The sequence below is a fragment of the Thermobia domestica genome, chromosome 3, assembly GCF_964235325.1.
Source record: "Thermobia domestica chromosome 3, izTheDome1.hap1.1, whole genome shotgun sequence".
Classification (NCBI taxonomy): domain Eukaryota; kingdom Metazoa; phylum Arthropoda; class Insecta; order Zygentoma; family Lepismatidae; genus Thermobia; species Thermobia domestica.
The window spans coordinates 280,722,564-280,866,742 of NC_137456.1; the positions used below are offsets into that span (position 1 = coordinate 280,722,564).

Consider the following 144,179-nt stretch of genomic DNA (forward strand, 5'->3'; position numbering starts at 1 on the left):
TAACCTAAACTAGCCTAACCTAACTTAAACTAACCAACCCTACCCTAAACTATCCGAATGTGAACAGAAATTGCCACAATTGTAACATTTTTTAGAGAAAAGAGGTGGACCCCTTCTGCTAAACATAGGCCGTAGTAGTAGTAATAGTAGGATCGGTTAGAACCCCGCAGGTGTTGGTTGGGATCTGTTCTCGACATAAATGGGTAAATTAACGACTTCCTCAAATTTTTCCGTGCATTTTACATCTGTGGATCCGTATAGTAATACTGCACCGTGATTTCCATGATTGTCAAGTTTAAACACATTTTACAAGATATACAGGTTAAATTCATTACTCTGCGTACAAAAACATGTTTGTAAGAAATACATTTTTATACTAAAAGCAATATATTATATTGCTTTTTGTTTAGCTTTAGGGGGCCAGCTTTTACACCTACTTTCCTTTGCGATATCGCATTCCGATTCGGTCGTGTTAGGGTTTCATACGTTAAATTTGGACCCATAGTGTAAGAAGTAGTAGTAGTAGTAGTAGAACTAAGAGTAACAGTAGTAGTAGTAGAAACGGGTTAGAATCCCCCCAGGGGTTCGTTGAATTGTGTTCTAGACATTATAATGGGCAATCACTTCCACTTACCTTTACGGTTTGTCCTGATCCCCTACTACCTTCAAAAAAATTGTGTATGATACTTTCTTGACTACTTAAACATCACTATCACCTTATTTCTCCTACAAACAATCATTTTTTTTTCCAATTTTGGCTCCCCAATACTAAGAAGTTACCGTTGTATTTTGTACAAGACTAGCGCTATTAGTATCAAGGCGTTACAAGTGCTTTAGAACAGTTAAAATGAGGGACTGTTGCATATGAAAGATTACTGTATTAGGTACTGTATGATTGGACTTCACGCAGATCTTGCTCATTGTCAATAGGGTTATTATTATTATTAAATATTCTGCCTTTTGGCAGGTTCTGAGCCTACTGAGTTTTTTTTTTAATTCATTCATTTATTTATTTATTTATTACTACTATTATTTTTAGGTTTGGGACTGGAAATGCTTCGTCCACATTTCTCAATCTTCAGCTTCTTCTTTTAATCCCAATATTTTCTTCTGTTCTTCAAATCACTGATCACTGGTGTCGTTCTTCTTTCCATTCCACGCTTTTCATCCTTTTTTCCTCCTATTGCAGTAGGAAGAAGAGAATTTCTTCGCAAGATGTGTCCAATCCAATTGACCTTCCTACGAAGGATGCTGGCTAAAAGCGCCCTCTTCTCTGCTATCGGTTTTACAACTTATTCATTTGTTGCTCTCTGTCCATTTTATCTTTAACTTTCGTAATGTCCAAGTCTCTGAACCATACAGTCCAATACTCCATATATAGCACTTGACCAACTTCTTAAGTTCAATATTAAACCTGCTTGTTAAGAGTGATCTTTTCTTGTTGAATGCTTCTTTCGCTATGGCAATTCTTAACCTGATCTCTTTGTTGCAGTAAGCGTCTTTCGTCAAAATATGTCCCAGACACTTAAAATTACTGACCTCTTCAAGTTCTCTTTGTTCTACCCTCACCTGTAAGAGCGCGTTTCCACGGGAACTTTCGACTTTTCGATGTTGATTTCCATTTCATACAGTTTCCCAGTGTCAACTACGTTGTCAATCATCTCCTGTAATCCTCCTTCGGTTCTAGCTATAATAACCGTATCATCTGCATCCTGATCTTATTAATTATCTGTTTTCCAATCTTGAAATTTCCAATTTCCGTTAATATTTCCTTCATTAAATATTCACTGTAAATGTTGAATAATTAGGTCGACATACTACATCCTTTTTCGACTCTTCTTCGAATCTCCGCACTATTGGTTTCACCTTCGTTCAAGCACAACTTCACTCACTGTTCTACGTATAGTCTGCGAATGAGTCGCTTGTCTCTCTAGTTGACCCCAATTCCTTTAAATATTTTCAATAGTTTGGTCCAATTGATGTCGTCGAAAGCTTTGCCACTTGATGAAGCACAAACGTAACTCTTCCTTTACGTCAAGAACTCGTTCTGATATTCTCATCAGCCCATTAGCATCCCTGTTGCCTTTTCCTTTCCGAAATCCAAATTGCTTTTCTTCAATACCTCTTCTGTCTTACTTTTCAGCCGCGTGTTCACTATGCGTGTTCTGAAATAAGGCTAATGGTTTTGGGATCACTGCACTTCTTTGCTTGCTTTTTCTTGGGTAATACGATCATTGTAACATGAACAAAATCTTTTGATTATTCTCCACTCAGGTAAATGTTATTAATAAGTAAAGTCAGTACTTTCGTTGCATTGTATCCTGATTCCTTGACATCTGCTGGTATGTTGCCGTCTTCATTGGTCATTCTCCTTCGCATGTCTTTGATGGCTTATATACTTAACTTTTCAATATACTGGGTCCTTTTTTCTCATCATCTCTCTCTTTCTCTGCATTGATCGCAATATCTATGAGTCGATTTTTCTGATCATATACATATTTTTTTTATATATTTCTACCGTACAATAGGATTAGCATACACTTTGTTTTTGAGGTGATTCAAAAGAAAAAGTCAGGTGAGGTTATGTTGAGTGATCTGGTGGCCACTCCAGTGTTGAGAAAATATTCTTGCAAGAACATCCGAACAATTTTGGCATAGTATTGTGGAGCTCAGTCTTGCTGCCACCACAATTCTTGAAAGTTCTGATGCCTATGAATTTCTAGGATGACAGTTTCCCACAGTAACTGTAGACCTTCCAGGAAAAACGGGCGAATCATACCTTCGTACATCACACCGCCTCACACCAACGCTCCCGGGAACTGGAAATCGTTGACTGGGGTTCTTGGGATTCAAAGCACTGGCAGCTTCATCAAACTGCTTATATTTATTCGAGTGATTGAGTCCCTCTGGATTGCTGTCGTCCGAACTCTTCCAACATCATATATTGAACTTCTTTCTAATACATAGATGGTAGCAGAGAAAAGATACACACATTTTACACGCTACTCGATAGACAATCGTCTTCCGGCCATGTTGTTTTTCTAATGTGCACCAAGTAAGCAGAGTATTGGCCTCGTTCCCAGCATGCCGTAAGATGGTTCCATCTATCGACACCAAAATGTACTCCCTCATTTTTCCATGTGGTGTTAGATTGATTGGTAATTAGTGATCAAAAATTGTCTTTGAGTCTGGCCCACCCAGTGTTTTGATTACTTATGCATTCCTCTTTTGAAGTAACCTTCGACATTTCTTCTGTAAATTTGAAAATCTATAGATACCTAAAATAGGACAGCATTTCCTGACTTTTAACATAATCGACTGTGTTCGAAGCATTAGAGGTCTTGCGTCCCTTGGTGCAGATTAACTTTTGGAGAGCTTAAGCGTGTAACTATAAATGTGATTTCTCGAGGCAAAAGTCAATAGAAAAAAGAAAATTAAAAAAGCGTCCTTCACTTCAAGCTAGTTTTTTCTTTCAAGTAGCTCCTTACGACGCTGGGTGGGTGCCACAATGCCAATATCATTTGGAGAGTACGGACGGTCACCGATCTTTCTTATGACCGGACCTGCTTAACTTGATTTCAAAGTCAAAGGGATTGATAGGGCTTGTGGGCATTTATTTGATGATGATTTCTGCTATTCTGTTACAGTGACATAAAGTTCTAACATTGATATATACAATTACAAATTGATTAAAACTACTTAAAAATGTGCTTTTTATAGAGATTTTGCAGCAATAAATGTTTTATATGTTTTTAACGTAAGTTCTTGGAATGATTTACTCTTTATGTTGAATCTTTAAGTATAAACATAGAAAATTTTAAAATCGTAGTTTGAGATACAGAATACATTTGTATAAAACAAGTAGTTCCTTTGTTTGCACCCTCAAACTCAGGATTCGAGAACCATCAGCAAGTCCATGAAGCTAATAGAGCAAGGATAAATAGGAAAGCTAATGGAACAAATTGAAAATTAGAAAGAGGATACACTTGTATAGGATCTACATTACGGATTCATTATATAGATATTCATTTGTACATGTCAGCTACGTTCTTTCGACGTAAGGCACTTTTAGTGTCATGTCAAGATTCTTGGCCAAGCCATTTGAATGTACTTTGCCACATTTTAAAGAAGATGATAGGTTTTAAGGTAAGATTTGTATGGTGCTAAATAACACTTACAGGAAATATATTTTTTCCTTTCTTTCCGAATAGCATATTGTTTCTAAGAGCTTCTGTGTTAGCTTTAGGTAGATTTCAGTTTTACAAGTTGTGCAATTTCAATTGATTGTGATATTCTATACACTTTTTTTCTTTTTATTTCAGTGATTCTTCACAATTTTGAAGAACAAGAAAGCTTATAAAACTAAAAGTTTTTGCAGTAGTTCATTACTGTTTTTAAATTGAAAATACTTGTAGATAGTAACAACAACTCTCTCTTTACAATATATAAATGGATGGTACGGTAAGATAATCTACATACAAAGTTTCTAGCATATTTTCTTAAATTATTTACTTTTGGGAAATATGTATTATTAAAACAAAGACAAGGCTTCACTAATCATTTAATTTAAATATAGAAGTGTATTATTTTGTTTACAGATAAATCAAAGCCGTATCACAAATTAAAAACATTGCTGCTAATGCTGTAATGATGATCAAGGAACTGGCTGCAGTAAGTACAATAAATACAACGTGAATGTGAATTTATGTGGCATAGAATTTCGACGCTTGGTGTTGTGTTTAAGGTGTTGGGACTTACACATTCTCGTAGAGCGGTAGAAGCTTCAACGCAAATAGACAAAGAAGTAATGTCAATATTCAACTTTTAAATGACTGTATGGAGACGCTATCTTTTAAATGTTTAAATATTTTATTTTATTTATTTATTTTTTTTTTTTTTTTTTGAATAAATAAATAACTCCAAACCTAGATACTTCACAATTTGATAACGTTGTTTAGGGATTATTCTTTCATTCTCATGGTTCTCTCTTTCTCTTGTTCTTTGTAAACTACATATCTGGAAAATAATAATAATAGTTTTCTCAGTAATTAACTCATAGTGCTATAGCTTTCATTGTTTCCGTGGGTATAGGAATCTAGACTTCGATTCGACGCGGATCTCATAAAATCCAGATTTCGTTTTAAACTTAAGGCTCACGCCTCGTATAACCTCTATGCTGAGAAGGGCAGTTACACTCGAAATAAACCAAGAAAAAGTATATACCTCAAAGAGTTTTGTACAATCAAGACGGCATGTTAGGAGAGTAATATTGGAATTTTAGTACATTGCACCCGTCTTGGCTCCAATCACAAGTTCCCTATTCGTAAACTCAAGTAGCTTTATTAAAAAGAAAAAAAAATGTATTTCTCTAGGTTAGAATAGAATAAAAGTAGCCATATTAACGTTGGATTGTACCTATGATTCTAATACATGAAAATGTCAAATTTGAGATAGCAACATTGAATTTACTATAAGAGATAATCGTAGGAAATGCTAATTTATGGGAAATGTAAAACACAAAAGCAGTGCTTTCATACAAGAAGAGACAACGTTGTCAGTCATGCCGAATCACTGTATCTCTAAGTTTAAAAATGGGGATAGAAAAGTCTTGTTCCAAGTATTTGAAGTTCGAAGATTTGTAGAAAACGTAACAATTTACGGCGTCCAAATCCAGTTTCATTGCATTGAACTATTTCAGCAATGTCTGTTGCCTTTGTCAGTAGCTTTGGAGAAACCATGTGGATGCTTTTTAACTTTCTTTTTCTCGTGTGCCCAGTTTCAAGAATGATGAGGCTTAGCTTTTGTTAATGTGAATCCCTAGTACTGAAACAACTCTTCTTTTGAACGACCTACAGCTGCAAATAATTAACACTAAAATTCTTTTGTATCAAAGATAATGTAGAACTACTTTTGTAGAATTATGTTCAACATTGATAAACACTTGTGAGTAGCTAGCAAAAACAGAAGAAAATTTAGTATATAGCTGTTGCTTAAGGTTGATTAAAGGGACAAGTTTTGTCGATAGATGGCAGTACAATCTTCATATCTCTTCCATGTATTTTTTACCTTTCACGAAGATTCGCGATTTCTGTTACAAATTTCAACCTACAGACTTCAAATTTTTAGAAAAGTAACTTCATAGTCTATCGAAGGCAATAATCCGTGCTGATTTTTTGTTTAGAATTTTATTCAGTGTTGAAGTAGCTTGTTTGTTGAAATGGATATCCAAACCTTTAATAATGGAACTGGAACTGTTTCAACAATGAAGAAAATTCTAAATAAAAAATCGGCACGGGTTGTTCCCTTTAATAGGTTATGAAGTTCCTTCTCGAAAAATTTGAAGTGTCTACGTTGAAATTTGTAAAAGAAATTGTAAATTTTCGTGAAAGGAAAAAAATACATGGCAGAGATACGAAGACTGTAGTGACATCTATCGGCAAAACTTGTCCCTTTACACTAACCTTAATTGAAATTCTGAATGATTGGCAAGTTGAAAAAGCATGTAATCTCATAAGTTTATATTCACAACAGTAAGTTTAGTGTTTTTTAAAGCACTGAACATTATTTTACGAAACTATTTTTTACATTATAATTACTAATAGAATGTAGTGTACGTTACGTTTGTTCTTTTTACCAGAGAAGTTCGTAGTTCAAAGTATTTACATTAACAAGAGTTTAAGCCTCATCGCTTTTTAAAAGTGGGCACAAAAAAAAAAGTGCAAAATGAAATCGGAGAGAAAAGAAATAATTCCAAGTGAGTTTCAGAGACCTACTGACGATGATTGAGCAGGGTGTCTGTCAGTCACGAAATCAAAAAACGGTCATAAAAGTCAAGAAAAAGTCACGAGATTTAGCTTTTGGGTCTCGATTTTTTTCCTGTGTACAAATATGCATACAAACTAAAACATTTTGTTCTATAAAACGTCAAAAGTCACCATCAAAAATGTCTATGGTCGGCTTTAGACGCTACCAAATCGCAAGCAAAGCACGCTTCTATCGCATACATGAAAAGTCGCCCTAATTCGCAACCGAATTCGCTCTTGAGAATGTTACTAAATTGTATGGTTTGGCAAAGAAAAGGTTACGAAATTTCGTTTTGGAATTTTAGTAGACACCCTGTTGAAATAATTTAATACATTTAAAGTGTATTTGGACGCAGTAAGATTCGATTTTTAAAAATCTATATATTTTAAATTCACAATAATGCCATCCACAGATAAATATTCTTGAAGAATTGAATATGAAGTTCCTACCGTGTGTATTTTTGACGTCTTGTAGCTAGAATCGTCTTGATCTTGCACCCTCCGATTATCTTCAAAGCTCAAAGAACTTAATACGTATTGGAATTTGTCCATATCTTCACCATACTTCTTAACAAAAGGCAGCCCAGACATCCAGTAATGGTCGAAAGTTCGTTTAATATCACGTACTTCATTCACATCCAGAACAGAGTCAAGAAGAGGATACAGTAATCCTAATAACATGGGAGCTCAGTGATAGAGCGCTTACCTTTGGTCCGTGGAATTCCTGGTTCGACCCCCAGCCCAAGTAAGTGTATGGTGGACAACATCATGTCTGTGGGTTTTCGTGGGTATTCCCGTTTCCTCTCACGGGGCCGCGGTGGCTCAGTGGTAGAGCGTTCACCTCTGGTGCTAGGGGTCCCGGGTTCGATCCCAGCCCCCGCCAAGTGAACTTTGTGGTGGACAAACACCGTGTGCGTGGGTTTTCTCGGGGTTCTCCCGTTTCCTCCCACTTTCTTCATTCCACCATTTTTTCATTCATTACTCATCATCACCGTCTCCTTTAGCCTAACCGGCATAACCGTGGGACGTAAAACTCAGATTTCATTTCATTTCCCGTTTTCTCTCACATTCTCATTCCACCAATTCTTCCATCATCATTCACTTGCTTTAATCATCGTCTCCCTTATCCTAAAGGGCATAATCGTGGAACGTTCAACTGAAAGATTTCATTTCATTTTTCCTTTAGCCTAAAAGGATAACAGGGGAATGTAAAACTAGAAATTTCATTTCATGTACTGTCTTTGTCTCAGGATATGAAGGCACGTCAACGTTTCGTGTTCTATCAGAAAATTAAAAAAAAACACAAAGTAAGTTTGTTGGCTATAAATGCTTTTAACAGATCAGATCAAATACCGCCCTTTTTCTCTTCGCATCTGGTATCAGAAGTAGAAATACTCACTGTGGAATACTTAACTATAGTCTTGAACTATCTCTTTTGTATTGCGTTGTAACTACAACCCACTCGTGCAGAATGTACGTAAATTGTGACATGTCTCTTTAGCCGAGTCAGTTTATTCACTCGTTACAAATTTGTCAGTAGTTGCAGTTGATGGCCTGTCAAACGGACTGCGAACTCAATGACAATATATTGTTTGTACTTGGTGTTCATGATTTGCTTGCATTAAAGGGAAGGATTTATTACATACTTGTGTAGAGGAAAAGTCTAGATTATGTATGACAGAAAAAGTTTGTCCAACTGGTACAGTACTTTTAGTACGATCTTGATAGAATCGGGAAACGATCGGTGACGATGAAGTTTTAATATTGTCGCTTGTCATTGTTTTTGTGTATAGAGCAATTAATGCTGAAGCTTTACTGTTTAACTTAAATGTTTAGCGAAGCGTTAGTGATTGCAGTAAGCCTTGGTGTCTATAGTTTAACTAAGTTTTCTTAGTTACAGAAGAAAACTGGAATTGTAGAAAGTAGTGGCCTGTTTAAACCCATCTTTCTATAGTTATTACTTTGAAAATTTTTACAATTCCCAATGAACTGTTAATCGACTTTTATTCCAGGATACAATTATAATTGGAATGTGACTTTCCAAGCAAATAAGGAAGCGTTAGCCCTTTCACTTTTTGTTACGTATTTTGTGTTTCTGATATGTGTTTTTATTGAGTATCTGATGAAGACAACATTAAGTTGTTGAAACTGTAATACTTTATTATAGTTTTAATAAATAAATAAATAAATAAATAATAATAATAATAATAATAATAATAAGTTTAAAAAATAATTAAGCTCTGGTCAGAAAGCTAGTTATTTATCTAATTAGTTCCATGGTTGTGATGATTCATGGTATAAATTTACGTAATTTAGACCTGAGAGCTCCCTGGATGCTAAGCGCTTAGCGTACAGCCGGCATGGAAGACCTGGATTCGATTCCCGGCGAGAGCTCATGTGGTTTGGATTCTACGTTAAGCTGTATGTCCACGTCTTATTTAGCCTCGCTGCTGAAAGGGATGCTAAACCTAATGAAAACTTTAGACCTGAAAAGTATTGTTGCCGAAAGCACAAAGAGCAGCCACTGTTGGCTGATATATGAGTGCATAATAAAGATGTCTTCTTAAGTTTGATATAGTCATTTATTCAGTGTTTCCGCATCTAAATAAAGAAGAAAAGATGTGTAGTTGAAACTAAATTCTGAGACATTAGCCAGATGAAGTAGAAGGACGAAATATCGCTAAATAAAAGTACAACAATGCATTAATTACAAAAGCCCATTTATGACATATGATGGATAATAATGAAACAGGAGATCATGCGTGGAAGAGTGAACGCTCGTCATCAACCGTTTTTGTAGGCCTATTTGTTTCCAGTGGATTCATTTAAGTAGCTACCGAGGTAGAAAGAGAATGCATGAAAAAGCAGGGAAGTAACAAAGTGATTTACATTATTTGTTACATCATTGATTGGTGGCAAAACATGCCATGCCATCGCTAAGTCCGTGAAATGTTGGAAAGGAGGAAGAAACTTATCCAAGACACATTTCAGAGTAAGATGGGACAAACTATGGATGAGCAAGGTCTGGTAATGGTATTACAAATGATGACAATACTGCTCAAGGTTTCTTCCAGAACCCTGAAATAGATTTAACATTTACGGACATAGATCAAAACCTTTGGAACAGTAATGACAAAAATTTTACGTGGGCGCAAAATGAATATAATAGTATTCCAAACCTGTTACATAGAAACTTGAGTTATGTGAGAGTGCATCCTCATATATGTCACAAACAATACACAAAAATTCTTACTGAGAAACTAGTAGTTGTGCAAGTAGCCATTTTACTAATTGGAGAGATTTCTGAAGAAGCCATTGAATCTCGAAGAAGATAGAGAAGGCTACGAAAAGATTCAAGGGGAACACCAATTTGGACCTCGTCCACAGGTTAATGTTAACTTCTGATCCACTAATTTCAATCTTAGTTGAAATTCCAATATATATATGTAACGGCCTTCGAAAGTGATTCGTCTTCTGTGGATATCCAAAGAAGTGGAAGAGAAAAACGATGATGATAACTCTGTAAATCTGCTTCCGAAGGCGAGTTAGACGGGAGCTCTAGAGACTTCAAACGTACTATAAGTACTTATTTTACTGTACAAGATATTGGTTACGTTGTGTCATTCACTAACGAAAATAACTCTTTTTTTTGTCCTATTTGTTTAAAAACTATGCTATAACTACTGTTAAATCTCGACATATTAGGTATTAAAGCCTGTGACAAACATCTTGGCGTTTCAGCTAAACAAATAAAACGCAAGCTCTGACGCGACGTTGCCGAGTGCTAAAGGGTGTGGCTATGGCTAAGCAGACGAACTACAGCGCGATCAGGTGGCAGAGGATAGACGTCGATGTGTACAAAATAAACGTGGTATACCGCTGGCCTCTCATTTGCTAGCAGCATTCAAAGGGAACTGGGAGCGCCGCCTTCAAATGCCAAGATGTTTGTCACGCCGTTTAATATATGTACCTCCTGTATTCTACCACCATCATTGTTTTACTTCCTGATAGCTAATACTCTGCCATTATTTCATATTATTTATTGTTTTTCAGGAACTTCCAGAGCTGTTGGTGTTCCGGACCGTGTTCTTTTATTGTATTATAATAATAGCAGCGCCTGTAGGAGCATTTTTCGGAGCCAAAGTATATATATTTGACGGTTAGTGTTTCTGATTATATTAATTTATACTTCTGTATCGAAGTAGAAGTTACTCTTGATTGTTACATTTTTATTCGTTTCGGCTTTAACCGATTCAAATAGGATATTTGACAAGTGCAAAAAATCAAAGTATTTTTTAATTTTTTGTGAGGCAAATAAACACCTAATTAAGTATGAACATACCAAAATATCTTTTCCCTCAAAAATCACCAGGTTACTTAATCAACGTGTGTATTGACAGAAAATATGCTTATAAAACAATGTTTATCTTCTACAAAATATTCATTACGTAATACTATTCCCCACCTGCATGCTTATATCACGTGTAATTGTAATCACTAGATCAAGCAGGGACTGGTCATCATTAAGAATTTAAGTCAATACTACAGTCAAAAAACATTAACAGTCATTAAAGAATTTAACTCAACACATTAAAACGTTAACTGCCAACCACTCCGTTTATTTATTTATTTATTTATAAATATTTCTGGGTATTACAGGAATCTATGGCCTTCAATTTTGTTTTTCATTATAACTACCTGCTTTTGCTCCTCTAAAAGTTAATAAAACTATTGTTTTCCTAATTGTTCTGATATTATCAGGATAATACATTGTTTATTTGTATTTGTAATTTTTCATTGTTTCAATGCCCCTCAGCGAACACATTATATGAGGAATGGGAAACGAAGTATGCAGCCTTGATACATGATGTTAGGTATATTACCCGAGCATTTGCCTGATGTGAATGAGTAAACTCAGGAAAAACCTCCCACTGAATGACTGACCTGAGAAAGCTGTTACACCTTTTTGACCGAATTTTCTCACCGGAAATCGAACTTGGGACCACTCGCACCAAAGGCGAGACCCTAAGCGACTACACTACGCGGGACCACTCTCAACCACTCCTTTATTCTAAGCCAGTTATGACGAGTTTATAATTAACTGGACACCAGGACAAAATCTGAACCATAGTTGAAGTCATTTTCCACTTTCCTTGCACTTCTCCCTGAAACTTGTTTCGCTGAATGTGCGTATGTTATACGTTTTCTGAATCTGTTGAATTCTGCTTTATCTTGTTTATTGTTTCATGTGTCTAGGCCAAATAGGACCTGAACTACGAACATTTGAAAGTAATTCTATGAGTTGAATTCTAAAAGTCGCATACTTACCGTGCGGATAAACCAATAGGCTAAGAAAATATTTTCGTATAAGTCTTGATCCACCTATATTATTTTGACCACCTACACTCATCTTGTTACGAATGAAGTTTAAGAAAAGAACATAAGTTCTCTTCTTGAAGTTTAATTTTTACTCGTGGGCCAAATGCGGATTGTCATTGATCATCACTGCTCTAAGCAATGGGGTTGACTGGAAAACCTTAAAGAAACTACATGCCATATGTCACGAGAAGCGGAACATATTTTACCTTATCACGTTCTTTTGTTGGTGAGGGGGAGTGCGTGCACATTTTCAAGTTTGGATTACCCATCATTTACGCCTTCACCCGTGACCGATGTTAACCTCAAGCAATATGCCTGTTTCGGAATCCTCAAAGAAAATACGAATGTAATTTTTACTGTAGTTTCGTGGAATGGTCAGATAAACACACTCAGAAATGCATAATGTTGAATAACAGAATCTCCCTTATGCCCACTTAGATACATAGTTTCTACGGTGTAGATGTTTATGATGAAACATTTGACTTTGTGAAACAATTGTTTGACACTTTAGAAAAGTAGCAAAGAAAAGGATGTTTATGAAGTAATAAATGGTTGTTAGAATTATGCTAAAGTTAAACATAAGATGATTGAAAAATGTTAATCCAACATAAGTTGTTTTTAGAATGTGCCTTCGAATATAAATTATAGGAAGGGCTATAAGTTCCATAAATAAGCAGATAAGGTAGTACATGGTTTTCTTAACTGTCCATCCTTATTCTCAGAACAGATGTATTGTTTGTTTCAGGACTTCTTGGCTTGGCCAGTATTCCAAGTAATGTGTACTCGGCTATTGTGTCGGTGATAGTTTTACATGTAGCATTAGGACTATTCATTTATCGAGCCTACTCCACACCCAGCAAGGAATCCAAGCAAGATTAAAGTCGATTATGTAAGTATAACGTTCTCTAGTAGCATCATATTTTATATTGAAATTTTATTCTAACATGTGCATAATTAAGTGAAATTAAATTTTTTGAATTATACGTGCCACGATTATGCCGTGTAGGTGATGATGAGAATGAAGAAAGTGGTAGAACCCCGAGAAAACCTACGGACGCGGTGTTTATCTATCATAAACCCCACTTTACGCGAGCTGGGATCAAACCACGTACCCTACGCATCAGACGTAAAATCTAAACGCTGTACCACTGAACCACTGCTGCCCTCTCATGTTCTGTGGCATTAGGTTGATGAAAACAAGATGGTTTGTTACGAAATAATGTCTTACCTACAACGTTAGTTTTTGTCATAGTAGTATTTTATTATAGTCGTTCTTCAGTGCATCCTTTAGACTACAAGACATACCTCTGAGAACATTATTTGTAAGAACGGAAGCTTTTAGAGCTAAACAGAATTACATGTGAAACTGTTGTCTTGAAACTTTGACATTTATGACCCGATGTATAAAATGAATAGAATGTTAAATTACTTCTGACGATCAAAATCAGAGGAAAATAATAGTTCAAGACATAATTAATGAATTAACTTTCTAAGAAAAGTAACTGATATAAAATTCAGTTTAAATTCTGTACAACACAGTTCAAAATCCTTAGTGAACAGCGTCGGACCCCAGTTGTAAGTGTTAGTACAGTTGATTTGACTCAAATGACTTATTCAATAATGAAATAGAATATCGTTATCAGCTGATATTAACAGAGCCGTAGATAGGGGGGCGCTCCGGCGCTGATGGCAAAGAGGCGCCGATCGAGCAAGAAAAAAGAAAAAGTACTGTAAAAGAGTAAACGACGCGGCGCCTCGTAAAAGTACTAGCGTCCTTAATAAAACAATATTGTTGTCGATTTGCAAAAAAATAGATTTGTCAGAAATTTTCTTGCTCGCTTCGCTCGCCATTCAAACGTTTCAATAAGAGTCACAATAAGTTTTTATTTATTACTTAAAGTTATTATATGTGATTTATTAATGACGATATGATCTTATACAATGTTCCGAGTAAATCACTTATAGTGTACGCATCGCGTTGTCAAAATTGGAAATTGTCAAAGTCTGAAATACGTGTTAAGTGTTGTAATAGTGATGAGTTTGCTTAGGTGATCACGCTTTTCTACCCAATCGGATCACGATGGTGAAAAGCTACCGTGCACTTCGCTTTGGAGGTAAAACTGTAATTCTGATAGATGTATCGATCAAGTAAATAATGTGTGATAAACCACTGTACAAAAGTGCTGACGCTAAGTGTGGAATTCGTAGGTTCTTTTTTTTTTTTTTTTTTTCGTTCGGAAATGATAGTGTATTTCTTGAATCAGTTATTCTCAACTGGCGGGCCGCATCCCTCCAAGAACAGCGGACAGATTATCAGTGAGTCGCCGTTAAGGTGGTTTCTACTTAACTAACTAACTCTATAACCTATGGAACCCGAAGGTTCAATGCCGCATTCACAAAAGCTCTTCATCGACTTTTATCCTTGGCCAACTGGATCCAGTTTCTACTTTGTATTCCTATTTATGCTAGATCCATCTTAATATTGTTCTCCCACTTAAGCCTAGGTCTTCGTAATGGTCGTTTTCCGATTGGATTTCCAGTTAAAACTTTAAAAACTTCCTATTTTCTTCCATTCTGGGTACATGGTCTTACCACCTGAGTTTCCTTGATTTAATGATTCTAACAATGTTCGGTAAACGGTATAAATTATGTAGTTCCTCGCTATGAAGTTTCCGCTATTCCCCATTCCCGTTTCTCTTGGGTCCGAATATTCGTCTCAGAATCTTATTCTCAAATACTTTCAGTCTACGTTCTCCCTTCATAGTAAGCGACCCTGTTTCACAACCATACAGAACAGGAATTATTATCATTTTATATATTTTAAGCCTCAAATTCCACGATAGGATTCGCGACGACAAAAGATTTTGAACTGAATAATAACACGAATTCTCTGCTTTCAGTCGACATTTAATTTCTTCGTGGATATAATTTTGGTATATTAATATTGATTACAGATACTTGAAAGTATCCCCTATATCAAAAGTATTATTTAATACTTTGACTCATCCATAATTTGTAGTATTACGATCCACGTGAACTTCCATTTATTTAGTTTTTTCTGCATTTACTTTTAAACCTGCAAGCGTTTACTAAGGCCTCTGCATTTCTTTCTCTTGTTCCCCTATCAGATTTACATCATCATCATACACTATATCCTGGTGAATACCATTCAGCCCTAGCCCTGGTTGCTATTTTTGAATTTCCTTATAACGTACTCTAGAATAAGGTTCAACAATAATGTCGACAACGCATCTCCTTGTTTCAGGCCATTCTCGTCGTGGAAGCTCGTGGATAAGAATTTTCCTACCCGGACTTTACTTTGGAATTCATTTAAACACATCGTAATTAATCTAACAAGCATTTTGGGTATTCCAAACTCTGCAAGAATGTTGTATAATTTTTCTCTCCTAATAGAAACGTAACCTTTCTAAAATCAGATGTAACGGAGTACATTACGTTTTTACGAGTATCTGTCGAATGGTAAATATCTGGTCGATAGTTGGTTGATTTTATCCTAATCCACACTGGTAATCTCCAATAATTTCATCTGCATAAAGGATCAATCTTGCTGATATAATGTTTGAGAGTATTTTATGGGATGTTGACAAGAGAAATGCCTCGGTAATTATTACAATCCACGTTATCGACTTTCTTGTGAATTGGAACAATTATTCATTCTTGCCACTCCACTCTTCTGAAAATTCCTCCTCGTTCCAGATAAGGAAAATGAGGTTGTATATCTTGTTCTACAGTTTTTCCCCTCTAACTAAAATTAGCTTAGCCAGAATTTCGTCTATATCCGGAGATTTGTGTTTCTTTAATTTCTTTATAGTGATTACTTTTTGGCTGAGGCTTTGTTAAGCAAATCATCGAAGAAATCTTTCCATCTATTCAACATGCTATCTGTATCAGTGACAACTGTTCTGTCGTCTCTCTTTAATATATACGCACGAGATTGATAGCTTTTGTTAAATTCGTTGATGCCCTTATACATGTCTCCAATACTTTTTTTATTTATTTTTATTATATATATATATATATATATATATATATATATATATATATATATATATATAACTATTGTCTTCAAGTTCATTAATTTTAACTTTCAAAAATCGCGTTTCTTTCTTCTAAACGTTTTGCAAGTTTCCCGTCTGATGTCATCGAAATTTTGTGTAGTTATATCGTTTGGATTTTGTAGCCAGCGCAGTTTTGCCTGTTTTCCCTTCTCCACTAGTTTCATGCATTCCTGGTTGAATCATGGTTTGTTCCTACGTATTTCCGCATGCCCCAATTTTTCTGTTGCTGAAATTTTAATGCTATCCCTAATTTGAACCCAAGTATCCTCAGCACTAATGTTCTCGAAACCTTCTAAAACCGAAAATCGACATTTCAATCTGGTGTTCCCCTCTCGCTTGGTTTTCCTCTAATTTCTTTAAACTAAACCTCTCCGTTTTCGGATGTTGAATATTCCTTTTACTCAACGATAATCTCTGTTATTATCGCTGCTACAGATATTGAACATAGTGTCACAGTCAGGTCCTCTGAACGACCGAACATCAGTTTGCTAGATTGACTTCTTCTATCTACTAAGACGTAATTAATTGTGTGTTCTTCGATCTGGCGAGGTCGATGTGTATTTATGAATTTTACACTCTTCGTGATGTGAGAATTTTATATTCTTCACGATAAGGTTTTTGGATGTTGTAAAGTTCACGAATCTAACGCCAGTGTCATTACTTTCCTTGTGCTTTCATTCGCTATAATCGGTTTGAAAATATCCTCTCATCCTATCTTCGCATTGAAATCCCCTAAAAGAATTTTCATATAGTATCGCGGGAGTTGGTCAAATAGCCGTTCTACTACTACTACTTAGAAACAGTCTTTTATATCGTCATCCTTATCTTCTGTTGGGGCACGTACATTTAAAACAATATCATACCATCGACCATTAAGAGTAATAAAAGAATATCTATAATTAACAAATTCAACCCGTTTAATTGCTAATATTAAAAGAATCGGAATTAAAATACTATTTGTGGTCACATAGGGAATAAAATTACAAAACTTTGTGGTGGACAAACACCATGTGCGTGGGTTTCCTCGGGGTTCTCCCGTTTTCTTCCACTTCCACCATTTCATTCATTTCTCATCATCACCGTCTCCCGTAGCCTAGCCGGCATAAACGTGGGACGTAAAACTTAAAATTACATAAGTTTACAATTATTACTGGAAATTAATGTTGTCACCCATTTCGAACATATAGTTTCTAGTGTATAACAGTTAATTTCTTATCGATAGTATCAAACGTTGTAACCTTCCATAACTGTTCTCCAAGTGGATTTGTATACAACCAAAGGTAGTTTTGCGAAGTTTAACAAAAAGTCCAAAATAAGCCTCTTGAAAACAGCTCTTATTTGTAAAAGAATACATAATGATCGCTTTTTGTTGTTGCAATAGTCTGCCCAATCAGTTTGATAAAGTTAATCCAATGTTCTCGGAATTGCTGCCAAAGAGAATGTTGCTGTGCTGAGCTTTCGTTACCACACAGCGGTAACATCTTCGGAGCTATGGGTTGGAGTGTGCTGGTCGTACAATTTATATTGTAGTCTTGGGGAATTGTGTTTCTATTGGATGTTGTTATTGGCCAACAGCGTGCTCTAATGTTGCCGGTGGAAATTGTTCTCTGATTGGCTGTTTTTTTGTACTGCGAAGCTGAAGCCAGATGTCAGGTAGATGATAATCTTCGTCTCTGTTGATGGAGAACTTGTGTGTACGAATGAATAGAGCTTCATGTATTTTCCTGGCCCAGAACTGTTTGCTTTTCTTCAGAACTTCAATTTGGTCCCACATCGCCGTATGATTGTATTGTATGCAGTGTTCGGCTGTTGCAGATTTATTGGATTAATAGACGCCAGCAAAACTTCAAGATCATCAAGTTTGATAAAAGTTTAGCGTAGTATAACAACAAAAGCTGCTTATATACATAAAAAGCTTGTTATGGTTAGTGTAGGGGGCCCCGAATTCTATTCGCCCGGTGCGCCGAAATCTCTAGCCATGGCTCTGGATATTAAATCTAGTAATTAAAAAGAACACAGATACTTTTGTTGTATACAACGAACTATTGCATATGTTATTGGAGAGTAGAATATGCGAGGGTTGGGGAGTAACTCGTGGCAACCCAGTAATATTTCGACAATTGAAGACTGTATTAAAAATGTGTTATATATAACTGAAAGAGTATCCATAATGGATATTTTATTGGTAGGAATTAGGAAAGGAAACGCAAGCAACTCTGTGTATTAATGCACATGTTTCAAAAATTCGTCTCATTATAAACCTTCAAAATAATCCCCCGCATTGTCCACAGCACTCTGCGATTAATGTGGAAGACATCGAATGCCGTCGGCACCACCATCCTCTGCATGATGGCTGAAACGATTGATCTGTTGGTGCACAGCATTTCTCAATGTCCAGGCGGGTCGCATATCATCTACCACGCAGTGGTTGGCGTTGAGGTAAAAACCACACTGATAAATCCGGTGAATACGCTGTGTGCCATCCCTGTTGGCGCAGAAGGCCCTGTACACAAGCTATCTTATGTGGCTTTGCATTATAATGCAGTGTGATTGTATTATGCAGTAGATCTGGACGCTTCTCTCGAACAGCATATTGTAGATGTCGCTGAAGAAAGGTTTTATAATACGCTGATGTGACTGTGGTGCCATGAAGAACAAAGTGACATATGCTACAATTACCATCAATCACGTGGGTGAGGAATTCGTGCCGGAACTTCTGCGTACGCGGTGATCCGGGGTATCTCCATTCTGAGGACTGCGGTTTCAACTCAGGTTCCCAGGCCCTGGCCCAGAATTAATCCACGGCGATGATCTTGGAAATAAATTTGTTGCTTTCATTCTTATGGTGCTATAGGTGATCGGAACAAACTGCATATCATGTCCACTTTTGAACCTCCGTAAGGGCATATGAATCCCATTTCGATGCAGCTGTACGTAGATTCAGATCTAGCGTCAAAATTTTATGGGTGGTGTGTTTCTCAATCCCAGTCTCCGTCTCTAATTCGCCCAGCATCTACCTTTCTCATTCTCCAACACATGTTCCAACACGACACTTGAACATCGGCCCGCATACTCACAGGCTAACCTGACCATTCCATATCGCTGGTTGCTTGGTGTCCTCGCTGAAAACCTGCTACCTATCTTACGGCAGTTCGATATGGCAGAGCATTATTTCCTAACGCTTTCTCCAATTCTTGGTAACACTCTTTCGTATTTTTACCCCGAAGAACGGTCCCTTTGATGTAAGATCGCTGTTCTACTCTTGTCACTTCCATTTTATACCACAATTGGCTCACGACTGTTTTCTCAGTGCGCCGTGCTCAACCAGTACAACACACAGAGCCATCTATTGACCAGAGGATAAAGTACCGGCTTCATTCCGCAGTCTGCATTTTCTGTCCACATTTGCATATCGTTTAAAATTACTGGGTTATTACGTATTTTGGGAGTTCATCATAATGAGATGAGTTTCTCTACATATGTGCATGCATACATGTGTATATCACAGGGTTGCTTGGATTTTCTTTTATGATTCCTACTACAAAATATTCATCATGCATACTCTTTCATTTGTACATAATACATTTTTAGTACAGCCTCCAATTGTCGAAATACTATGGGGTTGCCATGACTTACTCCCCGACCCTCGTACGCATTTGGATATATATACAGCGGAGTCTCGTTAATTCGAACTTGGATAATTCGAAATATTGGATAATTCGAACAGAAGTCCATTCCCCTTGAAAACTGTATTGAAAACAACAGTAAAAATTCGTGGATAAATCGAACTTCTGAACCTATGTTTTGGATAATTCGAAGTAAATACAGTTGAAAATTTTTAATGTTGGACAGATGTAAACAGAGAAAGACAGCTTTAACGTGTTTTCAGTTATCCAGATGCAGCCATAGGGAAGAGTAATACAGAAAATCTATGTAATGATACAGATGAAAGTGGGGAAGAAGTAAAGATAGAGAATGTGTGGCAGTCTGATTTTGTTTCAGAATTGGTTGAAAATTTAAGATGAATTATTGATAAAGTCAACCAAATGTTATTAGTATCGCATTTCACGCAATACATGAAATTCAAGATTTATTGAACGTACAAAAACAATCAAATTCAAGCAAATGACGTTTACGACTTCTTAAAAGTGAGAACAGAATATTCAAATTGTTACTGGTGTTTAATTGTTTGGGCTATTCAATGTATGTTGTAGTGTTGTACATAAATATATTTTTCATTGTACACGTAGCTTGAATTATGTGAAGTCAATGTCGTTTGTTAGTTTGCGGTATTCGATCACGCAAATAATAAGCTGCTTTAAAGGTAAAGTCTACACCATATGAATATGTTTTTGATGCACGGTACTTTGGTTTCTTTGTTGTTATATATATGAAAATGAATGTTGTTGGATAATTCGAATTTTGGATAATTCGAAGTTTTTTCGTGTCCCCTTGGACTTCGAATTAAAAAGAGTCCACTGTATATATATACAGCGGCGTAGTGAGCATTACAAGATTGGGGGGATGAAATTTGAAATTCCCAAGTGTTTCGAAAATCTTAGTCTCACTTTTACAACCCTGTGGAAAACTTCACAGCAACCTTATTTTCATATTCGTCCCGTTCCATGCCCCATCTGAGATATGAATACGAACAATCCCCGGTTTCGAGTCCAATTTCACACCTCAACTCAAGATCATTATCATCACTCATGATGTAGAACTGTTAATTTGATAACTAATGGGTAGTTTAGGTAATCCCCGCCAGCCAATCCTCAGAAGAAGTGCGCAGATCTTTTTATTTCTTCTGTCCTCCAGTCTTCTCCCACTTCGATTTCAGGATTTCGCATTCTGATGAAAAGTATTAAACACCGCCAGGAAAAAATACTAATATATAACCTCCCTTTTAGGCGCCCCTCCAGCCACGCGCCCGGGGCATGTGAATTGCTTGCTTTCCCATAGTTGCGGCCCTGTGAGCTACGTAAGTAACATACAGTGGTTACGTAATGCTTTGACTTACAAATTCGTACTATAAACAAAGGAAGACTTCAATTTTTGTTTAACTTTCCGAAAGAAGCAACTACGGGATTAAAAATAAGGTAGGAAAGGCAACACATCTGTATGAAAATGAAGTGAATTACACACCAGTATATGCTTTCACCAGCCAGACGTATTGTTTGGCCCCCAAAATGTGACTTTTGGAATTATGCACTTCGTTTTACAGCGGAATTAACAAAATGACTTGACTCATCCATTGTAGCTTCCCCCCATCGAACAACTCCTCAGAAACCTACTGTGCCCCCCAGTGCCGTGCCGTGGAAAATCAGCGCCTGGGGCGAGAGTATACGACGGCGCTCCCGTACATATAAGTGAGGTCGACAGACCAACCGCGAAGCACCACCATGGTTGGCGTGAAGCGCAATAAAATTTTCCAAAATAAACCCTGCTTTTCCTTGATTTTGGGCACTTTTTATTACTTTTTCCCTTTTATTTTATATATGTGCGCATATATTTTCTTCGGGGCGAGACTACATGATGGCGCCCCCATAGAATGAGTGAGGTCGAAATACCAGCCACGAAGCGTAAGAAAATTTTACAAAATAACCCCGGGTTTTCCTTGATTTAAAGCACTTTTTGTTACTTTTTTCCTTCCATTTTATACATGTGCGCATATATTTCCCTCGGGATGAGAGTACATGATGGCGCCCCTATACATATGAGTGAGGTCGACATACCAGCCGCGAAGTGCCACCATAGTTGGCGCGAAGCGTAAGAAAATTTTCAAAAATAAACCCTGTTTTTCCTTGATTTTGAGCACTTTTTATTACTTTTTCCCTTCCATTTTATATATGTGCACATATATTTTCCTAACATGAGTAACATTATAGGACCACCTCTTAAAGCAGAAAGAGGATATAAGTACATACTAGTAATATTCCAAGTAATTTTTCCTTTCTTTTTTCTTTCGTTCTTTTCCTCCTCGCTCTCTTCCCTTACACAAGGTACTGGCTATACCATTCACAAAATACACTTTTGTTCAGTTCTTCGTACTCGAAAAGCCCTGTAAATAGAAAGTCTTACTGCAAAATAGAACTGAAATAAGCTATTGTTGTCCTTTGTATTAATATGATCACCTTTTGTTTTAAAGCGAAAGGTATATTCACACACAAAACAGACACGGTTACACAATATATTCGGTCTGGTATCAAAATCTATTTCCTTTTGACATTTTACTATTAGAAAAAAAAACCCTCTTAAATTTGTCAAATTTACATATTATGCATAGTAAAAAGTTTATACTAACCAGTGACTGCCTTGTTCTTGTTTTATTAATATCGATTCTTATTATTATCCTATTAATCTCTACAATATGCCTGTTTTCTTGTATACGCTCTTGTATCAAGTGCTTTTGTTTCCAACGTACCTGCCACCGAAGCGCCTCTTCTGTCTGTCTTTGTTTCCATTTTGCACGCCATCTCTATTCTGCTTTTGTCAGTGGTACAATTTCTCGATTTTTTTTATTGAAGATTTTTCAAAATGTTTAGGAATATCAAATGAACAAAAGGGAAGTATGATCACTTGCAACAAGTAAAGAAGCTTTAAACGAATATATCAATTTATTTCAAGATAGGAAACTACACAAAATTTATGCCAAGTCTATAAAAGAACTGATGATAATTTACAGCAACTGGGTACCTAAAAAAATGTTAAACTGAATAAGTCAATTGAACAAAACTGCATTCTTCAAATTGCCAACTATATATATATATATATATATATATATATATATATATATATATATATATATATATATATATAAATCAGAGGTGTAACTCCTGGTTGATGTTGGACATGATTATAATTCGTGTATCAAAGAAATATTATTTTGAAATTCAATATTGTCAGTTAATATTTTCTCTATTTATTTATTTCACATTTGATGAAATGAGTATTCTGAAGGTTATTCCTATAATTTACGATAACTGTATTTGTATTGTACTGTATGGGGCAGAAAGATGAACGTTACACACAAGCGATGAAAAAAGTACTGGAAGCTTTCGGAACGTAGGTGTGGGAAAAAATTAAGAGAATTAGCTGGGTCAAACGGGAAACTGAGGGGAGGAAACAGGTACTGGTGGGAGAGAGAACAATTTTAGATGTAATTGAAAAAAGAAAGAGAAACTGGTTGAGACATTGACTGAGAAGGAATTTGTATCATGAGGGACGTGATAGAGGATATGATGGCAGGAAAGAGGAAGGGGGCGAAGGAGGCTACAGTTGTTGGACGGTATCAAAATAGAAAAATCATATGTGAAGATGAAGGTTAGCTGAAGACCGTGGAGAACGGTAGTTTCTCATCTGCAGCAAGTGACCTACTCGTAATGACAGAATACCTATGATGATGATTGCATTATGCTTAGGACATCAAATTAATAATTGAGTAATGTTATATTATATGCTTTTATATATAAAGTAGTGCACTCATCTGACATATAAACTGTTATGTTAAAGGGCAATGACTTCGGCTCTTGTAGGAGAATCTGGAGCCTCCTTGTGGTCCACAGTACCTTGAGAATGAAGTAACTGGCTGCCATTTATATTGCTGTTATTATCCCAAAAATACTGATCCTTTCTACACTTACTTGTTGTGGCAGATTCACACAGATTTGTTGGTGTTTTTATAAATGATTAATGCTTAGCTTCTTTCAAACATTGTGAAATATTTTAAAATACGAAAGGTTTATGTAATACGGTGCGAAAAGTAATTACACCGAAATCATTGTCCTTTAGTAGAAATAATTCGTACGCCAGATAAGTACCTTATTTTATGTATAATAATTGCATGTTTAGTTTCAGATACGTAACGTAGTCATGGATTCAAATATTAATAAGGACGATACAGTTATTATAGTAACAGAGACAGGCTCCTACGAGGGGATAGTTCATTTTATCGATGAAGCGAGAACAAGAATAACGTTGAGGAAGGTTACTCAGCAACCATCTGGGAAAGCTCTCAATGGGCTCATTAACTTCTATAAGAATGAAATTCAAAGCGGTAAGTTATTTTTTTTTTAATTAGTATGTTTAGATAGTCTCATAATGGATTCTATTAAGATCCCAAAGGTTCTGAAGAGTATTTGTGCATTCTTGTATTTAATGAAACTTTAGGAAAAAATTGGGATTGTGTAATGTCAGATAAACGTGAGGCACATAATATGCTGAACGGCGAAATACAATGGGATATATTTCTAATGTTGGAATGACTACCCAGTACCTTGGGATAAGAATAGCCATTAATAGATCTTGCTACGCAGATCATAACTTAGGGATCATAGACTTGTTGCTAGTGTGTCCCTCACATTTTTCCAAATATTGACATCAGGGAATTTTGGGTATTAATATATATATATATATATATATATATATATATATATATATATATATATATATATATATATATATATATATATATATAAATCAGAATGTATGTGTATCGGAAACGTATTAGTGGACACTCCAATCAGAAAGAGGATCCATTTAGGTCATATGAATATGTCTTAGTTCCTAACTGTGCTACCTCCAAGTTATATAAAACCTTGTCGATAGGAAAGATCCATAAATGTGTGAGGCCCTTCAGCATAGAATATCTGGAGCACCTGACCATGGTATCCGATGATAGTGTTTTGTTTAGTGCCAATGTGATCAGTTTATTGCAGTGCTTGAGCTGGGTGCCAACAATGGGACACAAGTGGATCCCTGTTACCTTAACTAATGAACCGAAGCTTAAATGTTGATGAACAGACCTTTCAGAAGCAAGGCCACTTCCAGATTGGTGTGCTTTCATGCACAGTAGCGCGTCAAGGATCGCTATCAGTTGCGACAAAGCCGTCATTTGACGCGAGAAGAAATGTCAACACGACATTAACGACGCATTGTTAACAACTCACATGTGGCAAAACCAGAAGCTGCCTTCAATACTAAATGTTCCGTTCAAAGTACTTTATTCCACAATTCATGCTGCTCGTCATGAATCATAGCATATAGGATTTTACAATTCATGACGTGCAGCAGTGTGTATTGAACTGATCCACTGATTGGCTGTGTGCTCTACTATAGCGCCGTATATGACCTGTTTCCAAAGCATTAGTTGTGAGATGCATAATTTTTATTTCCATGAACAATGTAATAGAGAAGCTCTGCCGACATTTGTCTGAAAAAATATTCAAAGTATTTAATCCCTTTAAGAATCATTTCAAATAAAATGTGCGTTTTTTTTCTTTTCAAAATAATAGTAAAATAAAAGGCAGTATAAAATTTGTAAAGTTTATATAGTTCACTAAGTTCAATAAACACTGCTGTAAAGTGTAGTATCTTAGAACTTAAAAATATTATGGAATAAAGTTCTAGAAGTTTAGTTACGTTTTGTAAAATTGAGAAATACATCACGGTCAGTACATGATAAATGGAAGAAACATATATATATAGTAACCGAAATTAATGAGTTTCGGTTACTGTCTCCCGTTTAGACGCTTGTTTTACAACCTGAAGGTTTTGTTTTTGGTTCGGGCAGTTATTTTATAAGCGGTAGGTTCGGTTTCCCATATTGCCTCTGTTCTGAGCAACATTTCAATAACAGATAATATTTAGTCTCATATTCGGACCCTGTTGCTGTAGCAGAAAGGTTCGGTGTATGTTTGTCTCATTTAGTTCAGTGAGAAGTCCCAGAAGTTGTACGGGGACCATCTAGCATTGGCTGGTGGAGTTATACACTGTTTATACCGGTGAGAAATATTGACTTAGGATTCGAACCTATTATTGAAAATATGTGACGACGTTTTCGAAACATACCATATAATCACTTAATGCGCTTGTCAGTATAAAATATCAGTCGTGTCATTTTATACGGACAAACATATTCAAAATATAAACCCAGAAAACATTAATGCACTAACAAACAATTTAAATAATTAATATGCACACATATTAACTAAATTAAAAATAACCAAAAGGAATTTCACTTTGATTTATATATATTGAGCCTCAGTTCCTTAAGAGCTATCTTTTAAGAGGCTACTATACTTACACGGTACACGTGTCATCACAAGACTCACACACACACACTTTGGTTAAAAATATGTTATTGGGTAACATATTGATATATATTTTGATATTTTAATTTTTCAATTTCATTTTTCAATATCCGGAGTCCGGATAGGAGACGATAGCCAGCTTTCACGATAATATAACGAATTGCACTTCACATTGTAGTTCCAGTGATTTACATTGTCATTAAAAGATCGTGCTGGAAGATATTCCAAAACGTTTTCTTCTTACTTATTCAGACATTAGATTTTCGTTGACCAACGCAATTTTTGCTTGGATGAAGTTCGTTTTACGCGCCATGAAGTAATAAATTTAGATTCCAAGTAACACTACCAAACTTCGAATAAATATATAGCATTTTCAAAACATTGCACTTAGTTATATATGTAAGAACCACCGCTACGCGATATAAATTACGATTTTTGCAGATTATGTTGAACTTTCATCGTATAATGTTTTCCGAATCGCCTTGTCGCTGCTAACCCAGAAGATGGTAATGGCGCGACTCACTGCTGCTAGTTGCGCAAAATGTAGTCCTCCGCTGCCCACAAGATTTGCACACTCATGCTTGGGGGCGGAGGGAAGGTGATTAAGGTATTTAATATGCATTTTATTTTGATTAGGAACAATTGTCCCACAAAATGACCAAGTTAGAGCATATAATTTATCAAAATACACTTCAATGAACGAAGATGACACCGAACGATATTTTTATTAATAGTAAGAAAAACTCAGTGGGGACGGTCTAAAAGCGTGGTACGGAATTTTTAGCATTACATGGCGATCTCACAGCGTGGGAAAGCCGCACCCCTTAACTTGGCTTGAAACACACACAGAAAATCATAAATTGAATTTTTAAAGGCTCAGACAAACACTTTGTAGGCTACATAGCACTGGCCTCATTCCAAAGCAGTATTGGAATTAATTAAATGTGATTTTTATGATAGAGAGAGTGTCACTACTCTCTCTCTCTCTCTCTCTTTTTTTTTTTTCACATTTTAAATTTGCCTTTTATTTTGTTCTCAAAATAATGTAGTACCAAAATTTATCTGGGGAGTAATTCTTTAATTGTCCACTAAAAATATTCTTTCTTTCTTTGTAATAAACACCTTCATATATTAATACAAGTATCATGTATTTTCAAACCGTGGAACTAATTTTCAGCTGCCATGGGCTACAGCCTTCTGAGACAAATACTTGGATGCGGTTGGAAATTAAGTTAGCTTTAAGTAACATAAATGTAGGAGGCTGGATTTACAAGATTAACTGCACTTGACTAACATGATGCTAGTGTAACAAAGAAGAATAATGTAGTAGTATATTGATTGATAATATATTTGTAGTGCGAATGCTGGAAGCGGTGTCAATAACGCCAACGAAGGAGATAATTCCGAAGAAAGATCCAAGTATTATGAAACCAGTTGTTATTCCAAAGCCTATAGGTATTCCTAATATTGATGCAATGATAAGAGTGAGACGCATGCCTAAACTGCCAGCCAGCGAAGATAATCTTGGTAAGTAATAATAATAATAATAATAATAATAATAATAATAATAATAATAATAATAATAATAATAATAAGTAAATAAATAAATAAATACAATTTTAAAAAGTACCTCTGCTTTTTAAATTGTAAACTGAAGAGATTTTTTTAAAAGAAAATGTTGAAACTGTGATTAAATCAAGTAATTTGGAACTATTGGTGACAACAGATCTGCTCATTTCCAGACGGTATGTTCAGAATTCCAAGTAACTTTGTAAACAAAGCATTGGCCAGCATATACATCTTGATAGCTTTTACGGCTTGTCCATCATGTTGTTCGTCTGTGAACTTTCTATTTTATCAAAAACAGTTTGATGATCTCTCAGTTGTAGAGCGTTCATCCCCAGTGCGAAGGGTGACCCCAGGCGATGTGAGTGGTGGACAGCAGCGTATTAGTAGTTTCCTTGGAATTCTGGTTCCTCCCTCATTCACATTCCACCAGCTGGTTCCTCCCTTATTCACATTCCACCAGATCTTCCACAATCATTCATTTTCGTTAATCATCTCTTTCCTAATTAGCCTAAAGGGCAAAACTGTAGGATGTTGAAGATTTCATTTCAGTTAAAAAAAAAAAAAAAAAAAACTAAATTGTTATTCGATTTTTTACACCTTGTTCTATAGTTAGCGTGATCGGTTTCATGTAATCGGAGTTGATAATAGGTAGTTAAGAGACATACTGAAATTAAAATAGCCACATTAGGGAAGTTTTCATTGAAATATATCGAATAGTTTCTGAGTTAAATGAATGCGTATAAAACCACATTTTAAATGAGTACATACATAACATAACCTTTTTAAAAGAATACTTACAAAACAGTATCTTTTATTATTCATGATTTTCTGGAATCACTACATTTAACAATAATTTTTTCTTTCTTTTTTTTTCAGATGACAGTCTGTTGATTTCGAAAGACAAATTTCGTGAATTGTCTGCCTTGTGTGAGAATTACATAGTTATAGATGTTATGAGTGAGAAACTTAATGAACTGGTAAGTGATAACTTGGTTCCGGCGTATTTATAAGTATGTGAATTGTTTACTAGTATTATCTCTGTCTATATATTAATTCTTATTGAAGCCCATCAGAAGTTATATTGAAGTTATTTTGTATTTTAACATGTCTCAAGTCTTTAAAGGCAAGTATATTCCTTTTCAAGCTGCATGAAATTGTTCGTGGCTGATTGAAACACTTTCCCACAAGTTGAGATGTCGTGTGTTCTGTGGTAGCAGCGCCTGCCTTAAAATCAATATTAATTTTCATTAAATTATATTGATGCTTGCTTTCAAAAGTCAAGTTAAAACACATTGTTTGTGTCAGAATTTTTCAGCGAAAAAGCAAGAGGGTCTCTTGTGACATCAAAACTAGAGCATTTGTTTCCGGTGCAGTATTTTAACCGTGTTGTGATCAAGACGCAACAGATACAAAACCATGTAATGGTTCGGATTAGACTTAAATAGTAGTCTCAGCTTGCGCCAAGTGAGCTTTGTGATGGACAAACACCGTTTGTGTGGATTTTCTCGGGGTTCTTCCGTTTACTCCCCACTTTTCTCATTCCACCATTTCCTTCATTTATTATCATTACCGTCTCCTTTAGCCTAGCCGGCATAAGCGTGGGACGTAAAACAAAAAGATTTCATTTCATTTCATTTTTGAATAGTAAGTCCCACCCTTATGACAGTACTTACGATCGTAAAGCAGAATCACAATCCAACAAACAAGATATCAACTTCTATAAATTAAGAGGGTGAGTTAAAAGTTTTGCAATATTTTAGTCTGCGTCAACTTACAATGAAAGTTGAGGAGCGTCCAAAGTAAAGGCCATCGTGGTACACCTCAAAACAAAATTAGTTCCAATTTTCACCACCAGAGGTAATTGTGGCGCTGTACAACACCAAGTAAGTGCAGCCTGGAAGAAAATCAACATTAGTGATGCTAAATGATAAGAAAGGCTATAATACCCCTCCTGTGGGTCTCGTGGCATTGATTACTAATGTTATTAATATCCTGTGGTTAGTGGCGGATTTACAGGGAAGGGGCTTTTTGAACTGAAGCGTCTCTTTAAAATTCTTGGATATCTTACAAATACGAAGTTAAAGGTTAGTCTTTCCTGTGGTCCCTAAAATGCAAGTTCCCTTCAAAATTCCAGGAAAAGATTAGTGTGAATTCTCGCCTCCAGAGGCCGGGTTCGATTCCCGGTGGGAGCTCATGTGGTTCGGATTCCACGTTAATCAGTAGGTCCACGTCTCATATAGCCTCGCTGCTGAACGGGACGTAAAACTCCAAATCAATCAATCGCCTCCAGAGGCTATATTGTTTCTATTCAGTGTTAAGTACGGTGAGTGTGGTATGGAAGACAAATGATATTGATATTCAATGAAAGAAAGGCTGTAATTATGCCCCAGTGCGACGCGTGGTAATGATTTGTACTCCTATTAATAACCCCGTGGTGTAGCGATGATGATTGTGTGGAGGTCCCTGAGCAAGGAAAATGCATGGTCACTAGTACGGTATGAGATGATGATGACGTTCTAAGAACGAGTCCTACAGCATAACGTGGAATCCGACTCACGTGTTTTCACCGGTAATCGAACCCGGGACCCCTTGAACAGAACACAAAGAGTGTGGGAAGAAAAAAGAAGCAAATATCGGATCATCAATTCACTTCTGGCACATAGTGGCCCTGAAACCCGTATCACAAACACATGCAGGCGGGAGCAAGCGCCTGGAGAGGTAATTACAGTCTTTCTTATCATTTAGCATCACTAGTGGCGTTCTTCTTCCACGCTGCACTTGCATGACGTTGTACAGCGCCACAATTACCTCTGGTAGCGGAAATTGGAACTAATTTTGTTTTTTACATCAATCGCTTCTGCATGTTCCCAAATATGCTCCTACCAAGTTTGGTTGCATTCTGTCGAGTGGCTACGTATCCAGAGTTCTCTGAACAGCGATACTTATTTTATGATAACCTGGTACTTTGAAGTTCGCACTCTAGTGGGCTGTTTCTCGATCAGATATACCCCTGGCGGCAGAAGCGTGATCTGCTGATCAGTGGTGGCGCCTGTGTTATAGTCGTCTATTTCTAAAAAGCAAAGAGATGTATTATAGGGGGAAGAGGAAAGAAAGACAAAACTTAAGTGAAATCTTTTGGAAATAATGTACATGTATGGGGAGAACTGTATGAACCGTAGCAACATCTCCAGGTGGTGCAAATTCTTTGCAAAGGGTTTCTATGAACCTTGTAGATTTGCCACTTGCCAGGCGTCCAGTAATAGCATTAAGCGAACAGTAAGTAATGGCTGTTCAAGAGGCAATACATAATGACCAGCGAATCCATTTCGAACATTGTCGACCACTTTCAATATTTCGTACGGAACATTGTATTATGTGGTGTATCATATACTAAAATTTCTCGATGGAGGCCAGAGAACCTCGGACATCCATAAGGGACAGGGAATGATGCAATGGTGAAGAATCTGGCACGGTACGTTGCAAGACATGCTTTTCTGGAAGATATCGTTAGAGGTGACTAGTCCTGGACATACCACTAACGCCTGACACAAGGGGAGCATTCATGGAATAGAAACTTACCGATTCCCTACCAAAGAAGAAGTATAAGGTGACTAAATCTGTAAAGAAAGTGCTAGTGGTTGTATCCTGGGATATGGAAGGGTTCTACCGGTTGATTTTCTAACACGCAGACCACTGTGAATGCTGCATCGTATAAAAGGAAATTGGCAAAGGTGCATTGTGTGGAGGTCCCTGAGCAAGGAAAATGCATGGTCACTAGTACGAGGAAGCTTCATAACGAGGAACTACATAGTTTATACGGTTTACCCAACATTGTTAGGGTCGTCAAGTCTAGGATGCTTAGGTGGGCAGGTCATGTAGCTAGAATGGAAGAAAGTAGAAACGCTTTCAAAGTCTTGACTGGTAGACCCATAGGAAAACGACCATTAGGAAGACCTAGGCGCAGATGGGAGGATAATATTAAGATGGATCTCGCAGAGATAGGAATACAAAGTAGAAACTGGATCCAATTGGCTAAGGATAGAAGTCAGTGGAGAGCTTTTGTGAACGCGGCACTGAACCTCCGGGTTCCATAGGCCATAGAGTTAGTTAGTTAGTTAGTTAGTTAGCATTGTGTGTACCTCCGACAAGCACCCTAATATTAGTGCTAGAAATGTCAAACTCATTCATGACAAGGCAGGCCGCCGTGTTACTCTCGTAAGAAACCCGAGAAATTTGTGTGTGACGTGCTGAAGCACTCCCGTACAGTCCTTATCTGGCACTTCAGACTATAATGCTTTTGGCCCGATGAAGAAATTCTTGGCCAGCCAATGTTTCAATTCCGACAATCAAGTCCAATCAGTTGTGTGTAGATGGCAATACACCAAGAAGATAGACTTCTTTGAGCAGCGTATTTTGAAGCTTGCGCCACGATGGAGAAATGTGTTGAGAGACATGGCTGATGAGTTAAAAAGTAGCTTTATTATGAACCTTCATCTTGTGTATATATTTTCGATGTGTTACCGATTACTCTTGTATATAAAATGTATTTTGAAGCTTGCGCCACGATGGAGAAATGTGTTGAGAGACATGGCTGATGAGTTAAAAAGTAGCTTTATTATGAACCTTCATCTTGTGTATATATTTTCGATGTGTTACCGATTACTCTTGTATATAAAATGTTGTGTTACTTATTGATTTTCACTGATACCTTTCATAGGCCAGCCCCCTTTCCATATTTGATAGTTGATGTTTCCAGTGGAAAATATCTATAATTAAATATAATATATTTGGAAAGGTAGATACTTTTGCTGGCAACTATGCTGTTATAATTAGTATTAAGTGTGTGAGTGGTAGAGAAATTTGAAAATATATATATATATGTAAATTGCTATTGTAAATAAACGAGTAAATAATTTATTTGTTGAATACAAATAGTTAGTTTAAATTTTTTCACAAATGATGATAGTGGTATCTGATAAATACGTATCTTAGGTTGCAGAGGCCAAGAGTGAATCTGTAATAGGAGTTGCTTTGGAAGGAGTGATCGTTGGTCGCACTGGAAGATTATGTTGGGTGAATATTGCCACTTCCAAGCACGTGCTGATGTTTGATGTCCTTGAGCTTGGGGAGGAAATATTTGATAAAGGACTGCGAGACATCTTCCAGGATGAGAAGATAGTGAAAGTGTTTCATGATTGCAGATTAGTATCTGACTGCTTATATCATAAGTTTAAAGTTACCCTTCGTAACGTATTCGACACTCAGGTAAGTTCGAGAGAATATAAAAATTAATTGAAATGCAGGTTCTTTGCCTGGTAGCAGATAAAATTACAGCGGAGTCTCGTTAATTCGAACTTGGATAATTCGAAATATTGGATAATTCGAACAGAAGTCCATTCCCCTTGAAAACTGTATTGAAAACAACAGTAAAAATTCGTGGATAAATCGAACTTCTGAACCTATGTTTTGGATAATTCGAAGTAAATACAGTTGAAAATTTTTAATGTTGGACAGATGTAAACAGAGAAAGACAGCTTTAACGTGTTTTCAGTTATCCAGATGCAGCCATAGGGAAGAGTAATACAGAAAATCTATGTAATGATACAGATGAAAGTGGGGAAGAAGTAAAGATAGAGAATGTGTGGCAGTCTGATTTTGTTTCAGAATTGGTTGAAAATTTAAGATGAATTATTGATAAAGTCAACCAAATGTTATTAGTATCGCATTTCACGCAATACATGAAATTCAAGATTTATTGAACGTACAAAAACAATCAAATTCAAGCAAATGACGTTTACGACTTCTTAAAAGTGAGAACAGAATATTCAAATTGTTACTGGTGTTTAATTGTTTGGGCTATTCAATGTATGTTGTAGTGTTGTACATAAATATATTTTTCATTGTACACGTAGCTTGAATTATGTGAAGTCAATGTCGTTTGTTAGTTTGCGGTATTCGATCACGCAAATAATAAGCTGCTTTAAAGGTAAAGTCTACACCATATGAATATGTTTTTGATGCACGGTACTTTGGTTTCTTTGTTGTTATATATATGAAAATGAATGTTGTTGGATAATTCGAATTTTGGATAATTCGAAGTTTTTTCGTGTCCCCTTGGACTTCGAATTAAAAAGAGTCCACTGTAATGGAAATCATTTTAGACATATACAAACTCTGGCTTCTGGCTCCAGAAATTCATTTATGTAGGTTTGACTTTACTGGAGAACCGGTCACTTGCACTGCTTCCACTATATTGAATTAGCCTTTCATTTTCCCATCTCCAGGGTAGTTGTTCCAAAATGCATTGAATCGATGATTGCAGAAAGGACCTAAGTCATGTTTTTTTTTTTTCCTTTCTTTCTTCAGAAAAAAAGCCTTAATTTAATAGGAATATTATTATAAAATTTTTCATATAGTAATAAACTCTGGTAAAGGCAGTAAATAGGATCACGTCTTACCTCTATGCGATATGGGATACAGATAGTCACTGCTATGGATTAACTTTATGTTAACGAATTAACTTCATTAATGAACTCGGTCAGGATAATCACTTCAGCTGTCTTCAAAAAAAGAGTATAAAAATTAGCTTTGGGTCAGGTTATCGTGTAGAGTAACGGACGGACATACTAACAGCACAATTGAAGGGTAAGGGGAAAAAAGAAGGAATGTCACAAAATTGCATTTTCGAGAAAACGGCGTTTTAATATTGAAAACAGCGTAAAAAGAATAGGGTTAGTCAAATTTTTTGCCCCTTTTTAATGGATATTTCTACATCTACGCATGCATGGCCTATACAGTCAAATAGTACCATGAGTCACCAACAGGTTGGACAAAGCACGCACATGGACATTCCTTGTTTTTTCCCCCTTACCCTTCAATTGTAAAAGTCCAAGTGCGTGATCCTAATAAGTTCTTTGCATATTTTACTCCTCCTTTTACCCTGTTGGTCAGTTCTCAGAGGTCAAAGCTTGATGTGATATATAGCTATAATCGTTCTAGAATTCGAATAAAGACTTCGGTGCATTGAATCGATCTAATGGTATTTTTCCCCGTACTCACCTGTTAAAAATCTGTACACTACTCTCATATTCAGTTGCTATCCAGTGCGACTGCACCGTATTTGCCTCAGAATGTCGCCAAATATGGCTTATTTGAGATCAGTCACAAGGCAATCGATCAAGCTGAAGCTAATAGTTTTCTCTAATCAGATGTTTTTGGGGCATTTCTACCATTTTGTATTTCTAAAAAAAGAGCTCACGGACTACAGAGCACCATTCTACAAATCAAAATAAAGCAAATATATATAATTGTATACCTTTCGGGTCCTCGTTTGGAGACGCGAATTGCACAATGTGGCAACGTCAAAGATAAAGTCGTAGAGTAGATCTACCAATCCATCAAATAGTTACATTGATCCTCTCCAGATGGCAAGTCGATACAAGATGATACTAGCACAACTTAGTAGCGTAATAATAGATGCAACTGCTTGATGAATTCGCAGAGCAATGCTAGTAATTCCAAATTAATATGGGACATTGCCATAGTGAAACCTTCAATTCCTCATAGCAGCTGAAGGAGACCCCGGAGAGTGTATAGAATTTTCGCTTTATTTTAACCTGAAGAACAGTGTTCTGTTGTCTGTGGGATCCGATATATAATGTGTGGGTGGGTGGGTGTAGGTCGTGAATTTTGATTTAGTTACTTTTTTTTAACCTGCAAAAATCATGTTCTTAATTTTACAACCTTGATATTTTAAGATTAAAGAGAAAAAAGGAGGCCATGCTCCTATCCATGTTAGGTCGAAATGAGCTTTGAATATTATCTATATAAATAAAATGGAATTGAATATTTATATCTATACAAATAGAGTTATCTATATAAATCAAATTGAATAGATCACCGATTTTGATGATTTTTGGTACACAATGGACCATAGCCCATTTTTCTGGTCTAGTGGTTAGCGCGTGTATCTTTAGTGCACGTGGACCCGAGATCGATTCCCGGTGGGAGAGTACAACAAATTTAATTTCGCAATCTCACTTTCATCAATCATGCATGTCTTTTAGCCTGAAGAACATAACTGTGGGGACTTTATTTTTTTATTTTTTATTTTATTTTATTTATTTATTTATTTTTTATTTTTATTTTTATTTTTTTTTTATTTTTATTTTTTTTTTTTTTGTCATATGTGGGTTATGACCCAACTTAGTTTTTTAGCACATTAGTTTTCCCGAAGAGAATTTCCCAGAGAGAGAGGACACTCCTAGCAACGACATTCCAGTGATAACATGTCGGGTAAAATCTAACGACAATGGGTTAATTGTTTACTTGATTTCCATAACAACTACTTATTTCATTTCTTTTAAACACATTTTAACTGCGACTACAATGAAAAATTTGATCAACGGAAATGTCACGGTAAAATACTTCCTCTGCAGCCACATAGGATGGGGTTGAAATATTTTCCGTAAACTTATCCTCCCCGTTCAAAGAACGGTCATTCCAGCTAGTTTATTTTTTTAAAAGAAAAAATTTTAGTTGCTTCGAGAAGTTTTGGACAAAAGACAACGTAGAAGGACACGTTGATAGATAGATGATGTCGGCAAGAGAGTTGGTTTTTGCCATTATTTTGGTGCTGTTGCGTGGATATCAGAGAGGAGGACTAAGCCTATCAGCTTCTGAAATTGTAAATTAGGAAAATGTCTTTATTATACGGTAACATCATATTAATGTAGATTACTGTAGTTATTGATGTATAGTAGCTAATGTATAAGGAAAGAATTGGGCACAGTTTTGTTACAGTTTACTCACTCATTAGGTGCCCTCGTTGTGTTTACTTGGAATACGTTCGAAAGCTTCTGGTATCACCTTAAGCCAACTTTAAAATGATAAACATTAACGTAAAGAATTCTCAATCTAAACTAAGATCTGTCCATTTATAAGAAAGAAAAAACTCTTAATTCTGAATTACTGTTGTTAACTTGCTGTTCTGTTTCTGGCAAAACTCGAAATAAAATATTAAACACACACAAAATGTATATTTGAAGCTACTTACACAATACCGTACAGGTATTAAAAACTAGTCATCGTGTAATTATGTAAGAATAAACGTTGCGAAGTTTTAAATGTGGCCAGATTCCGAACACATAGAGCAGTTGCATTTTTATGGCGCCTTTGATCGTAAACAGATAATTGGGGTACTTAGAAGATTTAACGTCATTGAGATTTTTTTTTAAAAGTAAAACTATTAATGACATAGTCGCAGTTCATATCAAGATTGCTCTTAATCAAATTTGATCCTCATCTAGAATCTTGATTCTTGGCATCTCTTATATGTTCCATTACTATAAGTTACATTCCTCTTAATCATACCAATGTATGAATCATCACATTGACAACATGGCGTGATAAGAGACTCCAACTTATACAAGTTTTGTTAACGTAATAACTGTTAAAATCCTTGCTGAAGATAAAACGGATCGAACAGATTTAATATGCATAAAACATATACGAACTATCTTTCAGATAGACAACAAAGTGTAGTCATTTTTGATGATACGTCCATCTTTCTCTCACAAGGGACCCTATGAAACTTCGTATATAGAGAGAGTACCTCGAGAAACTCGCACAGCCAAAATTCTAGCTGCAGCGTCCAAGACGTTGGGACACGAGGGTTCGAGAAAGATCAAAAGTGAAATGTGAGTACATTAAGGACATGGTGAGAAAATGCAAGTTTTTCTTGAAAACTAGTCATTGTAACGACATGAAATGAGCATACATGGATAGGAGATGGTAGATATGATCTGTTAAAAGTGATAAAAAGAATATCCGCCATCTTGAAAGAGGCCATGTTGAAGCTGGTGGGATTGGTGTAAATGATAAGAGGGTCATGCGATGCATCAATTTAAACGTAAATAGAAACAAAAACCTGTTGGTGAAGTCTGTTGTGGGATTATGTTATTCCTGTGCATCTGGTAGAGTAGTTTAGGTACAAAATGAGCAATGGTATCTCAAGGCACTCGAGCAGATGGAGGGTATGAAGCACTATGAGTGAACTGATATGACGTTCTGATTTCTGTGAATTAATGTAAATATAATAAATAGTTACAAGCTAATGTCAACAATGGTATTATTATGAAGATTGAACCCGTCATATCAGCACATCCACACCAATTACATGTTGACTCTGATATAAATCATGTAGTTTTAAAATTATATTTCGCTCTTTTTCTAGTTACACTGATCCCACTCATAGCGCTCCGTAACCTGCATCTGCTCGAGTGTCATGAGATACAATTTGCTCATCTTGTGCCTAAACCATCTACCGGAAGCACAGGAAAAACGTAATCCTACAACAGACGTCACCAACAGGTTTTTGTTTCTATTTACGTTTAAATTGATGCATGGCATGACCCTCGTATCATTTACACCAATCCAACCAGCTTGAATATGACCTCTTTCAAGATGGCGGATATTTTTTTTTAAATCACTTTTAGCAGATCATATCTACCATCTCCTATCCATGTATGCTCATTTCATGTCGTTACAATGACTAGTTTTCAAGAAAAACTTGCATTTTCTCACCATGTCCTTAATGTACTCACATTTCACTTTTGATCTTTCTCGAGCCCTAGTGTCCCAACGTCTTGGACACTGCAGCTACAATTTTGGCTGTGCGAGTTTCCCGAGGTACTCTCTCTATATACAAAGTTTCATGAACATCGGATTCTGATAGATACCTACGGTTCCTTGTCAGTGAAAACTGGTATTCCACAAGGGAGTGTTCTTGGTTCCTTACTCTCCTTCTGAATAGTAGATGATCTTTCCGTTCGTCTTCAAACGCAACCTGGTAACATTCTCCTACTCGCTGATGATCGCAAACTCTTCAGAGAAATCTCTACACTATAAGATTCTATTAACCTTCAGAATGATCCCACACGACTTGCTTCTTGGCTTAAGTCTTGGCGTTTGAGGTTAAATCCCAATAAATGCACTTCTCTTAAAATTTCTCGGAAAAAAAAAAATCGTATCAAACACGACTACACTATTGGTAATATAATTGTTTAAAATGTACAAGAACATAATGATCTTGGTGTTATATTTGTTAGTAAGCTTACCTTTAGTGACATATTACTATTGTTACAAAAAAAAGAAAAGAAAAAGAAAGAAAGAGAAAAGAAAGAAAACAGGAATGTTGTATAGATTTACACGAAATTAAAAATTTGACTGCGGTAGCCACATACTATAAGGCCTTGATTTCTCCTGTAGTGGAATACTGTTCTCCTATTTAGTCTATGGCGTGTCCCACATATCTTTCCAAGTTAGACATTGTTCTCAACTTCTTATTAGCCATTGTTCGTCATAGAGTTCCAGAGCTACGTAGATTTGGTAACGAAAGTATCATGAAAACACTTAATACAGCATTATACAGTACTCATCGCAAAGAAAAAAAAAGTTTCTGTATAAAATAGGAAATGGAAAATTAAACTTTTCACGTTCTGCTTTTCACACTTGCCCATTCGTGCAACACAGAATATGGGTCTTTTCTATATTTCGAAACTTAGATTTGGAATAGTCCAAAGGTCGTTTATGTACAGGCTTCCTAGTGAATTCAATAGACTTCTAGCTACCATAGATATTCGTACTCCTGAAAGAATCTTCCAATCTGTATTGTGCAATGTTAAGTTGTAAATATTGCTATGTAAATTGTTCTTAATTTTTTGCATTACTTTTGTGCATGTATATAAGCGAATGTGAGTTCGTGTATGATCAGATCATGCAGTAACCTAGTGAACTAATTAAAATGATCTTGGCATGATTATCAAAAATGTATAAATTAAAGAGAAAGTAGGGAAAATATTCCCGAAAATCGTCCTGTGAAAAGCCTTTTTCACATTTGGTCACCCTCCGTTTGGGGTATTAGATTTAGGTACTTGCACAAAAGATACCTAGAAAGGGATGCATACGCTAGGCGATATCTATTTAACATAGTAAATATGATATGTACATTGGTAAGGGAAGCGATTTAAATTTAAAATACTTTTATTTTACTTTACTAATGAAAACTATATATATAATATATAATACTGCTAAATGGAGAATTTTTAAATAGCCGTTATCAACTTTTTCCAGCATATAAATCTCAGTGTGACCAAATGCCACAGCAAAAAAATAAGAAATTGGCCAAATAGTGACCTATCATGTTTTGTTATCCTCAGATAGATTTAATTCATAAGATTGTAATTTGCTTTCCTGTACAAATGTACATCATATGTATTGCTATCTTCATATAGATATATTTGTCATTGTCTAGTTTCATTGAGATACGATTAGTAGGTGTGAAGATAAAAAAATATTTTCAAACAACTTTGGAACATTCTGAAAAATTAAAATAAATGTTTTAACAATTTACTTAAGAAGCTCGTACTCTAATTACCTTAAGGCCTTGATTCATCTCTCATTGTCTTTAAAATAAAGCATTCTTTCTAACGATACTGTATTTACGTATGACGGAAGAGAGGGAGAGTAATATATATATATATATATATATATATATATATATATATATATATATATATATATATATATAAGTATTTGTATTTCCAATATAAATGGAGCTCCTTCGTAGCTAAGCGGGTAGCATACGTGTCTTTGGGTTGGGAGACCCGGGTTTGATTTCCGGCGGGAGATCATGTTCGGATCCCACGTTAAGCTGTAGGTCTATGTCTCATACAGCCTCGCTGCTGGGAGGTACACTAAACTGAAAATCAAATCAAATCCGTGTGTGTAAACGGTAGCACATGGTGTTCTGAGTAAAACGGAGAGCAGAAAAACACAGTTTGACTAATTAGATGTAAATACCAGTTAATAGACAACACCTGGCCGTGAATTATGTGACGGTTCAAGAATTTTAGACGCACATACGACATTGACGTAAGAGCCATGAATCTAGGATACAGGTAGGAGTTTACTAAGTGAAGCTCTTTATTATGTCCTCAGAGACCTTTAATTTCAAAAAGATTAATGCATAATTGTGGCCTTTTCGTCCGTCAAACTTTGCACTTTATGCTATTCTGGTACATAATATTACTTTGTTCTTAGGCTTTATATAGAATACTCAAAACCTTATCTTCTACACCTCTCCGATTATTGACTACCTAGTGTTTGTACCGAGTTGAAGAAAAAAATATCATCTTTGCAATACGGTGATGCAGTAGAGATTGAATTATCTGTATGTACTACTTTCACATCCTGATCAGATTAACAGTCTTGATATGAAACAAGTAATAGAAGATATTAGGTAGCATACAAGAAGTCCGTTATAAAATGGTAGTCTCTGCATTTTACAATAAAATGATATCAAAAAATCAAAATCCCAAACTTTCCTCCTTCAATAGTACTTTAAGAAAGCGAAACTAGGAAGCCAATGGACAGATGCAACGAAAAAAAACAGAGTTAGAAATGAAATATAAAGGAAGAAGGAACTAATACAAAAAAAGAAAAAAAAAGTAATGCGATATCAAGTATTTTCTCATGTAATGAAATAACAGTAACAATTGTCTCAGGACAAAGAAAGAAAAAATAGTAAAATTACTCAACTCCCTAAACTTAAAATAGAAATACCCGCTTAAAAACATTCTCATTAAAAGATATTAAACAAAATAAAGATATTTGTAGTAAATTATAATCTAAACTTACCGTTAACTTTCAGAAAAAGTTCAAGCCGGCAAAGTGTATGATTTGCAATACGTCTTTCTTTCGCTTATCACCGCCTATAACTGGACATTGTTCACTATTCTACATTGAAATTGGTTTAACTGTGTGTCTTCTGGTGGCATTTCCTGACATAAACTACTATTCAATAAACTTTTAGAAACAAAAAAGTATATGTATTTAAGTTCATTGCTGTGTGATTAAGAAATAGTGTATATGCACGATATAATTATATAAATATTTTGGATAGGTAGCAGATGTAGTTGTTCAATACCAGAAGTATGGAGAATTTCCTAAATATGTGAGAAGTCTACAAACGTGTTGCAGCGAATATCTTGGAATTCCACCGCGTATGCTGTATTATCCAAGAACCAGGGAAGGATATATGGCGGTAAGAATATATATTATGCAAATGTAAGTTCTGAAGATAGATGGCATAAAAAGTAAATTAATGGCAAGGTATGTTGTATATCTCCGTGCAAAATATTTTATCATTGTCATTAACATCGATGATATTGAAACAAACTAATATTTAAAAGCAGACCTTAGTCTGTTACTATATGGACGGTATGGAAAGTTCAGTGTTATTTCTCAGGCGAAGTTGTGTGTGTACACCTTTGCTCGTTTTTACAGTTTTCAAGGAACCAGGAAACAAATTTTGTAAACAAGGGAAGAATGTAAATTGAAGGGATTGAGGAGCTCAAAAATCATTTATATATTCCACAACTTGTGCATAAAAGTGTCGAATGGGACAATACATAATTGTGGCTAAGTAATGTAATCTTGTGTTTGGTACTGTCATTAACAACATTCCTCTTCTTCATAGAGTAGTAGAACATGGCCATTTCCATTATCATGTCGTCATATATAAAGATACTCAACCACTAACTCGAGGAGGGTAGGTTGCTGAAATGTTATGCGTATCACATTTTTGGATCAAAAGATCCAATGTATTTCAATCAAAAAATTTACTTGTAGGCCTTATATGTGGACAACTACATATAGTGTAGCCGAACCCAAACTAGACACCCGGGTTCGATTCCCGGCGGGAGCTCATGTGGTTCGGATTCCACGTTAATCAGTAGGTCCACGTCTCATATAGCCTCGCTGCTGAACGGGACGATAAAGTTAAAATAGATATCCTCATCAGAATATAGCACGAGAAAATTCAGTACGCGCGTTTAACACGCGTTCCGTGTACATCCAGTATGAGTTCGAAATTGCAAGATGATGATGAATGCTCGATATCTTCATCATGCGAGAATATTATGCCCACATGCTGCCGTATGGGTTGTAACACGTATGAAACGAATAATACGTTGTACTCATTTTTCTCGTGCAATATCCTGACGGGGATATATATATATATATATATATATATATATATATATATATATATATATATATATATATATATATATATATATATATATATATATATATATAGTGTGTTCATCCAACTACGTGAAGATAATGTTTAAGTATGTTCTAACCTTCCATTTCCATATTTCAGAATTTCTTGCTTCATTCCAGTTTTCGTTAAAAAAAAAAAAAAAAATGTTGCCATGACTTTTGCGATAACCTTCGTATATTCCAATAGAATAGAATCTTATTATTGTTTGCAATGAGTAACATACATCTAGCGCCGTAAAAAGTTTTTTTGTTAATTTTCTCGAAAACTACGCATGAGAATAGATTCTGAGTCATATTGTTACACTCAGATGGACGTAATATATGGTTCGATATGTCTTCTCTTTGGATAATATTTTTATTAAACAGAAATTAAATGTTGGGCTATATTTCAGTAACCATACTGTATATTGGTATCTTGTTAGTGTCTTCAGATAAGCTTGATAAGAGTATCAATTTAATCTTACCTTATATGAGTATAATTCTTAATTAAATCAAACAAAAATGAATCGTCTTTAGGCAACTGAGATGTTTATTCCAAGCCAAACTATTAAAAATATCCATGTACAGTTATGGTTATCAACTGGCCGGGTTTTGACCGGCCTGGCCGGAAATATTGCTGTTATTTTGATTAAAGCCAGTGACCGGTACAAACTTCTTACCAACCCCTATATAAGCGTCTTTTCTCAAATTTGTATCTAGTTCGAAGCAATTTCATCTAGTGCGACTATAGACTTAAAAAATAACTTTTATTCTGTAAATCCAAAACCGTCACCTTCCACCATCTATCAACGATTAATATATTTTGTTCATCTGTTTAGATAATTTTAAAGAAGTGGCATTACTGGTAAATACAATAAAATGATCAATGCCGATTTCAGTTTCTCATTTATAGCACAACGTATCTTTAAACTTACTAGTAAATGTACTAAGGATATGCAGAATACAGGTGCTAATGCACTTTTGTTGATGATAGTACATTTCCTTCCCATAAATGGGTCCAAACAAAGATACTTCACACTTAGACCTATATCATAGGTAATTTTGAGGGGGTGCTGGTTTTTTTTTTCATTTTCCAGAGTTGGCAACCCTATGTACAGTTATAGGAATATGGCCTTTGAAGTCATGTTGGTGGCGAGAGCTTTTAAACAAGACAGTTTTAATACCTTGAGGTAAATACTAAAAACATTAAAGTAGATTTTGCAGTTCACTTTCTGGTCTTGAAGTATTTCTATGTTCTAGAGGTAGAGATATAGTTATTTATTGGAATAAAACTCACGACTTTTCTCTCAATTTTTGTTAATAATAAAAAGTAATAAGGCGGGGAACGAATTTCGTACTCATTCTTCTCGTTTCCAAATCCGTGCTTAAGATGCTTTGTACGGTTCCCAGAGGTGTTTGGTTCTCTGGGAAGCTCTCGAATAGTTATTCGTCTGTTTGAACAAACAATTTTTGCTACTTTTTGCACGTTTTCTTCTGTTTTTGTGTTTAATGAACATCTCGAACGTTGCACGTCTTCTACCGATTCATTTCCGCTTTTAAATCGTCCATACCATTTGTAAACATTCTTCAGAGTTACAGTATTATCTCGATTCACCAATTTCAACATTTCATAAGTTTCTTTGGCACTTTTTTGCAACTTGAAACAGAACTTAATGTTCATACATTGTTCAAAATTAATGATGCGCGACAGACGCGATAAACGTAACCTCACTCTTGCGGATCCAAACGCTGAGTGACAAGTCAGAACATGTTCCAGCTTGACGCTGCCTGTCTCAAGGGATCAGGCTATCGAACAAATTACATCAAATTATTGTAGCGTCAGCAGCAGTTCCTGCTAAAAAGAATCATTCACCGTATTTTTTGATCACACTGTAACCAACAGGAGTTCGGGTCGCTGTTCGGGCAGACATTTATTTGTAATCACCTGGAGTTCGAGGTCTCTATTTGGGTGAACATTTATTTGTAACCACTCCGTGCAATCTATTCGCTGTCCGTGGCTCGTGGTACTACCAATAATTATCTTCCTGATACTTTAACTTACCTGGACAGGACGATGAAGGACCTCTCCAAAAAAAAGGTTACAAACTGTTTCCAAATCACTCGTCGGTCTCAATAATGAGATGAGCATTAGGCGCCGAGAGGTTCGGGTGTCTCGTCTCGAAAACCTCACGGACGATCAGATGGTCATCCAGACCATAACGCACACAAACATCACTCATACAAACAACGAAAACACACTGGATTAAATGACACTATACTTATTTATTAGAACACTAATATATAAAAAAAAATAAATAGCGAAGAGGAATGGACACAACACTGAACACTGAAGATATATAATAATTTTTGTCGCTGAAATCACACTTTGCCCTTTTCAGGCAATATAGCCCTTTATATATATATGATTATAATTCAGATATCACTACAAATGCTTCTCTCACACCATTGACACACTTGGGGGATTAGCACTGGGGAAAAGTTGTCTGGATCGTCCCACGATGAATCCAGTTGTTACGCTGAACAGTCCTGCAGCGTAAAGGTCAATCTTCAGCAAATAAACGAAAAGAAGGTCTCCACAGTGGAATACTGATATTGGAGGGCACGTATATAACTTTTTAGCGCACTAGGTTTATGAACCTGAGACTTCACTAGTTGGGGCTAGCCGTAAGAAATCGTCCTTCACCGGCTAAATAGCTTGTGCCCCTTCACAAAAAGTCGTATCTGAAGCTCGACACGACATGCGCGGGTTACGGCTTCCAGACCTGGAGTCGAATTCCTTGAGCATCCAAGCTCAAGCTACGGGTTGCAATGATCAACTGAAAGTGTTGGCAGTTCATTTCAAAAATCACTCAGTTAACTCACCTGTATGCACATACAAACAGAATATGGAAAACAATTTATGTTAATTTTAGTCAACTGCCTATAATGCACTAGACACGGCGATAACACTGGCGTGAGAAAGTACAGATAACGAACTGCAAAAACTGTGAGGCTGGTGCCACTTTGGTTGCTGAACATCCGGTCAGCCCGTATTTCTCTAATCTATTATAATGTTTCCATAAGCGATTAAAGAAAGCACTTAATTCAGTTCCAAATAACTGCAGAATATATACTGTGCATATAATAAGTCAGGGAGAAACACTGAAATGGTTAGTCACTAACTGAAATGTTCTCAGCAAAAGCAATGTTTTAAATATATATATGAGAAAACGATGAAAGACTTCTTTGTCCAATTGTGTGGGAAAGAAGCAATTCCCACCAAAGAAAGAACTTATGTGCGTTGCAGAATAAAGTATAAATCGAAAATAATAATCACAGTCTTTACGAAATATACAGAGTGTCCACAAAAAATCCTTCTATAACCTGGTAGCGGTTATAACACCTTGTGTATTCGAAAATATACAATGAAAGAGATCACAACTGTTATTGACCTCTCTTTGGGTTGTTTCGCTAACAAATTTTCAGCACGTTTTAGTTGAAATAATTGGATTTTACGGTTGCGAATACGTCATGGTTACGTCACGTTGCTACGTAAATAGGAGAAGTAATACAATTTAGTTATACAGTTTTTGCTAATGCAAATAATTTAAGTTCACTTTGATTTCAAGGAATTTCAGTATAACTTGATCTGTCATCTGTATTTTAAAGAAAGCATTTCCATTATGTTTAAATAGTTTTTATTTGCGGCGTACCAAGTAATTGAATAAAATTAATAAGAAAATCGGATTATTTATTTATAAGTTTCCATATTAGCAAGTAGGCGTTGCCCTGCGTACGTGTACGTGAAGCTTCCTCTAGTGTATAAAGAAGGCAGTAGTTGAGTGATTACTGAGTCAAGAAGGTCGTAAAGTCCGTAATTTGTGTTCATGCATTTAAATTTCCATATTTTTGCATTTAAATTCAGCCATAAGTGAAAGTATTGATATTTCTTGCATTTTAGGAAGTGAAGGCTTTTTCTTTTCTTTATTCTTCTAATACGCAGATGTAAGGAGTTTCTTGTTACTAATATAGTATGCACATAAAATATTTTACATTTACGTATACAGCATAATTTCGAGTGTAATATCTCATTTTAAATATTGTTCATTACACAGTTCACGGTTTAAGCGACCTCCGATTTTACAATCCTTTCCGCCCCAATTGGTCCGTTAAGTAGGGTGTACTGTACTGTATTCGTAGCGTTTTGTAGTAAAAATAATAATTCTTATATTGTTATCAGTTACACAATTTGTTCCCTCTCAGTGTTAAAAATCTTATCTTTTTCTGCTGAAATACTCTGTGAAGAAATATTGGCTCTGAACATACTTCCTTCGTGTCTTCGTTCTGATGTAATAAAAGAAAATATTAGCGTTTAACGGGAGAAAAATATTCAAAAATGAAACTTACAATCGATTAACTATCCATTTCATGTTAGCTTTGCTATATTGTAGTAACTTCATAAAAGAAAAATAATTAAAAGTCTCTGAACAAAGTAAGTTTTAATTAAAAATAATAACTGTGCAACCATTTCGTCAACTAACTAAACCTTACGACTCGTCAGACAGAGTACAATACAATAGAGAGCTGCCTCTTAATATATAACAAACTCCCTGAGACTGGTTGTGAACGTTGATTGACTGATCAGAATATTCTTAGACAATCAGAGTTAGAGTTCACAAAGAAACAACTAAAAACAGAAATATATTTCCTCCCCTGATACGGTAGACATTACTAGACCTAAACAAGCTACAATAACTTGCAACACTGTTTAATTTTAAGATTTACATTCCAATTTATAACGCAGCTTTGTTCTTTTTCAATAAATTTGGCTTGCTTCCACTTTCGTATCAACATTCTTTGTTCTTGATCTTACACTTGGCAACTTCGCACCAATTAATTTTACGTCCCGCCCCTCATATGTATGTTTGTGAATGATATTCCTTTCTTTTTGTAACATCATCTTTGTGTTATTTCACGCGTTCGTTCAGTTTTTCCCCGTTTCACCAATTAACAGCTATCACTATTACTACACCTGATTCTGTAGATAGCTCCTTCCCTTTCCAGCACCTCCTCTTGGTTTTCCTCTTTGTCCTCCTCCTCCTTTTTCTTCTTTATACATATCATCCCAACAGGCTCCTACTTCCTTTTTCCATATGCTGAAACGTTCCCTGTCATCTTAAGTGATCACTTTATTATCAATCGTTTGAATTTAATGAGTTGAATAAATGATATACATGAGTGTAATAACTCATGTGTAGTTTTCGAGAATTTGGAAAGAAAGTTTCTTTGTAAATCTATAAATTCATGCTGTACGAGAACAATGCTATTTACTGAGGTGGAACTGATATGAAATATACTCTTCTAAAGCCCTTCATTTTATGGTATTAGTGCTGCGACAGTACATAGTATGGTTAATTAAATAAAGCCCAAAAGTATCTGTTAAATTTTAATTTCTCTTTAACTAAAATATTATCCAAAGCTAAGACATATATAAGTCGATAGATCATGTCGAGAAAAACTAACTTTTGTGGCGCTAAAACGTGTGTCATTTGTTGCCAATAATAATTGACTAGTTTTATTTTGTTTGAAGAAATGTAAAAAAAAAAAAAAAAAAAAAAAAAAAGTCAAATATGTTCCTTTGAAATTTAAAAAAAATAAAGTTTAAATGTGAATATGAAATGTGGATGTGTGAACAACCGAGGATCGAAATTCGTATTGTTTACGTAATGGCGGTATTTAAGTTGGTTATGTGATATGTTACTAAGTTAATAAAAATGTATGTGCATAGATGCCTAAAATAATCTCTAACCTGTCTGTAGTCTATCGTTCTTTATGTAAAGAAATACTAAACCGAATTCATAGCCTAGCAAAAGTTGAAGAAATTGTTCTTTATGTACGATATTTTTTAGCTAATTATAATATGCTAGTATGTCCAGTGGTGTAGGCGGAATTTTATCAACGGGGGTCCAAGCGCTCAATCCCGTATCATTTCAGGACAGTTTGTATCTTCTTATAGTAAATGTTTATTTTTGCATAAAATCTTCCTCAAGGGAGGGAGAACCCTCCCTTGTATACGCCACTTACTGTATTTATTGTTGTTTGTCTTTTCCAACGATGACACACACACACTGCCTTACGCACTTACTCCTTATAACTATTTGCAATACAAGTACCTAATCATTGACTTGAATTGTTTTGCAGAAAGATATGAAAATCTGGGAGGAACGTCCATTAGATCGCAAGTACTTAAATGCAGCCATAAAACGAGTAGCGTACTTAAGAGAACTACGTGTGAAAACCACGGAGGCTATGATGAAATGTTTCACTGACGGAGTAAATGTGTTCCTGTCTTTGGTAAAAGATGCTGAGGAAGAAGAGGCTGTTGCAAGACAGGTACGTGAAATAATTACCTATACCATTATATCTTTTTTGTTTTAAACATCACGTTGAATACATATTTGCATATGAAAAAGTAAGATATATGCTTTACAAATATTTTGAGGAAGTTGGTTATTCTACTTGATGTCGGCTTCGAACTTCAGTTGAGAGTACAATTTTCGGTCGTAACTACAACATCGTGAGGTAATTGGAAAATTACTTGATAGTAGCGAATCGATGCAGAAAGCAAGAAATAACGACGTTAAAAGCCAATGTGCTGACTCGCACTTTCAAACTAAAAGGTTTCTGGCCGGCTGTAATCATTCGTGAATTTAAAGCCGCGAAGTTTCTGTAATCTTAAAGCTGTGTTGGTATGATTAATTGTTTTCTAGATTATAAAATTGAAGACATTTCTTGTACTTTCTTCCTCTCTCATTATTATTATTGTTAAGAGAGATCTTTTTTCAACCTCTATGAAAAGCCACCAGAATAAAACCACGTAAGATGACGAAACGGGAACTTCATAAGTGATGGGTGTGTACACGACTGCTACAGAGAGTTCAAAGAAGGGAAGTTTATAATGATGGCCGTGTGTACGAATGCTGCAGACAGTTTACAGAAGTTAACTTTATGTGATCGTTGTATGCGCGACTGATGCAGTCAGTTTAAAGAAGGAAACTTTACAAGTGATGGCTGTGTGCTCAAATACTGCAGGGAGTTTAAAGAAGAGCTTATCGATTTTCACGACGAGAGTAGTCAAAGGTGGAAATCTGTGGCGGCAGACATCCTTGATGAACTTATGAATCGTGTGGTTTGTGATGGGTGTAGATTGTTTTCTGAAGTGTCTGATCTTGGATTTTCAAGGAAATCACCAGACGTCTGGAGAAATCGAATTACATCATGTAGTTCACACTTGGCGGGCACTTCGATTTCTCTCGATGTATTTCCACGCTCGCTGTTCCACAGTGATCTAAACATACCTTGATGTTACATGCTCAAATGTGGATTCTGCAATGCAAATGGGTACGATTTCGAGGATACACATAGGTCAATGCGCACTAGTGGTAAAGATATCAAAGTATTCAAACTTACCATCCCAGACAGTGAAATCGCCGGGAAAATGTAGTTTCAACACCATACTTTAGAAGTGAACTGATTCAGTTGTTGGAGTGTAATTATTATGATATGTGTTTAGATGAATCTCTTAATAATATGTTTTCAAAAGAAGCAGATGGAATTAAATGTGTGATTCTGGAGTAGAGTGAAAGGGCAAGTGTGCACGCGTTGACATTGGCGTAATTAGGGCATTTTACAGCTTCTAGGGTCTTTTAATCGCTTTCAGAGAGGCGCTTTTACCCTCGAACTTAAAAAAAAAAGATCATACGATCATTCATATTTCAGTGGATGACCTCAGTGTAAACTTTAAATTTCAGCATACGTTCAAACCAGATACAAGACATTGCCAAGTTTCCCTGTAATATTTGATACAGGAAGATGTGGGTTACTTACTATACACGAAGTATTTAACTTACACTAAAATACAAATGCTGAGTAAAGCAACTTTTTATTATAAAATAATAAAATAATAATTGTGACTGACTAAAGAATCATTGAGTTTCTGATAGCTCTATACAGAGGTTTTCCCAGGTGATGTGGATAGTGATGCATGGATAACAACAAAATGTAAACGAAATTATATACAGAGGTTGTTCCGTCTACATTTGGCCAATTTCGACTTACCTAAAAATTTAGAAGAATCTATGGCGCCAGGTCCGTAAGTGCTCGATGTGTTTCCCTTGGTTCCTAACAATAGCCCGACAGCGTAATTTCCACTGTAATAGGCTTCTCTAAAGAGCTGGGAGGGGAATCTTGTCCCATTCCCTTTGTACAGCTTTCCAAAGTCCTTCCACAGTTGCCACACGCCGTTTTCCCAAAGCCCGCTTCAGTAATCCAAATCAGTCCATAGGACTTGCATCTGGAGATTTAACAACTACCTCATTGAAAGATATCACCTGTATACCACTTTCCCCCTCCATCTCCCTGTAGAATGCGAGGGACGATCGTGAGGTATGTGATGAGGCCTTGTCCATGTGAATGCGCACCAGATTGGCGTCATTTCCGTACATTGTTGGAATCTCATGCTCGTAGATCGGCCTCATGATCTGCTCCTGTAAATACTGCGAATTTATTTGGAGTTCTTCGCCACCCTACGAATCTTCAGTTTACCTCGGTAACAGTAGCCAGTAACAATCGTGAATCCTTTTGGTAAGGATTCTTTACAGACACGGACCCATCTTCTGAAGTTCTTGACGCCTTTCTCTCGGTACATGATGGCTCTCGGTTTGCCGCAGTCGGAAAGGTAAATCCATGCTTCATCGAGCGTTACGACGTACATCCACCTTTGTTTTGCCAGATGCCGTTCGTACAGCTTCCGGGCGTTACACTTTCGATCCTTTTAGTGGGCATCCGTGATAAGATGGCCGCGAGCTTTCATTACTTTTTCCAGCTTAAGTTGATGGTGTAACGTCCGGCTCACAGTCCCCAAAGACACGTGAAGACGATTAGTCATACACCTTTGTGTTGGCGGATTTTCTTGCATTACCATTTTGCGAAGTTCCTCTGCATGGTGGAGGTGGCCTTGGTGATTCCCGCTTCCTAGGCAACTTCGTTGGTGATCCAAATGGTGGAGCTTCGTTGCCCTTGTACTTTTAATAACATTTTTTATTCTACTTAAACTGATGTTGCAACCATTCTTCTTGCACTGTTTTCTAATGACAGAAACACTAAAGTGGGCGTCATAAAGAGCCGCAACATAGCCTTCCCAAAACCGGCTTAGTTTGGGCGGCATTTTGGTCACAGAGCAGAAACCCACACACTTGGAAACAACTTTAACACAACACTCACAAGAATGGTCCTGTTTTGTGCGTTATTGTCGTCCGCGCGGAAAAACAACTCCGTTCTCAGGAAGCCACTGCACAACACTGCAGGACACCACGAGCCAGGTCGGGTGAGTCCATTCTGCCCGGGAGGGGAAAGGAACGAAATCGGCCAAACGAAGGCTGAACAACCTCTGTATGTGATAAAATAAAACAGAAAAAAGATACCCATAACAAACATTTTGAGAGGATACACAAACTTCAGTAATAAAAAAAACGTGGCAAGCTTTTACGGTAAGATACAGTCACGCTAAAGGGTTGCAAAATAGATAAACAAAACAAAGTAGAGAACTGGAAAGACTAAGCCGCGAGCCATTTATATACATGTATCCACCTTTCTGCGATGAGTGTCTCACTGTGACTTTTTCCTTCCATATGTGACGAAACTTTCGTCATGTGCGTAAAGTTACAGATTAAAATTTCAGAGGAGCTCCTTTGTGGCTAAGCGGTTAGCGTACGCGCCTTTGGCGTGGGAGACCCAGGTTCGATTCCCTGTGGGAGTTCATGTGTTCGGATTCCACGTTAATCAGTAGGTCCACGTCTCATGTAGCCTCGCTGCTGAAAGGAAAGCTAAACTCAACTCAACAACAACAGCATAAAGTTTCAGGAAAGAGGATTAATTTCTTTGTTTGTGCGGGAATTTTTTACTTTATACAAATTTTCTATAATTTCATAATAAAATACGTCGTATTCGTTTTTATATTATTCATTATTCTAATTGATTAATACATAGTTATATATCAGCGTTGTTTTGCTTTCTCGGTCTTGGTTTTCCATGAACATGAAAGGTCTGTGCGACTATATGTAAGGGAAAATTTTTAAAAAAATGTTCCGAAAAACGGAATTTTTTTCGTGATTTTTGTAGCATGACACAGTTTTGCAGATCAGTCGGAACGATATTCTAATAGCTCAATGATACAAAATTGAGATCCTCAGGACTCACATTGTTTCTACGATTGCAGCAGTTGCCAATCGTTTCCATTTGTATGGACACTAATGCCAGATTTAATTGAATACTGTGGGAGATGTTGATGCTGTAGACAGAAGGTATTAAACGGATGGTATAGGCAGCGTTCTGTTCAGAGCTAAACCCCATTGAATATATGTGGACACATTTGGCAGACGTATTGGTGCTAAATCAGTAGCACTTGCAACTCTGCAACAGCTGGAAATGGCCCTACAGAAGAAGTGGGGAAACGGTCTGAAGGTTAGCATTGACTACCTGTTCAAATCCATTCCAAACGGATGTGCAACACTTGTGGCCATTCAGGGAGATCATACACCTTATTAGAAGCAGATTTTGTTGTGCAAATCTCGATTTCTGCCATGTTCCTGTGATGTCTTCTTGTATCTGTTTTGCATTCAAATACATAAATCACTCCTAGAGTTTATTCGTATTGGCTACCTAGCACAGGTGCATTGCAGTGATCACAACAGTTCTAGCGACCAAATACATTTTGATATAATAGCGGGAATTTCGATTTCCTTCTGTCATTCTTGTGCTTATGGCTTGCTTCCCACTGTAAATATTCTAAGAAATTTCAACTATTTAATTGTTAATATATATACAGTGTAAATTGTTATATCTATACAACGAAAAATATAACAATCTTTGTCCCTTTATATCTATGAAATCAATTAGTATACTTTTGAAATCGGTTAGTATACTTTTGAAATCGATTAGTATAAAGTATATTCATTACAAATTTGCATTGTTGTTCAGTCGTGTGTTTTCTTAGAGTATTTTCTTCGTTTTGTTTAATGTTTACTGATCACATGTGTCTTGTTTTACCTATGCTAAAAGAAACAGTTCGGCCCCCAACCACCGTGTTACCCACCTTCTTCGATGATATTATTATTTCTTCTTTTTTTCCCTTAGGGATCTACCCTTATACACTCGGGAATCTCTACTCTGAATATGAAGAGATACGAAGTACATAGCGATTACAGGTCCAGTCTGCGTACCAAAGTACAAGGTATATTGTAATCAAACGATTGTAATTCGAGTTTGATTAATCATTGTTGCATTCCTGTTATATTAACAATATAGGGACAAGCAGACTTAATATAAAAATAATACAGTGGAGGATTATTTCACTTTCAATTACAGCAGAAGATTACTATACAGTAAAGAAGTGTCAAATTTGTGAAACATCTAAGGAGAGCAATGGCTTGCAAGTAAAATTCGCCAGGATGAGACGGAAATACAGGATCCAGACTGGGAGAGAGATGGGGGGGGGGGGTATCTCGTAGAAATCGGATATTGCTGTGAAATATCTCTTCACAATTAATCAGTTTTCAAATAAAAAGATCCCGGAGGGGACACTCGGTCGAAAAGTTTAAAAAGCGTTTTCAGGCCAGCCTTATAGGTCCCAGACCGCTTCCTTTCTTCCCTAATCCCTTCTTCCTTCCCCTTTCCCGGATAGTGTGCCCGCCGAGGGACGTCATGCCTCATACGCGACGGGGTAAAGATGGCCTTAGATGCCAAAAGCCCAGAAATCTAAATCCTAAATCAAATAAAAAGTTGTTACTAAAATAAAATTCAGGTGATCTGATATAGCACCGTCTTGTGATTTAGTGATAAATGCCTTTTACAAGACGTTCGTGACCACAAATAGAATGTATGTTAGGTATTAATATATACGATGGTCATTGCAAAAGTCATGGCAGCTATTTTATTTTTTCCTCGAAAATGGTAACGAATAAAAACATTCTGAAATATGCAAATGAAAGGTTAGTTCATATGTAAACATTACATGTAGGGAGATGAATGAACACACACACCACCATAAAGATATAGCACGAGAAAAAAGACGAACAAAATTTTGTCGTTTCAAACGTGTTTTTTTTGTGAATTGCAACAGTACACAATAGTACAGGGCAGAAACACGTACCTGTGACATCTTAGAGTTCCTCGAAGTAGTCTCCCAAAGAATCCATCACACACTGCCAACTTCGTGGAAGACACCGAATAGGGCTACCCATGGCCTCACCTTGAGCGAATCTTTGGATCCCACGCTCAAACGAATCTTTGGATCCCACGCTGTGGCAGTCGTCACATGTTCGGAAGCGTGTTCCACGCAATGGCTCTTTCAGCTTTGGTATGAGGTCATAATCGCAAGATTATAAGTCTGACAAATATGGTGGATAGTCTAAGATGTCACTGGTACGTGTTCTTGCTCTGTACTATTGTGTACTGTTGCAGTTAACAGTAAAACACGTTTGAAACGTCAAAATTTTGTTCGTCTTTTTTTCTCGTGCTATATCTTTATGGTGGTGTATGTGTTCATCCATATCCCTACATGTAATGTTTACATACGAACTAACCTTACATTTGCATATTTCAGAATTTTTTGTGTTACTATTTTCGAAAAAAAAAATAGTTGTCATGACTTCAGCAATGACCCTCGTGTATATATATATATATATATATATATATATATATATATATATATATATATATATATATATATGGTGTCTTCCATTTCAACTTAGGCAAAAAAAAAAATGTAAAATTGTACCATCACCATCTCAGATATTGTTGAAACTTTTTTTATAGCAACTAGACATGATTTTAAGAGACCCATATTTTTTTGTTTTGTCGCAAAAAATTTTCCCGCCAAGTAATGGGCAATCGAAGATGGGGAGTACAATTTATGAATTGTAGAAGACATGGAAAATGGTCAACTTCAGAGCCTCACCATTCGGCTATGGAGACAGGTAGAGTTATAATTCTTGTTGTGGTATGTACATAGGGATATAAATAAACTATATTTTATTATAGTTTGGTTTGCGCATACGTATCTTTTTGTACATAAATTAACAAATGAACGTCAATTTATCTGAAAAGTCGAAGTTTGCGAATTTTTTTCGAGCACTTCAGGTTCGAATTTTAAAATTCTGTTTTCACGGTTGGTAAGACCTAGTTACCCGCTTTCCGAAAAAAAAAAAAAATGTATCGCTTGTGTATGCAACCGTTTTGTCGCAAAAAATTCGAAAAATTGTAAAATTTTCAAAAATCGCCATTTTTGGCGCCATTTTCTCGAAAACACCATCTTTTAAAATTCTGAAATTTTGTCAGATGATTCAATTTTACATGAATAATAAACACACCAAATACCATTCTCGACCAATGCTTCATGAATTAACTGCAGCCTTTTAAAGTTAGCGAAGTTTCGTTAACTTTTATGTCACAGTTAGCAACACTGGGAACAATGAAAGTGCAATGATTTGATGATGTTTGTGGTTCACATTCATTAAATGAAGAATAAAAGTTTTTCTTGACTGTTTTTTTTTTAATTATTTTTATCAAAAAGGCTCTCTGAAATAGTAAAATGAGCCTCTCCCTACTCCTCCGTTTTCTTAAACCGAAATAATCTGAGGTGGAAATTACGATTACGAAACACACAAATTTCAAATTCACTTACTTAAAATGGTCTTCGGAAACAAAATTTCATTGATTTTTACATGGACCAATCATTTCCTTGGTTGGTGTCTTCTTCGCTAATAGCATGTAATCGTACAGATGCTCCAATAGGTGTTGGTTCACTCACAGCTCGTCCAGGATCTAGGGGGACGATTGCCCCTCCCCCCACCAGAAGAAGAAAATTTCTTATTTTATATATAAATAAAACCCATCCCAGAGTTTGGAGCTCTTAAAAGTAGCTCTAAGTACCAGTATTACAACCCCCTTCCCCCCACCGTCCTGGATCCACCCCTGCGTAGCACATTGTCGATAGTCACAAAACACTTATTTTCATTTCTCTTATGCTATTCTGGAAACCTGTACCCTGCTGAAGGTCTATGTGGAAGCATAAGCAGCACTTAAACTCCACTTAATTCATGATTTATTCATAATATTTCGGCTACGCACCACTGGTTATCATACATATATGTATGTAACAAAAGTTCCTTTTTGCAGATTTCTTAAATCTACACTTTGAATTGCAGAAGTTCGACTTTGGGGGAAGCATGACCCGTTACTGCCATAAAAACTTCGCCATTTTCCGAAAGCCAAAAATGACCTTTGAATACCAGTTACCGGTCGCATACTTCTTTTTTTCTTCCGGAAGTCGTTGAATTCAATTCCAGGCAACAAAAAGAGAGTAATACCCGGAGTTTGTACTTGCACTATACTCATGAATTCTTATGCGGTTTTAGTGGGAGCGCGGTGACTCAGTGGTAGGGCTTTCACCTCCGGTGCTTGGGCTCCCTGGTTCGATCCCAGCTCGCGCCGTGTGGGCTTTGTGGTGGACAAACACCGTGCTCGTGGGTTTTCTCGGGGTTATCCCGTTTCCTCCCACTTTCTGCATTCATTTCATTTTTCTTCTGTGGTTTTAAAACTGTTTATCGGTTTTTGCCTAAGATTATGCCGCGTTGCCACATTCTTTATCCCCCCCAATACCGTCGCAGAGACCCTTGCATGGCCGGATTCACTGCCAAACCACTGCTTTATCGGACCTGTCTGCATCTCGAACATCTGAAAGCGATTTTCAAAATGGGATGCAGAACCATCAGAAATTACTGACACGGTTTGGGAAATTGTAGACACTTATTTTCACGTATTCAAACCTTTTTCTACAAAATATATTTTCGCTTTTCTTCGAGTATTTTTAGAATCTTGTCTATGACTATGAGTACATGAGCCGAATCGTGTGTTTTATCGTCGTTTATTACAACAAAACTGCCAGTTGTTTCATATTCCGGTGATAACTCTGAATTTCACTTTGAAGATTAACAGTCCAGTTTTCACCGAGTCCACATGAAGTAAAATAGAATTTGTATCTTGAAATTGTATACGATGCTTTTCAGTAGCAATTAATTCTCTTTGGACTTTCTTGATGTAGTCATGAATTACAATTCTTACAGTTAAACCAGCAATGTACGATACGAAAACAGTGGCACAGTTTTTAAACGAGATCATTGTTTTCCCATATGGCATACGTAACACTATTTTCATCAGGATCAATAATTAAAGACTCCACACTTATTCCTTCTACTCCAGGAAATTTACCACATTCTTGAAGAAGACAGCTGTCATTTTCTACGGATCATACTACTAAAGGAAATAGGTCACTCATGACAGCTTCAATACACGATGCACCTTTGATTTGTAGCAACGCAGTAGGAACTATCTTAAAATTCGCACAACACACACATACACATTTCCCTCGCAGGTTGCGGACTGACCCACTTTAGTCGAATACTATAAAATTCCGAGTGACCCATTCTTATGCTGGGATTGTTCTGTTTAAAAAGTCAGTAAATTTCTTTGGAACGCGTAAGAAACCGTTTCGACTTCTTTAACTTTTTGTCCTTTTTCGATCACTGTAATGACATCGCACTTAATTGAGGCTTTGTCTGGAGCATTCCAAATCATCACTGAGGTAATAGTTCAGGCTTTCTATAGATCATCAGAATTAATTGGATGGTCATTTCAAGTAAACTTAAAATATGTGTGTTTCGTAATCGCAATTTCCACCTCAGATTACTTCGGTTTAAGAAAACGGAGGAGTAGGGAGAGGCTCATTTTACTATTTCAGAGAGCCTTTTTGATCAAAATAATAAAAAAAACAGTCAGGAAAACCTTTTATTCTTCATTTAATGAATGTGAACCACAAACATCATCAAATCATTGCACTTTCATTGTTCCCAGTGTTGCTAACTGTGACATCAAAGTTAACGAAACTTCGCTAACTTTAAAAGGCTGCAGTTAGTTCATGAAGCATTGGTCGAGAATGGTATTTGGTGTGTTTATTATTCATGTAAAATTGAATCATCTGACAAAATTTCAGAATTTTAAAAGATGGTGTTTTCGAGAAAATGGCGCCCAAAAATGGCGATTTTTGAAAATTTTACAATTTCTCGAATTTTTTTGCGACAAAACGGTTGCACACACAAGCGATACATTTTTTTTTTCGGAAAGCGGGTAACTAGGTCTAACCAACCGTGAAAACAGAATTTTAAAATTCGAACCGGAAGTGCTCGAAAAAAATTCGCAAACTTCGACTTTTCAGATAAATTGACGTTCATTTATGTACAAAAAGATACGCATGCGCAAACCAAACTATAATAAAATATAGTTTATTTATATCCCTATGTACATACCACAACAAGAATTATAACTCTACCTGTCTCCATAGCCGAATGGTGAGGCTCCGAAGTTGACCATTTTCCATGTCTTCTACAATTCATAAATTGAACTCCCCGTCTTCGATTGCCCATTACTTGGCGGGAAATTTTTTTCGAAAAAACAAAAAAAAATATGGGTCTCTTAAAAACATGTCTAGTTGCTATAAAAAAAAAGTTTCAACAATATCTGATCTGGTGATGGTACATGCTCTGCCTGAATTGAAATGGAAGGCACCATATATATATATATATATATATATATATATATATATATATATATATATATATATACGAGGGTCATTGCTGAAGTCGTGACAGTCGAATTACAGTTGCGGATGAAACTGATATACCATTAATTACAAACAAATGATTGCTATTGTATTTTGTGTGAAGCAAGAATGGCCAGGAAACGTCTGAGATGATCAAGTAACCTTATGATAAAAACAATGGACAGTTCGGCCATATCGAAGTGGGGAATTATTTTAAGGAAGGCAGACAAGAATGATTTGAGAAAATGCTGAGTAAAGTTCTCGTGTGAAGTACGACACTGGAAAATACACACTAGGAAAAAGCGAAAAATGGTTACCAAAATTAAAATTCCAAAACTACTGTAATTTTAAATATTTAAAAATATATAGGCTACCTTAAATACTAAACACTAGCGTCTAAGTTAAATAGATTAAGTCAAGATTGTTTCCAAAATCTATTTAAGACTATTGATACAAGCCCAAAGTTTGTTTTATTCTACCAAACAGACACGTAAAACTCCCAGGCAATAAATAAATAAATAAATAAATAAAAGTTTCGTATAAAAAGATCCTCTAGATTGAGTCGCACGCAAGTCGTAGAAGTTAATTCCAGGCAATTCACGAGTGGTAAGCTGTGTATATCAACAGTCATAATTGATTTCTGTTTGTACAATTGTCATTGTTCGCGTAATGTATTTGTTACTTTTCATAAGTAATATGCCCTTTGTAGTATATCCACTATTTTTTGTAATCTTTCGTATTTTACAGACCTTAACTCACATGGTTCCAGAGCAGTTTCTAAACATTGGCTGGCGCCCCCATGATTACTATGATAGCGGCTACGAAGAACCAGTCAATACGACCAAGAAGAACAATAGCGAAAGTGGAGGAAACCGGAAACTGCTAGATACGCCCGTTGATGTGCGAGATGGGAATATTAGATATAGTCGGGACATATGGCACACAGCTAATTGAAGATTTTTGTAGTAAATTGTTTTTTATTTATACATAGTAAGCGTGGAAATGATGCGGTTCCACTAGTCATATAATGCTTTGAGTGTAATTCTGCATCGCATGTGCGAGTGCTGTGAATATGAGAATCTTCCTAGTGTTTGAAATGTGACGATAGAAAGTGGTGATGGTGAGTGTACTATGTAGTTGAACTCGGGAGAACTTTAGCAAGTGAACATAGATTTACATATTACGTTTTGTTCTGATTTATGTTTTTATTCTTTTCGTAAGTATTCTGTATTTCTATGTATATAAAGGTACATATACATATGGTGGAAACATTCCTCTGAAATATTACTTTCAAACTACAAATATACGTATTAAATTTGGCTCATTTCGTAAGATTTTTGTACCTAAGAAGCTAGGTGCAATTTTCGTATTTTATTTTGTTCCTTCTTGTTTATTTTAATTTTTTCTTTTCCAAAAATGTTGTGTATATACTCTGAGATAAGAAGTATTATATTAAACATTTTATACTAAAGAATTATTTTAGTTAAAGCATGTGTCGAGGGCTGTTTGAGTTGTACAAGGTAGTTTGTGGTTCGAGACAAAATGCCTATACCTCATTCAAAGTCAATTCTAATTTTTAATTTCTACGTGGGATTAGATGTTACTTATTCAAATTACTCACTGTTCTAAACAGTGTCCGGCCTAAGATTGAGATAGATGTAATAAAACTAGCATGCATCCATCCGGCGAGGCACATGTTGCAAGTCACTTTCTAATACGAAAACATCATCAAAGTTTGTGTAGTTGGTCACCATTTTAAGTTGATGGAACTAAAAAGAATATGTGAACAAAATAAGATTACTTACATAAATAGTATTAATTTGAACTTAAAAGGGATACATTCCTTTTGTAACAGAAACCCAGCACTTAACAATGTCAGTAATTCAAGTGTTACTTACGTTTTAAGTAACTTCTCAAACTGTTTAGTGTTGTTATTTCCTCATTACTGTGTAAATACATCTGACATTTCCTAATTATTCCTTAAACGGTCGCAGATAGTACTCAAATGCGATATAATTTTAACGCTTGTTGGTCATTCTAGATGTAAGAAGGCTGCGTAAGTTACTGAAATTTTAGATAAGAAACTTCCATATCAAACTTGGAAAATATCTTCCTTTCCTCGCAGTCCGTGAGATCTATATTAATATATAGAAACAGAAGCAAAATATTTTGTTAACATACCGCATTTCAATTATATACATTGCAGTCTTGAAACATAATCGTAATATTTTGTTGAGCATCTATATTAATATTAGAATCAAAATTCTGATACACTAACCAAATAATTTGGATATTAATTAGTTATGGAATGATTTGAATTCAAATTGAGTTCTCACTACAAATTTTAATTGATATTAAGCATGTACAAGTCGTATCGCATAGGATTGTTGTGCGTATGCACAGAAAGATGTAGAAATTGCATTTACAATTTCAAGTCAAGTGAATAGCGATATGCATATCGAGTTGGCTAGAGTAGGAAAGGTGAGCGAAAAGGACAAAAGCGCTTCACAAAAACTCATATAAACCCGGAAACAATAATTCGTGTTATATATTTTATTTCGTAAAATGTGATCTAATTAAAGAATAAAAAAAAAATTATGTAAATTAATGGAGAAAATACCAAGAATTATAAATAGTCTGTTTTGTAAGAAATCTGCTAAAGTGTTCAGTAGTGGGTGTGATGTGTGTGAGGTGTTCTGAAGTGTGGCTCATGGTAACACTACAGTTGAACATTTCTAAACGTTTCCCATGTACATATATAAGGAATGCATATTTAAGAAAAAGAGGATCGTTGTTACTGGATATCTTTGTTAAATTTTTGTATGTGAATTTGTATCAAAGAAATAAAATTGTATTTACTAATACTATTGTATTTACTATATTTTAAAAAATAAGATAACGATGATGCCCTTAATTTCCCTCTGGTAGCTCTGGACTACATGGGCGCAGTAAACGTAGCGTTGATAATGGACACTGACACCTTAACCAGACAAAATGGCGTGTTGGCTTAGAATTTGTGCAACAAAATTTTCCTTTCCCAGTTGTGGATATGGAGACGGTGCAAATTGATCTACGGGGCGTTCTTGTCGTAGTAACCGAGTACTTAAAAAGTGAAAGTGACCGGGAAATGACAACAATGGGCAACTCATACGTTGGTAGCAAATCAGCTTTCAACTGATCAGTTTCATTTAACGTTTGCGGTGCACCGAAAGTACAAAGATAAATTTTTCCAATACTGCGGGATGTCAGTGAAATCCTTTGATAAATTGTTGGGGTGTATTGGTGGAGAGCTCGTGGAGAAGTTTCTCATTTAGTGTTCGTATAATTCCCACCACAAACCGCCTTGTTAACGTATCAGACGAGTTGAGTATCCTCAGCGTTCGGTTGGCGCAGCTTCGTTTCGCGTTGAAAGCGTTTATGTAATGATGCAATGATACAGCCATTGTTCCAATCGACCGCCGGTAGCACTGTGTTGTTAACGTTACATTTACAGCTTCTGTATAGTCCAAGCCTTAGTTGAGGAGTGAGTTAATTGGAATGCTTTCAACATATAAAGATACAAAATCGTTAAAATGAGATGATTCTAGGGAAGTAAGTTGACTTAGCAGTAAACCAGCCACTGGAGATGCAACTTAGTACTAGTGCGAAGCCCCAGTAAATTATGATTGGCACCATAAAGGGCTTCCCACTGCAAAACTTCCACCAAAATCTAATCATGACGATTCACTTCAGTCTGTCCTCGGAAAATACAGAAGGCCGTTTTATAATTGAATCGCTGAGTTGAAAAGGGAGAATATTCTAAAACGTAAAGAACATTCCATGATAGCAATTCTGTACAACTAAAAATCCAATATCATTACGTTTTCAGTATTTTGGAAAATGAAATGTCTTAACGTATGCTACCAGTGTCCTATGCAAATATTTTTGTATAACTAACGGTGATTCCGGTGAGCAATTTTGTTTTTTCTTTAGCAAACGTAAGATGGTGGGAAATGTTATCCTTCTTCCATGTAAGGTACTGATTCAATTATAGTAATAAGGATGCTACCCTACCTCAAGAAATATCAAGATGCCACCAGCGGTTGCGGTTGTGTTCAACGTGAAAACCCTATCTGACACCTCCCTCCCTTCATCTGAGTTTCCACATGTGTTCAAGAATTCTTCCATCAAGTCTGTTCCATTTCTGTTGACAGATTTGCCAAAGACTGTCAGCGTCCCAGGGTTCGTTTCCGTGGGAGAGATGGTGCGTCCTTTTGCCATTCCTGATTCAAATTAACTGTCCATATTTTACGCGGCTGACTGTGCAGAAAGTCCCAAGTTGAATCATTAAAAGAAAATCACTCGCAATTGTATTCTCCATGATGCATCCTCAAAACCATGTTCAGCAATACACTACCTCGTAACTGACTAGACACACTATTTTTTTTCATGAAATTGGAACATTAAAAAAAAATCATTCGTGTATAATTTCTCCAAACATGTATTAACTTCAATGAACTTGAATACTTCCTGCTTTAAATTTAACAACTATGATGGATGCAATGCTCGTAGCCAATAGTAATGGAATTGAATGAAGAAAGAGAGTAAACCTACTGAGTCTTCAATTTTCTCATTAGTATTAAAGGTAGATGTTCGAAATTTTGTAGAAATAATCTCTTTGTATCCAAGATTGAATGTGTATGTTCGATTACTAAAGGGGGGAAAGAGCTAGAAATTTTTCTGGTATTCTCAAGATCTCCGAAATTACTAGGAATAGAATTTTGAAATTTTATAGAAATAATATTCTTGTATCACAGGTTGCAGATAACATGGCGAGATGCAACCCCTAAAGCCTTTTGACTCCCCCCCAAAATAAATTCCTGCGTTGTGCCTGCGCTCCGCCACACGCTTTCTCCAAGCATAGAATAAGCATCCAGTGAATTTTCACAAAGAACTTGATCCTGTTTATAAAAACATCTGAAGAAACATCTTCTGGACGATACTTTGACGATGGAGGGATGAATAACGAAGTTCAGATGTAGTTCCAACAGCAGGCGGTAGAATCCTATGTCTGTTAGATACAGAAGCTAGTACACCGTGTTTGCACAAGTGCGGCAATTACGCCAAAAACAATCTCGTACGCTGTAGTCGACACGCTGCCGCCACCGTTCTCTAAATACGTTGTAGTAGGCATCTTGTTAAACACTTTTTTTGAATGAATAATAGACGTTGTAACCTTATTTTCCGGACTCACCTCTTAAATTGCATACTGGGTCAAACTAAATGGAAATAAATCAGTGATCATAGACATCTACACTATTATTCATATTTTTGAAGCTCCTTACTGCGACAATAATTCTATTGTTCTAGAATCGTTTTGTGGAAATATTAACAGTCTATTTTCAAGTTCACTAAACGGAAATTTCGGCCGTCACAAGTTTTGGTGACAATATTATCATGCAACTATAAATCTTACTGCCTGGTATAACGAGTATAATGCTGTATCATTTTGAATAGGTTTAGTGCATCTACTCTTTCGAAAAAATCACTTCAAACTTCACATTTTTTATTACTTATTATCCTTCCCATCAAGGTTAGTATTACACATTTTAAAACAATAAATCTAACTGTACAGTTTATTTCCATAGAAACTAATTTTGAAATGATTGAATGTTGGTGCCATGCAATAATACAGTCACAACAATGAAAATTATTATCGTAAATAATACAGCAACATATCGCATATAGCACACACGTTGAAATTACATGGAAAAATCGTCTTACACGCCGAAATCTTCAACGGAAAATAAGTATTCTGCGATATTTGGTTGAAAATTAAATGGCCAGTGGGAAAAATATGGAACAATACAAACATTCAAATCTTAATTCATTATCCACCTTATAATCATTATAATTTGTATGTAAGAAACTTTTACAATTATAAGTATACCTCAATTATTATACTTAAGTTTCAACGGTGAATATATAGGGCCTATGCCAGTTTTTCATTTTATAAACTTAGTGATTTATAACTATTATTTTAAATTTTCAACTGAAAATGGTTATTCAACCGATTTTTTTAAAACGGGAAATGGTTATTTAACCATATTTCAACATTCTTATCTTCAACGGAAAACAATTATACAAAAATTTATTTTATATTTCAACGTTTAGAAAGCGTGTGTGCTACATGAGATATAAGGCATAAATGGAGTCATAATTAATAAATATTTAAGCCTGTTGATTTAGTCCATTGGCCCGTAGTCCTGGGGAACTTACAACTGTACTTCGAACAAGATTCTGTATTTTTTACTTTTTTGTTTAATCTTTTTTGTAATGAAGACAAGCTAAATTAGATGCTAACAAAATTTGTTTTGTTAGGAATTCTATACTTCTCTGGTCAAGTAATTAGAAAGAAAACAATGTATAATTTTATAGACTGAACTAGCCTTTGGATAGCTGGGGTTCTACCAAATTTCAAGTTTCTTTTTGTATTTCGATTATCTAAAAATAAGATTTCGCATCCCAAGAAAACGCCCATTTACGTAAAATGGCAATTTCTTCATCCCCCTTTAGAATCCTTAAAAACTAAAAATTTTCACTTTTGGCAATTTTTCTGTGGGTTGGTGTCGGAAGGCTACATTCATGCCAAATTTCATCATTCTAATCGTACTGGAAGTGCCTAAACATATTGGGGATGTAGTACATGTCTTATATAAATAACATGGAAAAGATTTTCAGTTCTCAATAAAACAACTCTACAGTTGGAAATTTTTATTTTTGGTAATATACTTAGATAACGCATACCGAATTTCAAGTTTTTATTCCAATTCCAAGTACCTAAAATATGAGGTAATAGGTACAAATAAAGGTCCATTTAAATAACATGGGGAATTTCTTTATTGCTCCTTCAGACCCCCTAAAAGTTAAAAATATTCACTTTTGACAATTTTCCTGTGGGTTAGCCCCGGAAAGCTGCAATCATGCCAAATTTTTATCATTGTAGTCCTACAGGAAATGCCTAATAATTTGGGGCGTGAACGGTGTCCCATATAAATAGCATAGGGATGATTTTCAGTTCCCCATAAACAGTGATTTATTTACACCCACCCAGCCCCCCTAAAATTTTCAGACACCCTTCGAAATGAATTCCTTACACTCCTCCAACTAGGGGGGTCCAATATTAAAAAGATTCATTCTCGTTCTGCCTAAAGCTCTCCAGGACTTTGTAGAAAATATTTTCTAACGGGGGCGGGAACTCAATCCAAGCGGTCAAAATGGAAGGAAAATTCTGACGAGGACAAAATCCAAGGGACAAGATTACAGGAACCTTCAATTGTCATATATTCTAGAATGTTATCTGTATTTTTCAACTGAAATAACTTTTTCTCTCTTTTAAAATGCTCAAAATTCAATAAAACGTAAAAATGTTATAATAAAAGGGCAGATTAGCTTTAATAACTTTCACACATACCCATATGAAAGTTCTGGGTAATTCCTATTTATTCTACCTTAATAACTTTCACGCATACCCATATGAAAAGTTCTGGGTAATTCCCATTTATTGTACCTTTAATACATTTGAAATACATTCAGTATATTACATTCATTTTAATTCGAAAAACTGTGATGCTATTTGATTTTTAAAATGTCGTTCTTAAAAAAAAGAAAGGAAAAAGAAAAGAAAGAAAGAAGAAATTTCCGTAAAGTGAAGAATTTCAGATAACATTTTAGATGCATAACAGTTGAAGAAAAAGATAATCAATCTTTTATTAATCTGCACCTATGATTCTGTCGCTTGAATTTAATCCGTTTTGACTGAAATTTCTTTGCGGTTTGTCCTCTTGAATTTTGTCCTGCATTCGTAGTAATCTGTTTGGTAATTCTAACAGAGGCTGTAAGAAGAATAACTATTTCTTCAAGTTTCATCATAAATTTTAGATGTTATTCTTCTTGTTCTTTATCAGCAGTGTTATTCACATCTACTTTGGTAAAGATGAATGTGATTTAAAACTATATATATATATATATGCGGGCAAATGGAAAATTGATTGACTCATTTGCAAGAAAGCCGTTTGATATTGCAACTGAAACCACCATAAAACAAACTTAATTCGGTATAATATCAAATTATTTCACACCAAGATTTTATTCACTTTTTTAGTAGTTCATCTCTTCGCAGTATGTAAAAGATGCCACAGTTCACATACTCAACATGTTTTGCCATGTATTAAGTAAACAATGTAAGAGGATGCATAAGGCGACTCTTAAGAAAGAATGTTAGTGTTGTAACGGGAGAACGACACATATATAACCTTTAAATAGTCCCCACTACCCACAGTCCTGCGAGAACGGACGTCACCCCACTTCCCCCTTTAGAATATAAGAATTTTAAAAGGAGAGAGAAAGGAGAATTCCACTCCCCCACGGCTGAGAATAATGACGACGTGGAGTGCGAGGTTCAATACTGGAAAAGGCTTATACTGTATGCAAAGTATCACTATTAAGATAATCAGGAGAATTTCTACAACTACTTGTAAATGTAAAAAGTTTTCTAACAAATGGAAAATTTTATTATAACAAATCCGAAACGTGATATATAAATGTAAATATAGAAAACATTTAACAATTTGTAACAAGCAATAATAGCATTAATAGAAATCTCCGTTAGCAAGCAAAATTATTTTTCCAAAAGGATTTTTTTCCAAGTAACAAAATGTTTCTGAAGTAATATAATAACCAATAGTGAATCCAAATATAGAATTTACGAACCTGTACAATAATTTCATCAAAAATGTATGGAACTCAAAGTTACTGCCTAGTGGCTTTCATTGGAATGAAAATGTGGGAGGAAAAGATTCCTTAAAGATGGGTCAATACGCATAAATTACGAGCAACAGCTCAACTGTAATTCTATTGATTTCTTTTTTTCCCCTTTTAAACTGAACTAAGACTTATATCATTCATTTAATGTCTCCACTAGCCTGAATATTTCCGTAATTGCAATATATTCAACTTCCTGACTAGTAACTTTAAACTAGTTTATCAAGGAAAACAAGAATCAACATGTTTTAACTAAGGCATAAATCTGCCTACACAAAACCATTTTACATTAACTGTTCGGTTAACTATTTTTACTTTTCTTTCTTTTTTCTTCCGCAACATTTTAAGAAATAAATACTTCCAAATATACTGAGTAATAATGATATCATCTGAATAATAACCATAGTCAGGATTAGTTATAGTTTTCAAAAGAAGTTAATCAAACTAGGCGATTATACGGAAAGAATATAATTTAACGACCCATTATTCTTTTCAAAGGACCTAACACACTCACCTCATTTTATACACTGCGAAGAGCTCCCGGCTTAGAGCGAGAACCTCGGTTGCAACGTGACGTCATCCCGAACGACACGACTCGCGCAATCCAACCGAAGGTTATGCAGTGCTTCCAACTCCAAGAGAAATAACCAACTTAACAGTAAGCCGGAGTTTTATCTCACAAATTTTCCTTTACAAAATTTCATTTTATAATGAAACTTGGGTTTGTTACATAATATCCGAGGGTCGGTCAAAAAAATTCCTATCCATAACAAACCCCAAGTTGAATAATAAAATTATTTCAATACATTACCAAATCTTCCATAAATTTTGTAAAGCTAACGCCTTCTTTACAAACTTCTACATTAATTTTCCAATTCCTTACACAACATACACAAAGGATGATGATGAGGTATTTACAGAATGAAAAGGGTTGACCTCTCACTTTCTCGGACGAGGCATTCCTGCAGGAATAAAAAATAGACAACACACAAAATTTGTCCGAACAACATCCTAATATATATATATATATATATATATATATATATATATATATATATATATATATATATATATATATATATATATATATATATATATAAAGTACAATATTAATAATTTATTTAACCTCAATTCTCACATCAAATCTTTTCCGTGTTACCTTATGGGTTAGGTTGATTAATTTGTCTCGGTGGAAAATATTTCTTACAAAAACGAACATGGCGTTTTATATGTACATATGGTCTTTTAATATTTTCTAGCCAAACTGTATTTGGTGTAGGTTTAGAAATAAGGCGGTATGGGCCTTCCCACTGAGGGGCGATCTTTGGATTGAAATGTTTCTCTGCTGAAATTTTCATGAACCTTGTAACCAATACTAAATCATCAATGTTTCAATTAACAGGACTATGTTTTTTTTGTATAAACCTTCGCACTATGTTTCCAAGAGCGTTCAATGTTATTATTTATATTGACTAATTTTTGCTCTTTATCCTGGTCATCGTCTAAAAGATCTAAATCCATCAACCATTTAACATCTAATGGATGGTAAAATTTCCGTCCCATATAAAGTTCACATGGACTAATGCCAGTAGTTTCATTCATACTTATGTTAATAGTAAAAGCAATTTTAGATAGTAATTGGGCCCAATTCTGTTGAGACTTATCAACATAAATACGAATTAAATTTTTAACCGATCTCACCGTTCAGCTCTGTTCGATTGAGGGTTATATGGGGAGAATTTTACACTCTGTATACCATAGCTATACAAGAATTTCAAGAAGTAATCACTCACAAAATAAGAAGCTCCGTTGTTTAGGACTTTACCAGGAAAGCCGTATCGAAGAAATAATTCCTGTAACTTATTACAGATGATTTTTGAGGTTAGTCGTCTGAAAGGTTCTAAAAAGACAAAACGACTATAGGCGTCAGTGACAATTAAAATATATTCAAATCCAGAGCTACTAGGCAATTTCCCCGCGATATCAATAAACCAGGTATAATTTGGGTGCATTACCTTTTTTGTAAAATATTGACCCGTAGGTTTTCGATTAGAATCTTTACAGGTTTGGCACAAATGACAAGATTGTATAAAATTCTTAATATCAGAATATAAAGTAGGCCAGGTATACTTTTCAGCGACCTTAGCAATGGTTTTTCGATATCCCATATGCCTACCATGAATTATTGGACAATGAGAATACTCAATAATCGACTGAATTAAAGAATTATGTATTACAATTCTAAATCCATTATTCCCTTTACCTTTAGTCTTTTAAAACAAGATCTTATTTCTTACTACATACGGAGGAACTTCTTTCTTTCGCTCTATCCTATTGATAATATCTCTTAACTCAGGATCCTTCCTCTGGTGATCTGTAAGAGGCACATTAAACACAGGATTTTGCCAAAAATTAATGAAATACAAATGTACTGTTTTATTTTGATCTTTTATGACTTCCATTGTATTATCGTCTTTTGTATAGAATTCTAGATGGTTTCCAACTCTTGAAAGGAAATCGGCTATACTATTTATTTTTGATCTTACATGGACTATACGAGATTTAAACTTCGAGATTTTCTCTAACATAGTTCCATATCTCCTTTGTCCTTTATGGTTATTAAGTAACCAAGTTAAACTCTTACTATCCTTATATACTACAAAGGGGTTTGCCAAGTAATACTCAAATTTTTCCAAAGATAAAGAAAGAGCCTTAAGTTCTAATTCATATATGTTTTTACTCCAATCAGATTGTGGAATTGACCGACTAAACATAGATACAGGTCTAAGATTCCCTTCCGAATCATATTGGCTGAGAACCCCAGAAAAATGACGCAAAGAACTATCACAATGTATAACTAAGTTGGAATTCATATCTGGGACCTTCAAAATGACCTGACTACAAAAGGCATCTTTTAATTTTTGTAGGGCTTTATCATGAACTTTAGTCCATTTAAAAGGATTTTTTACAGATCTTAATTCTTGAAGGGGAGCAATTAACTCTGAATACCCATAAATAAATTTTGAATAGAACGAGAAAAATGAACATATTCTGTTCACTCCTTTTCTGTTCTTGAGTTTTGGTATCTCCTGGATAGCTTTAATTCTCTCAGGATCTATTGACATGTTGCCATTTTCAAAATGGAACCCTAAATATTTTATACTAGTTTGAAATAGACAGGACTTCTTTTTTGAAATAGTAATTCCCCAATTTCTTAGTCGAGATAATACCCCCTCTAATAGAGCTTTATGACTCAATATCTTTGCTAAATAAAATTATGTCATCAAAATATATCTCTAAATTCTTACCAATTAACCCTTCAAAGACTTTTGACATCAAATTACTTAAAACAAAAGGTGATAACACTAAACCCATTGGTACCGATTTATATCGATAGATTTTATTTTTTGTCACAAAAGCAGTAATATTTCGACTCTCATCAGAGAGAGGAATTTGGTGGAAACAGGATTTACAATCAAGTTTTGAAAAATATTATTATCCGAAATACTAGAGATTACATTCTCCATGTTAGGAGAAGGATAGCTGTTTACCATCACCTTTTTGTTCACTTCTCCGTATGAAATTACAAGACGCCTGCTTCCCCTGAATTTGTTACTAAGAAACAGGGCAATGTGTAGAAAGAATAATCTACTTCTATAATATCGTCTTCTAAAAGCTGGGCAATAAAAGAATCTAATTCCTTTTGCTTATGAGTTGGTAGTTGATAAGGCTGCAAACGAATGGGAGTTTTATCGGCAAGTTCAATTTTGTAAGTAAAATTTTTTACTCTACCAATTTTATTCCCGATTACATCAGAATAGGAAGTTAACAAATTATTAACATATTCCTGTAAATTAGAATCACATTGTAATAATTGATCAGGAACCGTATAATTACCTTGAGATTCCTCCGGTGGATGCAATATGGACTGATCAAAAACGAATTCCACTCCAGGGTCAAACGTGGTGTTAACTCCGTTGTCTCTGGTTACTGATGTCGATGGAGTGAAACTCTGTTTAGAATTACCAAGAGATCTAGGCTGAGGTGTAGCTTTCGGACAACCAAGGTCGCATGGCGGCTGCTTTCCACTCACCCCATTCCTAGAAGTATATGCAGAAGCGAGAGAAGTCTCGGCACACAAAAGTTCATCAGCTCGGATCATAGGAACCACTAACTTCCGAGCTTTTATATTATATAAATTACCAGCAATGTCTATAATAGCATCATACTTCGTGTGAAAGTCATTTCCAAGCAGAAGTTCAAACTCATTAGAGTCCACAATGAAGAATATTTCACTAAATTGATGTCTTCCAATTTTAAAATATAGTCTTACTCTCATATCCACTGTAACTTGGATATTCCCCAAGCCGATCGTTTGAACGTTCACCTTTTCTGCCTTTATTTTACACCTTTTTCTAAGTTCATCATAAAGATGTCGAGCCAGATAAGAGTTCGTACTCCCAGTATCAATCAAGCACTTAAAACGCATACCCGTAATATAAACAGGAATCGCTAACATTTTTTTCAATTTACTACCATTTTGTTTTAAGTCTAAGTTATTTTGAGTTAAGTACTGAGATTCTAAATTATGGTTATGATAAAATTCTGCTTTATCAAAATTTTTATAGTTAGATGGTAAAGAATTCATAGCTAGAGAAACTAAATTTTTATTCTCGTAAATTTCTTGGTTTACGAAATTACAACACTACTTGCTGTTTTGTGTTCTTCGCTCCGATAAAGGAAGATGATTTACGGGGTTGTACCAAGTCCCGTACGCTACAACCTTGATTACGTAATTTACAATAATCTTTCCTATACCTATGCAAAGCATCATAGTGTTCTGCAGCTAAATATAATTGATTTAAATCGATAGGCATACCTCTTTCAGCTAGAAATTGACGGGCAGAAGGCGTTACCATATTAGTAATTAAACTACAAATGGTGGCTTCATCAAAGGACATATCAAGTACGTGAATAATCGATAATTTATTATCCACGAACTCATATAATGAATGATCCTCCCGCATGGGAACGTAGAAAAATAGTCGCATGAATTGTGTTCTACCAATAGTGGAAATAAATCGCACCACTAAATGTCTACAAACTGTTTGCCAAGGGGAAGCGTCCCCAATGAACGATTGTATAACCTCTTGCATTTCTCCTTTTGTACGAGAAAGACAAGCTACCAACACAAGATCTAAAGGCAAACCCTTACCTCTGACAATACTATCAAGTTTTAATAAAAACTGAAATGTAGACTCAGTATTGGTACCATCTATTATAGATAGGCTATTAATATCATGCAACAAAGATTTATAGATTCCTTCCGAAGCAAATTTCTCAAAATTTAAATTTAATGAAGCTGCCATATTAAATGGTCGATCTCCATACTTATTTTGAAAGCTCTGACTCCCTCCTGCTCTTAAATTAGGCGAGGAATTCGTAAACCGTGAACTATGTCCCAAATTTCTTTGTGGATTCACGTTATAATTTTGATCCTGAAATGGTCTACTTTGACCACCTAGCAAAGGTTCGTGAGGATTCACTTGAATATGGGCAGAAGGCCTTGAATTATTAAACATAGGATTACAAAATTCATAAGAATATCCAAGAAATTCATCCCCACTAGAACTTGATGAATCCGAAAATCTATACTTTACATGCGTCTCCTTTGATAGTGCCATCCTTACAAGCACACCACAAAATATTGAGCTCAAAGAAACCAAAAGGATAATTATTATTAATTTTACAACCTTATCAATAATTATTTGCTTATTACACAATGACCTACTAAACCATAAATTTTGTATCCCACCTCGGCAACACTGTATTAAATATTTTATGTCAACATTCATATACAACATTTATATTAACTCAACAAGAAAGGCGTAGTATAAAGAAAATATTTAATTTAGAGGTTAATTTGACCAAAGAAATACACATAAATTTTAGAATATAAAGGGAAACACTTTTGCTGACCTCCCCGAGCCGGACCCCGAAGCCAGCATAAATTGCCTTTCCAGGGCAGTGTATAAAATTTTATTTAAAAATTATATATGTAACGGGTGAACGACACATATATAACCTTTAAATAGCCCCCACTACCCACAGTCCTGCGAGAACGGACGTCACCTCACTTCCCTCTTTAGAATATAAGAATTTTAAAAGGAGAGAGAAAGGAGAATTCCACTCCCCCACGGCTGAGAATAATGACGACGTGGAGTGCGAGGTTCAATACTGGAAAAGGCTTATACTGTATGCAAAGTATCACTATTAAGATAATCAGGAGAATTTCTACAACTACTTGTAAATGTAAAAAGTTTTCTAACAAATGGAAAATTTTATTATAACAAATCCGAAACGTGATATATAAATGTAAATATAGAAAACATTTAACAATTTGTAACAAGCAATAATAGCATTAATAGAAATCTCCGTTAGCAAGCAAAATTATTTTTCCAAAAGGATTTTTTCCAAGTAACAAAATGTTTCTGAAGTAATATTATAACCAATAGTGAATCCAAATATAGAATTTACGAACCTGTACAATAATTTCATCAAAAATGTATGGAACTCAAAGTTACTGCCTAGTGGCTTTCATTGGAATGAAAATGTGGGAGGAAAAGATTCCTTAAATATGGGTCAATATGCATGAATTACGAGCAACAGCTCAACTGTAATTCTATTGATTTCTTTTTTTCCCCTTTTAAACTGAACTAAGACATATATCATTCATTTAATGTCTCCACTAGCCTGAATATTTCCGTAATTGCAATATATTCAACTTCCTGACTAGTAACTTTAAACTAGTTTATCAAGGAAAACAAGAATCAACATGTTTTAACTAAGGCATAAATCTGCCTACACAAAACCATTTTACATTAACTGTTCGGTTAACTATTTTTACTTTTCTTTCTTTTTTCTTCCGCAATATTTTAAGAAATAAATACTTCCAAATATACTGAGTAATAATGATATCATCTGAATAATAACCATAGTCAGGATCAGTTATAGTTTTCAAAAGAAGTTAATCAAACTAGGCGATTATACGGAAAGAATATAATTTAACGACCCATTATTCTTTTCAAAGGACCTAACACACTCACCTCATTTTATACACTGCGAAGAGCTTCCGGCTTAGAGCGAGAACCTCGGTTGCAACGTGACGTCATCCCGAACGACACGACTCGCGCAATCCAACCGAAGGTTATGCAGTGCTTCCAACTCCAAGAGGAATAACCAACTTAACAGTAAGCCGGAGCTTCATCTCACAAATTTTCTTTACAAAATTTCATTTTATTATGAAACTTGGGTAGGTTACAGTGTTCTGCATCATAACTCCTTTATTGAGCTCCTTCGTGGCTAAGCGGTTAGCCTTTGGCGTGGGAGACCCGGGTTTGATTCTCGGCGGGAGCTCATGTGGTTCGGATTCCACGTTAATCCGTAGGTCCACGTCTCATATAGCCTCGCTGCTGAAAGGGACGTTAAACTTAAAATCAACTCAAGCCAACTTCTTTCTTGGCATCACCTTATCAGCTGATTTGTCTTGTATACATAATTCTATACTATATGCAATAGTATCATATATACTTCTATTTTCATATTTATATTGTCAATGCAAATAGCAGCAATACAAAATATCAATATCAGCATTGAAATACTTGTATGTTTTTATAGTTTCAATCAAATCAAAGGGTCAGATAATCGGGGGTAAGGTCAGATAGTCTTAAGCATCTTTGCATTGTTTGCAATATATGGCCAAACATGTCTTGAGCATGTGAACTGTGGCACCTTTTAGTACTGCGGTTGAAAGCCTACTGGAGGGGAACTACTGGAAAACAATAAAATTTTGTTGTGAAATGACTTGATACTAGACTGAAGTAAGTTTGTTTTATCTTCGTTTCAGCTACAATGTCAAACGACTTTCTTGCAACTGAGTCAATCAATTTTCCATTTCTGTGCAGGTAGCTTTTTTTTAAATCACATTCATTTTTACTGAAATAGACGTGAATAACACAGTTAATAACAGAACTGTATCTAGTCACTTTTCCGAGAAGAACAAGTAGAATAAGATGTAAAATTTATGATAAAACTTAAAGAAATACTTATTCTTCTTACAGAATCTGTTACAATTACTAAAGAAAAAATCTCTTGAAGAAATCTCTCTCTGGACAGAATTCCTCGTCTCGAAAGACTTCCCGTTCTGCCTAAAGATCATTTAAAATATTTTCTACAAAGTGCTGGAGGGCCATTATGCAAAACGGGAAGACACCATTAAAAATTTTGCTATTTTGTTTTTTTTAAATAATAAATTTTTGTTTTTAAGTTCCAATAGAATAAAACAACTTATTTCGACAAGATAAATTTTCAAGCAAAGCACGCAACACAAGATTAAATGGAAATCAACCTTTACACGGCTGTGATCGTCACAACAACGGTTGATCAATCAATTACCAACGATTTCATCTCGACGTCACATCAAGCATGAGAAAGTCGACGCTAATTGGCTCTAGCTGAGAAAGGAAATCCAATGCAATCGTTCGTTGCATCAACGAATTTTAAAGTTTGCAAAAAAAAAAAAAAAAAAGCTAATTATAAAAACGACAATAGTATACAATCCTAATGAAGATTGCACCCTCCAGATTTTTTTAACATTCCCCTAAGTTCAAAATTTTGGATAAATCACTGACCATAAAACCATTTTAAAGTTGGAAATCTTTATTTTTATTGATTTACTAAGGTAACACTAACGAAAACGTACAAGCATACTGAATTTCAAGGTTTTATTCCAATTCCAAGTATCTAAATCATGATAGGCCTTTTTTTAATAGGTTTTGAAAAAAAGTCCATTTATATAACGTGGGGAAATTCTTCATTACCCCTTTAGACTCCGTAAAAATTAAAAATATTCAATTTTTACAATTTTCCTGTGTGTTAGTCTCGGAAAGCTATAAACATGAAAAATTTCAACTTTCCACGTCAACCAGAAGTACAATTTTATTTTATGTCAGTTCATGTAGATTTATATATAGTTAAGATTTAATGCTAGTAGACTGTTATGGCATTTATCCCTTCAATCTACTTCTCACAGCAGTAATATTAAGTTGACTTTAGCCCTGGTCTTGAAAGCTTAAAATGTCACGATGGGAAAACACCGTTTCTGTCTTCATACGAGTATATCCATAAGGAGATACGAAACGTCTTACAACCAAATAGGTGAAATAGGGATACGCTACTTTGGGAGAACGTAGTTCGACATCTAGGGAAGTGAATGTAGTGTCCGGAGTGGTTGTGCGCATGCACGGGCGCCTCTTACATGACGCAGGAGAGAATCAGGCAGTTGTGTGTTTCGTCCAATTGACGCGGCAGTGCATGTGAGGAAATCACGGCGTTTCCATTGAAAAATGTGATGATTGTAGAGCAGCGAGTTATTAGATTTCTGACTGCGGAAGGGGATAAACCGGCCGATATGCATCGCCAGATTTTGGCTGTATCGGGGGAGCTTGTCCGGCAAGTTACTGAGAAAGAAGAGTGCCCGTTTTCGTGAAAGCCAGGAGAGTTTTAGTGGTGACCCGAGACCAGGCCAGGCAAACATGGTAATCACGGCCGAATTCATCGACAAGGTGAACAATCTGGTGAAAACTGATAGAATGTTGGCAGTGATGGTAGGGGCCTGCGTTGGAACAGTGTGGACAACTGTACCCGACAAGTTAGGTTACCTGAAAGTATGCGCGCAATGGATTCCGAAGATACTCAGCGAACCGCAAAAATAGCTGCGTATGGGACTATCACTGCACTACCTGACTGGTATCATGAAGACCCCGGATAACGGATCGTCGCCGGTGATGAGAGTTGGTACCATAACTTCGAGCCAGAAGCAAAGTGAGACAGCATGCAATGGAAGCATGTGTCATCTCCCCCTAAAAAATTCAAAGCTGTGTCTTCAGCAGGCAATGTGATGATCGCCGTCTTTTTCGACGTCCGAAGTCGGATAGTCATCGAATTCCTCGAGCACTAAAAAAAACCTATTAACAGTGACGTGTACTGTGAGACATTTCGTAGCCTACACAAGTCTATCAAGAGCAAACAACCTATGCTGCTCATGGAGGGAATGATTATGCTCCAAGATGATGTTTGTTCAGATGTCTCCCAGGTTACACAAAATATACTGGACAAGTTCAAGGGGGAGCAGCTTGAGCATCCGCCCTACAGCCCGGACATGTCACCCTGAGACTTCAATCTGCGTGGTTCGTTAAAAACATCTTGAAGGGAAGCGCTTCAACTCGAACGACGAATTGAAGGACACAGTAGAGGGCTGGCTGCTATCACAGCCACAGGAATTCTTGGAACAGGGAATCCTTCGGCTCGTGAAACAGTCAGATAGTTGTGCTCAGGCTTCTGGTGATTACTTTTGAATACAGACTTCGATTATACCCACAGTGTCGTTTCGTACCTTTTCATTTGATTACCCCTCTCTCTCTCTCTCTCTCTCTCTCTCTCTCTCTCTATATATATATATATATATATATATATATATATATATGGTGGCGCTAAATTCGTCATTACCTAACCAGCTCTATCCAAATTTGCAATTTTCAGATTTGTGCAATGGCGGCGCAAGGGATTCCCCAAAGGACGTTAGGGATCCCGGACATTTTGTGACGATAATTGAGTAGACAAGAGCATGTAAAGGAAGTCTCGCTGCCTGGAAATTATACTACGTGGCACATCAATACTCATACACACAGATACAAGATGGCGGATGAGGTAATAACACAGTCTGCAACCAAAAAGCTGTTTGCATAAGTTTAGCTGATTTTTACGCTTCTGGGTGCATTGAAGTCGAAAATGATCCCTGTTTCTTCCTAGAACGTCAAGTTTTTTCCCAATCAAAATGTAATGTAGTCAAACAGGTAGCTGGAAATCGCTAAATTGCAAATGCATCACACGAAAATAAAATTGAACATGGAAGATTAAATGTATTTGTGCTCCCCGAAACATGAAAATACATGTATATTGGTCCGGATGGGGATCACTGACACATATCGTAATGTGTCATGAATGAGAGTACGAGATTACAAAGAAAAACCAAAAATAATAAATCTGTTCATAAAACGAATTTAGTAAGATTACATCTTAGATCTGTAAAACGTTGGTAAGTAGTTCTGGCTATACTGTTTGTTGCTCAAATACTACGAGTACGCGGGGTTTTGTTGGCCCTGATGTTAGAAAACTCATATCCGACAAAGACATCATCAGTTCAATGACTCCAACTGAAAAAGAGGCTTGGGTTGCCTTTACTGTGGTCATCAAAACGTTTTTGGGAAACCGAAAGGACCAACAGTACAAGGAAATGGTGGAAAAAATGTTGCACGCGTCCCGAAAGCTTGGTTGTTCCATGAGCTTAAAAGTCCATTTTCTCAACTCCCATCATGTTCTGTTGTAATCGGTCACGAAAATAATTATGTAAGCATATGAACCGTCCGACAACAGTTACACGAGTAACAGTGCTGCCACCTGTTGTTCTTATGTCCTAGCACATAAAAAACATGAGAACAACAGGTGGCAGAACAGTTCCCAGTGGACGTTACCGAGTTCTCACCATCATTCAGCGGTCATTCGTCGAAAAGTCTCTATAACACCGCCTGGTTGGAAAACAACAACTGCCATCTAACTTTACGACGACGCGACGCCAGCCGCTTTGCTTCCGCTTCGGTGGCTTTCTGCTTGGAACCGAAAGCGGACCGATGCCGGCAGTCAGTTTTCCTTCACTTCGGCAGCTATCCGCCAAAAGGGGACGGTGGACCGATGATAGTTGGCGGCACTTTGCACACAAAGATGTCCATCACAAATTTACTTGGTTGGGGATCGAATCAGGGACCCCACACACCAGAAGTAAGCGCTCTAATTCTGAGCTATTGTTCTACCGACTGTGGTTAGAATTAAAGCCACGGATCTACGTATAATATATCCTACTAGTACCTAAGTGCTACATATTTCTATATATTTCTTGTGTTTTGTAACCACGTCCAAATACAGAAAAATACGTGGGTGTTGAAGAATAAAAAAATGTCAGTGTTTACTATCAGTTTAGGGTGGCCAGATTCTGACAGGCGAAAAGTAGGACAATAATAGTATATGATAGTTTACTGCGTCGGCAGTACGCATATCCTTATTTCATTTAACGTTAACCAGAAGTTAATAGTTCATTTTCATTACAAAGAAAAGCACTGAACAAAAGTTTGAATGAAATCAACTCAACTCCAAATGTTTAGATGAATGACAAACAATGGTTTATTTTTATGAACGTACAGTGATACTTCGTGTAGGGCTAAAGATTTTTTTTTTTTTTACAAAAACAATTTTAGGAGCGTGGAATTATTTTTAAGGAATGAGGGAAAATTTAGACCGCCACGAGAGAACTTCTACTTATCTTGTTAGCATCACTGTCGTAACTTGAATTAGAAATCTTTCCTATCTTACTAATATCTCGGCAAGCTTTGCTCAGTAAAAACAACGTATTGCAAAACAATAGTTTGTTGATTGTTCTGCTTTCCTAATCTTTCGAGGAGTGTTAGAAACCACAGCGGTACACCATTCAGGAGAAAAGTGCATGTGATTCAGAATGTTGTGAATAAAAAATGAAACGTTAAAATATTGCAAATGAGTTACTGCAACTCAGGACATTTTTAAAAACGGTCATTTCTCGATTTTCTAGGCGTCTTCGCAACACGCAGGACAGCTCTTTGAAAACCAGTACTATATTGCGAAAATCAGTACGTCTGGTCACCCTATATCAGTTGCTCGGTTTATATTTCCCTACATACTAGTGACATAACTCAGCGGCTGCGTCTGAAAAAGGGCCTATTGGACAAGTGAACGTTAAGAGGCCTCATCACAGCGAAATTAAAATACCGCTAATTTTACAGTAATTATGTGATATTTTCAAATAGATAAAAGATAATAGAAATGTGAAACAAGAGCGCCCTAGATAATATTATTTTGCATGAGGTACCGTTATCACGAGTCACCTAGTAGCTTTCCGTTTGCAGCCCTGTTGAAACGTGAAAATAAATGCCAATTTTCAAAATGGCTGGGAATCAAAAGAAGATAAGTGAGTCATGATAACGTTATCTCATGTAAAATAATATTTTCTAGGGCGCTCTTGCTCCACATTCCGATTATCTTTTATCTATTTAAAGATATCACATAATTACTGTAAAATTAGCGGTATTTTAATTTCGTTGTGATGAGGTCTCTTAAGAAGGTTTGGGAGTAGATACGAAGCCGGTGGTAGAGACCTGCACGGGCCGGGCTTGGGCGGGCCGACTCTGCTACTTCTTTGGACTGGGCCGGGCTTGGGCGGGCCGACACTGTTATCTCTTTGGGCCGGGCCGGGCTTGGGATGGCCGACACTGATTGCTCTTCAGGTCGGGCCGGGCTGGGGCCGATTAATTGCAATTCTTTAATAATTATTGACTTTCGTTAAACGATAATTGGAATAAAGCCAAACGTTGAAGAGGTGTGTCCGTGAAAAATGTTACAAAGAATGCAATAGCTATTTACAGTTTGAGTATTGCTAAGCGGCTCCACTTTCACTATACAGAATTGCAGGCATTATGCGGGAAATTGAGCTCTGACCTTGACCTTCACTGAACTCAAAATATAACAAGAAGGGGTGGGAATGTTTTGCCTGTCGCTAACCAATATTGCCATCTTCGCTTTATGCTAAAAATCAATTATGTTAGATTTTTGTTACAGGGAATGGAGTTTTTGTTCTCTCGATGGCAGGCAAAGTTCTAGGAGGCAATGGTACCATTCGGGAGGCAAGCGTCAGGTTGTGAACCAGAGTTTAGAACATGTTTCTGAGGGTTAGGTCAAATTTAGTACTAAATTTTGAGAAAGATTGGGGCTAATTTTTAAAAAGATTTATCGGGCCGGGGTCGGGCCAAAAACTTTTAAAATTTATCGTGCCCGGGCTGGGCTTGGGCCAAGAATTTTAAAAATTTATCGGGCCGGGCCGGGCCTAGGTTCGTTCGGGCTGGATTGGGCTCGGGCCGAAAAATTCGGCCCGTGCAGGTCTCTAGCCGGTGGATCCCCCGAGGGTGTGCCCCTGGTTAAGTCACTTTTTTTTGTCCCGTATATTATGTATTGTAATACGATTTGTGTAGATGTGTTATTTAGCGACTTTCTCTGATCCCTTCCAGTTTTATGTCTCACGTATATCCTTGTACACTAAAGGGAACGGAGAAATGAGAGTGAATGGTTGCGAACGAATTGCTGAAATGATAATATGAGAAGAAACAAGAGAATTCCAGAAAAAAAAAAAAAATACGATACAGTACTGTGCTCCCCGACTGAATGGAATTTGATGAATGATGGTATCAATATAATTGGCTTGATGAGAATTCTTTTAATAAATTTTAAGCAAATTAAATAAACGAGTAAATTATTTTCGTAATAAGTCATAAAACATTACTTGTATAACTTGAGGAAATATGAGTTTTACTTTTTTCCCGGTAAATCAGACATGTCGTAAACGTAAAACATAAACATAATCAGCGCAGGCTAACTTTCATTTATTTCTTCGCTTGATAAACGTCAATTGTTCCGTTGCAATGCATCATGGTAGGAACGCAAAAAATATTATGTGCAGAAAAAAAATAGTAACGTGCATTAAAAATAAATGAAAATTTGATTGTTTACATGTGAGATGATAAATAGGCATGAGGCATCATTTCAATCTACATTCTGTACATGATGGTAAGTGTTAAAAATTTTTTAATGACAGCTTTATCTTTTAGTCATTTTAATTGTTAAAAGTTTCTACGACGTTGTTTATATGTTCTCACCTGATCTACTGTTTACCTTCCTTGTAATGAAGTTTTCGGTTATGAGAAAAGTCTAAGAACATATCAGATTATGAAGATTCGGATGAGAAACGCATGTTAATGATGTCTTAAACTATTGACTATTATCGTGAAGATTTGTTTTTCTACCTGAGTTCGATTAAATAAGAGAAGCCGGCTTCGTCGTAATATTCCCTAAAATTTAGTGCAGGGCAATATCGATCAAAATGAAAACATTCTGCAGTGACGAATGAAAGTAACATTCTTACTGATGCGTATTCAGTATAAATCATGAAATTTGTGTTCGTTGTGTGCCTTTCTGATAACCTGTCACGTGTAATTTATATTAGCAGGATTACGGAAATTAAGTGGAAACTGAAATTAGTGTTTTGGTTCCTAAAAAGACTGAACTTCACAGTTCCCGGTCCATCTGATATTCTTAAACAGAAATTACAGTCGATTAATTTAAACAAAATGAATACAAACTTTCCTAACCCAAAGCTAACCCGACCCCATCTATTCCACTCAATGCTGTCCTACTCTACTACATCCTTTTAAAGCGGTCCTGCTTATTGATGCGCAACTGGGACGTGTGTTGTGAAGTTAATTCCCTATACTTCCTACTGTATTAGAACTTTCGGTAGAGACTATTGTCTTGGACGGTCGTTTTCGGTTACTTTTACATGTTACCCTCTTCGCACCTCTAATCTCATGGGAGCTAAATTTTAACTTAAATGATACCAGAAATGTCACTGGTCATCTCGGCGACCATGAAAATTTTTAATTGGATACTAGTATCAGTCATTTCTGATTATTTTTACATGTCACCACTCAATGTTTCGCACAAATTATGACCCTTCGCTTCTTTTTCGTTATGTTTTTCAATCGATTTCAGATAAAGTCCTTGGAGACCTAAGGTTCATAATCATTTCGGTTGTATTTACTGAGCATATGAAATACATTGAAATAGTTTGGAGGGAACGTTTTTTGGTGAGTAACCTAATAATCGTTTCAATTGGTTCAGTAGTTATGGACTCATAGATCATGCAGAAACTCACATTCGCTTTTATGTAATAGGTTAGCAATTATAATTTAACCTGATGTCTGTAAATATGAGAGCATCTTTTAAAAAAAATACAAATTAGGCCTATGTATAACAGAAAGCATTCATTCCAAAGTTTTGGGCCGCGGTGGCTCAGTGGTAGAGCGTTCATCTCTGGTGCTTGGGGTCCCGGGTTCAAACCCTGCTCCCGCCAAGTGAACTTTGTGGTGGGCAAACACCGTGTGCGTGGGTTTTCTCGGGGTTCTCCCGTTTCCTCCCACTTTCTTCATTCCACCATTTCATTCATCTCTCCTCATCACCGTCTCATTTAGCCTAACCGACATAACCGTGGGACGTAGAACTCAAAAATTTCATTTCAATTTTCATTCCGAAGTTTTGTCATCTGCCTAGGTTTGGGCCAAAAGCATAAAAAAATTGACCAAAATTTAAAAATCGACATTTTTTACTTTGATTTACTTGATCAAACCTTAATACTCAATTCACATAGTGACGCCGAGCGAGCGATGGCGAGTGAAAGCGGGTTAACAGAAAGATTGGTTATATTATTTACGTTACATTGAAAAGTGTAACTTTCTTTCGTTTCTTTACAATTATTTGCTTATCTTACTTTCTGAAATGTATTCTTAGATATATTAAGCGATGGATTTCACATATTATTAATAATTTTTTCGGATTATCAGCTCATTGTTTCTCAGATTGTATTATTGTTACCTCACCTCCAGGACAACGTGTCTACAGCTATGTTTACAATACAAATCTTCATTACTTTCCCAGAATCCTACATTGCGGTAACCTTGCGCCAAGTGATTCCGTCCGCTTGCCAAATAGTTCTATATTTAAAACCGCTTATGTATATACATGAAAAATAAATAAAAAATAAACACAACTCGTTCTCTTTATATATTATCAAGCACACAAACGAACAAGTTATTCATTTCATCCCGGTATATTTTCAAAATTTTGCTAGAAATGGATGACCAACTTTGGAATTTAACCCAGAAAAATATTAGGGGTGGAGTATTATTCCACGAGGAAACTGAAGAACAGTTATTGTTTATGTCTGACACGATTTAGTGTTTTTGATTCACTGCCCTGATTACAAGTATTTTAATTACATGATGAATCACATAAACAAATGAAAGTAATCGGAGCAGTAAATGGGAACAACATAATTCAATAGAAAATTAACTGCGAATTAGCAAATTTATAAAATATGCCTTTGCCTAAAATGTTGATCTATTTTTGCAATAATTTAGATAGATGGAAAACAAAAGTAAACCAACCAGACTTAGTTGTAACTTTAATGTTGAAAACTAATGCCCCAAAAGTCATTCTAATGTTTACATGGTATGCGTATATTGTAGTCAACCTAATGAACGAATTCGACAAAATAAACAAACGTATTCTAACTAGAACACAGCTATAATGTTATTTAATTTAAAAAATATATTGAGGAATATATCATAACTAGAAATTTAAATTCACCGTTCATTTATTATAATTTTTCTTTCTTTTTTAAATACCAACATTGAAGCAACGTCAACTCCAAGTCTACTGATTGACAACATCACAAAAAATCCATAATTTGCATGTTCTATTGCACCAATAAATTTACTCTTACCTTTATGTTAGGTAATTTCATATCAAGAATTAGTTTACTGACACTAGATGTAACATCCTTCAAGAAATTCATCACACAAAAGTAGCTGCTAAACAAAATTAATTGGGAACTTAAAAGCAGCCTACTTTAAGCAAACACGTTTAAGAGTTGATTGTTTAATTCACATGTTACCGTAGAAACATCGATATTAATATCGTAAATCCACATACGGAAATCTTCATAAAATAAATCATAACCACAAAAATATATATAAGTACAATTATTATGGCTACCACTCAGAAATGTCAAATCAGAAACTAATAATTCGAACGTCTTACAAGTATTTTCACTGGACATACTGGAAATTACAAATAAAATGAGTGAAACATCTTAACCCAAAGTTGATCAGATGCTTAATAAAGTTTAACCCAATGTCAGCTTATAACAAATAAAGGGCAATAGAGGACTTAGCTATTAAGGCTACTTCGTAATAATTATAATGTTAAAACCCACGGCAGGGTTCCAGTGCAAGATCTAATTTTGTGGCATCTGGATAGATGAGGAGCAAATGAACTGATTAACCCTATGATGGCAGCCTTTCTAAGTTTACGTCAACTCCTATAACGGTGGACCGCTTATAAACGTCACGGCCGATATAACTATTATTATGTAAACCACTTTTCAGCGATTTTGAAGCCTGTTTTCATTGTTCTCTTTGTGTAGACCGCTTGTACGCGTGAAGTTGGGAGAAAGCAACTGACAACGTTCCTACTTATAATTACATGGGCGCGTGGGGGGATATTCAAAATTAACAAAAAATTGGCTACTTACCAATGAATCCTCTCTTGAAATATTTAAAGATTTTGACGTTTCGGAACTCTCAGCTGGTTCCTTCCTCAGTGGCAAGGTAAAAAGGTTTAAAACGGAAAGGAGGTATCTTGCATGACTTTAAAAACACTAAGTCAAGAATTGCATTTTGTAATTTAATCCTTGTACTTTCATATGAGCGCCAATCCAGCATTTTTGGTGGAAAAAGATTATAATTTCATGGGCGCATGGGGGAATATTCAAAATTAACAAAAAAAATGGCTACTTACCAATGAATCCTCTCTTGAAAAATTTAAAGATTTTGACGTTTCGTTTCTGGTTCCTTCCTCAGTGGCAAGGTAAAAAGGTTTAAAACGGAAAGGAGATATCTTGCATGACTTTAAAAACACTAAGTCAAGAATTGCATTTTGTAATTTAATCCTTGTTCTTTCATATGAGCGCCAATCCAGCATTTTTGGTGGAAAAAGATTATAATTTCATGGGCGCATGAGGGAATATTCAAAATTAACAAAAAAAAAAAAAAAAAAATGGCTACTTACCAATGAATCCTCTCTTGAAATATTTAAAGATTTTGACGTTTCGGAACTCTCAGCTGGTTCCTTCCTCAGTGGCAAGGTAAAAAGGATTAAAACGGAAAAGTAGCCAATTTTTTGTTAACAAACACGTGATAAACTACTATTGAAAATTTCCTCTTAAAGGGTTAATACCAACCTGGAGTCTGTATGGACCCCAATCAATAATATTGTGAATAGGCTATTTTTCATTAGTTTTTGTTGTTATTATATTGTTTAAATACAGTTACCTACTTTTATTTACTATACTATAAATAAAATAAAGTATATATATATATATATATATATATATATATTTATTATTTATTTACTATTATTTATTTATATGTTACGCAGATTTTTCAGTCGTTTTAAGAAAGCTGGATTACCACAATTAATACATCCGCATCTCTGCTACTTGTCATGGGTCTTCAAGAACGTCATTTAATGTCTTTGACAATACCAGTCGTAGTAATAGCTTGTTTGACTACTTTTTATGCACAGGAGATTTTCAAGATGCCTCTGGACTTCCTTTTCCAACAATTGTCGCAAAAGTTCTTCAGGAATATTCTTGTCTTTTCATTTCTAATAGCATCATATTGTAGGAACTTCGACTGCAAAAGCATTATCGAAACATTTCCTCCATAACCAATTACATTGAAAAAACAACCTTAGACCAACGTCTCATTTCTCTTTTGCACGTACGGTATAGAATCTGCAGAGACGGTCTAGTGTATTAACACCCGACTTAGCTTCATTATACGTTTTGGTAATGTCCCGTTTGTTCTTTTTGGGAACTATGGTCGTATTATGATACATTGAAGACAACAGGATTGATCAATTTTTCTTCGAAACATAGCTCGCATGTGTCAAAGCACAAGAGTGACATATTTTCTGATCGCTCACGCATTTTAACCATTTCCCTTGGGATGTTCCTATTGCAACTTCCCATTGTATCAATAACTATTTATCTGTTTTTCTCTGAACAAGCAACTCTTTGGTGACCTCGGTGCTTGTGATATAGTTCTCTATGATTATATTTCTTTCATTATTTAACCATGGTTTTAAAAGTCACTTCACCGGATCTTTTATATTGCTTCGTTCATGCCCTACTTGTTCAGGTGTGCTAAATGTTCTTATAATTTTTAAATTCAAAAGCGCACAACAACTAAAGTAATGAGTGAATTGAAAACATATTAAAAAGAGATGCCCTGAGTAATAGATAAGAAAACGAAACAAACAGAAAATATGTGAATATATTGAGGCCTGGAATCCGCACGGACCAAGGTGGGCATCATAAGGGTAACAAATTAAACAGAATTTACGTGATAACTGGATTGGTTGGTCAGTTGCTGTTAAGACTCAGCCCCTTTTCAGCACTGATGCTATATGAGACATGGATATAGAATTTAAGGTGGGATTGGAATCACCGAAATGCACTAAAATTTCAAGACATTCCCCACCGGGAATCAAACCCGAGACATTGTGCACCAAAGGAGCGCGCGTTAGCAATAAGATTAGCGGGTATTGCTATGTGATAACTAGAACCAAAGGAAAGAACTGTTTGACTCACGTGTGACTCAATAGTAGAGCGCTCACTTCTGTGTGTTGGGTTTCCGTTTCGATTCTAGATCAAGTACCTTTGTGGTGCAGAACTCGTATCCGTGTGTTTCTTCGGTTTCTGCCTTTTCGTCAATTATTTGGTATTCATTTACTTTCGTTATTTAATCTAAAAGGTTGAGTTAAGTTGATTTTGAGTTTAGCGTTCCTTTTAGCAGCTAGGCTATATGAGACGTGGACCTATTGATTAACGTGAAATCCGAACCGCATGAGCTCCCGCCGGGAAACGAACCCGGGTCCTCCATGCCAGAGGTGAGTACGCGAACTGCTTAGCCACGAAGGAGCCCTTTTAGTCTAAAAGGTATAGTAGTTGGATGTTAGATTAAAGAGATTTTTAATATTATACGCTGTAGAATTTCAAAGGAAACGGATGATGAGTGAACTGGAACTGGAAATAATGAACTGGAGCTGTTTAAGGGAAACAGGATTACCACGAGTAAACCCATGGACACGGTGACTACCAAAACCTTACGTGCTCTGGATCAATCTGGGGGACTCTTTACACTAGAAATGAGTGTTTTTCACTAAGCTACGGTAACCAAAGAAGTGTTTGATGAGAGTATTATCAATCGTACAAGTGAATGGTTGTTTTAATTAAATGTAGGTATTCAAAATTATGTTACGTCAGTACCAACAAAGCCGGTTGTAATATATATTTATATCGAAGAATGAAAGTGACTATGTGACTTCATACCTCTTGTGCCACCCTACCAATTTCGAACAAATTTTCAACATAGATGAGATTCGGACCTGGGATGGTTTCTATCATTTCACTTTAACGGTGCAACTTAGGAGGAAGAGAGGGGGGAGGGGAGATATTTAGAAATGATCGAAAATGACTAATATTAGTGTCAAATCCATAGTTTTCGGGGTCACTGAGACGAACAGTGACACGTCCAATGCCGTTTAATTCTAAATTCAGCCCTTTATGTCCAAAATGAAACGTATTTTCCCCGTGCAAAGAACGTGTACCGTATTCTGCGTGTAGTATCAATAGAAGATAAATTATATAACTGAAACCTTAGCTCTGATAGGAATATTCTCTTGTTATTTAAAGAATTTGCTACAAGATGAAATGAAATATGATGTGAAGATTTGATTCAGTTGTTTTAGTTTTAGTGATATACAGTATTTCAGGACCGAAGCTGTACGAAATTTTTGCAAAGAAGAAAGTTAAAAATTTCACTTTAGTAAAAAGAAAGAACATCGTTGCTGTGCTTGGTAGATTTGATAAACGTAATAGAGGATAGATCTAAAAATTCACTGAAATATAAACAACGTATCATTGACGTACAACACTGAATAAAGAAGTTTATGGTGCATACATGTTAGTGTGTTGTTATGTTTTACACCTGAATAAAACACCACCTATGTGCTGATAATGTGAATGTGCTTTGGTGAAGTATTGTACAACTGCTTAAAGAACTAAACTAATGTATGATTACAAATATTAACTTAAATTTTGGAATATATATGAATATATTTATTTAGTTGACGGAATTTTCAATGGAAACTCCCATCATCATCAGTGGCAATTAAAAAAAAATTCTATTGCTGTTCTTCTAGATATTTTGAAAAAGAAAAAAATCCGCTGTTGATGGTGCGAGCTCTCAATGAAATTTCCGACAATTAATAAACTTTTCTTACACTTTCCGCACATATAAGTCTTCTGCGATGTGTGGTTAAGTGAAAATTGTACTACCTTTTGTATTCCTAGTAGATTGAAAATAATATTCTATATTTCGGTATTTTAGCCAGTATCCATTTTCAGGGACAACAGGTGCTTAAATTCTATTATGCAGCAAGCTTTACATACTCTTTTACCCCCTTAAACAGTAGTGGAAGCTTTTCACTTTATATACAAGGTAATGTATTTTTATTTTACAGATATTTGAGAGTATTAATATCTTATTGAAACATCTCTTCCGGTCTTTATTCGGCATGCTGGTCATAATGGGTGGTTTGTTTATTCTTCCTTATAGTAATAGGTTTTGGCGAATTTATCAGTGTTCTACATATGAGAAAATCTTTCGATACATGCGAGTGGTGGGGCAACTATTTTATGTACCACGATTTGTGTTTTATGGGTAACCTGCTAATCAATATGTATATAAACTCTGTCATTTTAATTGTTCTTCGTATGTAGAGCGACTGAAGATGAGAGCAGGAGTGAGTTTCGAAATTATTTCACTCAAATAAATACATTGGAACTGTACGGTTAAATATCATGTAGTTTGATTTTTTTTTTTTTGGTAAGTAGAGTGTGGAAGAATGGGCGACTGGATCGGGATAACAATCCGGACCTCCGGCTTAATGTGCTAATGCGTTAACCTTTAAACTACCCAGTTCGCTCATGAAATTCATGCGTTCCGTCACACTGGAAGTCCGTGCTCAACCAGGCACACTGTACTGCAATTCCAATTGTGATTAAACAGCCCAATGTCTACACCTCTGGCGGTTAAGTCACGTACTATATATGTTGAATGAAGGTAATAACCGATCTATTTTTTTTTTTTTTTTTATCGCACTAGCTCCTCTAGAGACTGTTTTTGAGTTTAACGTTCCTTGCAGCATTGAGGCCGTATGAAACGTGGATCTACAGCTTAACTTGGAATCCGAACCACATCAGCTACCTCCGGGAATCGAATCCGAGTCTCTCACGCAAACCTCGAGAGATGCGAATTCAATGATGTGCGAAGAGTGAAAAATGCACAACTGTATCGAAAATTGAACTTGGGTCTCGTCTTACCATGCTAGTGTGTAACCTCTACACCATCGAGTCCTCTCTATGAAGAGGTATATTCCATCACTTTTGAGGTCTTTCTCACTTTTTGTATACCATTGACCACATCTGTAGAGGAGTTAGGACATAAAATCTGTTAGTTCCTTCATTTATCGTACGTAAAAAGGCACTTGTTGAAATCTTCTTAATTACTTTATCACAACAGTTATGCAAGTTTTCATGTTACGACAGTGGCAAAACAGATGTTTAAACTGATTGCATTGAGAAGAAGTCCCCATAGCAGAACGTGCCGCGATCTGCGATATGATCGCAGAAAATTTGCCGCGCCTGCGCAGAAAAATTGCCAGAAGGAAAATAAATAAATAAAAAAATAGCCAACAGAAAGCTATAAAAACGTGCCTGCTATGTGTAGATGTCTTAAATGCACGAACGACTCCTATAAATATAGTTTGAACTGTGTTTTACGTCAATTACTCTGTTGCAGTAAAGCTAATGATGTTTGTTTGAGTATGCCTTTGTTAGAGGCAATATGTGAAAGCTGGTTACTAATGTGATGGAGAAAAGGCCAGCAGCAAAGGACAGACTTAGTGATGATATTGAAAAACAGACCAGCTTATATACATCATCCTAAATGGACCCCCATCAGGATATTAAAAAAACAATAAAATTCCTTAAAGCTGCTCTGATTACAAAATACGGTGTATCGTATCATAAATATTTTAAATCTGCTTCTTTTAGCAAAATTCTATCAAAAAATGTGACTTCACAGGTTGTAATTCGAACTAGGGGGATACCACTGAAAACTGTTTAACACGCTTCATGTAATGCTGTAATAAAAACATGATAGTATCATTTTGATTTTTGATTTTGGAATTCCTGCAGAAAAGTTTTGACTTACAAAAGCTCATCGCAGAAAGACAAAGAAAGTTCTGCCATCGGGAAAGAGATGAACATACTATCTATTCAGTGGTTATTCACTGATATTTTAAGAAATTTTCAGAACTGAAGTAGAAATAAACCTTGTCATCAATTCCATGCACGAGCTTCTTCAAGCAGTAGTGTACCTATTTTTGTTATCAAAAAGCGCCATCCCGTTGGGTTCTGTATTATATTTATATTAGTCTTTGATCTCCAGGAAAAGAGTTCTATAGAATGTCTCTAAGGTCTTCTAGGATATATGAACTGCTTAAGTTGAGCAAAAGCCTGATCTTCGATTTTCAAGATCGATGATACCTTGTTATATAAATTGAATTGTGATCTTCACTGAAACAGAATTATCGAATGTTCAGGGTTTAATTTTCAGCATTGAAGCAAAATTTTAAAAGATTTTCATGATATTTTTTTTTTTTTTTTTTTAAGAAAAAGGCACGAGTCCTGGAAATGAAATGAAATCTTTGAGTTTTACGTCCCACGGTTATGCAGGTACGAGTCCTTGTACTTAACTTTCTCATAGTGTAAAATTTTCCGGAAATTTTGAACCTGCTGGTAAAAAGCCGTTTTTTCCGGTTTCTTTCCGGAAAAATTGGGAAAATAACAAAAATCTTTGTATTAGGTTAGTTTTACTAGTAATGGGACTTTTTTTTTTTTCCGAAATGTAAGCTAAGAAATTTCAATATTGTAAATATATATATATAAATCGAAAATAAAGCTGTTGTACTTACTGTTGAAAATTAATAGTCTGCACTCATTTCCTTTATGCGCCTTTTATTCGTTTACTCCTGGTTGTGGATTAATTACAGAACTTTTATAATTGCATACATATCTACAATCATGAAGCGTTTCTGTTGCAACAAATAGGGCTCTTGAATGCAACTGAGTTCTTAATATGCTCTTTGATCTGGTGAAATTTTGTTAATTTTAACCAAATTACTTCTTAAAAGAAGGAGCAGTAGGCAAATTTCTTTAATACTCATGCACTGACATATAATTACTGTAAATTAATATTCAAATACAGACGTTAATATGAACTTTATGTACAAACTTTTGTATGTAAACAAATGCCTAGTGCGACTTTGCATATAAAAATGAACTTATTTGTAACTTAACGTAAAAATTTTCAACATACGTAGATGAGGTTCGGGCCTGGGATGGATTTCACCATTTCACTTTGAAGGTGCAATTTGAAGGAAGGAAGTGCGGATATATATTGAAAATTACCTATCTTAGTGTCGAACCCATAGTTTTTGGGGTTGCTAAGATGAACAGTGACACTTTCAATGCCGTTTAAATCCAAATTATCCCCGCAAATTGGGGAGAGGGAGTTATATAAAAATTATGTAAAATGATCAATATTGGTGTGAATCTATAGTTTTCAGGACCACTGAGATGAACAGTGACATTTCCGTTAAATCCAAATTCAACGCCGAAACTTTAGGGAGGAAGAAGGGAGTGATATATAAAAATGATTGATATTAGTGTCGAATCCAAAGTTTTCGGGGCTGCTGAGATGAACAGTAACACTTCTAATGCCGTTTAAATCCAAATTCAGCGCCGTGAGCTAGAGGTGGGGGAGAGGGGAGATATATACAAATGATCGAAAATTACCGATATTATTTCTACTGTGGAATTAATAATTTTTGGGGTTGCTGTGATGAACAGTAATATTTCCGATGCTGTTTAAATACAAATCAGTGACGCAACTTGTGGGAAGGAGAAGGGGTTATATATAAAAATGATCGAAAATGGCTGATATTAGTGCCGAATCTATAGTGACACATCCAATGCCGAAATCCAAATTCAGAACCCATTAGTACTCCTAAAGGGGGAAAGTACATGTGAAAGTAATTGAAAATGACTGATACTAGTATCGAATTCATAGTTTTTGGGGTCCCTAAGTTCATTGGTGTCAGTTTTGGTGCCCTTTATACCCAAAATGAAACATATTCCCTCCGTGCGAAGAACGGGTATTCTGCTAGTCTTTAATAATAACGAATGGAAGTTTCACATGTTAAATTCTTTAATATATTTGTTGCTGCTTAAATTTACGAACTTGTGCTGTGTTTGTGTGTATATGTAAATAAGATCATTTCTCTTTTTGAGTTGTTCGAAAAATATAAAAATAATAAAGAGGGATTTTTATCAGAAATCAGAAAACTAAAAAGTAAAATTAAAAGCTGTTGCTTTAAGTACTTTTTTCTGCTAGCGAAATACGTTGTATATATGCTGCAGACACATTACAGCAATTGAGATTAGCATCAGGCGAAGAAATAGTTTTTATATTATATTTTCCGGGTTTTGCCAATATTTCCGAACAAAGGATTTTTTTCTAATGAGTTCAAAATTTCCGGAAATTTTACACAGCACAAGGAAGATACGTATCTCCATAAAATATATATTTGATTTTAACATACTGGTATTAACTAAAATGATTCTGGCCCTGGTATTTTAACACTTCCCTCCCAGAGAACGGTAACTTTATAAGATTACTTAAGATAATTTAAATGCGTCTATATTAATTAATATAACTAGGATTATACTGTAGGATCTTTTGTAGCCATAACTCCATTCTATCACTGTGCTAACTTTAAAGGAGTGGTGCAAATATATTCGTTGCCACAAAATTTCCCTATTCAAATTCAAGAAACATAAGTACTCAATGATCTTAACTCTAAACTAGTATATATAAAATAGTTTTCAATTTAAAAGCATAATGTAGTAAAATATTCGAAAATTTGAATTTTTCCGTTTTTTTTTCAAGCTCGGGGGAAAAAACGGTAAATTTTTTTTTACCCAAAATTTCCGTTTTTTTTTCCAGACCTTTACAACTACTTTCTCACTTCCAGTACTTAAATTATGTCATGGTACCGTACCGTATGCGTAGCCAAAACGATTCGATGGGGGATTTAATAATAATAATAATAATCTCCTTCCTATTGTGTTTCGTACAATTACAGATCCAGGTATTCTGTCACCTCATTACTCCTTCATTTCAGGGGAATGCGTTCGTCGAAAAACTGTAAAAGCTTTTTCAGACCACCCATTCTGAGTGAAGTTTCCTTGTGTTTTCTTTTTTTCTTTTTTCTTTTTTTTACATCAGACAAATTGTGGGATGGTATCTAACATCATGGTTTGATGCCGATTTTTCCTTCCCGATCCCTTTCTTCCTCCTCATTTCTTCGGGTAGTATGGTCGCTGAGAGACGTCATCCATTATACGTGACGGTCTAACATGGTCATAGCTGCCGAAAGCCTAGAAATCTAATCCCTAGTCAAGCCTTTTTAATCCTGAATTTAAACTAAGCATCGTACCTATAATTCTTTAACCGTGTTTCCAGTTTTGCTTGGAGGGGAATATAAAATTCTTAGCAAATTTGAGTGTTACTACTTTCTGCTGAATGCTCAGTCTCTGATTGGTGGTGGTGAGGACTTTCAGTCGTAGTGTTTTTTTTTTTTATTATTATTATTTTTTGTCACATACTAGAAAAGAGTATTTACACACAAAGAGTAGGAAAAATTACTTTCTAAGTGATGTCCAACAGGGTGGATTGATTTAAATCAGACTGATTTAAATCACGATTTAAATCAAGATTTAAATCACTTGATTTTTTAAATAAAAATCGTTGATTTAAATCGAATTCCGAAATAAATTAATTTAAAGTGAAAATAAGTTAAATCCGGTTTCTGTTCTGTTATTTCGATTATGGAAGTTAATAATCATAATACAATAAGATTCAAATGTACAGTATAGTATGAAAACAAGTGTAATGCAGAGGATGATTAGGGAAAATCCCGTTTTGAACAGGTAACGGAGCAATCCTGATTTCTTCTTTTCGTTGGGTTTGGGTTTTAAAATCGTTAACTATTCCAACGAAGAAATTACCATCGACATTTAGGACGAAAATTCTTTTTTGAACGTGTCTGTTTGTTTGTTCCCAGACAATTGGGCGTATTTAGAGGGGTCCTATCACCTCTTTTTTTTTTTTTGTGTTAATTTTATAACTTTAGGCAAAATTTATGTATTTCATGTCGCAAGCTAGTTCTGAGTTTTAAAAAATGGGCCCTTGCCAAATATCAGTAACTTTTGTGAAAAAAAGTGTCATTTTGATAAACGTAGTTGTACTTTTTCCTTAATGCTTAATCTTTATAACCTATTTTTAGGTGATAGGGTAGAATCTTCATTATTCGATTAAAAAGTACCAATAAGGATTTTTACTTAGTTTTCTTCAAGACTGGAGGCATTTTAGAACACGTTACATATGCTTCCATGCCTTTCTGCGTTGAGGCATAGTGTGTGATGACGTCATAAATTTAAAAATATATTTTTTGTTATGCGTATTATTATTATTTTTGGCGGGTTACATTTTGCATTCAGAAGACTGAAATTTTACACACTCGTTCAGTGCACCCCTTTATAATTTTCAGATGTTTTCAGATCTCTGCGTGGAAACAGCGGGGTCCAGAGAGGCAAAAATGTTTCAAAAAGGATATTTTTAACAAAAATAGCTTTTTTCGTGATTTTCCCTCCTCAGATGGAGACATATGAATGGTACTGTTTGAAAGGCTGTTCTATTCTGAAGAAAATGATGTACGTACTATGCTCCTAGGATAAATAGGGATGTCTCAGGAAACTGTTACCTGAGATCCGGTTTTATACGGGAATCTAGGGTATTTGGGGAATATTATTTTTCGCGGGCTTACTTTTGCACCTACAAGACTGAAATTTTGCACATTTACTCAGTGTACCCCTCAGTATTTTTCAGATTTGTTTCAGATCTCTGCCTTAAAACAGAGGGAGGGGTCCACAGAGGTAAAAATTTAAGAAAAAAAATATTTTTAACAGAAAATTCCTTTTTTCGTGATTTCCCCGCCCCAGATACATGATGGAGACGTTTGAAGGGTACCGTTTGAAAATTTGTTTTATTCTGAAGAGAATAATGTACAAATCATGATCCTAGGATAAATAGGGATGTCTGAGGAAATCTTTATATTACATCCAGGTCATCTGGGGCATTGTGGGAATGTTCTTAGCTCATTGTTAAAAAGCTTCCTCACCCTTACTACTCAAGATAGAATCTTGAAATTTTGTATACACATTTAGTACAGCTCTTAGTATTTCCTAGTTGATTTTGAGATCTGTGCGTTAACACAGGGGAATCCATAGGGGATTTTTTTTTTTTTTTTAATGCCGATTATTCTCAAAATTCCCCGCTTCAGGAACATGATAGGAAAATGTGAATGTTACCGTTTCAAAAGCTGTTCTATTCTAAAGAGAGTGATGAATGTACCATGATCCTAGGATAAATTGGGATGATGCTGTAGCTGCTTGACTGGAAGTCTATAATTTACCTATAAAAAGAGTCATAATTTAAAAGGTTAAAAAACATTGTTTGGGATTGATATAGATTAACGATTGGGGATAATTCAAAATTCAACCTCAATACTTTCACTTAAATGGCATAATTAGCATTTAATACTAATTCCTAATGCTTTTTCTTCAGTTCGCGACTTGTATTATACGAGGAAAAAGATTTGATTTAAATCAAAAAAATCGATTTAAATCAAAAAAATCAACAAAAATGATTTTTTTTTAAAAAATCATGATTTTTTCCACCCTGATGTCCAATATACACGAAATTACCGGTTTAGGACATAAGAGTATTCAAATGATTTTCAACTTAGGCTATACCGGTATGCTAAAATATGGGAATTTCCGTAGAATATGAACTGCGCTTCAAAATATGCATTAGCGTATGCGCATCTTACATTTTCAAAAATACGAATTCTGGTTATCATACATAGGTTTGCAAGTAAGGATTCGAAAGTGCGAACAATCTACGATTTGTTTGCTGCAATCCAACCTGCGGAAAGAGAGCTTGTAAATGAGAGAGGTGGATATTTGTTTTTAATGTTAAACATGTCGATACAAATGGGGATAATAAAGAAACAATTATGATTTTTCAGCATACCAATGTGTAAGTGTTATTAACTCTTCGAAGGTCATTTTAAAATTTAAAGAGTAAAATGTTACCTGGGATGATATTTGAATCTCGTCTCGAAAATTACTAAAATTGACTTCTTTATCATCATCATTATTATTATATTGAAAACAATGTGTCGGTATTAATTAGAAATATATTATTATTCTCATTTTGATTGGCTATTAAAGCGAGCGTCGAAAGCTAAACAAGTGAAAGAAATTATTATGTTTTGTTATCTATCGTTTGTATTATCAATTGACTGCTTATAATATACTCTTGTTCGACTCTTCAAATCTATTTATTTAAATTGACAATTTTCGTTCATAAATACAACAATAAACAAGTCGCTGTGTCACGTGTACACCATGTGAAGGAGTGTGGGCAGAATATTGAAAGAAATCAAATGATATGCGACCCATCTGGCATTTAGGTACAGTTGGATTGCATACTACTAAGGAGCAATTCATCTGTAATAACCCCTTACGGGAATACGTAGAGGGCCGTATCCTCGCGTCAACTGGGTGGATCACTTCTATCAGCGAACTTGACTCCTAACTCTTTGAGCCTCTGCACCGTGACCATAATTAATGGTGATCCATCGAGCAGTTCTTGAGAATTTTTTTCTTCTGGATGGACAGATACATCTATAAACAAGGTAAATATATAGAGAAATTTTGGGTAGTAGGCCAAACTTACTAAAGAGGAATCATAGTTTCTTAAAAACGTCAGGGAAAAAAAGATGCGAAAAAAAATTTAGTTGCTGTTTATCCTATGTTGAATGTGGCCTGTGAAAGGAAAATCGGAAAATATAGAACTACTGTATTGTCGCAATTATCACAATATCAGTAAGTTTACTTTAAAGACGTTTTCTGTGGCAAAGTCAATAGATCTTTTGTAAAAATATTACTTAAAAAAAGGGGGAGTCAAATTTGATCGTACATGACCTTCCAAATATAGGAGGGGAGAAAATAGAACAGGTAACTAGTTTTCGTTACCTAGATAGTATTATTAATGAGGGCGGCGCGGTGGCTCAGTGGTAGAGCGTTCACCTCCGGTGCTTGGGATCCCTGGTTCGATCCCAGCTCGCGCCGTGTGGACTTTGTGGTGGACAAACATCGTGCTCGTGGGTTTTCTCGGGGTTCTCCCGTTTTCTCCCACTTTCTTCATTCCACCATTTCATTCATTAATCATCATCACCGTCTCCTTTAGCCTAAACGGCGGAATCGTGGGACGTAAAACTCAAATATTTCACTGAAAGTATTATTAATGATGATGTGAAGTGTAAACGTAAAATAAAAGTCAAGAAAGGAGTGGCGAAAGAAGACTTAGGATAAATAAAATGCTATTTTGTGGGACTTTGAATAAAGAATTGAGAAAAAGACTCATAAAATGCTGCATGTGAAGTATTGTGCTGTATGGGTCAGAAACATGGAGATTATGCAAAAGTGATGAAAAACGACTAGATGCTTTCGAAATGTAGGTGTGGAGGAGAATGAAGAGAATTAGTTGGATCGAGGGGAAAACGAATGAGAGGGTGTTAGAAATGATAGGGGAGAAAAGAACACTTTTAGATATTGTTAAGAAGAGGAAGAGAAACTGGTTGTGACATTGGCTAAGAAGGAACTGCATCATGAGGGACGTGCTAGAGGGTATGGTGGCAGGAAAGAGATGGAGGGGACGAAGTAGACTACGATTAATGGACGATATCAAAACAAAGAAATGATACAAGGAAACGAAGAGGTTAGCGGAAGACCGTGAAGCATGGAAGCTTCTCAGTTGCAGCAATGATCCGCCAATAATGGCAGAAAACCTATGACGTTTCAAGGGTTAATGTAAACACTAAACAACGTACACATAAAAAAGAAAAAAATAAATTTGAACAAATTGGTTGTTGAACTAATATACAATATAACGATATAGTAAATACTAGAGTTTTCAACTGTAGCAACGTTTGCAATCAGTAACGTATGAGTGTGCTAATAATAATAATAATAATGTAAGTTAAGAAGTGAATAGTATATGGCTTCCCAAAGGATATTGGATCTTTTTTTCCGTGTTAGTTGCCAAGTGACACTTGTTCTGGCGTGGCCTTTTCACTGCGTCTCAGCGTAAAGGTTGCTAGGTGACGCGACGATCGTGGTGGGAATTTAATGTCACGCCGAGACACCAACTGGTCTTTGGTGCTGACATGCAGTTGACGTTTCGGGATAGAAATCCGCAACCTTTGCAAAGAAGACGTAAGTGGATCGAGGATACTAATGGTCGAAAAGGGCTTTTTTTCTTTCTTTCTTTTTAAATGTATATTAAAAAAAGGAGGCCGTGATATTTTAAGAGACAAAAATAACGAGAAGGGAAGGAAGGTTCTTTGAGAGATACTTCTTTTACTTTTGCTACTGTTTTCTGTTGATGATGTATATATATGGAGGAGTTAAAAAATCAGTTATATATAATTTACTGGTATTTTTTCCAAGCAAAGTTTAACTTTCAGTTTCATCAACAGTTGTAAGTCGTTAAATGCTATTAAGGAAAGCTAGCTGTTTCACTTTTATGTGCTATCATTGATCACGATTACTATGAGTGTTAAAGTATTTAACTCATGTTATAAAACCGGAAGTTTGATTTTTCAGGATTTGTTTAAAACAGAATCGTATAAATGTAATGTATTTGAATTTTGCAATATTACTAGAGTTTAACGAAAAAAAAAATGTCCGAAAATACTAAGCGGTAGATTTTGAAAAAAAAAAAAGAAAAGAAAAGAAAAGAAAAGAAATGATATGCGTGAGTGTAAAAGTTCATGCGTAGTTTTTGAGAAAGTTAAGTAAAGCGAATTAATGTAAAAATTTATACTGTACAGAAGCATGGCACTTTTTGGCACTTACTGTAGTGATATTAATTTGCGTGGAATACATTCAACTTCTTTTTAAAATAAACAAGTGGATATGTTCAGAGACTCCTTGCATTTATTTATAAGAAGTAAGTGTCCGCCTATGTTGCATTTGTGTACTTGGGCCCTTTCTGTCGTGGTTTGGGCGCAATCTGAGGGATACTTCACCTCTTATACCACACCTCAAGCATATACAGGGTGTTTCAAAACAACACCGACAATGTTTGCGAGGTGATTTCTGTAAGCAAAATGAGACGAAAAGTATAGACCAACATGGGTGCACAAAGCTTCCTTTCGGAGTTTTAGGCTGCCGAAAACATGAAGAAAAAAAAGAAGAAGAAGAGAAAATGAACTTCCATTGCTCGAAAGCTATGGGACACACCGTAGTCGGGTCAAGACTTCACATAGGGACTAGTATGTGCCAAATACTCAAGTTTCGCAATCCTACGGTCCTTCCGCAACAATTTTTATAGAGATATTTGGTGAGTACTTCAAATCATATGCTTCTAGCCAAACTCCCTCTATAAAAATTGTCGCTTGAGTACCTTAGGATTCTGAAACATGCATTTTTGGATATTGCATATATTAGTTCTTAAGTGAAGTGTTGGCCCGACTACGGTAAATCTGATAGTTTTGGAACCATTAACTTTTAAAGTTCATTTTTTCATGTTTCGGCAGCCTATAACACCGAAATTGAGCATTTGTGCACCCAAGTTTGTCTATTCGTTTTGTCTTATCGTGATTTCAGAAATCACCTGTAAAACGTTGTCGGTCTGGTTTTGAAATATATATATAGGGCGTTAATGAACTATACCGATAAACTTTAATAGGCGATTCCTCACATCAAAATAAGAGAAAAAGTTCATATGGACCTATAGCGAAAAGTGCATAGTTTCAGAGCTAGGAGTCCAAACTCGCGAAAAAGCCAAATTTCAAAAGGCCCTGTTTCGAGTTCGAGAGACTGTGGATGGTGGTCCTTATCAGCATAAAGGAAGTCACGCATACGCAATCCAAAAAAATATATTTTAGTAATGTTCAGTGGGTGTACAGAGTATTCCGTGCAGGATGAAATTCCCAGACATGCCATCAACCGAATTTTGAGATATGCTCTGACTTTATGATTGGTCCAAAGTAGGCAAACGATAAGCCTTGATAGCAGTGAATACGAAATTCTTTGGCACGATGTCGGAAGTGTTAAGGATCGTCAACAGCACGGTCTCTCGTACTCGGGAAAACGCATGGTGCGATGTTTTCTTTCACGCTTCTAAGTGAAGAAAACGTGAATTATACCGTGACGAAATCATCACACGTTATTGCGAACGCAAAGAAACATGGAGCTGTCAGGGTTTACCTCCTGCCTATTTTGGACCCTTCTTGAAATCAGGGTATATCTGAAAACTCTATTGGAAAATATCTGACTGTAAGAATAACACCATTAGGGAATACCATCTACACCTATTTACAATTGATGAAATATGCACTTTTGGATTGTGTGTCCGTGGTTTCCTTTACGCTGATAAGAACCGCCATTCACAGTTTCTGGAATTCGAAAAACGGCCTATTGAAATTTAGCTTTTTCGCGATTTTTGACAGCCCTAGCTCTGAAACTATGCACTTTTCGCCATAGGTCCATATGAACTTATTTTGATGTGAGGAATCACCTCTTACAGTTTGTCGGTATAGTTCATTAACACCCTGTATATATATTGTAATTTGTAACTTAACAATTCATAAATGTATATCAGTTACTAGTAATACCATCACGTACTCAAAATCATAACTCTTTACATTAACTGGAAACAAAAATTACGATCAAAACACCTATACCTTTCGTGATAATTCTTGTTTAGTGATACAATGTTTTTGCTCCATAAAAATGTAAATTATAACATTCGTTATTTTTTTTTAAACAAAGACAGGAGTTGACTATCTTGATGAAATATTTTTTCAGAAATCTACAAACCTTGGTGCTTCCCTGAGAAAATTTTGACGCAGCTATATTTATTAGATCTTAAACTACACTTTCAATTTAGAGTAGAGTCTTAAAGTACAATCTCGGAAGCTGTGTACATGTTCTATTTTCCCAAATTTCGATCGTCTCTAACTCCAAATGTATTTGCTCTAAGGAGGAAAATCTTCACACAGGTTATGACCCTTGTGCGACTAACAAGTGACGGAAGTTTCTTGAAAGCCTGATATGGTGGATTTAAAGAAGACAATTTGGTGGATTACACTATGTAACACACATTTTGTCCTTGGGTTGTAAATGCTATTTTCCAATAATGTGCGATGAGAGAAGACAGAAATGCGAAATTTCAACTAATAAACTTTGGTTTTGCGACTTGTACGACGAAATATGTGTTTCAAATGAGCGATATGGGCTGTAATAGGAGGCGTCCTTGAGATGATACTTCGGATATTTTTTTCATCTCAATTGGCTACACCTTGGAACTGGGTGATTACTATAACACACGAATGAAGCATCGAAGCAAGAATTTTGCGAAAATATCAGGTCTTCAGGTATGTTATTTTCTTTCAGTCAGTTACGTTGCCATGCTTATATATGAAACAATATTGTACGTTTTCATTTAGCAAGAAAGAAATGTTAGTTTAATCTGTTCAAGCCTTTGAAAATCATGTTGGAAACCTAATTCTGTCCCACAATACGTTTACTAGTAACAAAATGCATATTTAACAGTGTTGCCAACCTTTCGAATGATCTCGTTTCTATGATTGTTAATATTTCGTATGCCAGATGTATGGTGCACTCTGTTTCTTATTTTTTTTTTTTTCATTAGAGCATTTTCGAAATTATATGCAAGTATGTAAGTGCACAAGGTACAAGAAAAGTATCAGATGACAAACATGTACTTATGTCCTCTATTTCAGAGATAACATCATCAAAGTTTAAGCATTTTCCTAAGTCATTTTGCTATGCTTGTGGCAACTTCATAAAATGCAGGGGAAACCATTTCACATTACAATCATGTCCTAAGATGTGTGAGGCTCGCAACTTATATTTTGGAATGTCTGTTAGTGATCCGGCCGGATAAACGATGGGTCACTCGTATATTGCGTAAATACTTGAGAAGAATCTCGGAAGATAACTATTAAATGTCTCTATTAAAATAATATAATCCAAGCTTGTCTCCTATATTACTATATTCTTTGCGTTCCTCACTGTGAGCTCCTTCGTGGCTAAGTAGTTAGCGTATGCGCCTTTGGCGTGGGTGACCAGGCTTCGATTCTCGGCGGTAACTCATGTGGTTCATGCATTTAACTAAGAGGTATGTTTCCACAGTTGTCTTAGACAAAGGTAAATAAAATGGTAGAGGTTTTACAGTCCCATAAGTGGACAAGGCTCTTCAGTTTAAATATTTCCTCAGACACTTACAGAAACGAAAAGAGATACTTGGTAGAGCTATGTCGCAGTAATTCAAGATTTTCTACCCCCTCATAGGGCAAAGAATTATGTGATAGACAACCATGTGAAGACCTATGGTAAAATGGGGTGGAGAATGTTCTTGAATCTTTGTTCTTATCTCACATCTGTAAACATTTAAGGATACATAGGATCATACTCGAAGGAGCATGAATAGCGCTTCCATCAAGATATTTATTTCGAGCGTTGTTATCAGAGTCAATACAATGAAAATATGATGGGTAATTATGTCTAGTCTTATATTCGTGAGAGTGATGTATCATACAAGCGTCAATGTAGAAAACGACCATTACATCTAATACTGACAGTTCAATAGATGTCTTATAGACACTTCTCTTTTTCTAATTGTTGTTGAATAAACACGAAATAAAATATTAACCTAATTTTTTGAAGAAAAAAAAAACATACAAGTACAGTTTATAAAGATGTAATGCCGTCAGTCCGATGGCACAACCGTCAGTACGCTAATTTTGACAGTTTCACATTTTCATGCAGTTTCGTATAGTTTTGCCGTCGTAGAACCTTATGTTGAAGCTCATTAGCGTATCAGGAATTGACTATAACCAGAACGGAGTGCTCTTTTACATACAAGGCTTTGGTATTTAGTTCTGTCTGTCCCATAATACGAAAGTGTACTTACGTGAAAATATCAAACTTAGCACATTCGCTGTTTTGGCATTGGACCGATGATTTATTATTTTTTAGTCCACTTGCACAATTGTTATCACCCCGAAACTGACTGAATACGTATATATTGAGTTGGTGTATTTTTGGCTACTGTTCTAATCTTATAGAACATCAGTGTTGACAGAACCAAAAGTTTAAGTGACAATTTTGGAAAAAAATACCGCAATTTTCATAAATCATTCAGCTCTAGTTTCCCCCTAGTGTAAAATATTGGAAGATAATATACACCAATTAAAAGCCTGTTTATTTCCTAATACAACGAGGTACAAATAGTTATTTTGTATAAAATACAATAGAGTTATGTGTTTGTAACTAAAAGTAAGTAATTTTTCTTTTAAAATAGCATGATTTTAAGGCTGCTTTTACAAAACCAAAGTTTCAGGTAAACAAATACCATTTTCTTTCATGATCAGACTTACAACGACTCACCAAAGGTAGCCGTTAACCCTGGTTCGGCTAATAATATAAGTATTTCTTTTAGTGGCAATAATCGTTTACACTTTAAAATATCTTCCGTAATTATATTCACTAGTATTATCACCTTTTCTACCGAAATTACAAGTCCATGATAAGTGTTAGATAATTTATTCGTTGATTCTCTTTTAGCGTATATTCACACAAACTGTCTTGCAATCATACATGTTAATTATGTATCCATAAACAACTACATAGCAACCAAGAAATAAACAATAATAATGTATATTTCTTACATATATTAAAAACATTCTTCTTTTGTTATCTTTTGTTAACATTATCTCAGGTATAGTGCTTGTGTAGAAGCACTTTCTGCCCAAGATACAAGTAATTATCGACCGATACAAAGTATCTCGTTGTATAAAATGTCGCCCGATGATGGGACTGAATATAAAAGTTACAAAGTAGCTTGATTTTTATATTTAAGAACCACTGGTCCGTTTATAATAATAGTATCATATTAATTGTGTCCTTTACATTTTGATCGCCCCTCGTATATAACTTTATTAAGTCTTCTTCATATAAATACATTTATAATAAGTCTTTTATTCCTTTAATATTTATCTTTTATTATAAAAACGTCGTCGCTTACTAATATAATCAACGAAGGGTACGAAGTCAAAAACGTAAGAAATAATTTCATTTTAAAACACATTACAATGATCAACAGTTTCAATCATTATTAAAAACGGGGATGATAACAATGTTTGGTCTTTCTAGGGCGCATTACATAACAACTACGTTAGATGATATTTTTAATGTATACATCGTATCAATGAGGCGTCAGAATACAGAAGAATCTTATACGAGTAACATATAAGGTAGCGCATGTAGACAGTCGTCGGATAATTAGCTTAATAGAATGAACCTTATACTTAACATAATCTTTGACAAATTAAGTTTCAACACAAATCAATATAATATAAATAACCTTTGCTTTTAATCAATTATGTATCGAACTATAATTCTTCACATTAACAAGAAAGAATTAAAATCATTTGAAAATTATCATTTATTGAAACAGAAGTAATAAAGTATCTACGGGTCCATTACCCACTCCTTTAATGTGTTGTACTTCAAAATCATAAGGGTTGTTTTCATTATTGTCATTAACACATAAATTTGAAGATAAATGTTCATAAGAATCTATAACTGATATGGGTTTGACATTATCGCATAAATTTGAAGATAAATGTTCATGAGAATCTATAGCTGATATGGGTTTAACCCCTACCACATCAGCTGCAGTCAGTTTAAATTCATACTCGTATATGGTTCCAATAAAGTACATTGTACTGCACAATCGTGATTATGTTCCGCATTATTTTGTACATGAATTGCGTCATTGTTTTGATTTTGATACGAAGTGCCATCTCTTGAATTACGATTACGTCTATCCATGTAGTTTACTGTATTTCTGGAATTTCGCCATGTATTTCGTCTATTTTTGAATCTACTTTGGTTATATGGTCTGACATAAGGATTGTCACGATTAATTAGGTTAGGTGGATTCCCAACATATCTTTGTCTATTTTGATCGTTCTGATTGTTTACATTTGCTCGACTTAGGTTATGTTCCGTATTATTCACATTACGGATATTTAGATTACGAACAGGTACAAGGTGATCTGAATTGTTTTTAATTTTACCTACTCCCGCTTGATGATTCAGTGCCTGTTATTGAGTTTCATAACATTGGACAAGCATTAATAAGTGATTAAAACTCATGCACTGCGTAGAAAACAGGATCTGTTGTAATTTAAACGGTAGTAGATTTCGAATAGATGCAATCACTCTAGATTCCGATTGCAACGGATTTACGACTTTTAATTCGTTATACGTATTTACAACAAAATCAACAACAGATTTGTGCAAACGAGGATTAAAAGGTTGGTTTCTAATTGTGGCATCTCTGTTTGCAAGTAAAAAGTCGTTTTCGTAATTTGCAATCAGCGCGGCTTTGAATTCCTCATATGTATTGACGTGATCTCGTACTGCTTTAAACCATAAAGAACATGGTGGGAGTAATAAATGAGGAATTAATTTCATACATTGCGATTTATCTATACACATTATACTGCACTCATCCTGAAATTTTTCTAGGAAAGAAGTAGCATTTTCATTACATTTACCACTAAACTTACTCATAGCACGTATTTCGCTCATCTTTACACTTAACTTTACATTCCTTTCACCATTTCGTGTTCGCGTTGAGTGACAATTTCTACCTACTGCGTTATGCGTGGTTCCACCATCTCTTTTTCGCCCATCCGTATTCCTTGGATGAATTCTTTCCAAAATAATGTCCTCATCGGATGGATTACTTGAAGAAGAGATAACGTAAGGTCCACGTTGATCTGCTGTGGGTGAATGCGAGGGCATCTCTTGTGAACAAGGGAACTCCAAACGATCATTAACCATGTTGTTGTGGTATGCGTTGTCCTTAATCTGTAACGTCCTAATTTCCTCTTGTAAGGTAGATATCAATTGAGTATTTGCACGTATTTGGTTAGAATTATCAGTGACCTGAATCTTTTGCTGACGAACAGAAGATTCTATTACTTCCAAATCCTTTTTTACACAATTGACTTCTTGGATTACATGGTTGTAATTATCCCGGCAATCTTCAGATAATCTTTTTAGCTTTTCATCAAACTGTAATTCTTGGATTACATGGTTGTAATTATCCCGGCAATCTTCAGATAATCTTTTTAGCTTTTCATCAAACTGTAATGTGATGTCTCTCACTGCCTGGATAACAGATTGTTTCGTCTCTTCTGATTTTTGATCTATTTGCTCTAATCTTCTACTCAATTCTTCTGACTTTTGATCTATGTGCTCTAATCCTTTACTCAATTCGTTGGACATCTGAGCCAAATTTTGCTTCATGGCTTCTAAATCGTCTTTTCGGCTTTGTTCCTGTCGCTGTAATGCCATTAAAATTTTGTCTTCTAATGTCAACATTTCGGGTGTAATGTGAGCTATATTTTGCTCGTTGTTAACGCTGTCAACAGTTTCATTTTCTACTATCTCACCAATCATAATTTGTCTTGTGATAACTCTGCCACTTCTGAGAATAGTTGAGTTCGTATTCATGAACCTTCTTACAGATGTAAATTCACCCTTACTTTAGACTTCGGGATCTGAATTTACAAGAATCCCGGGTGAGGTAAACCAAAAATTTTACAACGACTCACCAAAGGTAGCCGTTAACCCTGGTTCGGCTAATAATATAAGTATTTCTTTTAGTGGCAATAATCGTTTACACTTTAAAATATCTTCCGTAATTATATTCACTAGTATTATCACCTTTTCTACCGAAATTACAAGTCCATGATAAGTGTTAGATAATTTATTCGTTGATTCTCTTTTAGCGTATATTCACACAAACTGTCTTGCAATCATACATGTTAATTATGTATCCATAAACAACTACATAGCAACCAAGAAATAAACAATAATAATGTATATTTCTTACATATATTAAAAACATTCTTCTTTTGTTATCTTTTGTTAACATTATCTCAGGTATAGTGCTTGTGTAGAAGCACTTTCTGCCCAAGATACAAGTAATTATCGACCGATACAAAGTATCTCGTTGTAGACTATATAAATAAAAAACAAAAACAAAAACAAAACAAAAAAAACAACCATAAGATCCCAAGGGCAAACCGAAAGTTGAAATTTGTTACATAGTGTTATTTGACGTGGAATGACCATGAACGGAGTTAGGAATTGTCTACTGGAGGGAAGGGGGCAGACCGTTTAGTCGGTCTCGGTCCTGTGGGATACTTACTTGGTAGGTGGCCATCTTACAGGTGGCATTTTTATTTTTTGTCAAATAGTTGGGGAAGTGAAATGCCCCCATGCCCTTCATAACTTCGTCCATGGGAATAACCCTTATACTAAATATCAATTAAACACGATAGAATATTCAAATGAGATGCACAACTATCCAGAATTTTAACACAATACTACCCTTGTGTGTTCTGACAGTGATGATGAGTAAGTAATATCTACTTTTGAAATTCTCATCAATATTTCAGGCGTAAGCCGCGAACACCTTTTATTATCGGAATGCTTTTAAGCTAAATTCTAACGGTGTTGGTTATTCACATTTTTATAGAGCACGTTAATTTTAAATTAAATCTATCACAGGTCTTTAAACCCTAACAAGACAATCTATGGTAATGTAACGTATCTCCTATATGTCATATACGACCTTAAAGTGTTCTTTATGAATCAATGTGAAATTAAAACTTTACTATTAATTTCTTACGTTGCTACTTTTTTAAACATTAACATTAACAGGTATGATTTTAATGTTAAAAAATAGCAACGTAAGAAATTATGAATACAATCGAGGGGCGCAGATAAGTATAGATAGAATATCACATTCGGCCTGTAAGACTTCTGTTGGATTAAACTGTTATGTATTTATTTTCCAATGATCCATTAATTTCTAAGGTTCAAATTAAGCGTTTTGGAAGAGGGTAGTCCAATTAAAGTGAACAAAATCTGGCCACCTTTTCCATTTTTTTAAAAGGTATTTGGTGTGAAATGCTTTCCTTTCATAGTCGTTTTATTGATTACTTTTTTTTTTCCTTTGTAATATAATGGTGGCTAGACGACGAATAAAATACACACACACAGATGCATTAGAAATCTAGAAATGTTATTTTTTCTTGGTACATACGGTAATAAATTTTAATTTCGCGTTTCCCCCTTTCTTTGCTTGCTTTTTAGGACCTCATTGTTGTTGACATGTGTGCATTCTCTCAATGGGATCTCACCATCCTTTCTTATTCAGTTTTTCTCTCACTCTCTCTGTCTCTCTTTTGTTCTTTTTGTTTGTTATTTATGGTTTCTAAGTAGAGAAGATCATGAATAATGCAAAACGTTTCTTCAGCACATGTCTTTGCACTTGCCAAGGAGCAGAGTTCCTCGAAAGCAAGAGATACTCGTTTGGTTTCATAATGTCTTCCGTTATCAGGCAGGTTACTTCAAAGAAAACTACCATATGTATATTGTATACTAGAGTAAAAAGTTGGCCTGAAATTGTGTGAGGGCGTTACTGGGAATTTGGCATATGTATTTCCACGATTTCTCCAAATGCTGCAACGAGTAACTATGGATAGTCAACTTTTCAATTACGAGGGCTCTCCAGAAAATCAACAGACATTTTGAAGTTTTTTTTTTTTTTTAAGTAACAAAATGGACAAACCAAATTGTATTACACACATTTGAAAGGTATACTCTTTAACTATTTTCCCACATAATCGCCATGCAAATTAAGTAGGGATGGCCAAAATTTTCCGGAATCGGAAATTTCACTTCCACGATTTCCGGAATTCGGAAATATTCCGGAATTTAAAAAAATCCGGAATTCAAAAGAACTCGGAATTTAGAAAATTCTGGAATACCGTTGCGGTAGAAATCTGCCGCTTGGGATTTCAACCACTGATTTACGCCAGCATGCAGTTCGGCGTCAGTATCAAAACGTTGTGTAGCGAGCTATGTCTTAATCTCTGGGATGAGGTGATAGTCGCTTGGCGCCAAACACGGGCTGTATGGTGGGTGATCGAACACCTTCCATCCAATACCATCCAAGAGCTCTCGAGTACGCTTGTCCGTATGTGGACGTATGTTGTGAAAAACAACACATTCACGCTAAGTTTTCCCTAGCGCTTGTTTTCAATCGCGCGATAGATTTCAATTGGCTTGTGTTTTTTTGCCATCAAAAACCTAATCACAGAACGCATCTCATAAGAGGTGGGACTTTCTATTGCAGCGCACACTGTAATACGTCACATAAAGGACAGTAACCATAACTGGATGCATACTGAGCATGGCAACGTTCTGACAACAAATGGCGACTCTAGGCCCGCCCATTGTCGCGATAGGCCAAAATGTCTGGTACTTTCTTTGCAACTCTCGTACAATATTCGGGGAATCTTGACTCATTTTAGCTTTCTGTTTTACATCTTCATGCAACACCGAGGTTATGAAAAATGGCGCATCGTACTATTAACGTAAGTTCCGAACTACGAACGGGGCTTGAATCTGTTGGGTGATGCGTAGACCAATATGCAAAATCACCCTGACGGAGTAGGTCCTTTCCCCACTACACAATCTCGCCTTTAAAATAGTTGAATTACAGAACTACGCCACCTGCCCCATCTTTGATTCGTTAATAATTCAAATAGGTATAGCGGTCTCATATAGCCTTACTACTGAAAAAAGACAGTAAACTGCAATTAGTTTTCTTCATTTCAGTTTAACGTCCCACGATTATTCTCTTTAGGCTAAGGGAGGTGATCATTAAAGCAGGTGAATGATAATGAAAGAACTGGTAGAATGAGAAAGTGGGAGAAACGAGACTACCCGAGAAAACCCACGGACACGATGTTGTCCATCACGAACTTACTTGGTCGGAAATCGAAACAGGGACCCCACGGACCAGAGGCCAACTGCAACCGGTCAATCGATTGGTTGGTTGGATTGACGTTTAGCGTTTCTTTCAGCACTGAGACTATTGAGATCTGAGTCCACAAATTTAAGGTTGAGGGTCCAGGCCCTCCCACCGGGAATCAAATCCCGGAGCAAATGCACCTGTGCTAGCACTAGACCAATGGAAAGGCAACCAGTCGATCGCTTAGGCATATAGGTTATACCCTGGCCCAATTATAACACGAGATCTCAAGTTCAATTGCAAAGAAGCAAAGATTAAGCTAAAGTTGTGAACCATTATTTGATGCTTGCAAAAATCAGAATTTCTTTTGGTATTTTAGAATTTCATGTAGCCTATTTTAGTTGCCTATTTATCGATCGATTTTTAGTTGCCTATTTTAGTTGTCTACTTATGTCCTAAAATCTGAGCCGATGGCTCTAGTAGCTAACACGCGTGCCTTTGGTACACGTGCTTCTGGGTTCGATTCCCGTAGGAAAGCATTAAAAAATAATTTCACGGTTATTCATTTTCATTAATCATCCGTCTCCTTTAGCCTAAGGGGCATATCCGCGGGATGTTAAACAAAAAAATTCTGTATAATCCGATTGCTTAAACATCTTTTAAATGTAAAAACAAACAACTATTTTAGCAAATTATAGAAGTTCTTGGTTTTTTCTACATACTAGTATTTCTTATAAAACTATGAAGGGAAATTTCTTTTTGTTATGTCATGTGTTCTGCGTGCTCCTTCCTGCGAGATGAATTGGAATCCAACACATAGCTGTGTGCAGTGACGTAATACTAGAAATTTTAGTGGGTATATGCTGGACAGTTTTCAAAAATATTGTATAAACTCCTCGTATACGCTCGTTCTTTTGCGAATTTAAACGAGTATACGCATAACTATAAAATATTAGGTGGGTATACGTCGTATACTTGCGTATATGCCCCATTATATCCTGGGCTGTGTGGTCATGTGTAAACAATTTTAACCTTCTTCTTCTGGGCTTACGTATGTAATTATCTCTCTCTTTTTGTTTTATGAATTTTTAAAATATGGTAGTAGAAAAGAGATAGGCGTGCGGAATACATGGGAAATGAATTTTTAAAATTCCCGTATTAAGATGAGTACAACATTTATTGGTATTGTTTGGTGGGACCGAGCAAGACTGCGACATCGTCCATTTTCATTAACAACCCATCCCGAGTCCTGCTCGGGCTCAGTGGTGCCAGCCTGGAATTTCATAAAATCCTATCTCGAGAGGCACAAATTCTCACTTTGGTCTTGAATTTCCCACGTGCTATACTAATTATAAAATGTCCGAAAACTTACAAAATATCAAAATTGAAACTATTGCATGGCACTCACTTTTTCAAGATTTGAGTGAATTATTCGTAAATTCCGATCTTGTAAGTTTATCACGTAGTTAATGAATAAATATTTTCTTTCATTAAAAGAGACTATTGAAAATGTTTGAGAACACAAGTACATTTTGTAGTCAGAATTTATCTAGTCTTACCACAAATACTGTCCCAAAGTTATAAGTACATTGACGCAAAATGGTTAGAGGTATTTTAATCTAATAACATGAGTTACATGGATGCATTACGAACCAAAATCACAAATAATTATTCAAAATTACAAATATTAGCATGCACACAATTTTTATGTCATTGTGGCCACTCATCAGTTGCATTACGTAACACATCAACTGGAAAATCTGCAGCTGCCTTCCGAAGAAACCGCTTTCAACTTTCAATATTGTTATGTCTCTTCTTGCAAGCCATCTCATGAAGCTTGGACCACAATTTGTAGTTCAAAGGGTTTAGGTCCGGACTTCCAGAAAACCAATCTGAATTCTAAATGAAGTCCGGAATATTTGCCTCCAGCCACTCCTGGGTTGTCCGTGCATTTTGTGCCGAGGCTGAGTTCTGCTTGAAATTCCAGTTCTGTTCATGGAAGAGGGTGTTGGTGAGATGCTTGACCAGTCTCTCAAGCACTGTCTCCTGGTACACTTTGACTCCCTTTTCTCTGAAATGGAGCTCCATTGTACACTTGTAGCTCACACCCCACCACAGTATAACAGAGGCAGGATACTGACTCCTCTGGATCGTTGGAGTCTTTTCACCAGCTTCTCTAGAAGATGTGGCATATATCCTGTCATTTTGGGCATTGAAAGACTCCTCAACACTGAAAATCTTTTCATCAGCGAAAAGGATTCGACGGTACCCATTTGCTGCGTAACGCTTAAGTAAGTGCTTTGCTTTTAGGAGCTTGTGGCTCTTCACTTCATTTGTCAGTAGATGTCAGTACTATAGTGTCCTTTTTTCACGAGAATTGGAGAAAAGTGCAAATTTCTCACGAGAATTGGTATAATTTCGCCTTATTTCTTACGAAAATTGATACAAATTTCCTTTATTTTCACGAGAATTGGAGAAAAGTGCAAAATTCTCACGAAAACTGGTACAAATTTCCTTCATTCTCACAACAATTGTTCAACAGTGCAAATTTCTCACGAAAATGGGTGTAAATTTCCTCTTGAATGTTTTATCATATATTTTAATACAATTTTATATTAATTTATACAATTTATGCTGATTACTTACCGTTTTTCCCCAAGCCTTTAAGAAACTTGTTTCTTCCTTGCTTATTCCTCCTTCAAATGCTGAAAATACCTAAAGGAACTTCAAAAAAAATGTCCACACAAGTCTTTTTCGTTAATCTTGAACGCAGTTGGTCTTGGTATTCAAGAAACTAATTCTATAGAAAGAATGGGATGTTCTAAGGTGATGTAACAAAAGGGGAAAAGCACAGGAGGAGGAAAATCGAGTAGGCTTATACCTAAATGTAACCATCGTGTGTGGTCTTAGAACAATGGATTGCAGACAATCACCCTTTGTGATCGTAAGAGATGCTTCTTATGTAGCTGTCTCGTAATTTGAACCTTGTGTCAATTAAAGAAAGAAGGAGCTGTCAATTTAATGTGAGATATGGATGCTGCACAATACTTTAACTGTTGGAAGGCAGAGAGACATGTCAAATAACTTAGTTTCATGTATTTAGAAACATGGGAAACTCTCGATAAAGAACAATTGTTAAAAGACATTGCCTGTTTAAGATGGAAGGCGTAGGAGGGAGAAAACCCTTTGATGGGTGAAGAGTAACGAAAGGAACATAGACACCTGCTTGTATGTGTGTGTTCCAGGTTTTTGAAGGTGGAGGGAGAAGTGTACTGTCCTGGGGGAGTAAAAGACCATGTTTAATTGATGCTGTAACTTGCAACCTAGGGAAAGATACCGCTCATTATTTTGAGGACAAAAATTTTAAGAAAGAGATAGTTAAATGTGACATGTTACTTTTAAAAGTTAATGTATTGCTCCCCATACTGAGAGACCGCACATACGATTGCATTAGGGGAACTGTGTTGTTATTTTGAGCAAAGGACCAGTTTAAATTAGCGTTTGACTTGTTACGCATTTTGTTAAGACCTTGCCACATACGTAGAGGGGAGAGAAAGAGTGGCCCTTCCTACCTGAGTTCCAAAGAGGAAAAAAGACTGAATGAATTGTATACGTAAGGGAACTTTCACTTTTGTGCTTTTTGGAAGAAGTCTTCAAACAAGATTTCTTTAGGTATTTCCGCATAAATGATTTTATCCTTTTAAAAACTAGAGTAATGAATTAATTATTTATGAATATTAATGAAATGATAATGAATATTAATGAGATGGTAATGAATATTAATGAGGGGTATTTTATGTAATGATATTGTATTTTCAGTACCTGATATGTGATTTTAACATAGAATATCATGTTTTGGATACTGTATGGGTCTAATGGTGTACGAAGCTTAGACGAATGACAAATTGCATGTATATATGATTAGTTTGTAAGTGGGTACATGTATGTGTAGCTGATATGTGATTTTAACATAGAATATCATGTTTTGGATACTGTATGGGTCTAATGGTGTACGAAGCTTAGACGAATGACAAATTGCATGTATATATGATTAGTTTGTAAGTGGGTACATGTATGTGTAGCTGATATGGGATTTTTAACATAGAATATCATGTTTTGGATACTGTATGGGTCTAAGGGTGTACGAAGCTTAGACGAATGACAAATTGCATGTATATATGATTAGTTTGTAAGTGGGTACATGTATGTGTAGCTGATATGTGATTTTAACATAGAATATCATGTTTTGGATACTGTATGGGTCTAATGGTGTACGAAGCTTAGACGAATGACAAATTGCATGTATATATGATTAGTTTGTAAGTGGGTACATGTATGTGTAGCTGATATGGGATTTTTAACATAGAATATCATGTTTGGATACTGTATGGGTCTAAGGGTGTACGAAGCTTAGACGAATGACAAATTGCATGTATATATGATTAGTTTGTAAGTGGGTACATGTATGTGTAGCTGATATGGGATTTTTAACATAGAATATCATGTTTGGATACTGTATGGGTCTAAGGGTGTACGAAGCTTAGACGAATGACAAATTGCATGTATATATGATTAGTTTGTAAGTGGGTACATGTATGTGTAGCTGATATGGGATTTTTAACATAGAATATCATGTTTGGATACTGTATGGGTCTAAGGGTGTACGAAGCTTAGACGAATGACAAATTGCATGTATATATGATTAGTTTGTAAGTGGGTACATGTATGTGTAGCTGATATGGGATTTTTAACATAGAATATCATGTTTTGGATACTGTATGGGTCTAATGGTGTACGAAGCTTAGACGAATGACAAATTGCATGTATAAATGAATAGTTTGTAAGTGGGTAGATGTATGTATGTATGTATATTGGTTTTTGATATCGGGACAGGAATATATGTATCATATTGTAGACATATTATCTTTCGTTTGCATGTAAGTGTTTTAAGCATGTGTTGTTGGCTTGCATAGCTTTAGGGGCTATACTAGGCTGGATGCAAACACCCAAAGTGTTTCTATTGTATTAATTTTGGATTGTAGCCTTATTTTATCGTATTGTAGAGCTGTATATGTTGTTGTGGTGGTATGCTATGTGAATGCAAACACATGAACTGATTATATTGTAGCCTTATAATTTGATTGCTTATGTATATAGATTACCTTGAATACCATGTTAGAATGTATATATTGTGATTTTTTACGTACGCAGATAGTTGTTAGACATGTTGTACGGATATTTTAACCACAAAGGATATCACTGTGCTATAACCCATTTACATATAGATATGTTTTCACTACAGTATTCTAATGCCATATATTTATACTTTTACTTACTTTTAAGATGCTTGTTCACCTTATAGAAGACATTATGACATCAACATGGTTTCCAACTTAGAGTCATTTATTGTAGGAACATAAAATTTGTATAAATAACCTTATATGAAGCATAGGTATTCTTCCTTTATCTTATATAGAATACAGATACTTCATATTATATCAATATTTGTTGGAGAAATAAAACATATTATTATAAATTGTAACGCTTTATTGTATTTTCAATATTGGCATATTGATATACATATATAGATATATTTAAATAAGATATTTACTATACTTAGAATATTCTTAATAACTTATTGACATATTTACATTATATATACGTACAAGTACCAACAGATAGGAAAACTTATGGACATATTTGATGATATTATGACCATGTTACTCCATGATGCTACCTTTAGACAGTTTACTATTTACATATACATAGAATACCAATCATTTAACACAGTTATTACTTTGATAACCATATGGCAATGTTCTATAGTCAGTAATACTGTTATGATTTAATCGTCGTCTTTTATTTTGAACTTTCTGATGTGTTTTAGTTTCAGACTTGGATACGATGACAAACCCAGGCTTACGAACAATTCTTCCTGGATTGTGTAACTGTTTTTTCTCAGCTTTATCCCGAACTAGCTGATAAAAATGATCAAAGTTAATTTCTTGTCGTGTACGATGATTTAAAGTTATTCCTCTAATTTTAAATACATAATCTACTTTCCCTGTTTGAACTTCTTTCATCCTATAGGCATAATTTTTTGGCCCTAAGCCTATAAATGCATCAATTTCCCACCCATCAGGAACTTCATTAGTTAACTCACCTAAATAGGAACCCAAAGAAAGTGGAGGCTTTTCATTACGTTGCTGCACAAACATAATACTATCAGTGTCGCAGTACAATACACGCTCAGGATCTATAGCTGTTAGTAATTCGTAAAGTTTTAGACGCGCCCAAGAGGTGATGAAGGCTGCAAGCACGACATTTGAAAACTTCCATGGCTTGTTTTTGTTCTCAATGTTTTTATATGATACAATGAGATGTCGCTCTCCAATAGGCAATACAGTTTGTACCTCATATTGGGGTGCCCATAGATAACTTAAAAATTTTTCTGGAGTATCCACAATTACAGATTGAGATAAATCTGTTCTTTGTCCCCATTTCCCATACAAGGAATTGAGAAATATTTTGGAAATATATCTTAGACCAGGATTTGATTCAATGTTATTTTCCGTTAACTGAATGCATTCATGTTCATAATAGTCTGCAATATATTTTTCTTGATCTTGTTTACTTTTGCACCAGCTAGGAAATCCTGAAGACTCCTGTTTCATTTTTAAGAAGGAATTGACATAATCTTTAAACAGATTATCTTCTGATCCAGATAATTTGAATTCCCAAATTTCGATAATTTGTAGAATTTTGTATCCGAGATCTAAAGCTATATGAAGTTCAGGAGTACAGTATGTACCAGTAAGAACACGCTCAGTATCATTATGCATACACTTGTTGTCACTTTGTTCCATACACGTACGACATAACCCAAACAAAAGGCGCTCATTACATGTATATGGTAAAATTGGAAAATATAAGTCTTTGGGAGGTAAGATACGACATTTCACTAATCCATGAATACTTTGCACTTGTGGAAAGTCAGGCCCCTTGTATATTATAGGTTTTCCTATAGGCAACGGCTTACGTGCCATCACCCAGGGGTAAAGACTGGTAATATCATAATATGACACAAACTCTTCGCTGGTACATTCGTACAAGGCATTAAAACATTCTGTACGTCCACCATGAAAACTATCTTTAGGTACAAGATGATCAACAAGATCATGACACTGTGTTTGAATAAACTGCTGTAATTTTTTGTCATTTTTTACCATATGATCCCATTCACACTCCCACATTTCAACGACATTAAGATTTAATTTTTTAAGAAATGCTATTTTTATGGTAGTGTTTTCATACCGATCTTGTAGTGATGTACCTTGCTTACAGGTAGAATCTAGCGACACGTGTCGTAGTGTAGGATAACAGTTTAAACACCCGTGATAGTAACATCCATAAAATTCGTAAACTGTATTTGTTTTAGTTTCAAATCCATCAACCTTATACCTCCCAAATCGTTTTTCCAAGCCATTCCCAGAATGGAGAATTTCACTACCAGTAGTACGTTCTAAGTATCGCAGCCAGTACATTGCCTTCAGACTTTGACGATCACGATGGTCAAACCCATAAGGTGGAATAATTGGAATAATTTCTTTGGGTAAATATAAGGTACGATATGTTAGTATTGCCAAACTAGCAATAGTTGGTGCAGCGATAAAACATTGGATACCATTTGTTTTGTCTTCAATTAAGTTTGAAAATTTAATGACAGCCTCTGCTAAAATTTTAACATCATTCCGACAATATTCAATCATTTCCTTTTGGAGATTATACTCCTCATTACTTGTAACACGTTCTTTGTGCCATATGATAAGTTGCTCTCGATCTTCACTGCTCCTTGAATCAGGATCAAAATATTTTAGATCAGGAATTTTGCCTATATAATTTTGGTTTTCTAATGTATTAAACAAGTACGGAAAATCTCCCTTTCGTAAATTTGCAGAAAGACCTAACGTCTTAGGTAATTTAGATAATTTAACTCCCATATACAAATATGTGTCACGAAAGTAAATCTTTTGTCCTAAACGCATTTCAATAATTTTTTGCCCTGACATTATTACTTCAGGTGTAAAATGATGGTTTATGATCAAAGTTTTAGCACAGAATTGCATATCATAATTACTGCCATTATGGGAAAGCACAACGATTTTTTTAAACATTGGTCGAGTTATTAATACATGATTAACAAATTCTTCAATGTTGTAAAAATCAAACGAACGGAACCCATTTTTATCACCGCATACAAAGCATGTATCATCAAGTTTCATGTCCTTACACTTGTAACAAGCATGAATACAATTTACAAAATTTACATGATGTTCTTGTTCTCCCTGTTCATTTTTAGGAAGCAACATTGTTTCTACATCAAAGATAATGTACAAAAAGGTATCTACATGTTGCATTATAGCCGTTTGAACAAAACAAATATGGTCATCGCTTACATATGTGTAACATGTTTTACAATAACGTTCACCACATTCATGTTGAGACTTGCGTGAACGCATATCATTCATAGTACCACAACGGACACAAATTTTCTTTGTTTCGCATAAACTTTTTCCGCAAACATTTATTGTTTTATGATTAGCAAAACATTGTTCTGAAGAAAACAGTCTATGACAATCAAGGCATTCAACTTTAATATTATTATCATTATTAGAAACATTATGATACTTTTCGCACATTGGACATTTGAAGTTACACTTATGATTTTGTGTATGATAACCTTTCAAACAATACTGACAATATTTCCGTTTGTTTAATAGTGTTGTAATGTTGGTAATTAATTCGTAGTGTCCTTCACTGTACAAAATCAAAATTTTCTTTGATGCATGTATTCCAGGATAAATTACATTATAGTTTCGAGTCAATCCGTTCTTTTCGTAAACAACAATTTGATAATGAGGCGCTAGCTTATTTTGAAACTTTTTTACATCATCAATAGTACACCCATTACGGATTTCAATGTCAACTTTAGCATTGACACACAATTGCTTTGCTTGTTTCATCAATCGTTCAGAATGATTTTTCAATTCATATACGTAGTTATAACGATGATCAGCCTTACCCATTCCAAGAATAATACTCTTGGGAAGACAATACACATCCTTTTCTACAGGAATAGTACATTGTTCCAGGTGTGTTACAAGATCAACAAATTTTGATAAACCCCTTGTTCGTCCCCTACCTTTACGTGAATCAACAATATGAATTTTGAAATTTACTTTTTCACCTAATAAATAATTTTCATTACTATTTAAAACATTTTCAATTTTACGAAATAGAATGTCGGAGCTTAAATTTGACTTTTGACGCCACGAAATGTATATTGGTTTATTAATCGTAGAAGCAGAACTTTCTATTGTTATACCAATATACATATCATCATCGACGTCATTTAAAACGTGATCCTTTACAAATTCAAATAACAACTGAATATATTTTTCAGGATCATCTATTCCGCTAGTTTGCATACGTTCAATTGTAACTTCCTTTCCTGTAAGTCCAAAATAAGTATATTGTTTGATTCTACTATTAACAATACGAAAATATTCATTTGTTTTACCACTTCCATATATGTTAGGTTGTGATACAGTATTAGTATTAGGACTTGGAAAGTTTATAAAATTTTCCATGAACACGCTAAAGTCATGTGTAGTTAAACTATTAGCTTTTCCTTCAGACACAAGTTCCATAAACTTTTGACGAGCTAAATTCTTTATATTATCTTGACGAAAGAAGCCTACATGATATAAATCAATAATATCTTTTGCAGACTTACATTTTTTCAAAACAACATGAGGATCAGAACCAAAATGTATAAACAACGCTTGCAATAACTTGGAATAAGCTTCATTGCTTACCCTGGCACCCGTAGCATGACATTGTGTTATCACTTCCCATGTAAATAAAACTTCGTTTGGATTTTCATATCCACGTGCTTCTTGTGCTGACAACATGGTACAGATGACAGACTATCCTTCCATTGTATTATTAACACACTAAATATGTAATTGCAATTTGAATTATTGTGTTTTATACAGTAAATATTTTACACAATGATGTACACAGAACTTTGATAAGTTCTTTTCACTAACTTTTCACAGAAAAATTAGTAGTATACAGACCTGCACTTTTACCGTCATTATTTTAATGACATGAGTTTGCAACACATTTTGGGGAAATAAGGTCCGTATACTACTAATTAATGTTCGTATGTCTCATGATTGTATTTTTTCCTTTTTGTATTTTTGGTTGCACCATTGTTTTTAATTTTGCTTATGTATTTTTATTTTAACTTTACATTTTTCAAATTTTAACTTGTACTTTTAATTTTTCTTTTTTTGCAATTTGGATTGCAACATTGTGTTCTTTAAAATTTTTTGTTTCTGTATTTTTTTCAGTTTCCAATTCTATTTCTTAACTTGTAATTTTAATTTTGTTTCGGATTTTGTAATGTAACATTGTGTTTTAAAGTTGTACTTTTAATATTCTTTTGCAATTTGGATTGTAACATTGTATTTTGATTCTGTATTTTTAGTTTTGAATGTTTCAATTTTTAAACTTGTATTTTTAATTTTTTCTTTTGCAATTTGGATTGCAACATTGTATTTTAAACTTTTGCTCCTGTATTTTTGATGACAACACTGCTTTAAGTTTTGATTCTGTATTTTTTAGCTTTGCATTTTTAATTGCAACATTGTGTTTTAAGTTTTGCTTCTATATTTTTTATTTTCCGTTTTGTATGTTAGATCGCAACATTGTTTTTAATTTTGTTTGTGCCCTTTTTATTCCAGTTTACGTTTTTCTTTCGGAACTTATACTTTTAATTTTCTTTCCAATTTAGATTGCAACATTGTGTTTTAAGTTTTGTTTCTACACTTTACTTTTGGGAACTTGTACTTTTACTTTTAGTTCATGTATTGAATTGCAACACTGACTTAAATTTTACTTCTCCATTTAACAATCAAAGAGCTTCATGTAATAAATTTTAAGTTTAATCATCTTGTGTCATGCTAAAATAACTTTCTTATGTTTAAGTTGTTTTGTTAATTTTAATATTTTCGGAATGTAATTCCTCTGAGCTGCTAATGAAGCGAACGAATAAAATATTTGTAACTATGTTACTTTGTGTTTCTATCGGAATTAATTCTAAGTTTACTTCATTTTTTAAATATTTTCAAATTATCTTTGGTATGCTCACACGTAGTGTTCGAGTAATTTATTACGAAAGGTTAAATAAATAAGGAGCTTGCACAGGAATTTTTATATTTTCACAATCAAATTTTAACAACGAGTTTGCACAGCAAACGAACCAACAAATAAACAGAGTTTACGCTGGAAGCAAACAAATAAAAAATTAACAACGAAGTTCTTGCAGAACTGAATAATTGTATAACAAAAACAATAAACTAGTTTAAACCGGTTTAAACCAGTTTAAACACCTGTAGCAATGCACACAAAACAAATTCTTAGCACTACTAACAAAGGATTTTTTTAGACCGATAACATAGTGGAAAAGCATACAAAACAAGTAGCTATAATTATTTGAAGTGTTGCAAACTTTAATAGTGCATTTACAAATTACATCATATTGTGTAATATTACTAATACTAATTTAAAACATGTTAAAGCACCTGCGTACGAGATTACAAACCAAATGCCTTTGGGTACGAGACTACAAACGAAATGTGTTTGAGTACAAGATTACAAAAACTAAGTGCGTTTGGGTACGAGATTAAATTTTAAAACTATAAATCCCGCGCAGCAAGCCGCGCCGCGCACTATAAAATTACTACTGTTAAAGTAAAGCCAATCATTGGTATACTCTCTGTTGTTAAATCATTTATTTTAAAATACCAATTTTGTTACAAAGTTACATCTAATAATAAACTTTGAAATATATCTTTGCTGATCTTTAAAGTTACAAGACTTTTCCAAGTTACATTTACTAAACGTGTACAGGAATTGTTCATACATTCTTATGTCCATCTTCGGTTAAATTCGGCAATTTTCGGAACCATTCGTGTGGTACATTAACCATCATGTACAGGAATTGTGGATAAACTCTCATGTTCATCTTCGGTTAGGTTCGGCAATATTCGGAAAACTTCGGGAAACTTCGGGAACCTTCGGCAATCTTCGGGAATCTTTGTGTGGAGTTCTTGGAATTTCCATTTATTAGTGTTGATAATAAACAATCAATAAAAAGTAAACACACTTCCTGTTTGTACTTTGCGTGCTGTAATTAGTCTAAAACAATTTTATTACGGCACTTTGTAAATTACAATTATCGGAAAGTGCTAAAGGATTAACCGATAAACTTAAAAGTATATCTTTGGTGAACTAAAATATAGTTAGTGAGTGCCAAGTGGTAGTGCATCAATACTAAACTGAAAAAGTTACGGGAAGTTTTATGATTGTAGTTAACGGCATGTGTTAGTGCAATTGCCGACAAGCTTTCAAGTGTGCTGTCGGTAAACTTACAACTATATCTGTTGTGAACTGAAACAAGTTCGGGAAAGTTTTATTATTATACTTACTGCTAAGTGTAAAATTCTTAAAAAGTGTATCTTTGGTCAACACATTGTGAATCATATCATAAAAGTCTACTTACGAAACCTTGTCATTTAAAAAAAACTGTGAAAAGAAATATCAAAGTTCTGTGTACATCATTGTGTAAAATATTTACTGTATAAAACACAATAATTCAAATTGCAATTACATATTTAGTGTGTCAATAATACAATGGAAGGACAGTCTGTCATCTGTACCATGTTGTCAGCACAAGAAGCACGTGGATATGAAAATCCAAACGAAGTTTTATTTACATGGGAAGTGATAACACAATGTCATGCTACGGGTGCCAGGGTAAGCAATGAAGCTTATTCCAAGTTATTGCAAGCGTTGTTTATACATTTTGGTTCTGATCCTCATGTTGTTTTGAAAAAATGTAAGTCTGCAAAAGATATTATTGATTTATATTATGTAGGCTTCTTTCGTCAAGATAATATAAAGAATTTAGCTCGTCAAAAGTTTATGGAACTTGTGTCTGAAGGAAAAGCTAATAGTTTAACTACACATGACTTTAGCGTGTTCATGGAAAATTTTATAAACTTTCCAAGTCCTAATACTAATACTGTATCACAACCTAACATATATGGAAGTGGTAAAACAAATGAATATTTTCGTATTGTTAATAGTAGAATCAAACAATATACTTATTTTGGACTTACAGGAAAGGAAGTTACAATTGAACGTATGCAAACTAGCGGAATAGATGATCCTGAAAAATATATTCAGTTGTTATTTGAATTTGTAAAGGATCACGTTTTAAATGACGTCGATGATGATATGTATATTGGTATAACAATAGAAAGTTCTGCTTCTACGATTAATAAACCAATATACATTTCGTGGCGTCAAAAGTCAAATTTAAGCTCCGACATTCTATTTCGTAAAATTGAAAATGTTTTAAATAGTAATGAAAATTATTTATTAGGTGAAAAAGTAAATTTCAAAATTCATATTGTTGATTCACGTAAAGGTAGGGGACGAACAAGGGGTTCATCAAAATTTGTTGATCTTGTAACACACCTGGAACAATGTACTATTCCTGTAGAAAAGGATGTGTATTGTCTTCCCAAGAGTATTATTCTTGGAATGGGTAAGGCTGATCATCGTTATAACTACGTATATGAATTGAAAAATCATTCTGAACGATTGATGAAACAAGCAAAGCAATTGTGTGTCAATGCTAAAGTTGACATTGAAATCCGTAATGGGTGTACTATTGATGATGTAAAAAAGTTTCAAAATAAGCTAGCGCCTCATTATCAAATTGTTGTTTACGAAAAGAACGGATTGACTCGAAACTATAATGTAATTTATCCTGGAATACATGCATCAAAGAAAATTTTGATTTTGTACAGTGAAGGACACTACGAATTAATTACCAACATTACAACACTATTAAACAAACGGAAATATTGTCAGTATTGTTTGAAAGGTTATCATACACAAAATCATAAGTGTAACTTCAAATGTCCAATGTGCGAAAAGTATCATAATGTTTCTAATAATGATAATAATATTAAAGTTGAATGCCTTGATTGTCATAGACTGTTTTCTTCAGAACAATGTTTTGCTAATCATAAAACAATAAATGTTTGCGGAAAAAGTTTATGCGAAACAAAGAAAATTTGTGTCCGTTGTGGTACTATGAATGATATGCGTTCACGCAAGACTCAACATGAATGTGGTGAACGTTATTGTAAAACATGTTACACATATGTAAGCGATGACCATATTTGTTTTGTTCAAACGGCTATAATGCAACATGTAGATACCTTTTTGTACATTATCTTTGATGTAGAAACAATGTTGCTTCCTAAAAATGAACAGGGAGAACAAGAACATCATGTAAATTTTGTAAATTGTATTCATGCTTGTTACAAGTGTAAGGACATGAAACTTGATGATACATGCTTTGTATGCGGTGATAAAAATGGGTTCCGTTCGTTTGATTTTTACAACATTGAAGAATTTGTTAATCATGTATTAATAACTCGACCAATGTTTAAAAAAATCGTTGTGCTTTCCCATAATGGCAGTAATTATGATATGCAATTCTGTGCTAAAACTTTGATCATAAACCATCATTTTACACCTGAAGTAATAATGTCAGGGCAAAAAATTATTGAAATGCGTTTAGGACAAAAGATTTACTTTCGTGACACATATTTGTATATGGGAGTTAAATTATCTAAATTACCTAAGACGTTAGGTCTTTCTGCAAATTTACGAAAGGGAGATTTTCCGTACTTGTTTAATACATTAGAAAACCAAAATTATATAGGCAAAATTCCTGATCTAAAATATTTTGATCCTGATTCAAGGAGCAGTGAAGATCGAGAGCAACTTATCATATGGCACAAAGAACGTGTTACAAGTAATGAGGAGTATAATCTCCAAAAGGAAATGATTGAATATTGTCGGAATGATGTTAAAATTTTAGCAGAGGCTGTCATTAAATTTTCAAACTTAATTGAAGACAAAACAAATGGTATCCAATGTTTTATCGCTGCACCAACTATTGCTAGTTTGGCAATACTAACATATTGTACCTTATATTTACCCAAAGAAATTATTCCAATTATTCCACCTTATGGGTTTGACCATCGTGATCGTCAAAGTCTGAAGGCAATGTACTGGCTGCGATACTTAGAACGTACTACTGGTAGTGAAATTCTCCATTCTGGGAATGGCTTGGAAAAACGATTTGGGAGGTATAAGGTTGATGGATTTGAAACTAAAACAAATACAGTTTACGAATTTCATGGATGTTACTATCACGGGTGTTTAAACTGTTATCCTACACTACGACACGTGTCGCTAGATTCTACCTGTAAGCAAGGTACATCACTACAAGATCGGTATGAAAACACTACCATAAAAATAGCATTTCTTAAAAAATTAAATCTTAATGTCGTTGAAATGTGGGAGTGTGAATGGGATCATATGGTAAAAAATGACAAAAAATTACAGCAGTTTATTCAAACACAGTGTCATGATCTTGTTGATCATCTTGTACCTAAAGATAGTTTTCATGGTGGACGTACAGAATGTTTTAATGCCTTGTACGAATGTACCAGCGAAGAGTTTGTGTCATATTATGATATTACCAGTCTTTACCCCTGGGTGATGGCACGTAAGCCGTTGCCTATAGGAAAACCTATAATATACAAGGGGCCTGACTTTCCACAAGTGCAAAGTATTCATGGATTAGTGAAATGTCGTATCTTACCTCCCAAAGACTTATATTTTCCAATTTTACCATATACATGTAATGAGCGCCTTTTGTTTGGGTTATGTCGTACGTGTATGGAACAAAGTGACAACAAGTGTATGCATAATGATACTGAGCGTGTTCTTACTGGTACATACTGTACTCCTGAACTTCATATAGCTTTAGATCTCGGATACAAAATTCTACAAATTATCGAAATTTGGGAATTCAAATTATCTGGATCAGAAGATAATCTGTTTAAAGATTATGTCAATTCCTTCTTAAAAATGAAACAGGAGTCTTCAGGATTTCCTAGCTGGTGCAAAAGTAAACAAGATCAAGAAAAATATATTGCAGACTATTATGAACATGAATGCATTCAGTTAACGGAAAATAACATTGAATCAAATCCTGGTCTAAGATATATTTCCAAAATATTTCTCAATTCCTTGTATGGGAAATGGGGACAAAGAACAGATTTATCTCAATCTGTAATTGTGGATACTCCAGAAAAATTTTTAAGTTATCTATGGGCACCCCAATATGAGGTACAAACTGTATTGCCTATTGGAGAGCGACATCTCATTGTATCATATAAAAACATTGAGAACAAAAACAAGCCATGGAAGTTTTCAAATGTCGTGCTTGCAGCCTTCATCACCTCTTGGGCGCGTCTAAAACTTTACGAATTACTAACAGCTATAGATCCTGAGCGTGTATTGTACTGCGACACTGATAGTATTATGTTTGTGCAGCAACGTAATGAAAAGCCTCCACTTTCTTTGGGTTCCTATTTAGGTGAGTTAACTAATGAAGTTCCTGATGGGTGGGAAATTGATGCATTTATAGGCTTAGGGCCAAAAAATTATGCCTATAGGATGAAAGAAGTTCAAACAGGGAAAGTAGATTATGTATTTAAAATTAGAGGAATAACTTTAAATCATCGTACACGACAAGAAATTAACTTTGATCATTTTTATCAGCTAGTTCGGGATAAAGCTGAGAAAAAACAGTTACACAATCCAGGAAGAATTGTTCGTAAGCCTGGGTTTGTCATCGTATCCAAGTCTGAAACTAAAACACATCAGAAAGTTCAAAATAAAAGACGACGATTAAATCATAACAGTATTACTGACTATAGAACATTGCCATATGGTTATCAAAGTAATAACTGTGTTAAATGATTGGTATTCTATGTATATGTAAATAGTAAACTGTCTAAAGGTAGCATCATGGAGTAACATGGTCATAATATCATCAAATATGTCCATAAGTTTTCCTATCTGTTGGTACTTGTACGTATATATAATGTAAATATGTCAATAAGTTATTAAGAATATTCTAAGTATAGTAAATATCTTATTTAAATATATCTATATATGTATATCAATATGCCAATATTGAAAATACAATAAAGCGTTACAATTTATAATAATATGTTTTATTTCTCCAACAAATATTGATATAATATGAAGTATCTGTATTCTATATAAGATAAAGGAAGAATACCTATGCTTCATATAAGGTTATTTATACAAATTTTATGTTCCTACAATAAATGACTCTAAGTTGGAAACCATGTTGATGTCATAATGTCTTCTATAAGGTGAACAAGCATCTTAAAAGTAAGTAAAAGTATAAATATATGGCATTAGAATACTGTAGTGAAAACATATCTATATGTAAATGGGTTATAGCACAGTGATATCCTTTGTGGTTAAAATATCCGTACAACATGTCTAACAACTATCTGCGTACGTAAAAAATCACAATATATACATTCTAACATGGTATTCAAGGTAATCTATATACATAAGCAATCAAATTATAAGGCTACAATATAATCAGTTCATGTGTTTGCATTCACATAGCATACCACCACAACAACATATACAGCTCTACAATACGATAAAATAAGGCTACAATCCAAAATTAATACAATAGAAACACTTTGGGTGTTTGCATCCAGCCTAGTATAGCCCCTAAAGCTATGCAAGCCAACAACACATGCTTAAAACACTTACATGCAAACGAAAGATAATATGTCTACAATATGATACATATATTCCTGTCCCGATATCAAAAACCAATATACATACATACATACATCTACCCACTTACAAACTATTCATTTATACATGCAATTTGTCATTCGTCTAAGCTTCGTACACCATTAGACCCATACAGTATCCAAAACATGATATTCTATGTTAAAAATCCCATATCAGCTACACATACATGTACCCACTTACAAACTAATCATATATACATGCAATTTGTCATTCGTCTAAGCTTCGTACACCCTTAGACCCATACAGTATCCAAACATGATATTCTATGTTAAAAATCCCATATCAGCTACACATACATGTACCCACTTACAAACTAATCATATATACATGCAATTTGTCATTCGTCTAAGCTTCGTACACCCTTAGACCCATACAGTATCCAAACATGATATTCTATGTTAAAAATCCCATATCAGCTACACATACATGTACCCACTTACAAACTAATCATATATACATGCAATTTGTCACTCGTCTAAGCTTCGTACACCCTTAGACCCATACAGTATCCAAACATGATATTCTATGTTAAAAATCCCATATCAGCTACACATACATGTACCCACTTACAAACTAATCATATATACATGCAATTTGTCATTCGTCTAAGCTTCGTACACCATTAGACCCATACAGTATCCAAAACATGATATTCTATGTTAAAATCCCATATCAGCTACACATACATGTACCCACTTACAAACTAATCATATATACATGCAATTTGTCATTCGTCTAAGCTTCGTACACCCTTAGACCCATACAGTATCCAAACATGATATTCTATGTTAAAAATCCCATATCAGCTACACATACATGTACCCACTTACAAACTAATCATATATACATGCAATTTGTCATTCGTCTAAGCTTCGTACACCATTAGACCCATACAGTATCCAAAACATGATATTCTATGTTAAAATCACATATCAGCTACACATACATGTACCCACTTACAAACTAATCATATATACATGCAATTTGTCATTCGTCTAAGCTTCGTACACCATTAGACCCATACAGTATCCAAAACATGATATTCTATGTTAAAATCACATATCAGGTACTGAAAATACAATATCATTACATAAAATACCCCTCATTAATATTCATTACCATCTCATTAATATTCATTATCATTTCATTAATATTCATAAATAATTAATTCATTACTCTAGTTTTTAAAAGGATAAAATCATTTATGCGGAAATACCTAAAGAAATCTTGTTTGAAGACTTCTTCCAAAAAGCACAAAAGTGAAAGTTCCCTTACGTATACAATTCATTCAGTCTTTTTTCCTCTTTGGAACTCAGGTAGGAAGGGCCACTCTTTCTCTCCCCTCTACGTATGTGGCAAGGTCTTAACAAAATGCGTAACAAGTCAAACGCTAATTTAAACTGGTCCTTTGCTCAAAATAACAACACAGTTCCCCTAATGCAATCGTATGTGCGGTCTCTCAGTATGGGGAGCAATACATTAACTTTTAAAAGTAACATGTCACATTTAACTATCTCTTTCTTAAAATTTTTGTCCTCAAAATAATGAGCGGTATCTTTCCCTAGGTTGCAAGTTACAGCATCAATTAAACATGGTCTTTTACTCCCCCAGGACAGTACACTTCTCCCTCCACCTTCAAAAACCTGGAACACACACATACAAGCAGGTGTCTATGTTCCTTTCGTTACTCTTCACCCATCAAAGGGTTTTCTCCCTCCTACGCCTTCCATCTTAAACAGGCAATGTCTTTTAACAATTGTTCTTTATCGAGAGTTTCCCATGTTTCTAAATACATGAAACTAAGTTATTTGACATGTCTCTCTGCCTTCCAACAGTTAAAGTATTGTGCAGCATCCATATCTCACATTAAATTGACAGCTCCTTCTTTCTTTAATTGACACAAGGTTCAAATTACGAGACAGCTACATAAGAAGCATCTCTTACGATCACAAAGGGTGATTGTCTGCAATCCATTGTTCTAAGACCACACACGATGGTTACATTTAGGTATAAGCCTACTCGATTTTCCCTCCTCCTGTGCTTTTCCCCTTTTGTTACATCACCTTAGAACATCCCATTCTTTCTATAGAATTAGTTTCTTGAATACCAAGACCAACTGCGTTCAAGATTAACGAAAAAGACTTGTGTGGACATTTTTTTTGAAGTTCCTTTAGGTATTTTCAGCATTTGAAGGAGGAATAAGCAAGGAAGAAACAAGTTTCTTAAAGGCTTGGGGAAAAACGGTAAGTAATCAGCATAAATTGTATAAATTAATATAAAATTGTATTAAAATATATGATAAAACATTCAAGAGGAAATTTACACCCATTTTCGTGAGAAATTTGCACTGTTGAACAATTGTTGTGAGAATGAAGGAAATTTGTACCAGTTTTCGTGAGAATTTTGCACTTTTCTCCAATTCTCGTGAAAATAAAGGAAATTTGTATCAATTTTCGTAAGAAATAAGGCGAAATTATACCAATTCTCGTGAGAAATTTGCACTTTTCTCCAATTCTCGTGAAAAAAGGACATTGAGTCCCAGTTCACTGCTTAACGTGCGAGACATAGACATTTTCGATATCTTTAGCTCACGAGCCATAACTTACTGTTTTCTAACTGGATTTCGTCGGACACGCACTGCCACTTCTTTCACATGTTCCGGTGTTCGTGCTGTGCGTGTTTTTCCTTGCCGCCTGCGATTTTTTACAGTTCCAGTTGTAAAGCGCTGAATAGTGCGGTAAACGATTTTTTTCTAATTTTCAGCTTCTGGAGGGTTCTGAAAACAAAATTGATGTAGGAGTCCTAATTTCAGAGTTCTAGAACATTTAATTTAATGGTTAAACCACCAATATAAAATCCTTCATTTGTTTACTGTACACTTAAAGTGGTGGTATCACCGTTGAACAGTAGGTGGTATTAGTGAGGGGGAAATTCTGAAAGTGGTGATTCAGTTGTAGATAGTTACAGTCTGAAGTGTTGTGGTTGCTGTCGTAAGAAATTAACGACATTCAAAGCGTTCAACAGTTCGAATGGGCCAGTTTAAAATGATCGTGACGTGTTTCGTGTATCAGTCTTCTATTTTGTGTAGTCTTTTAATCGCAGGATAATGGGAAAAGCAAAAGACCTCTCTCCGCGAAAAATAGAAGTTAACAAAATACTTATGGTGGAAATAAGATATACATAGCAATGCATTGCTAGTAGAGTTGGGATAGAACAAAAATCTGTTAGTAGAATCTCTGTTGAAAGGGTTGGCAAGTGTGGACGAAAACCAAAACTATCGCTAAGAGGTATCAGAAAACTTAAATATTGGCTCTGGGAAACAGAAGTGCAACTTCTAATAGACTTAAGCATAAAAATGGCTGAGTATGGTGCAGACATTTGGCCTGAAAGTGTTCGAAGGATTCTTTGTGCCGAGGGAATAAAAGCACACGGCCAAGAAAGAAAACAAAAATTAGAGTCTACTCCAATCATGGCAAAGAAGAGCCTCGAATGGGCACGAGGCCAAGAATATTGGGTGCTGACGATTGGAAAATAATGTGTTTCAGTGATGAATCGTGTACCTTTGTGTTTGATGAATGTTCACAATATGTGCGACGTTGACCTGGGAGGAATTCAAGTTGGAATGTCTTTAATGAACTGTGAAGCATCCTACTTCAGTCATGGTCTGGGGTGTGATCTCTGTCTTCGTGCCAGGAAAACTGTATATAGTAGAGAGGACAATGAAGCACAACATGCCTTCAAGAAGAACTGCTTTCCCAGACTGCACTCTGGTTTGATAACGTACAATTCATCTTTATGCATGATGGAGCCCCATGCCACCGGGCCAAAGCTATGGCAAAATTATTCGAGGACAACGAAATTAGTGTTCTTCCGTGACCAGGCACTAGTCCTGATATGAACCCGATTGAAAACTTGTGGAGTTTCATGAAAGAAATGTTAGAGAAGAAGCGCATTAGAACCAAACTTCAATTGATCAAGGAGATCATCAATTTGTGGTATCACGATGCTGAATTGAAGGCGAAATGTGCTAAACTCGTACATAGGATGCCACAAAGGATAAAAGACTTAATAAAGGATAAGGGATTTCATAAGAAATATTAATCTTTGTGTGAGAGACAATTTTCTTGTAAGTATTCCATTTCATTTTTTGTTTCTAATTTGGATATGCACACTTTATAGTAATCATATTTGAATGTTACGTACGCATTTGTTTTATTGATATTGAAAGGCATATGCCATACCCACTAGAAATTAGGACAGAGTTACAAAGTAGTAATTTGGGCTAAGTTCGAACGTATTTTCTCACGTAATATTGTAAGAACAGGAAAATAGTCAGAACCGAATGTTGAGTTTAATAATTTGAACACGTCTGTAAAGTGTTAACATGAATGTAATTCAAATATTGTGTAAACGTGAAGACTTATGGTAAGTTTACATAAACGAGTCAATGAAATAAATAGATGGAAAATCCCACAAATACTGCCAATCTCGAGGAAAATTCCTTTTATCTCAATTAGAGATATTAATGTAAAAAATATCCCACGAAGTTGAATTTTTCCCTCGGGTTGGCATCATTGCTCGGGCCTGGTATCAAAAGTGTAAAAATGAATCTATTTCAGATATTGTGTAAGCGTGGGGACTTATGGTAAGTTTACATCTGAGATTTATAAGAGTATTATATTTCTGCCACGAGTGAACAGTCTTACTTCATTTCCCGACATCTCCCATAATTTTCAAGTCAAGTGCTGACATTTTATGAGAGATAAATGTAAACAATACTTGGAGAAATGATATAGTTTTACAGACTTTTTCTGCCATTTGCCAGAGAGATGTCAGTTATAGCAGAGATTGTTGCAAAGTGTATACATCTAGAAAAAATATTGTACCTGCTGCACATTACAAGTTTTTTTTTTTTTTTTAAATAGCCTGATTTGATCACAAAACAATAATATCCCTCCTTTTAAAATGGGTTTTTAACAAATGAGTTTCGTTCCTTGTTGTGAATGCACGGTAGACATCCAAAAGGTGCGAATTCCATATTGAAACCGGAAATAATAGAACTATAATTATAATAATAGAGAGCTAATGAGAGAGAGGAAACATGTTCATCGGACGCTAAATCTACAGTAAAAAAAAATTTCTCGCTATTTCTTAAAATTATTACTATATAGGGCCAGAGATGGAGTGTCATTTGGTCGTGGGTCAATATTTGTGAGTGGATCAACAGAACGTGACTCAGTGCGAACCACCACCCACCGTGACCCACTCTGACTCACCGACCCACTCTGTTCAGTGCATTGTATATAGCATCTTCTGAACATTGGTAAATTTGTCTATGTTTTATTTTCAGCTACCGTTTTTCTTCCTTTTTCATTTTGTTTCTATTTACTTATGTGAGAATAGTACCTACGTATATCTAAATGAAAAAAGAACTTGAGGCACTTTTGGATATTGATATTTTAATTGTAATAATAGCAATAGAACTTACTACTTGGCTTTCAAGACACAACTTTTGCTTAATAGCAATGGAGCTGAACCACTGGAAAATATATATTTTCGAATCACCTCAAATATATAAATTATAATATAAAAAAATGAATGTAACTATTTATGCGTGATCGTCACGGGCAAAAGGCAAAGCTAAATGAAATTACTTTTGGCATATAGTTAGATCTTAATCCCAACTAGATGTTATCATAACGCTTCCATTATATAATACATATCCTAAAGGGTGAATGCGGGTCCGAATTTTTGCGGAAAATTGAGTTTCTCACGACACAATCCATTCAACTTAAGGAGTTGAAATTCCGTATATTTTACAGCCTTATTTTATTACAAGTGTAAACTCTGTAGTAAGTGGAGAGGAGTCGGTTTTGATGAGTCAAAGTGGGTCACGGTGGTTGATGGGTAATGATGGATCGTGGATCACGGTGAGTGGTGGGTCAGTGGGTTATGGGTCAAGTTTTCATTGATCAACGCCATATCTGTATAAGGCATTAATATTGAAACCGGAAGTCATATTAGTCTTACTGTTTACGGCTTCATGATGTAAGTTAACTTATTGAACAACTTGCTGTGTGTGCTCATTGGGGACTTCCTTCCTGTGTAGTTCGATGGAAATAAAACTTTAAAAATGTCGGAACTCATTCTAATAATATTGAAAATAGTGTATACCCTTACCTTTAACAAGTAGCAAATTAGACAATAATACTCAGTTTAAATGTTATATATAATTTGTTCATTAAATATATGTTTATCTGCTGTCCGTTCACAATGTAACAGAACTGCATGAGCGAGACTGACATCTAAAATTTAATAAGCAAATTAGTAGGAATGGATACGTGGAGCCAAGGACGGAACGGGGGAATCAGAATTGTTCGGGTCCGCCACGGGTTATTCCTTATGCAAAACAGACAATTCCTCGCTCTATCGCTGTAGTCTGTGCATGAAAATGGTTCTTGAAGTTGCGGAGACTGAAGAGTCTTCCTTTCAGCAAGTACAACCAAGCGCACAAGTAAGTTTTGAGACAAGCAAAATGATTGCACCTTGAACTACTGTCGAGATGCACCCTTGATTAACGAGGAATTGATCGATTGCGTCAGCTACCATCGGCTGCCCTTCAGAAGGTGGGGGCCTGGGTCGAGGCATAGCTGCTTTTCCCCTCTTACGCCGCCACTGGTTCCTCTCATTCTCATGTTATTACTTGTTCTGATCCATGGCTCACTTCCTGCGTTTGAGGTGCTTCAACAAAGAGAAGGTAAAAGCTACATTGCAGGAGTGTTCCGCCTCGGTGGACGAGCACAAAAACTTATATCGGTGTGGGATCGAAGAAGTCGCTAATGATGGTGCAACACAGTGGACTCTTCTTTAAGCAACTTGCGTTATAACTTGGACGCAAGCAAGTAAGCAACCGGTATATTGCAAATCTTTTGTCTCATCGTTGTACACATACATGAACACAATTTTATAGTAGACTGCGTTCATTTCATGTTTTGTCCACTGCTTGAAAAATCGTAATTTTAAATAACACAAAGATGCCTTAAGCTATGCTTGCGAAACGAAAGATGAATGAAATAAATATATAACTGCACATTATAACAATCAACGGAGGCGATGAAGGTTTTATTCCATGAGCAGTGATCCAATCCGTAATACCCTCTACCACAAATAGAGCTTTCGAAACCCACACGCGGTGGAAAATGTCAGCGATAGAATGTCCTCATACGCACTGACTCACCTGAAAAATTCTCGGGAAAACCTCTCTATAATTAAGTAAGTATAATATTTTTATATCTGGTTAATAGAACAATTTGCAACTAGCTTGGTGTTTATTTTCACGCTTCTAGAGCTGACTTACCCTTTCATTTTCCCAGGAACGCAAAATTCTTATAGTGCTCCGTAATGCCCTGTTATCCATAATGGTCCGGTCTTCTACAGTATATGATTTTGCCATTTGTAGTTTATTCCATATACTCTTCTAGTTCACGTGCCAATATAATCTACTCGAAAAAAAAATGAATAGGAGGGGGGGGAAGCACTGATCGATGATTTCAGTTTTCTGTTTACGACCATCAGAGCAGTGCTGAAAGATTCAGTAATTGTAACCAACTCTTGAAGGTGGCATTTAAATGAATTACATTCACACTTCTAGAATGCACGTTGAGTTTGTTTTGGAGTTTTTCAGGTGGTGAGATTGTGAATAAGGAATTGGGTCCTTGAGGTTGTTGAGAACGTTCTTTGAATCGAAGGAGCTCTCGATTAATATTTCTAGAAAGGGAAAAAGAATGTTGGAGATATTACACATGTCAAGAGTTAAGTTGCGGCCCATGGGATAGCTCACATTCTCAATTTAAACTATCCTGGTAAGAGGGACAACTAATAGAAAATATTTGAAACATATAAAATGACTTAAATATTCGTTGGTGCGACCTGCAATTCACTGGAATTTGGAACTCGTTGCTTTGTTAGTTGAAATGTAGTTCTTGCCTCCGAAAACAGAAGATCCATTACATTTAATGATAATTGTTAGGCAAAGTAGTTACTCTCTCGCTAGAAATTAGCTTTCCCAAAGTCGGTCTAAATTACTTTTTCCGAAGTTGAGTCGTATTTAATCATCTCTCGCTGAAAACAGCAGATTCATTCTGTCTCATAGGAATCGTTCAGCAATGAATGGAATAATGGGGAGAAATTAATTGATATATTTTTGACATCTTGATCCATCTTCTGATCACACCAATGACCCCTCGCATCGGAGATGAGCTTTACACCACAGCCACAGTACCCCCAGGAAATGTGTTAAAAGGGATCATGTAGGAATTGATGCATAGTTTCAAAGAAATTGGTTTAGTTTCATTACATTTATTTTGGCCATTCTTTGAATTAATGTGTGCGCTCCCAATTAAATTCAAAATGTTATTTTTTACCCACCATCTTCAGCACATGTTTGACTTTGATTTGATTTAACGTCCCTTTCAGCAGCGAAGTTATATGAGACGGGACCTACTGATTAACGTGGAAGCCAAACCACATAAGCTCCGCCGGGAATCAAACCCCGGTCTCCCATGCCAAAGGTGTGTACGGTAACCACCTAGCCACGAAGGAGCTTCCAGCACATGTTTGAGTATTATGTCACGGTTTGAGTGAAGTGTACAGCCTATATGAGTGTACTAGATATAAAGGTAACAAAACGTTCGCCTGCAGACCTGGTACTTTGATTAGTGGAAAATTGCCATGAATTTATATATACTTATATTTTCACCACCTAATGTACCAGTTTGCGTGCTTTGTAATTTTATCCAAAATGAGATTACTAGCGTTCTGCGTTAGCTGCACATAACAATAAAAGATACTTAGTAGAATCCTTCAACTCAAATTTAATTTACGTCTCCAAATCTACTCTCATGCATTAGGGAATCTGTTCGATTAGCCCGCATTTATTACATTGACAGTATCAGCGTGATTATCTTAACCTCTTTTTAGTTTCATCCTATAATGTGGGTTTGATGCACTTCGTGAGACGGAACAAGAAAAGACAAAAGCCCGTCAGAAGAAACTTGAAATATGGCGTGCAGTGAAGATGGGACCACCTTTAAGCAACACGCAATTTAGTTAGTAGTAGTACCACGCCCTTCCTCACTGATAGAACTCTAGACTTCCACAATGCAGCTGTCATTTGCACAACACATGAAGTTAGTGGAGATAACAATTTTTCACGAAATTCCAGACCATTTTGAATGCTTGTTAATTGAGTTTGGAGTGTATAAGGAATGTATACGTGCATTATTTCTAATTCCTGTAGGCAAAAATATATCGTTTTCCTCGTTAACTTTCTTGTTAATCTGTGTTCCTTATCATACAGCACTGGAACATGAATAACAAGCACTACACAATGCCTTAAAGTTTCGAATCAATTAGAGAATTTTTGCACATTACCGTAATGCCAAACGTGAGTTTGAGTTTTGTCTTTGCGTTTTTCTTCAACACCGAGGTTATAAAGGAAGTGACCACTTTCCGGGCCACTTTATCCAAAGTAACCAGGTCTTGACGGACCAACCCGAGCTGTTAACCCGTTTTCCGCATTCGTTTCCACATAGACTAGCACGAGTAAATTCGCACTTTGTTTCGTCGACTGTTATTTCGTGTACAACATAATCACGTTTGGGAATAAAATTCGACCAGAAGCAACCAAATTAGTTAAACGAAATAACTCGGGCTAAACCGGGAAGCGGTTAACATGGGCTCCGAACCACGGCCGGGGCTTAAATGCGTTGCAGTTAATAGGTGCTCAACAGGGCTGGCCCTAGACAATTTACCGCCCCGTGCAATGGCATCATTTGCCACCCCACTCCCTTTCACCAAAACAAATAAATCATAAAAACCACGGTTTTAAGTATGCTACCTTATCATGAACAACGAAGGGGAGGGAAAGAAGACTCGGACTCAGAAAAGCTTTAACACTATAAATACAGTCTCGTGTCTTTTTTCTTTAAATAATAATGTTAGTGAAAGATACAGCAAATACACCTGCAGAAGAAAGATGGTAATCCTTTCTATAGAATTCAATTTCGAGCTTCAATCTCAATATATCAGTTTGCAATTCCAGTGCAACTAGTTCTTTTGGGCGGTATTCAGAGAGAATTCGTTAATCGAGGGTTAGTTACAATCTAGTTACTGGCATACTAGCTCTTTACTAAGGATGGTGCACATTTTGGTATTCAGAGTCAGCTTTGAGTACAACTAAAAAGTTGATTTGGGTATGATTAACTTATATAACCCCAATGCATCGGGTGAGAAAAATAAATGTGGCAACTCCGGAAAAGTAGATGAGCGTCTGTAAAAATGAAAATACATGAAATACGAAATACGAAATGTGTTGCACGCTAAACCGTGGGTAAAAGATTAGCCTCTGCTGTAGATTAATTAGTCACATGTGATTAACTTCGTCAAATACTACGTCCTAATCAGAGACTCTGAATACAATTTTCATAACCATCCGTCAGTCAATCCCGTAGTATCTCCTTAATCAGACGTCAAAACGACTCTGTATAAGGCCCTTTATCTTTATTTCTTGATTTTTCTTCTACATCTGTTAAAAAATAATTTTGTGACAAAGACAACACTAGTTTTCATATCAAAACTGCGATAACTAACTAAATGAAACAGGAGTGTTCGCTATTCAAGAATTGAGTTCTTGTATTTGATAACAATCAAGTAATTCATGCTGGGATTTGTGTGACTATGTGACCTTAATCTAATGCGATCTAAACGTGATTTATAAATGTAGTATTCAAATAGAAGGTTAGCTTAGTAAATTTAATACTATCATCATGAAGTGTGTTTCCAACAAGAAATATTTATTTTAAATAATATAATTATGACAGATTTTACCGCCCCGTGCAAATGCACGTATTGCACATATGATAGAGTTGGCCCTGGTGCTCAAACCATCATGCAAGATATACCCCTCACCAGTGTGCGAATTATATAATCTATATTGGGGGGGATAAAATTAGGCCAAAGGACATAGTCTGAAGGTTCAAATTTCAAAATGAGACAATAAATGCCTTACCCCCCATATATATATATATAATATATATATATATATATATATATATATATATATATATATATATATATATATATATATATATATATATATATATATATATATATATGTGTGTGTGTGTGTGTGTGTGTGTGTGACATCTGTAATAAATAAGAGATTTATTAATTTAATAAATCTACCGACAATAACTATGCACATATATATTGTCTGACATACACACACCCCACTAAACCTTTCTGAACGTGTTTTAATGTTGTACTCATTCTTGTCCCCGTAGCTCTCTAAGGTTTATTTAGTTAATAATAATTCGGCTCGAGCGATAGCCATGATCACAAGCAGATGTTAATTTTTTCACTCATATTGAAAGCTTCCACTTTGCATTAATACATACAGGTTGCGAAAAGAAACCTACTTCAGTCTTGTGAAAACCACTAAAATTATCAGTTAAACCGGACATATCTTTTTTTTTTTTTTTTTAAATAAAGAAAATCTAGATATTAGCCTATCAAACAAGAAATGGATTGTTGCTAGTCCCGATTTCTCACATCAAGGTCAAATCGAAGGCCAAATATTTAAAATCTCTCAATTCAAATTTCGAGCTTGTGCTTCTACTTCGCGCTAAAGCTGTGCTCATCACGACTTTTTTTCTGCAAATATCGATTCCGTGATGGGCACAGAAAGTCAACACTTAAAAATTACTTTACTGTTAGGTTGAAGATGAGTTGATTCACTATGGGCTACGTTATTCAAATAAAGTAAAACATTACACTGAAGTTCTTCAGACAACATTAATTGCGTGGACAGCAAACTGTACAGCGAAAAGATGGAAAAATGAAGGGTTAATTTTTAAAAAAACCCGCTCCAGTTGAAATGCTTATACAGACACGGACAATGACACGGAAAACCAGTCGTATTAACAAATGCTGAAACAAATCTTGAATTATTCGCTTATTCACCTAAAAATCACCTTCATTAACATGTCTGCTCACTAGGAGCGTATCCCCAGCGTGTACTTTAACATATACTTACGAGAGAATACCTATATCTCAGATTTTGAGTACAGTTTCACAAGTTCATTTCCGTAAACTGTAAAAGCAGTGATTACTATGCTAATTATCACAAATTAAATGCAACTTTTGAGTTGCATACACACAACCTACTAGGGAATGAAGACCATGTGTTAACAAAGAGTACACTGGAAAATGAAATAACATGTTATAACAAAAATTAAAATAAGATGATAATCGATACAAATATAGAGGATGAATATGACATATCCGAACTTCACCAAGTATGGTAGAAGAAGCTATTTGTTTACTTCTTCTTGGCCAACCGCTAAGAACATTTATAAATCTATATGTGGCTTTGTTATACGCAATTAGTAGCCCTACATTCAAATTCACAAACGATGACGAACTGAAGGGTACGAAGTAGTTCTACTAAACAACGTTGAAAATAGTGGGTAATTAGGTGGTAAGTAGAAATGACCAAAACTGAACAGTTTACATCGATCATTTCGAATTACAGCTAGAACATTAAATTTACAAGAAATAACAAAAATCAGTGAAATTTGGAGTTATACTAAGCATAGGTTGAGGGGGAAAGCGAGCATCCCCGGTGGGGATACTTCAGCTGACTTCTTTGGGGGGAAACAAAATGTGATTGAGGGGGAAATCCCCCTCATCCCCCCTGGTAATTCGCACTCTGCCCCTCACAGTATAAGCCATTCTCCAACACTATCTCGCCTTTATTATGATAAACGTGCTTCATATGTCCATAATTTCCAACACACTTTTTTTTTTTTTCATATGTTCAATTCTATGCAAAAGTCATTCCGAAAGTAATAACTCCTCTGCTGTGTAGAAAATAAAATGTAATGGAGGAAGTGTTGGGAAATTTGGCTGGAAGTAGATGTAGATCTGTGAGTGCTATTTTTTTCAACCTCTGGTAAATCATAAGAAGAGAACCACGTCAGATGAAACGGCTATAAGACAAAGGTGTTCATTGGACGTTACCGGACTCTGCCATTCAACCATTGTATAGTAGAGTCGTTCTATGGACTGAAATAGTAATGTCATTTCCTCGTCGTTACCATGGTGATCACCATGTTAAAAAAAAAAAAAAGAAAAACGCATGAAGCAATAGGAATACTATAAGTATACTGTTAATAAGAACACACATTTAATAATAATTTTAGAATATTTTGAGAAAGTAAAGTTGGCAGGAAAAGATACAGATTAATAATATGGGTCCACTATTTAGAAAATTTATGAGTGAAACCTAGTAATTAACGAAGTAGCATATAAGGAATCTTTTTCTATAGGGACCATATCTCTGGGTAATCTGATATGAAAGAAATTGCATTTTCCTACACAATCCTCAGACAGGAAAGAAGTCTGAGAAGGTAGTATTATGGCGCCAAAAGTGCGTTAATTGTATGGTTTTTATTGTTTTTCAAGCCCTAAATATACTAAGCGTAACTTACACAAAAGATTGAATTTAGTAGGGATATTTTGTATACATAATCCAACCAATAGCATATGTTTTTTTTTTTTTTTTTTGAGTAAAATCGTGTGGCAACAAATTTTACTGAACATCCACCATGTCTCGGAAACTAAAGCTTCTGGTTAAT

General features: G+C 35.4%; 2 protein-coding genes across 10 annotated transcripts in view; both read left to right on the forward strand.

Moving 5' to 3' along the window:
• Positions 1-12,932: 12,932 nt before the first annotated feature.
• LOC145681092 (piRNA biogenesis protein EXD1-like) lies at positions 12,933-62,601 on the forward strand. Of its 3 annotated transcripts, none has more exons than XM_081752474.1 (8): positions 12,933-13,071; positions 24,110-24,314; positions 27,706-27,876; positions 28,795-28,895; positions 32,911-33,183; positions 41,882-42,022; positions 49,225-49,416; positions 60,485-62,601. In XM_081752474.1, the coding sequence occupies exons 2-8, from the start codon at positions 24,131-24,133 to the stop codon at positions 60,689-60,691; spliced, it is 1,269 nt and encodes a 422-aa protein (XP_081608600.1). In that variant the 5' UTR covers positions 12,933-13,071; positions 24,110-24,130; the 3' UTR covers positions 60,692-62,601. The 3 variants fall into 3 exon arrangements, with proteins under 3 accessions (XP_081608600.1, XP_081608601.1, XP_081608602.1); XM_081752475.1 differs by having other exon boundaries at positions 24,116-24,314; XM_081752476.1 differs by lacking the exon at positions 41,882-42,022.
• Positions 62,602-83,126: 20,525 nt separating this feature from the next.
• Positions 83,127-144,179, forward strand: part of ATP8A (ATPase phospholipid transporting 8A1) — a 777,495-nt gene continuing 716,442 nt past the window's right edge. For 4 of the 7 annotated variants that reach the window (XM_081752481.1, XM_081752477.1, XM_081752478.1 and 1 more), the window contains exon 1: positions 83,151-83,302. In XM_081752481.1, coding sequence (XP_081608607.1) covers positions 83,297-83,302 — 6 coding nt within the window. In that variant the 5' untranslated portion in view covers positions 83,151-83,296. Of the gene's footprint in view, positions 83,303-144,179 lie in introns of all 7 variants that reach the window. The other 3 variants (XM_081752482.1, XM_081752479.1, XM_081752486.1) reach the window with 3 other exon arrangements.

What these genes read in the sequence shown, in the direction of transcription:
- LOC145681092 (XM_081752474.1), top strand. Translation starts at nt 24,131, where the DNA reads ATGGATTCAAATATTAATAAGGACGATACAGTTATTATAGTAACAGAG. An exon ending in AGCCAGCGAAGATAATCTTG is followed by an intron (nt 27,877 to 28,794) that starts GTAAGTAATAAT and finishes TTTTTTTTTCAG; the next exon opens with ATGACAGTCTGTTGATTTCG. An exon ending in AAGAGGCTGTTGCAAGACAG is followed by an intron (nt 49,417 to 60,484) that starts GTACGTGAAATA and finishes CGTATTTTACAG; the next exon opens with ACCTTAACTCACATGGTTCC.